Source organism: Ceratotherium simum, chromosome 2 (assembly GCF_057802395.1).
Source record: "Ceratotherium simum simum isolate JZ-2026a chromosome 2, ASM5780239v1, whole genome shotgun sequence".
NCBI classification, from domain to species: domain Eukaryota; kingdom Metazoa; phylum Chordata; class Mammalia; order Perissodactyla; family Rhinocerotidae; genus Ceratotherium; species Ceratotherium simum.
The window spans coordinates 32,542,420-32,659,759 of record NC_141901.1 but is presented as its reverse complement, the minus strand read 5'-3'; the positions used below and the strand labels follow the sequence as shown (position 1 = coordinate 32,659,759).

Below are 117,340 nucleotides of genomic sequence, written 5' to 3'. Positions count from 1 at the left end.
GTGCTTTGAACAGTGCCATGGCAGACACTCAGTACATATTAAATATTAGTATTTAGAGTCATGGGTATTCCAGGTACTTTTCTCTTTGTCAGAGATAGTAAAATATTATTGTAGGTAAAGACCAGGCTTTCAGTGAGAGGAAAAGGCCTGGAATAGGAGAAGCGGAAAAATCGAGGTGTCCAGGGAGGGATAGTCAGGGTACAAAATGGAGCTATTGCCCTGTCCCTTCCTTGCTTCTTTTTAAATAGTCAGAATTTTAATCCATAACATACCTCTTGTTATGAGGCTAGGTAACAGGAGTAAACATGACCACGTCTCTCTCATATGTAAAAATTTATTCCCTCTGGACCTATCTCCACCTTTAGCTACTGCTCTTTTTACCACAACCAAATTTCTAGAAAACCTAATCTATACCTGTGAATCTATTTCATTCTCTGCCCATCGTGACATTATTTCCTCTATCCATTCTAATTCACTGAACTTTCTAAGATCACTAAGACATTACTAGCTACCAAAATTCCCTGGACACTTTTTATACTTTATCTTCCTTACATTCTACCCGTCCAATACTTTTTTCCCTTTGTCTTAGGAACAGCACTCTCTTGGTTCTCTTAATTCCCTGTCTGTTCCTTTTAAATGTTTTCCTACAAGGGCCTCATTCTCGGTTCACCTCTGAAGTGTTTGTGTTCTCTAGGCTTCTGCCCTTGACCTTCCTTCTCTTCTCAACCTCTGTACTCCTCCTTGAAAACTTTTATCCACACCCATGGCTTCAATCACAAATTAAACATCCATGCAACTTTTACTACATTATGTATATTTCATTACATTTGTCATATTTCTCCTGAATATCAGACTTGCAAATCCAATAGCCAGTAGATGTTTTTAACCTTTTGACATTCTGGTGAAGCCTAATGGACCCTTTCAGAATAATGTTTTTCATGCATGAAATAAAATACAGGATTGCAAGGGAAACCAATTAGGTTCAAATATGATTATCAAAATGCTTAAAAATATATTATGCTAAATATATAGTATCACTACCTATGTTGTGATAAACAAACTATGTTTGCCCATGTTGGCAAAGGAACTCATCCACTTTCCCTTCTTCTGCCACTGCACCTCACCTCTTTATATCCATTTAGTTAGCAGGAACTATGGATTGATGTACCCAAATCTCCCTCCTCTCACATCTTTGCCCATGTTGCAATTTGCATCGTCATCATTTCTCACCTGGTATGCTTGCAATAGTCTTTTTCCTAGCTCCCAGTCTCTAACCCACCTCTACAAAGGCGTTAGAGTATTCTAAACACGAAAAGTAGATATGTCAGTGATTTGAACAAAGTGTTTTGAATTTTCAAACTCTGCTGCCAGGGTGCCATAGTGAACTCACAGGAGAGCTACGGACTATTTTAAATTTGCAAAGGAAGCATGGTGACAGTAGACACCATTGCAAACCACTAGCTTGAGGTAGTTCACAGTTACAGTGTTAGATCACACTACATTCCTTTCAGTGGTATCTCTATGAAGCTAGGTTTTTGGTGTTTGCTGTGATAATAAGCATGTATTGTGTGAAAATCATTATGGAATAAAAAATAAGAGTGGCAATGTTCAATCTGATTCCAAGGTGTGAGAATTTGTATGGTGCCCAGTAGCCACACATATCCAATTAATAATTTTTTATTTAAAAGTAGAATAAAAATTTCAGTGTATGTATTATTTTTCTTAAATACACAGAATATAAATGCCTATTAAGTCATTTGAACCTAACTGCTTAATAATGAAACTGTTAAGTATTTATTTTTTTTGGCCAAGTGGCACAGCTTTCACTGTAAATTTCTGATACCCCAAGGGCTTCGTGAACTGAGAGTCTTGGGACTTAGAGGAAAAAGTAAATTTGCATGCGTTTCAAGACCCTTCATAATCTAGACTCTCTTTTGCCTTTTCTCTTGACGCTTCTCATTCAAACTTGATCCCCAAGCAGTACTGAACTATTTCAGTTCCCTGAGTGCCTCACACTTCCATGTGTTTGCACATGTTTCTTCTGTGCTTTTCATTTGTGTGTTCAACTGGGAAATAGTCATTTTTCAAGTCTCAATCCAAACTACAGCAGTAATACCTTTTAAAACTTTGTTAGGTATTGTTTTTTGTGTGTTATTATTTTCACTGTAATTTGTATCATTAGATTGTAATTTTGTACATGTCTTCCACTCTGCTAGACTTTGTTTCTTGAGACCAGTGACTGTGTCTCCTTTTTTTCAGTACTTCCAGTCTAGCACAGTACCAGGTGCCTAGTAGTCACTTGTTATGTTTACATAGGGAATAGCTGTTTCTCTCTCCTGTGACCAAATAATATAGCCATTGAGGCCAGGTTTATCTTAATCCTGGGAGCTGGGAGCTACTGGGAGCTGACAGTACTTATCTTTCACGTATTTTTTCACACCAAACATCAACATATGTTCTAGTAGTTTGATATCTTCACTGTCATCTTTTTTTTCCCCTGAACAGATTAAAAAGCCTTATTCAAGAAGCCCACAATATAATCCACATTAAAACCTATATTTGGCTGTTTTGATTGAAGAATAAATTACAAAATTTAGAATTTTTTCCCCAAGCCTTCTTGAAAATGACTATTTGGGCTATGTAACCTTTTAAAGTTTATTAACATAGGGAAATTAATGCTCTGAAAGAAGGAAATGGCCTCATGTATATGTGACATATGCTGAGGCCTGATCTTGAAGCAAATTCTGTGCATATATAGACTTTAGTTATTTTTTATGAGTCCAGCTACTTAGCCACATGTAGAGCAAATATTTAATTTCAAGTTCAACTGACATATTTCAAGAAGCTAATCCATTTTATGACAAAGCAAGGGAAATTGAAATATGCACCTTGCAGGCTGAAGTTAATACATCTGATTTTAGTTTAACGGGATGTTTCCTATTTTTAGTAAGACCAGAAAAGTTTTATATGAAATTCCATTTCAAATTCAGGGCCTGCCGCCTATTTCAATTAAGTTGGCTCTCTCCCTTTGATTGAAATATGCTTCTCCTCTTCCTATCCATATTGCCACCAGGGGGCATAACACAACTTGCATAACCAATGCTAAAAGAACTGGATTTTCAGATTTGAAATATCAAAGCTGAAAATTTTAAAGTGATAGTAACAACTCAAAAAAAGTGTCAGAAATAACTTAGAGACAATCTATTTAGAGTTGAAATAAGTTTTAAAATAGTATCTTAAAATTATTTTAAAATTTTGCTAAAAGGATGACTCATGCCAAAGCTCCAATGCTGATCCCATTTTATTATCTTTTTTGGATTATTTTATCTAAGTTATTTTCCTAGTACTTGGTTCAGGATTTCTAGCTCAGATTCTATATAGCTCTTAAAATTGAATTTTCCTGAGACCAGAATTTGAGATACCTATACAACAAGGAATGAGTCACTTAGAAAATGAACCTAGAACACTGCCTGGCATTGATATCTCAGTGTGACATTCTTTTCTTCTGATAAAATGATAAAGTTAGCCTCTGCCACCACCATCTTCCTCTAATCCTTTCATACTGCCGCCACATAGATCTCCCTGATACAAACTTGATCATCTCTTTCCCACTGCTTTACAGATCTTTGATGCTAACTCATTTCAGAGTAAGCTCCATAATATATTGATGGACAGTGTTTTGATGGAGCCAGCATAGTGTACTACAGTAGTACTTAAACTGTAGTGTGTGCAAAATTTGCCTGGGGTACTTGTTAAACATGCCTTGACTTGGTGGGTCTCTGGGAAGCTACACTTGAAACAAGCACAGTAAGTGACTCTACTAGCAATGATCCTTGGGGATCACTTCAAGGAGCACTGCTGTGTGATTAAGAGCCTTAACTTTAGAATCAGTACTTACATTACTTCTCTTCTTATAAAATTGTAATAGTAAATACATCTTTAGCTCATAAGGATTGAGTTTTGGAAAACAATTAGAACAGTACTCGCCACAGAGCAAATACTCAAATGGTAGCTGGTGCTGTTATAAATAACTGTGAGTAGATTGCTCCGGGGACCAATCTGATATGCTTTGTATCTTCTGCACTGCCTCTACCGCATCCCCTGCACCTACTTGGTGATGAGTGAATAAATGTTTGCTAAATTAAAGAATCTGGCCGGCTTGACCAAAACGGGCACAGGACTCTAAAGCAAATAGTTTATAGAGAAAGAAATCAACTTGGTGCTTGTAGTGCAAAAAACAAAGACCATGACGGTTTTATTTTACCAGGGAAAAAAAGCAGGTACACTTGTAGAAAAGGTGCAAACTTCCCTTGGCTCCACAGGGTGTCACTGCTGACTCCTTTCCAGGTTGAGCATAGGTGTAGGGATTGCATGGCATTGGAAGGAGGGTTCTCAAACCTCAGGGTTCTTCAGGATCACCTGGAGGGCTAAAACAGATTACTGCCCCCGAGTTTCTGATTGAAGAGGTCAGAGGCGGGGCTCTAGAACGTGCATTTCAGTCAAGTTCCCAGGTGAAGCTGATGCCACTGGTTTGGGGATCCCACTTAGTGAACCACTGCGTTAGAGAAATCCACCCAGAGCTGGGGTTAGGTTTTTCACAGGTCTTTTAGAGCAGTGCTTCTCAAACACTGATGTACTTAGAAGTCACCAAGAGATCTTAAAATAAAGATTCGCATTCAGTTGGTCTGGGTGGGACCTGAGATCCTGCATTTCTAAAAAGCTCCTAGGTTACACTGATGCTGCTGGACCCCAGACTGCACTTTGAATACCAAAGATGATAGCCCTCCCTGCCTCTCGTCCTTGATTCTACCTTCATATCACCAAATTCTTTGCCCTTCAAGGCTGAGATGATACACGTAAAATGCTTGGCACAGCACCCAGCACATAGTCAAGAACTTTATATGTGTTGGCAATTATGATGATGAAGTATTTAGTGCAGTGATTAAGAATGTGGGTTTTGGAGAGAGCTTCGAATTCCATGTTTGCAATTTACCAGCTGTGTGAACTGGGGCACGTTACCAAATGGTGTTGAAACTTAGGTCCCTCATTTGTAAGTTAGGGATTATAGTGGTCTTTACTTCACACAGTTGTTGTAAGGATTAAATCAGATAATAAATGTGAACTACTTAGCACTCTTTGTAAATGGCTATTATTACTAGTAAGACCCAAGAAATAGAGGTGACTTGCTGTAGCAGGTGCTTGGTGAGCTTTCACAATTTGAAAGAAATAGAATCAAACCAGAAGAAAAAAATCATACTGTACTCATGATTATGACCTACCCACTACTAATGTTCATTTCTTGCTGTTAAGTGTATCACCAGCCAAAAGAGAAAGGATTCAGAAAATACTGAGATGCTTGAAGCCATCTTTTAGCCTGGATTTGAAGAAAAAAATGTTATAGAAATATTAACATCTTTTAAAAAGTGCTCAGAAATCAATTACATTTTATCTGGGGGGGCAAATTTGTCCTTATGTAATCAGGGCAACTTTATATCAGTGCTCTTTCAAGCCAGAGATTGATTGATTTTTTTCTGTAGAACTTAGCACATAATAGAAGCGAAATAATATTTGGCAAAAGAATGAAGAAACCCTACTGTATTCAAAGGTGTAATAGAATAGGCTGCCCCTCGTTAGATTCTCCTATTAATTTTCTGTTTTTCTTAGATGCATTCCTTTAGTTCTCTCACTGTCCCAGTTTTAGGACTGCATGCCTCACCTCCAGAAAACCCTTCGGTTCCGGGCAAACCAGGATGGTTGGTTTCCCTCCACATACATTATACACGAAGCCCTGTTTGCCCCCATCCTCTTACACCTAGGACTGGGCTTCCTTTACTTTCACAGAATTTAGGTCCCCTCTTCTTCACGCAATGACTCATCAGACATTTACTCACTGTATACCAGATCCAATCTGAGTACATAGGAAGAAGTCAAAGTGAAAAAGATAATTCCTGCTCTGAAGAGGTATCAGTGGATATTGTCAATTCGTAAAGACTTTCTCTCCATCCGAATATTCTTAGTTTTCCTTTTTGCCCAAAACCTTGTATTAGTTGTCCATTGCTGTGTAACAAATTAGGTCACCAGGCCCCAAACTCTGCTGGAGAGAGCCTTCACCCTCCTCTGCCAACACAGAGAAGCCTGACTTTCTTATTTTTTCCTTTGCTTAACTTTTATGTTCAGGGTGAAGGAAACTGCCTGACTTCTCATAAGTGAAGACTATTTTCCAACTGCCCAGAAAGGCGGGTGGGGAACAAGGCTCAGAACTCCACATGCCCGCCCGCCCCTGAACATCTACCCAGAGGCATGCCTTTCTCCCTCACACCCCGTCCATCTGCAGAAGCCAGACATTCCAGGGAAAAAGCCCCTCTCTACACACTCAGCCAAAGTCACCCCCAACCCCGCAACACATCCTAGCTCCCCTTTCTGTAAGTACAGTCGTCCCTCAGTATCCGCGGGGGATTGGTTCCAGGACTCTCCGCGGATACCAAAATCTGCGGACGCTCAAGTCCCTTAGCCAGCCCTCTGTTTTCGCGGGTTCCGCATCAACAGATTCAATCAAGATCCGCATCCGCGGATGCAGAACCCGCAGATGCGGAGGGCCGACGATATGTAAAAAGGAAAAAAATGAGAACCTTGGAGTTTTGGCTGGAGCTCCTGCCTTCAGCTGTGAATTTCAACTATGTACTAATGTACCAAGCAAGTTGGTGTTCTAAGACTCTGTTTGACTGTAATATCTCTATATTTCCAATTAGAAATATTAAAGATTTATTTAGGTGTTTAAAAAATATTTTGCTTCCAAATAGGATCTGATCTTCTTTTAACTTTTAATAAAAGCAATCAGATATTTATTAGCCATATTTCCAGAATTTAGGAACCCATAGCCTGAACTCTACAAGCCAGGTGCAATTCCAGATTTAGATTTGAAAACTTCCAGAAGCCCAGTTTGGCTCCTTAGCTGGGGCTCTTATATAAGTAATACAAGTATGACTCTTCTCTTGTTTCTATTGCGGTAGTTTGGGATTACCACTGACTCCTTGCCCCATATATATCTTGGTTCACTCCAATTCTTCTTTGAGGACTCAAGACCAGCCTATCCCATGCTAGTCCCAGTGATTTGACAGTTACATGGCATGCCCAAAATAGTTGACTTTCCTCCCAAAGGTGGGTGCGGAGTAAAGTAGGCCCTCCAAGGTAGTCCTGCTTCCATCAACCCCAGGAGATACATCCCCTGAAAGTCTCTTAAATAGATCATCTGTTAGGCAGCACTGCTGTAGTGGAAGAGGGCTAGGAATCAGACTCAGACTTCTAAGCATCCAGGAAGAAGTTCTCCCTAACTCTCCAAGATAAAATGATTCCTCATTTTCTATTTTCCCTAGGGCCACCAATTTTTTCCTTTTTTTTTTTCCTAGTTAAAGTAAATTTCTGCTAAGGAATTATAAATATCTGACATGGGGTACTAGACCAGAAACCTTGAAACAACAGGCTGTGTTTTGATACTCTACCAAATCACAGTAATCAGCACTATCTTCAATGTAGTGAAAACTCTATGATGGGCTTAATTTGTTATGAGCTAGTCGGATCTATTCTGTATGTTCAGAATGTCAAGCAGACTCTTTAATTTGTTTTTTAAAAATCTGGTTGTAACATTTAATAATAAAAATTTTTATGTAACGATTGAACATGAAGCTATTTCTGTTTTCCTTTAAGAAAAATATTATATTTCAGAAGTGTACAAGGCTATTACGTTGTGAATGATAATGAGCATCCACATACCATCATCTAATTTAAAAAGGAAAATGTTAGCAATAAAATCAAACCTCTTTCTGTAGCCCTCCATGATGACAAGCCCCTTCAGTGCTCTCAGGTAACCATTATCCTGAAATTGAAGTTTATTATTTCCATGAATTTCTTTATACCTTTACTGCCTATGTGAAGCGTCCCTAACAATATGTGGGAATAACGCTGAATGGCATACCTTATATATTCGTCTGCCACCTGCTTTTTTCACTTAATGGAAACAACTTACGAGTGATGACTGTTTTGTTCACTGCTATCTATGTCAATTGCATCTAGAACAGTGCCTGATACATAGGAGGCACTCAAATGTTTCTTGAATGAATAAGTGTCATATTTCTGAATGATTTCCATATTTATATGTGTAGCTCTTTTTCTTTGATTTTCACTTCTGTGTAGTATTTCATTGCATGGCTATATCACATACTTCTGTTGAAGGACGTTTAGATAGCTTTCTATTTTTTTTGCTACTGTTAATTTGCTATGCACTCTGAAAATTTGTTTACATATTTCCATATGCACACATGGAGAAATATTTTTGGGATATATACTGAAGAGTAGAATTATGGGATCTCCAAAGTGGCTCGCCTAAAATTTTACATCAGTACCAATGGCATTTGTGTGTTCTAGAGATTTCAAATCTTCATCTCACTGGGTAAAGTCAGACTTCTTCATGTTTGCCAATGTGATGAGTGTGAAATGACATTTCATTGTGGTTTTCATTTTTTATTTTCCTGTTTTCAAGTGAGGATAAACATCTTTTCATATGTTTATTGACCATTCATATTTCCTCTTTGGAGGAATATATTTCCTCTTTCATATATTTTGGTCATTTTTCTATTTGGTTACGTATTTTTTCTCTTATTGCCTTCAAGGATATATTTTTTAAAATTCTGGATACTGTCCTTTGTCAGTTGTATGCTTTGCAAATGTCTTCTTCCATTTGTGGTTTGTCTTTTCACTTTCTTCTCCCCACAGCAATTTTTAAAAACTTTCCTTGTAGTATTTGTTCCACTGAATTGTAATTTTTAAATCTACTGCATCCATTAAATCTATTAAAAAGTTTAATCCACTAATTGTGAGGTCGTTGAAGGCAAACTATTTATCATTTATCATTGAGGGCCTTGCACCATGCCTTGTACTTATTGGGGCTCAATAAATGGTTTTTGATTTTTGAAATGGGTGTGGCTCTTTTTCCTCAGACAAGGTGAAAAGCAGCTAGTTGGGGGTAGTGCAGGGATTGGTCAACCATAGCTCCCCGGCCAAACTAGCCCTGTTCCCTGCTTTTATAAATAAAGTTTTATTTGAATACAGCCACGCTCATTTGCTTACATATGTCTATGTATTATGCTACAATAGCAGAGTTCAGTAGTTGCGACAAAGACCTTATGACCCACAGGTCCAAGAATATTTGCTATCTGACCCTTTACAGAGGAAAGTTGAGACCGCTGGTCTAGTAGATAAAGGAATGCACTGGGAAGCACACTGCTATCACATATTTATGGCTTTAAAAGAAAAAGTACACCTAATCTCTTTTCTCTCCTTTTCTTAACATTGCCACCCTATGTATTTTGCAACTCCTCACCTCATCTTATCTTAAAAGGATGAATAACAAAATATATAGACTATTTTAAAATAATTTGAATTAATGCAAGCCCCAAATAATGCCATCAGCCCCCAAATAATGTCATCATGCTATCTTTAATCCACCAATACAGAAATGGATCTTATTTCATAGGAGTTTCTACCAAAAATTGCCTCCAGGATCATCAACTACATAAGGACAGAGGGAATGTCTTTGAATTCCTTTGTAATCCACCCTCCCCTGCCCACCCTCCCCCAGCACCTCATTCAGTGTTCTGCTCACTGAGGTCACTCCATAAATATTGACTTCTGGCTGGTGATATTTTAGTGCATTATTTACCTGGTTGCACTTTGTAGGAAACACTTGGGGCCTGAGATAGGTGGGGGGAAAGGCAAAGGGACAGAGCGAAACAATGGAGAAAGATGATCCTAAAAGCATTTGTTAATTTACAACTTCTGGGGCTGTTGAAACTGCTTTTAATTTTGCAGTCTTTGGCATTTTTGCAATTTTTCCATGTCTTTGCTACTGTTCCAGTACCATAGATAAGAAACCCTCGGACCTTGCTCTGTTCTGGAATAATGAGATTGGGAAGAAAAGATCTTTTTCATCTTTTTAACACTAAAAAAAAAACAAACTAGTCAAAGCCCAGCAGTTCAACAAATATTACTCATGTCATTGGCAAGAAGAAAAGGGGACTTTTGAATTAAAAAAAAAAATGGAAAAGACGAACACAAGAGGCATTGTTTGCATATCAGAAAAATTAATCTACATAGGAAAGTGTAAGAGCCTGCAATTCAGAAAGCAAAGAATTAGGACAGCCCAGCTGAGAATAATTTTCTAGCCAGTTAATTTAATTGCATAAATCATTCCTTTGTTAGCAATAAAGAGATATAATTAAAATGAGATTGCCTCTAGTTTCTATTCTCTAGAAACTAAAGGAATTGATTTTGGGCAAAGCATTCTTCCAAATACCAGATTGGCAAATTACATTTACCTTTTTAGAAAAGCTAAATTATTTTGCTGTAATATCATGGTGGGTTTAATTAATTATAGATCTGCCGTATGATCTTAAAGAAATAATTTATTTAATGTCCTTAGAACAGAAGTTTGCAATCATATGCGTATCCCTTTGGTAGATGGTGTGCAGATTTTTACAAACAGGTCAGAAGTTTAACAGGCAGCTGTCAGGAGGAATTTGAGGCGATATAACGATTGTTTGGGGTTTTGGTTTGCAGTCCTTGTTCAAAATAAAAAACGCCACCACTCAGTATTGCATAATTTAACTGAACTCATTTAGATTGACTTTATTCTAAAATTGCTACTGGTAATTATTTGCTGTCTCTGAACCTTTGGGATTTAAAGAGCTTATAATTGTCTATTAAATAGGGGGAAAATCAGATCAAAGAGGAATGCAAGAAGTCTCCTACTATAAAGCTCAGGTCTGCTGATCAGTCAATTGAATGTCAGAGAGAATTGCAAGCTGTGACAGAGAAGAGGCTCGTTTTTATGGTAATGAATTTGAATTTTTTAAAATGTACTAAACTACACTTGCTTGCTCCAGATTTTTGAAGTTCATTGGCATTACTTGGCAACAGAGATTTGCTCAGTGGTGGGAGGGAATGCCACCAGCCTTCAGAGGGCCTCGGGCTCAGGGAAAACCGTGCCCCTGCACCATGGCTGCCGTTGATGCTCTCATACCACATCCAAGCCTCACAGGGGCTGGTGACCCTCTTCTGGTTTTAAACTTCCGTTTCGGAATAGTGGTTACCTGAGAGCAGTGAGGGGGCTTGTCATCATGGAGGGCTATAGAAAGGGGTTTGATTGTATTGCTAAGGTTTTCTTTTTTAAGTTAGGCGATGGAACAAGGATGTTCATTATTATTCACAAAGTACTAGCCTTGTATCTTTCTGAAATATAATACCTTTCTTAAAGGAAAACAGAAATGTTGTTTTCCTTTTGTAGGGGAATAGAATTGGCCACCCCAAATGTGTCTCTTTGGCTTGAGTATTTTTAGGAACAAAAGACTCTGAAAGAAACTTTGACCTTCCCCCTAACTCCCTAAAAGAATTTAAGATAGAAGGCCTGTCCCCAGGACAGGACATCACCACAGATAACTCTGGTTATCGGTAGACTGTGAGGGTCCTTGCTAAGCCCATTCTTATCAAACATTTGTTTTTCTGTTTCCATGTGAATTGTCTTCCTCCCCTTTGAAATCCCAAACCACTACCTCCAACATCCTCCTACGTCTTTAGCTGAAGATGGTATTTAAGGTGACAACCTCGGCCATTCTGGTGCGTTACTCAGCTTTCCTGGGTTTCTCCCATGTGTACATGTTATAAAGCTTTGCTTGATTTTCTCCTGTCATTCTCTCTCATGTTAATTTAATTCTTAGGCCAGCCAGAAGGGCCTAGTGGGTAGAGGAATTGTCTTCCTCCCCTACACTTTCTTAAAGAAAAACAGATTCACTTTTGTACTAGATAAAATGTTTGGTTTTGCTGTTGAAGGTTTACATTATTGACTTAGAACAAGAAGTACATGCCACCATTTATCCAAATTCTTATGGCTCATGAGATGGCAGCCAGAGGAGAAAATTAGCCCAGGTCTTAGGAGAAATGAGATCTTCCTGCATGATTTCTGCTGCTCAGTGAAGATCTCCTACCAAAGCAGCTGGACAGGGAGGAAGGCTATTCAGATGCATGTAACCTCCACATTCACTCCACAGGACAGAACAGATGGACCTCAGCTCCCTCTGCTTAAAAAGTTGCGGAAGATTCCTGTCTCTGCTGTGGCAATTGCCGCTATGGGCATCCTCTAGGTAGGTACTGCTAGGTCAGGGTCCAGCCCTCAGACCCCAAATGCTTTGTAGACTTTTCACCTAATGCCACAACTTTCAGTCTCACATTCCTTCTCTTGGCTCACTGCCTGACACCATGACGTCATGACTGGCTGGTCTCTCGTCAAAGCTGCATTCAAAACTGCATTATCTTCTTCCCTGTGCCTAATCCTTTGTGACTAAGACCATTGACTTGAGCAGGCTATTAATGCAACAAAAATAGCTAAAAATTAATGTTGAGGTTAATTAACAAATGTCCTGATTTATTTGGGAAATCTGGACTGGAAAATTAATATGGAGGGCATCTTGAGCATTAAAATGATGGCTTCTGCCAGAATCATTATGGACTCTAAATAATACTACATTGTTAGGATTAGAAACAGCTCTTTACCTTTGAGTAGTTTCAACGTTATCACCTGATTCTGGATAATCTCTGCTAATTAATCCCAACTTTAGGCTAAATCCTGCTTTTATATATTGTTTTTCTTAATCCACATCAATCAGATGGGGAGTCTAACTTGCTCCACCAATAATGTGGCTTTGGTCATACTTCCTATTCAGTAAGTTTATTCATGGGTGGTACAGATAATGTTGCTAGTTAATTGGGTATATCAAGTCACATCCCAAAATGCAAAGGCCGGTCCCATGTACTTCAAATGTAATGGCTATCTTGAAGATACATCTAAAACTACATATTAGTGTCACTGGGGGTAAAGAAATGCTTAGGATATCCTGGGCCATCTCCTGAATGCTTGGTCTGCTTCTGGGACATCGTGACACTCATCCTCCTAACATGGAGAGGGTCATATGCCATTAATCTAGATTATAGACGAGGGAACTTAGCATCAGAGAACTTTAATGTCACATGTTTAGCCCAGACACAAGGAGCAAATTATCAGCAGTTCCTGATAGCAGTATTTGGCTTTCCTCCCTTAAAGCTTAGACTCCATTCAGTTACCTGATCAGGACCAGATAACAGTGAGCTGATATTTAATCAAATTATTTTGCATCAGTAGCATATAAGGCTTTCTTTATTATGGTGTTTGAAAATACATTCAAAATACCCACCAGCCTACAAGTATTTTGTGAACCCTAAAGAGTTTTAAGGGCTTTCTCTTTGTGAATACCGATAAGCGTTAGTACAATTACTTGATCCGACCTGTCTCTGTCCTAGGGTTAGGCATTTGGCCTGCAACCTTGGATCAAGCTTGTCATCTCCTCTCCATAGTGTTCCAGACCATCTCTACCACCTCTTTCTTCTATGTCCCAACAATATCTTTTACCTATCTCTTCATGTGGTTTATTATTATTTCTCTAAGTGAATAATGCCACCGCCATCTGTGAGCTTTTTGGGCTTATTCACTATTTGATCTTCAACATCCAGCACAGTGCATGACATAGAGACACTCAGTTATGGTTTATTGTTGTTATTGACTAATATGGAGGAAAGGGAGGAAACCCACATTCTTGGCCTTCATGGCATCCTATTCACGTCCTTAGCCTCCTATACACAATTCTTATCAAGAGGTATGTTTAATGTGTTATTCCACGCCTAACACCAGACTTTTCTCATTCTAGGAATTTAATACATTTTGTAGAATGAAAGTCATCCTGCACTGTGACAGGCCTTTTAACAACTGCCAGAAGATGTATTTAGAGGATGTCTAGCGTGCATGATACTGGACATGGAAAACCATCAAGTTCCTGAGCAGCCGCAACCTGGCACTCCTCAGGGCTGAGTCTGAGGCCCTCTTTTCATGCCCCACACTTTCTCTAGGCTTTATCTGCTCTTCTGATAACTCCCAATTCCACATGTCCAACCCAAACTTTCTTCTGAGCCTAGACCCATGTATGCAACTTCCTTCTGGACACCCCCGCTTGGATGTACCATAGGGATCTCAATTCAACACATCCAAAACATAACTCATCATTTTCATCTTCCCTTCTGAGCAAATGGTACCACCAGCCACCCAGTTGGATAAGACAAAAAAGAAAAAAGCTTTCCCTCATTCCTCTCTCTCCCTCATCCCCCACAACAACCTAATCAACAAGCTAGCAAACTCTATTTTCTAAACGTCTCTGGACCCAATCATTTTTTCCCATTGCTTGGACCCACCTGCTACATTCTGCCTTGCTCCTCTTCAATCTGAACTCTACTGTAACGCCAAAATATTATTTTTTAAAAATATTACTCATCTGCTTAAAAAGCTCAACTGTTTTCCCACTGCCCTTGGGATAAAGCTTAAACTCCTAAACATGCCTTTCAGAGCCCTTGATGATCTTCTTTGTCCCATGACATTCTTGCCTCCCCAAACCTTAACGTGACTGCTTCCCCTCAACCTGAGGACCTCAACATAAATGTCACCTCCTCAAAGATGTGCTCTCTGACCACGTGGGCTAAAGCATTCCTACTCCTAACCCACTCAAACTCCATCTCATTGCTGTATTTTTTTTCGTTCAATGAACTTATCAATGCATGAGGTTTTTTAAATTAATGTTTCCCTATTTGTTGTCTGTCTTCCTTTTCTGGGATTTAAGCTCTTTGTCAATGTCTGTCATGCTCAAAGCTGTACCTCCAGATTCTAGAACAGTGCCTGGCACATAGTAGACACTCTATAAATATCTGTGTATCTACTATAGCTGCTTTTATATTTTGGTTATTTCTACACTACATCATACTCTGTCTCTATCCTTAGGGGGGCCTTCACATGCTCTACACACACTTTTTACGTTTGCTAACTACTACTTAGCTTAAACATCATTTCCTCAAGGAAGCCTCTCCTAAGCTAGGTTAAGCCCCCACTGTGGCATCCTCCCATGATATACTTTTCCTATCAAAGACATTCAACACTCTTGAAATTATTCAATAAGGAGCTGCCGTCCACACTAGACCATAGGGGGCATATTTCTTTTGTTCACAGTTATATTCCCAGGTCCTAGAATAGCGCCTGGCACATAATTGGTGCTCAGTAATAATTTGTGGAAGAACATATGAGTGAAATCAATGTTTCTGCTCTGTGGGGAGTTTGTTTTCAGATCAGACCCCAAACAGAAAACAGTACTTCCTTCCAAGAGGGTGGATAAGCATCCTCCTGTCACCCAGCGTGTAGACAATCCAGTAGGGCAGAATGCTGATTGCACAGGCACCTCAGATTATAAAGCTGAGCTGCAGCACCAAGCAGACAGAGAGCTATTCCTAGGGTGGTAAGTAATTAGCACACATTTGGCAGAGTGTATTGGAAGGAGCAAACAACCTTAGCAGTACTGTTGGAAAATGCTCAGGACTTATAGCTGAGAATAAGCAATGATCAATTGCAGACAGATCCTAAGAAAGATTTTCACATGGTAACAGGGGCCTCGCTACTTGGAAGCATCATCCTAGAGGCCAGTTTGGGACAAGAACAGAGTGTAATATATGGTGGAATCTCAAAAATAAGGAGTAGATAGAAGAAAAGGAATCTGGCTGTCTAGAACAGAGATTCTTTTCTTTGGGCCACACCAAGCTAAGGAATTTTTTTTCTAATTTCATAATGAGGATGGGTTTGAAGAGGAGAGTCCAAATCCAATTTTATGGTTGCTCTAGTTGGTGTACAGGGTGTTCTTCCTAAATTAGTCATATTCCTTAAGGTGAATATTTTCATTTGCAGTTCATACTTTTGTGTTTCCATAAAGTCTTAGTATTTTTTTAAACTCCAATATCATTCTACATTTGGACTGGTGCTACTGTGACTCTCACAGTCAAAATGTTGGCTCTCAGATTAGCAAATTAGGTAATTTGTAGTTTTGCTTAAATGAGCTTATTTCTCTCTGGGTAAGCTACCTAAAATTCAGTGGAATCATTTGGAAGATAAAGAAATCCATCAAATGACTTGCACAACCAAAGTGTGTTAGGCTGTTCTGATGAAAGAGAATCTAGCTGGGGCTCAGCAGAACAGGAGTTCTGCTTAACTTTGCATGATTCAAACACATTACCTCACCTCTGTGTTCTCCCAGGCCCATTAATAGTCCTGTAGTTTCTCTAAAGAAGGGCCTTCGCCATCCTAGCAAAGCCTTAAAATTAGGGTTGGCATGTAAAATACAGGATGCCTAGTTAAATTTGAGTTTCAGATAAACAATGAGTAATTTTTTAGCATCAGTATGTCCCATATTTATATTTGTTGTTTACCTGAAATTCAAATTTAACTGGGCATCCTGTATTTTTTATTTTCTAAATCTAGCAATCCTAATTAAAATTCATTCATCATTAAAAGAAAAATACCGTTTCTCTCAATTCTCTCTATCCATCATCACATAAAGCAATGGAAAGTTAGAGAAGGAAGTAAATGAATGTTCTTTGAGTTCTTGCTCAAGTGACAGTTACTTTCACATGCAACATAAATGTTCCATTACTTGGACTTCTTAAGAAGGGAAAGGAGTCAAGAATCTACTGAGGGAGGTAGCACTTGTGAAGCTGGTGACTGGATTTCCACATTTGATCTTGTGTTGTTCATATCTTGGTTAGCATAGCAATTTGCTGCATTTATCTCCTTTGATACAAGTCAGGTACTGATGAGGCTGTGAACTCAATTTTCAGGAGTATTGGTTAACTCTCAGTTTAGGGACCACAGTCGACATTACACTAGGAACAAGAGGGGCTCTTTGATAAGTCATAAACAACCAGCTGATTGATTAGTTCCAGAAATTTAAATATCTAGGCATTCATTTTAATTAAGCACTTCATTGGAAAACACATAACATAGACTACTGTCACCAGAACTGTGACAGCTATATTGCAATTTTATAGTCCCAAATTTAATCAGCAGGTGCTGATTAATCCTGCTCTAAAAATCTTCCATAGCAGTTGCCCAGATTCTCTGTGCTTCAGAGGGGAAGGGGGGAGTGGCTGGCGCTGCTGAGAAAACAGATTGTCAACCTTTTATTTTTGCTCCCTAGTTTTGATCTCAGCTGAGAGCAAACATATCTCATCTCATTCTATTTTTTGCTTTTTATATGTGAACTTGGATTGATGTTCTTTTTTTATCAGCTCTTTGTATTTATTCTTTTATGAGTGGTCTCTTCATGCACATTGTTCAGTTTTCTTTTTTTTTTACAAGTTGTACATTGATTTGTATGTTTCATATATTAATAGCATATATTGCTAATGGCTACCATTAATTTAATGACCACTAAGAAGCTAGCACCTCACATAAAGTATCTGGTCTAAATCCTCACAAAAATCTTTTCAAGGTAAATCGTAGTATTCTCCCTTTACAGATGGGGAAACTGAGACCTGGAGAAATTCAGTATCTTGCCCAAAGTTATGCATGGAAGCCCCAGGTTCTGGGGTCTCGTTTTAACCCTTAGATATCGCTACTTCACATTGCTCATCATAATTTTGTAAGGATTTTTTTTTGTCCTAACTTGTAGTTGACTACGTTACGAAGAGGTTATCTCTCTACAAGTTCATCTGTCTTTCCCACTGGACTGTGAACTTCTTACGGTTAGAATAATATCCTTATGTCTCCTGCACCTAACATGGTCCCTGGACATAATATACATTTTGTAAATATGCGTTAAACTGAATTCTTTACTCTCACATTGGCACTGCTATCTTGATGGCCAAAGTCTTTGTCTGATGGACCGTTACACATATTATGAGTCCCCCTTCCCCAACCAGATATTATAAAATAAGCGGGCTAAGTACATTAGATCATTTTATTTTGTCAATTTATTTTTCTCAGAATGCCAGATCCATGGTCCATAATCATGATTGAAAACAAACATCATTGGGTTCCACCATCCTCCAAAAAGTTATGATCCTGGATCACCTGAGGTAGAAAATCATTCACAATACTATTCAATCCTTTTCCATAGGACTAGAATTTGGCTAAAAGTACATTGGTGGGCCCTTCCTCCCAAACCTCAAAAATCGTTAGTGGTCAATCCAACCATTTCTTGAAGAACAGTTCTGGAAAAAACTAAATTTAGTTACTGAAGACAAGACCTGTGTACAACTTTTATAGTCTTTCTTATATACTGGTCACTTTGAATATAAGATCCAAAACTATGTTTCAGAGATAATAACATAATGATACATTGAACTGGTGATTCATTTTACAGTACCAACTTAAAAACTGTGCATGATTTCCCTGCTTTTAGATTCACCCTAGGTTGGTCCAATTTTGAACTTTGTAACTTCTAAATGCTAGATCATACCTGTTATATCTATGTAAAGTTTTCAAAATCCTTGGTCAAAATAGAAAAAGTTCTGATCAGATTCATAAAAGGGAGACTTTCCATTCTTCATGTATCTTGTCTGTGGGTATGGTTAAATCTCCTTGGAAACAGGAAGGATGATGCCCATATGTACTTACACAATAAAATAGTTACTAGGTTAACAAATGAGTTCTCATAGGTGCTTACTTAAATTTGTGTGTATATGCTTTCTAAAGCAAATCAAAATTAAATAAGCAAGACTCTTTTCTTTCCTGGCGGGACCCGAAGCTACCTGGGGGACAGACTGACAGAACTGCTAGCTTCAGCTTAGGAAAGAGTTGGAATAGCCTGGAAATGCTGAGCAGTGCCTTTGTAGAAATGTGCAGCACCTGGCACTAGTATTTTAAAACTCCCTGGAGAGAGTCACCAGTTTTTCAAAAGCTGAGCAACAACTTGCGGGGCTCCAAATTAGGTCAGTGAACATAGAAGGTGGGAACTTTCTGTTAAGATCAACTTCTCATTATACTGTTTAATAACAGTTTCAAAAACAAGGTGGCGGAAGCATGCTGATAGTGAAGGAATCCACCTTCTTAGATGCATGCATGTAGGATTTCTCAAATGGAAAAGACCACCCGGCTCCAAAATTCTAAAGTCTGTTTAATGATAGTCCAATAATTTTTCTTTTATGTTTTACAGTAGGGGTTATCAACCAGTAGATTGGAATCCTCTAGCAATTTTTTTTCTCTTAAAAATGAGTGTAATATCAGGTCAGAAATATGCAAATAGATCAGCTCAGCGGCATAGCATAAATAGCCTAGAAAAAATATTCAACTATATATGAGTTTATTAGATGGTCAATGTGATGTTTCAGATTATGGGCAATGTATGGTGTAAATACCAGAGGCTACTTACCTATTTTGAGGAGACAAAGGCTAAATTCCTGTCTTGTACCTTGCATAAAAGTAAATGTCAAAGGAACTAAGCATAAATGTCAAATTTACAAAAATATTACAAGAGCTTGTGTTCTGTTTTGCATTAATCCTACATATTGCCTTACATATTTATTTCTGGATACTTTATACTTTTTATGCTAATGTGTATGAATGGGACACCCTTTTCAATTATAGTTTCCATCTGCTTTGTTAGTATCAGAGAAAGCTGTTTGATATGAATCTTTTATCCAGCCACTTCTTAAATTCTCTTAGTAGTTCTAATAGTTGTTTTTACTTGGTTGAATCTCTTGGAATATATATATATATGTCTTTTTGTTTGTTTTATTTCATTAGCTATTAATTCCAGAATACTGTTTAGTTAAATGAGAGATGAGAGCAGGCATTTCTCTCATTTTCCAGTTTAAGGAAATACATCCACTGTTTCACAGTGTAATTTTACACTTGTTATTGATTTCTAGTTCATGCTCTTTGTTGTTTTTACTAATTTTCATTCTATTCCTATTTTACTTAGCACTTTTATTATGAATTGCTGTTTACTTTTTTTTTGTGAGGAAGATTTGCCTCTGAGCTAAAATCTGTTGCCAATCTTCCTCTTTTCTTTGCTTGAGGAAGATTAGCTCTGAGCTAACATCTGTGCCAATCTTCCTCCATTTTGTATGTGGGCCGCCTCCTCAGCATGGCTGACAAGTGTTGTAGGTCCACACCTGGGATCCAAACCTGCGAACGTGGGCTGTGGAAGCGGAGTGTGCCGATCTTAACCACTATGCCCTGGGGCTGTCCCCAGTTTACTTTTATTGAATAACTTTTTTTTTTTTACAATCGTTGTTGAATGGTTTTTCTCTTTTAGATAATGTAAACATATTAAAGGTGAAAAACCACTGAACAGTAAGTTTTTTTAAGACATTTAATAAAAACAACACAAGTAATATCATTTATTGCTACTTTTGCTCCAACTTAACCTTCTTGGAATAAATTCAACTTGATCATGAATAATTTTTTAATGCATTGTATGACTCATCATTAATGTTTTATTTGGAATTTTTTGTATCTAAATCCATAAATGATATTGGTCTGTCATTTCTATTTTGTGCTTGCTTGTACCTTTTCTAATCTTTGACAACATCTACAATATCCTCTCTTATTACTGGCCTATTCAAATTTCCTATCTCATCTGGAATAAGTTTTGGGTAATTTAGGTTTTCTTAGAAGTATGTCTATTCCATCTAGATTTTTCAAACTAATTGTTACGCTATATATTTTAAATTTTTAAAAAACTCTTTTAGTTTTAACTGTATTTGTAATTATAACACCTCTCACTTCTGAATTTGTATATTGTTGTTTCCTTCTTTTTTTTGTCTTTTATTTCCTCTTTGAAATAAGTGTTTACATTTTTTTTTCAAGTTGTTACAGCTTTGTTGTTGTCTTTTTGTTATTTTCTAGTTTTATTGCATTGCTTTTAGGAGTTTTGGATTCTACTTTCTCTGTGGTCAACTGAACAAATATATATTCTCCCTAAGTTACATACAAATTTCTATATATCCATTAAAATAAATGCATTATTTGTGTTAATCAAATTATTTCCTTTTTTATTGAGTATCTACCATGTGCCCAGCACTGTATGAAGTGCCAGGTTCACAGTGGCAACCAAAACAAGCATTCTTCCTGTTTTAGATTTATCTTTTTTTCCTTCAATTTTTTAATAATTTTAATGACGTAAATTTTACATAAAATAACTGTTCCCACTTAAAGCACACAAATAGATGAGTTTTGACAGATGTGTACACTAATGAAACCACAACCACAGTCATGATAAGGGACATTTTCATCTTCCCTAAAGTTTCCCTGTGCCTCTTGCAGTCCATATCTTCCTCTGCTCTGGTCCCAGGCAACCACTGGTCTCTGTTCTGTCGCTATAGACTATTTTGCACTTTCTAAAATTTTCTATAAATGGAATCATACATTATACACTGTTTTGTGTTTGCCTTCTTTCATTCAGTGTAATGATTTTTGAGATTCAGCCAAGTTCCTACATGTGTCAGTAGTTCATTCCTAATTTATTTTTATGCAATAATCTATGGTACAGATATACCACAGTTTGTTTATTGATGCACCCCTTTTCTTTTTTTCTTTTTATTTATTTTTTTTATTATTTTATTTTATTTTTTTTGGTGAGGAAAATTGGCCCTGAGCTAACATCCATTGCCAAGCTTCCTCTTTTTGCTGAGGAAGATTAGCCCTGAGCCAACATCTGTGCCCATCCTCCTCCATTTTGTACATGGGATGCCGCCACAGCATGGCTTGAGGAGCTGTGCCTATGTCTGCGCCTGGGATCCAAACCCACGAACCCCGGGCTGCCAAAGTGGAGCACGCAAACTTAACCACTATGCCACCCAGCCGGCCCCTACTGATTCACCTCTTAATGGACATTTGGATTATTTCTAGTTTGTGCTATTACAAATAAAGTTGCCATGATCTTTTGTGTACAAATATTTGTGTGGACATATGTTTTCATCCCTCTTGGGTAAATAATTAGAAGTGGAAAGGCTGAGTCCTATGGTAGCTAGATTAGATTAATCTTTACAAACAGCACAAAGTTGGATTTTGGCTTCAGAAACAATGTGAGTACTCCCCTATAACGATAAAATTTAGTCCATATATATTTATGGGCCCCACTGATATAAAAAGTCTCATTTATGTTATTCTTTATGTCTCATTTATTTATTTTTTTATTTTCAGTTTTTTACTTAATGTATTATGTTTTCCTTGATAATTTTTTTTTCCTGTCTGGTGTAGCGTTTCCCAAAATGTATTCTATAGAATAACAGTCCCATTGAGAGGCTCTACAAAAGTAGTTTTCATAATAAAATAAATTGAGGAAATACTTTTTCTTAGAGATTTACAATTCATATTAGTATTTTAAGGGCTCTGAGAAATCTTGCTTAAAAGTCCTCATTTAGACCATTTCCCATTGCATTTAGACCAAATCCCAAATCTTTAACACAGCCTATGAACTCCTGCCGTCGGGTCACTAGCAATCTCGTGACACTCTGACTTGATTTGTTCCACAAAATGTGCCAAGTTCCTTCCTGGAACAGGAGTTCAGACAGCCTGTTTCTGTTGCCCAGACTTCTTTTCCCTACTTCTGAACCTGAATAACTCATTCTTCTGGATCACAAGTTAAATATCATTTCATCAAACCCTCTAGACTACAGATCAGGTCCACATTATACATTCTCAAAACATCGTGTGCTTTTCCTCTGTAGCACTGGTTATAATAACAAACAATTATTTGTATAATTTCATTAATGGCTGTTTTCCTGGCTGGACTGTAAACTCCATAAAAGCAGGAACTTGTCTAACTGTTCATTAATAGAGCCTCAGCATCTGCCTATTCTATATGAATAGTAGGCACTCCATAAATACATATTGAATGAATCAAGAATCCAAGTAACTTCATTTAATCCTGTATTTCCTAAGCTTATTTGACATATCTCTTGCTAATATCCTGTGGAATTAGTATTCAGTCAATAATGCTCTTAGGAATGCAGCTCTGTGGGGGGTGTGTGTGTGTGTATATGTGTATGTTGCTAGTAATTACCTTATTCACTTACCCAATAAATATTTATTGGGTGCTGCTTCGTGCTGGGCACCTCAGTACTTAGACGCACTGAGGATTTAGCAAAGTTTCTGTGCCCATGTAGTTTACCTTTTAATGAGGACAGTCAGCCAATAAATGGCTAAAAGTAAATATGCCAGATGATAATGTGTGTTTTGAAGAAAAAGAATAGAGCAGGATAAAAGGATGGGAAATGGGGATTGTGCGTTAATTTATAAAGGTGATCAGAGAAGACGTCTTCCTTAAGGTGACATTTGAATGATGACCCAAAAGTGAGTAAGCCGTGCTGCTATTTGGGGAAGAGCATTCCTGATAGAGCAAACTGCATTGGCTAAGTATCTGAGGTGGGAACTTGTTTGGCAAAGAGTTGAGTACAGCTCCAGCAAAAGGACTGATGGGGAGAACGGTAGGAGATGAGGTCAGAGAAGGTGGAAGGAGGGACATGAGGTGTGTAGGACCTTTAAGGCTCTGCTGAGAGCTTTGGATTTAATGCTGAGGGAGATGTGAAGGCATTGAGCAGAGCAGGGGTATGATGTGACATATTTTAGAAAGGTCACTGGCTCTTTCTAAAGTGGAGAATTTCTGAAGGAGGAAGGAAACTTGTTAGGAGTCTCTTGCAAAAATATATATGAAAGACATGGGCTAGGTGGTAATGGCACAGATAGTGAGAAATGGTTGGATTCTACGTATATTCAATGTAGAGACACCATGATTTGCTGATAGATTAGGTGTGGGGTATCAGAGAAAGACAGGAGTCAACCATCATTTGAGGGTTTTTTGGCTTGAGCAACAGTACCAATGGTGGTGTCGCTTATTGAGATGGAGGAAGACAGAACGTAGATTTATGATGAGGAAACCTGAGTTTGGTTTGATCTTGCTAAGTCTAAATGCCTATTAGAGATCTAAGTGGAGATGTAGATTAGGAAATGGGAGATATGAAGCTACAGTCAGGGGGGATATCAGGGCTAGAGATATGCATTTGGAAGTCAACAGTGTGTTGATATTATTTAAAACTACTGGACTGGATGAGATCATCAAAGAAGTGAGTATAGATCAAAAAGAAAAAGTCTAAAGACTTTTGGTACTTTACTGTACCTTTGGTACTTTAGTGTTATATCACCCATAGTAGTTAAAATTTACAACCTCGCTATGGAAGAAAATGAAATTGACACAAAAACCTTTTCTATCTCCTAGATATTTTTGGATGGAAAAATTTTCTCTTCTCATTCCTTTTCTAAAACGTATTTTCAATATTCATTTAGATCAGTAATGCTCACAGCTTTTTTCATCTTTATAATTTTATGGTGATTCATTCCTCAATCAATGGCACATGAATTAAAGTAAACATTTTCAGGGTTGGTACATAAATGATATCTTTTCTTAGTCCTTATGTATTTGAGATGATCTTTTTCTTAACACATGAATTACAACTTCACTGAATATGGAATCCTTGAGTCAGAGCTATTTCCTTTGTACTCAACAGTTATTGATCTATTGTCTTATGGTCTTCTGGCACGTAATGTTAAAAGGAGAAATCTGAGTCCATACTTTTTTTTACCATCTGTAGTCAGCAATTTGTGTTTATTGGCTTTTATTTAATTTTTTGGTGGTTGTTATAGTTGTTTGCCTTTTTTTTTCTCCTACTGGATGCTCCTGGGGGTATTTCTTCATAAAATTCAAAAAGTTACTGCAATATATTCAGGTCTCAGTTTTTGTAATGTTTTTTCAAATTTTAGTATTAAAGTTATACTGTTTCTGTAAGATAAATTATAGAACTTCCCATATATTTTTTATTGTTTAAAATAGTTTAAACAATACTGAATATAAATGATAGAACTTTAATTATTTTCCAAACCCTTTTATGGTATCTGGGCCTATTCAAATTTTCTGTTTCTTCACAAGTTATTTTTACTCATTTATATTTTATTAGTAAATTATCTATTTTCTCCAGGTTTTCAAATATGGCTCCACAGATTCGCATGTTGTATTCCTTTCTAATTTTCAAAATCCCTTCCTTATTTCCATTTCCTTTTTTATATTTTTACTGTCTCTTTTTTTTCCTCTTAAACAGTATTGTGTGGAGATTTCTTTTAAAATAGTTCTTTCAAATAGTTTTTGGAGTTATTAATGTTCTCTAACATTTTTGGTTTTAATTGTGGCATTTATCTTCATTATTCTCTCTATTTTCTTTTGAATCCTTTTTAAAGCTCTTAAATTGAATACTAAGCTCTTTTGTTACCATTATTTATTATTTGAAAATAAACATTTTTGTTTTTAGTAAACTTTAAATAAATATTTAAATAACAGTTACAAAAATTTTCTTTTAAGTAGAAATTTAGCTATTTCCTATATGTTATAATATGAAGCACACTCAATTTCTTTCTAGAGACTGTAATTTCAATTTTGACTTCGTTTTGGATCAATGGATTTGTGGGACTACTTTTCTTAATTTCTAAGGAATTAAATTTTTTTCTTTGCTGAAGAAGATTCACCTTGAGCTAACATCTGTTGCCAGTCTTCCTCTTTTTGCTTGAGGAAGATTTGTCCTGAGCTACCGTCTGTGCCAATCTTCCTCTATTTTGTATATGGGTCACCGCCACAGCATGGCCACTGACAAGAGATGTAGGTCCGCGCCTGGGAACTGAACCCCGGATGCTGAAGCAGAGCGTGCCAAACTTAACCACTAGGCCACGGGGCCAACCCCCAAATGAATTAAAATTTTTGTGCCATCTTTATTGTATTCTAATTGTATTTAAATAAATTATAAAGTCTCTCCTCTGAGAATTGTTAAAATTTGATTTATGTTAGTTATTTGGTAAATTTTTGGAAATATTCTATGGACATATGATATAAATTTACATTCTCTTTTTTAAAGGTGTAGATTTCTCTATCTCTTTCTGTCTCTCTCTACACACGTACACACACACACATGCACATGTTGTGTGTGGGTGAAACTTAATTTGTTGATTGTATCATGCTGTTCCCATGCCCTTATATACTTTTATCCACCAGATCTGTTTGATTATGTGCTTTTTGTGCAAACAACAATTGAAAAATAGGTAAAAGTTATAAACAGGCATTTCACAGAAAAGGGACTCATAGAGCCAATACAAATATGGAGAAATGTTTGCCATCATTAGGATTGGGTAAATGCAAATCAAAATCACAATGACTTACAATTTTGTACCCATTTGATAGGCAAAAATTTTTTAAAAGGCTACCATATCAAGTGTCAGAGAGGACATGGACAGGAAGGATCTCTCATACTGTGCTCTATACTTTGAAAAACAGCTTGACATCATCTTCCAAACAGTTGCATACCCTATGTGCCTCTATCTACATACCCAAGAGAGACTTTTGCCATGTCTACAGCAAGAGACATGTACAAGACTGTTCATAGCAGTACTGGTTAACAAAATCAAAACCTATAAAAACCCAAAAGTCATCAATGGGAGAATGGTTTAGTGGAATATTCTACGACAATCAAAACTACAAGTACACACAACAAAATGGATGAATCTTAGCAACAAGATACCAGTGAAAAAGTAAATCCCCAAAGATTCCATTCACAGAATTCCTTTGTATAAAATGAAGAATGAGTGTGTGTGTGTGTGTGTGTGTGTGTGTGATTTAAGAACATACAGATGGAAGGAAATTACATAAAAAGGAAAGCAAGTGCATGATAAGTTCAGGACTCAGGGTGACATTTCTATCAAGTGGGGGAAGACAGGAGGGTGGGATAGGGGAGGGATGATAGGGTTAGATGTGGGAGGGATCATATGGTTAGATGTAGGTTCCTGTTGCTTTCTAACCAGTTATTTTGGGTACGGTTTCTTGGTGTTTGTAACATAATGAAAAATAATGAATGAAATACACGAGTAACTAAACAAAAGTAGGCTGTAAATGGACCAACGCCAACAATATATCATGAACCAGGAATTTTGAATAATCCACTTTTGTGAGCCCAAGGCCAAATAAAAATAATAAATTGGGCTTTTAAAAAGTCAACATACAATTTCTCTCTTTGATCTATTTATTGACTAACTTGAAACGCCACCTCATCTGATGCTAATATTGACACTAACATTTTTTGTTTGTTTGCATTTGTCTCATACCTCTTTGCCTCCCTCTCTATTTTCAATCTTCTGTAATAAATTTGTTTTAAATGTGTGTCTTGTAAAATGATGCTTCTCATGCTTTAATGTGCATATGAATCACCTGGGGATCTTGTTAAACTAAAGTTGTTGTTCAGTGGGTCTGGGGCGGGACCTGGGATTTTGCATTTCTAACAAGTGCCAGGTGATGCTGATCTTGCTGGTTCCACACACTTTGAGTAACAAGGTCATAAACAATATATAGCTGAGCTTTGTTTGTTTAACCTAGAAAGTCTCAGTCTCTGTATTTTAATGAGAATTCAGCGTATTCACTTTTAATGAAAACAACGCATATACTTGATTACAATCTTTCCATTCTACTGTATGTTTAATTTAGCATTTCATTTTTTTATGCTAGTTGATCAAGTTACTATTCAGTTTTTCTCTTGTTTGGGGGTTCTAAAATCATTTTCTATTCAACTCATGGTGTTTTCTCTTTCTCAACACCTGCAAGGTATTACTTCAACAAATATTCGATAAGTGCCTAGAATTATTTGTTGAGTGTATTTCTTTATTATTCTTTGAAAACAAAATGCAAACTGTTTCCTCTTTCCAAGACATTCTATTCATCTGCTGATTCCCCCACCCCCCAAAAATGAGATCTTTGGACTATTTTTTTGTTTCCTCTCTTTCCCAACAAGATAATACCTTTATAATTAATTCACTCATCCCCTAGATCTACAAACCCTAGGTTATGCTGAGGTAATTTTATACCTTTAATTTAAAACTATATTTAGGTTTTCCCTTGAAGCATGTGCCTTCTATTCTAAGAATTCTAGCTTCACAGTGATGCTGCTCATTATCCATCACTCTGTCATTATTCTTCTAGATTCAGTTATACATATTGCCAGGTTCTTCCCTCACTTCTTTTTCCTCTCTTTTTTATCTTCCCCTAACTTAAGTTCTTCTATGGGATTCATTTGTTGTTTAAAGTCCTTTTTATTAATATTTTTCTCAGGTAGGGTACATCAGTGGCATATTCTCTAAATTCTTGCATATCTTTCTCTTATCCTGATAGATAGGTGATTGCTGCCTTGGCTGGATATAGAATTCTTGGGTTGCATTTACTGAATTTCAAAATTCAAAACTTACATTTCAAGTTCTAGGAAGTGTCTGTGCTTTAGTTTACTTTCCTTAAGTGCTCATTTTATTATTATCATCATTGTTTTCAAATTATGATCAAATTGCAATCTCTCTTCTCCAAGAGTTCCTCTTCACTGGGAAGGAGTTTGTGCTGGGTACTTGGCTTGTTATTCCTCTCTTTGGATATTTGTTTTATTCTTTTTCCTTTTATGTCATTGTTCCACTAGCTTTTGGGGCTCAGGTTCAGCTGCTGTGTGCTCTCCATGGGGTCAGTGTTGGCGATGAAACTGAAACAGTAATGTCTATCCCTATGGGCCAGTGGTCCATTTCTCAGCTCCAAAGGCTAGTGCTCTTTAAACTTAGATGCCAGATACTTCTGCAGCTTCTCAGAAGTTGGGGAGATCAGACGGTCCTCCCAACACCACTTGCTCATGTTTGCTCTGCTCTTTCTCTTGTGGGTTCACTCTACAGGAAGACTAAGTTCTGTCTAGGAGGGTTCTCAGGGTGGAGGTGTTATGGAACCAAGTGGGCTCGCCTCCTGGTGAGTTAAATAAGACTTTACACCAGTGGAAGTTGTCTCACAAAGTAAAGTGTATTTGCAGCAAATAGGAGGCCATGAGGAGTCATTTCCGAAGTCATGGCGTCCCCTGAACAAAGAGAAGCAGGAACTTTTATTTGGTTGGGGAATGAATATTCAAAAGGGAGAGGTGGGTATTTGCTTGCGCAGGCTCAGTTGGAGAACATGCTTCCACATATTGAGGCCTCAGCTTCTCCTGGAGAGATCTTTGCATTAAAAATAAGGCAAAGGTCATGGGCATGGCTCTTGCGGTGAGGCGTGGTCAGTTTCAGGATGGCTGGTGGTTACCTCTCCTTAACATACAAAAGGAAAGGAAACAACTTTGAAAAACAGTTAATTGCTTCCATACCCACGTTTGAGTTTCTCTAGGCACCTAGTGGGAGACAGAGCCACTGTGAACTTGGGATGCAGAGCGCACTATAGTGCATAACAGGTCAGTAACTTACCAGATGTCTCACTTCTACTGGGAAAGTCCAGACTCTTCAGCCTGGCATTAGAGGGCTTTCTCTTCTTTCCTTTCTAATCTTAGCTCCTCTACTCGCTTTCCTCTCAGGTATCTAGAAAATTTACTTTTCTTTGTCCGTGCCATAAAGAAGGTTTTGCATTTCTCCCTGGATTATACTTTCTGAATCGTTCTACTTATTAAAACTGAACACATACTTTAAAACCCAACTTCAATGCCATTTTTCCCACAAAATTTTTCCTATATCTTCATATAACCTCTCATTTAAGTCACATATGCTTATCACTTCCTAATAATACCTAATTCATGACACTTATCTATCACCTTTACTGAATTTTAAAATTCATCTACTGAATTTTAATGTGTTAGGCACTATTCAAATCCTCTACATGTGTTAATTCACTTATTTCCTGCCTAATCTGCTTTATTCCTTCTGGGAAACCATAAGGTTCTTGAGTATAATTCATGTTTTAATCCATCTTCGTGTCTCGTAGATTGCCTAGCATAGAGCCTTGCCCATGATTAACAAACTAAATATATTTTTGAAAGAATGAACAACAATAGCAAATTGAATTTATAGTAATATATCATTGGTTGAGAATTTTAAGGTCCTATTGCATATCCCACCAGACAGTAGCCAGCAAATTTTGCTTCAGTAAAGAGAGAGTAATATGGCAGTTATACTCCTAACTATGATCATTCACCTCTACATTATCACCAACGCCAGGATCCCCACTACAATGATTTCCAGCTCAGAGGTTGCCTCCAAGATCCAGGCATCATGGATAATGGTCTAATCTGATTAGGCAAAATCATCTGATTACATTAAATTATGTCCTACATCCAGGTGTAGGGTTCTAATATGATATCAGTGTAGAATAGAGTTTTCCTAAGATATGTTTCCGGAGGAGTGCTTCTGTCAGTATCTTAGAAATTAAAACCAAGAAGGCTTTGCTGATATTGGACTACCATGTCAGACTGTAAAGAAAGCAGAACTATAACATTTGGCCAAACGAATCAACTGTTCCCCTTCTTTTCTGTTTCTAAAGCAGTAGCTAGTGGCCTATAAATATTTCTCTTTCTGTTTTCAGTAGAAAGATCTGTGTTGACCACCTTGATAGGAAATTGTGGTTTAAATCATTTTGGAATGGAAAACAATCCTAATTGTCTGGGAAAATTCATTGATTGGTTGATTAATTTATTCTGCTATTAATTGCACCAACAGCCATTGAGTACCTGCTTTGGGTCGGCTGCAGAGGTAGTAGCTTGGATTTTACATTTATGTCCCGCCTCTGGATCCAGTTCCTTAATTTGAATAGTTAGGGATGTTGGTATAATTTTGGCTTTTATCACTCAGACTTCATAATTCTTTCTGTTTTGTCACTCTTCATATTTATATGACATCTCGTGAGTGATTGATCTTCTCTAGGACCCTCTGGTCACTCACGTTTGCTTATCACCAGCACATGGGGGGCAATCCATAGATTTATGGCTGCCAATAAAAGTTGTTACCAAAAGTACAGTTTCCTTTTTTTCTGTGTGCTAATTTCTAATAACTCTTGTGCATGAGAGCAATTACTGACAAAAGTCAGCCTCTGTTAATAGAGTTTATCACACTTCATCATATATCCTTTGTCGTTGGAAGCATTTTGACAAGCCCAGGGTTAATTAAAACCAAGAAGACAATAAAATACACCTAATCAAACATTACAGGTACAGAAATCAATTAGCAGATTTATAGCACTTTGGAGGTTTCCATAATGTATAAAATTCAAAGAAACTGTCGTTTCCATTTCCTCAAGACAGTGTAATTAAATTTCTAATTGAAACTATTTTTCAGTAGGTAATGTACAATCCACCCAAGTTTGATTTGCATTAAAGTGGGTTCTACAGAGGTTGAAAGAGCCTAAGAAATTAAAAAGATCATTGAGTCATTTCCATCATTGTTTTTTTGTCTGCCTTAAAGTTGGGAAAAGTTATACTGTATAAAAAAAGGGAGGAGGGAAAAGTAGAGCTTTGCATGATAAAGAGAATAAATAAAGTCATCTTATATATCAAGGATCTCTGTCTTTACATGGTGCAAAAAATCACCAAGGGAGAGTGAATATCTCAGATAATTCACAGATTTGTCAGCATCGTTAAGTAATAAATCTGACTTATTTGTTTTCTCTAACATGACTGATTCTTTTGACTAGGTTGATTGCAATGATCCATTGCTTTGGTATCACGCAGATGTGGCCTTAAATAAGTCACATCTTTTTGTAGTTCTATTCCCCACCCAGCTAAGTTACATGTGGTGCTGATCACCATGCCTGGAACACATTGTCCCAGTGGGGAATGAGCAGGAAGATCAGGCAGGCGATGTGTATTTGTTGAGTGTCTCCAAGGCTCTGTTCAAACTTCTTGTGGGCTGGCTGAGTGACGGGCATATTTTCCCCCTTTGCCTGAGGGTTTCTCCTTTAGCCACTTGTGAGAATTACTAACAAAATATCTTACTGCTAGTTAAACAGGAAAATGATCGTATTCTTTACCCTCTACCCAAAATTATCCCTGTTTTGAAATTTCTGTGCAATTGACATTTAATTTAAAGGTAGTTTTGTTGCTTTGAACTTCTTTTGCGTTTAAATAAGAACTATCCACAAATGTAATTATTATTATTAACAACAACAAAATAACTTGTATTTATTCCCTGAACTCAGGACAAAACACAAAACCACACCTATTTTTAGGGCTTTACTTTTAAACTGTGAACAAATCAAAACGTACTACTTCTTTCATAGAATAATTGCTATAGAACAAACCTCGAGATCAAAATTAGACTTTAGATATTTCTTTTGGTTTGTGGGGCTGCCTCTGAGGTTGTGCCCACATAACGCCAATAAAAGACAGATCATTTGAACATATTTCACGGAAAAAAATCAGCTGAAACATTGAGTTCACGTAGACAACAACTAGTTAATTATATTTTGCTGTTAAAAGTTAAGATGTGCTGATTATAAAGTAAAACAAATGAAAGATCCAAATGGGCATAACCAATTTTTAGTCAACAAAGGCAGATTTAATAATGTTTTCATAAACCAGACCTTGTACTTTTTCTTCTTCCCTAATGCTACCTGTTTTCTGGCAGCTTCATTGTTTTCAACACTTCATTTGAGTGTTAACAGGCACTCGGTGGCTAGGAAGGAGTTAGACAATTAACCAGTGGTGGCTGATTTACACTCAACACATCCCTAGGTTTAGGGGGTGCTGTTATCTGGGCTTGCTCTGCTGTTGGTCAGTGGAAGATGCATTGGGAACCAACTTAAACTTGAGCTGCCTTCATTACTTTCCTATATCTCTAAACCTCCTCTCTCAGTTCTTCACTGGCTCTTCTTCCTTCTTCCACTCCTTAACTATGAACATATATTTAAGACTCAGTCCTCAACTCTTACTCTTATTTTCTTGCTCTCTTCATCTGAGAATTCTTCTGTTCTGTGGTGTCAACAGACTTCCCTTTGCAAATAACAAATCTCTATTTCCTATTGATTCCTTTCTCTTAAGCATTGGTCTTGCTGTACCACTAGATGTCTAATAGACTTGCCACTCTGTTTGGTATTTTCTAAAACCCCCAAATGAACATCCCCTTCCTAAAGCACTACTTCTGTTAGTGGTGCCATCATTTCCTAAGACAATGGTTAGGTAGCCTGATTTCTGAAATAAATGGATGAAAATGTATAATGGTTCAAGCTCAATTGAATTTAGTTTTCTCTTCACATAACATCACAGGGTAGGGGAACAAGTCCATAGGGTGGCCCTTCTCTATACTGTTATTTTGGGGCCTTGAGGGTCGTCTGCAATCCAGTCAGACAAAAAGGGAGAGAAAGAATGGAAGATTGCATACAGGGGAATTTACAGGCCAAACCTTAAAGAACTGCATAATCTCTGCCCTCTCCAACTGGCTAGAGCTCAGTGTCATGGCCTCACTAATCTGCCAGGAAAGCTGGAAAATGTAGTCTAGCTATTTGCCCAGGAAGAAAAAAGGAAATGTATTTTGATGTGCAGCTATCAGTCTCTGCTATGGCCACCTAAATTTAAAACTATAGATTTCAACTCTATTGTATCCCCACATCAGATCAAAGACAAAATTCTTGTATATTCTCATTTAAAGTCTCTTATTGTATCATCCGTCTCCTCCTAATACTGATCCAGGCTCTCACCACCTCACATCTGGCTTACTACATTAGCTCTCCAGGTGATCTCCACAACTGTAGCCTCTTCTCCTTCAATCCATCCTACAAAACCCATTTCACACTAATTTTCTTTATATACGGCTTTCATTGCTTTATGTCATAGTTCAAAACTTTCAACAGCTCTATTGTCTATCAGATCAAGTCTAAGCTCTCCTGCTTAGCTTTTAAGAACTTCTCTTCCTACACCGTCCAGTCTTGGTCACCTACTTCTGTAAGTTTTTGCAGTGTGTTTCTCTGCCGCTCAATTTAGGTGTAATATAAAGTGTTCTGTCTTGTGTTGTTTAATATTATTTCATGCGTTTTAAAGCTGTCTTTCTTACTATGCTGTGAACTCCTTGAGAAAAAGGATGGTGTCTGGTATTCTTTTGTTTTTTTTTGTCCCCTGTGTAGTCTAACATGTTGCTCAGTACAGTCATGCATTGCTTAACGACGGGGATACGTTCTGAGAAATGCATCGTCAGGCGATTTCATCCTTGCGCGAACATCATAGAGTGTACTTCCACAAACCTACATGGTATAGCCTACTACACACCTAGGCTGTATGGTACTAATCTTATGGGATTATGAGGTTCATTGTTGACAGAAATGTTGTTATGCGGCACATGACTATACTTACAAAGTTGGTTTCCAATAAATACTTGTTGGTGAATAGACTGGCTCGGAGAAGGAATTTTTTATGATTTTATGAAATTGTACTCCCTAAGTATTTGTAGTCCTAAGTGCCAGTTGTATCGGCAAATCTTTGTTACAATCTGCCATTTATTTATGGAAATTTATGCTTAATTATAATTGGTGCTAAAATCTCTCAACATAACCAGATATAAACTAAAGACATTTAAAATCTTGGGGAAACTAATTCCAATTAGTTCTTTCTTTCATTAACTCAACCAACAGTTTAAATTCTGATCCCTGTCCTGAAGAGGCTCATAGACTGGAAGAGAAGCAAGGATGTATGCACATTGTGGTAGGCAGAATTCTAAGATGACCCCAAGATTCCTGTCCCCTGGTGTACATGCTCTGTATAATCCCTTCCCTGGAGTGTGAGTGGGATCTGTAAATATGATTGGCTATCATTCCCATAATTATGTTGCATTACACAGCAAAAGGAATTATGTGGCTATAATTAAAAGTCCCTAATCAGTTGACTTTGAGTTAATCAAAGAGAAGATGATCTTTGGTGGATCTGACCTAGTCAGGTGAGCCCTTAAAAGGGAAGCAGCTTTCCCTGTGGGCCTGGAAAAAAAAAGTCATGTTGTAAACTGACTGTGAAGGGGGGCCACATGGCTTGAACCTGAGGGCAACCTCTAAGAGCTGAGAGAGGTCCCCAGCTGAGAGTCAATAAGAAAGTGAACACCTCAGTCCTACAACTGTAACTGAATTCTGCTAACAACCTGAATGACCTTGGAATAGGATCTTGAGCTCCAGATGAGAATGGAGCCCCGCGGACAATGTGATTTTGGCCTTGTGAAACACTGAGCAGGGAACCCAATTATGCCAGGCCCAGGTCTTACCCATGGAAACTGTAAGATAATAAATGTGTGTTGTTTTAAGTCACCAAGTTTGTAGTAATTTGTTACACAGCAATTGAAAATTAATACACACGTTTCTTACAATATGCTATTTAATTACTATGAAAATTAGTTTTACTTATAAGTTTAATTATTTAGAATTCTATAAATTTTAATTTTAAGATTTGAATTAATTACAATACAAAATCTCATATCAAAGAAAAATATTTTTGGACTTGAAAATACCAATGCCATTTACTTCCATTTTCCTGAGCTTGAGTCAGTTGACATTTAACCTACCTCAAGGAAGTGTATGTTGACGTCGCCTAGCCTGTTTTCAAAGACTTCAACAGAAGACGGTTCCACCCAATTATCAGTGTTTTATTAGGAAGTCACTCCTTCTTCACTGTTCCCTACTCTAGCATGCATATTGTGCTGACTTAACATTATCTTCTGGGTAGCCCACTGGGTTAAATATTCTAAGAATCTCTGGAGGAGAGCCAAGTAGTCTTTTGCTCTTTAAGAGGAAAGTGGTTTAACGGAAGCTGCTGCTTAGCAAAGCCATTACTCTATTGCAAAACAGGCATGTTTCCAAAGTACATTAACAATGCTTATGAGAAAACTAGCCCTGCAGTGAAAAAAGAGAAAATGAAGAAGTCATTTCATCATAGGAAGCAGCCTTGAGAGGTGGAAAAAACCCTGGAGTGTGCATTGGGATACGTGACCTCCACTGGGTGGTTGGCCTTGTAGAGCTCTCTAAGTTTTCTTATCAATAAAATGGGACCATAAACTAGATAATCTGTGAGTTCCCTTCCAATTTTGATATCAATGATTCACCTATCCAATGATAAAATGGAGGAAAGAAATGAGAGATCTTAGTGGAAAAGGTAGAATGCTCTACGTCTGTATAAGGATAGTAGTGAATGAGTATATATTCTGAAGACCAGTTCCCATGTGAAGGCAGACATTAGCTTGTCTTCAACACATTGGCAGCTCTCTGGCTTCCCACTGTTGAAATTCCTTAATCTGAAATGCAACATCCCTGCATCCCTGCCCCCTTCCCCTGGCCGTTTCCATTTTCACATCCATTATTTCCTTAAATATTCTCTATGCTCCCTTGGTCCAAGATGAACTGTTCACTTTTTAAAAAACTTATCCTACACTTTCCCAACTGTGCTTGGCTTTTGTGGTACTTATAACTGGATTGCTTTACTTTCCACTTTCATCTGACAAGTCCTGGTCATCCCTTAGAGTCTAACTCAAAAACTACCTTCTGCATAAAGCTTTCCCTGCTCGTTCTTCTCTCCACTCAGATGTGACTGAGCTTTTCCTTTTTGGAAACTCCCTTATGATCTACCCTTCTTTGAGCACAAATCTTCTTCTACCTTATATGTTATGTATGCGTTTCTCATTCCTCATACTGAGAACATCCCTCACAGGGATGTTGTAGGAAATTAAATTGAGTGGTTCCTGAATTTAGGCCATAACCTGAAGGATAACTCATATTAGCTTGTTTGTGAAGGGGAGGAAGACTATCCTCTACCCACTCTGGGTCCTTTCTGGCTGGGCTATGAATTAAATTGACATGAGACTGAATAGCAGGAGAAAATCAAACAAAGCTTTATAACATGTATACATGAGAGAAACCAGGGAAACTGAGTTTCTTGACAAATGGTGGAGGTTTTCACCTTGAATAGTGTATTCAGGTAGACAAAAGGAGGATGTTGGGGGTGGGGGAGTCAGCTATGGGAGATTACCAGAAACAAGAGTATGCAGATTTAAGTCCTTGCCTTCCGCCCTGATAAGAGTGTCTAGAGACAAGGTCATCCCCCCTTCTTCCTGGTGCAGAGAGCAAGGCACCTTTACAAACGGAGATTTCCCTTATAAATGTAAATGTTTAGTCTTAGGAGATTTCCCTTATAAATGTAAATGTTTAGTCTTAGCAAGCACTCTCCCAGTCTATCGACAAAAGAACCAAGGTAAAAAGACATATTTTGAGGTGGCCAGTTCTGATCTCCCACATTTGCCTAATACCATCTTGTCTTTTTGTAATTGTTCTTCCTATTACTAGTGTCAGAGAGGAAGAAATTTCTCCTCTACCCTTTTCTAAGTTCTTCTGGCTGGTCTAAGAATTAAATTGACATGAGACAGATTAACAGGAGAAAATCAGATTTAATATGTGCACACGAGGAATTCACATAAGCATGAAAAATTCCAAAGACAGTCAAGCAAAACGAGGTATATATGTCATTCTGAACTAAGGAGAAGGGGGTAGGGGTCTGGGACTTCAAAGGAAAAGGAGGCACTTTACAGGAAGATGAAAAGAGTTAATGTTTTGTAAACAAATGTGTGTTGGGCCATGTAGAGACCATGGGACACAGAGAGGACTTGGATCAAATCGGCCTTGCTAGGTTCCTTCTTGTCAACCACACCTAGTTCATATTATTCTATAATTATCTATGGTGATAGCTCCTTCCTGGAATAGGTCCTCTATCTAAATTCTTTTTAGGCAGTAAGTGGAGGAGGTCAAAGTTTCTTCATGAGTTTTTTGCTTCTTAAAAATAATCAGTCTAAAATAATCCTCAAGCTAAAGAGATCTATTTTGGTGTGGCAAATCTTGTTCCCCTACACTAGAATGTGGCAAAAGTAAAACTGTAGTTTCCTGATAGCATAAATAAGTTCTCAGGAGGCCTTCCTGAAGAATATTTATGGTTATAAGATTCTGGAGAGCATATGCTATGAAATTAGCCATGCACCTTTACAGTGGTCTTACATGAGCCTGAATGTTGGCCAAAGTAACAAAGGCTGAGAGAGACGAAGTGATTCAGTGAGAGTCACACATCCAGTTAGAGACTCGAACTCCTCTCTCCTGACCTTATAAATGTATAAGGTCATAGGTCAGTAGATTTTTTTCCCCTCCTCTCCAATACACGACACTGCTTCAGGGTCCATGCCTGAAAATTGCTTAGGGCTGCTATGATCCCTGAGGCAAAAGTATCTCTGAATGAAGGAAACGCTGATTTGTTTCTTCACAAGTTTTACTCCCAGATGGTGCCTCCAGACTTACAGAATCTCAATAACATTTTATTCCCTCTCAGACCATGGCTGATTTGCAGTGCTTCTCCACTTAAAATTTCCAAGTTGAATACAGTTATAGCTTTTCTGTTTTTTTCCTTCTTCAACTTGGAACTGGAATTTAGAAAAAATAGTTGTAAAACATTTGTTGTAAGTAGTTAAGGAGAAATTGCAAAGACTTAAAAACATAAGGTCTGAGGAAAGAAGAAAACAGGAGGAGTTAGAAGAAAGGTGGAAAACATGGTCAATACCACTCAAAATTACATAAGCCAGAAGCTGTGCTAAGTACTTATCCATGATGCCTCATTTCATCGTCATGACAACTCAGGAAAATTAAATAATATGCCCAAGATCCCGTAGTTAATAAATTATAGAAACGGGCTTTGGATCAAAGACTGTTTGACTTCAGAACCCGTGTTCTTTGTACCATATCTTGCTGGGGAACGCTGGCTAGCACAAAGAATGAATATGAATCAAGTAAGGGGCTGGTTGGAAGATAGAGGGAGAGTGATAGGTATATCTTCCTATTCTTGAAGTTAAAACAAAATACTTGAGCTGTAAGGCACACTGAGGCATCCTCTAATTTTCAAATACTGAGCTGGAAACCTAGAGAAAGACAGCTAGTGGGGCTTTAAGGAACTTAATTAATTTAAGATTATATGCTTCTCTGTTTCCATTTTCTTTGATTTTCATGAGTATCTAAGTAGGTATATTGATCCAGTAGCATTGTTTCAAATGCTCTCCTCTCCCCCCTCCCTTCTCTCCCCACCAAATGTGATATTTTCACTTCTGAAAGCCTAGAGTGGCACACCCGCCCTAAGTGGGCCCTTGAGGTCAGTGTTCCCAGACTAAGAGGTAATGGGGAGATGTCTCAGCAGAAAATAAGGAGTGGAGTCAACCCTAGGTGCTGATTGCGTGGGTGATAACCATGGGTTTCTGATGTTTTCATGATGCATGTGGCATAACCCATCCCAGCATTTCTTGGCCACCTAAAGTTTAACCCATGTGCTTTGACTTGCCGATGTCAGGAGAATAGAGGAAAGGAAAGAAAAAAGTCATCTTGTTTGTTCATTCATTTATTCACTCAACAGCTCTGCTGTGCTATGGGGGAAATGTAGGTGAAGTCTATGCATGGTTTCTGCTTTCGAGTTCATTGGAGACACTGATCTAAAATTAGAGAAAAATAACATAGATTTAAGGCAGTGAAATGAATATGACCAAGTGTCTAAATACAGAGCAGAAAATAGGTACTAAGGATTATCAGGAAGGGAAGAGGATGGAGTGGACTGAGTGAGAGGCAAAATGGGGTAGTTGAAAGAGCACAGAGAGGAGTCTGAAGGTTAATCTGCCCTCTCAGAGCACAGGAACTTGGACACCAGACCAGGCCTGTTGGGTGGGGTGTCCCTGGAGCCTTAGCGAAATCTGCCTGAGCGCTGACTTCAAAGCATGAAACAGAAGTGAGTGATTTAGAGGTGGTGTCCAGAGACAAAACCAAAGCCAGAAGAAGGCAGGCAGCCTACTCATTTGTCAGAGAGGGCTGCTCGGGAGGGAGTCACCATGGTGATGGGCCAATGATGAAGTTCTTTCTTAGAGGCCCCATAGTGCCGTGTTGAAGGCTGACTCTGGAGCCAGACTGACTGGCTTCATGGTTTGTTCTCTGAGTGACCTTGCAACGGTTACTTGACCTTTCCGTTTTACAATTTCCTCATCTTTAAAATGTCAATGATTATTATAGTACCTACCTGAGGAGTCCAATTGTAAGATTAATTGAGTTAACATAGGTAAAGTGCTACGAGTGGTTCCTGGCACATGGTAAGTGACCAAAAACGTTAGTTATTATTAGTTAAGGCCACATCCTTAAATATAGTTTGGGCTACCAGTTAATTTTGAGAATGCTTTTCAAGTCTGATCCTTATCAACCCTTTTGTCAGTAGGCACGGCCATGCCGTAGCTCATTCTAGCCAGACAGTTGAAGAGCAGAAAAGAGAGGAAATCAAGCAAAAAACAAAACACAAAAAACCCCAAAAAGGGACTAAAACATGGTCTGATAGTCCTTCTCTGAGAATTTCTTTGGAGGTCTAACTTTAAAGAAGAGTACCTGAAGATCGTTTGAAGAAAGAACATGCATATTGACCATGTTGTATGAAATTTGTCGGCTCTGTAAACACACTTGTGTTTTGGTGCCACCCTCCAGTTTTCCCTGGTTTTCCTCAAGAATAAGAATTCTGTTCTGTCCTCTCCATCCCAGGCTTCAAATGCTCTTTTTTTTTTTCTTTTTTTTTTTTTTCCCCATGAAAGCAAAACTCCTAGGCTACATCCCGTGTAACTCCAGCAATGCGAACAAGCTTTTGTTCCCAGTATTGGCAGCATGTCTCCTTCGTTTGTCTCCCTGCCTGTCTGCAGGTCTTGGAGCTGCTCTGCTGTGGGAGATTGCACAGAGCTGTAGATTCAAGCCATGGGGCTTCTTTTACGAGCCAAGTGCAGAGAAAGGAGCCTTTCATCGCTCCAGCCTCGCAGTCAGGTACTCCCTGGTGGGCTCGTCACAAGGCACAGGCCCTGGAGCTCTTCCCCTGGAGTTTGCATTTGTTTCCTTATAGGGCATGATCCTGGCGATGGGAGAAGGAAAGAGCAACCCAAGTTAGCAGCTCCCTCTGCAACCACTGCAGGTTGATTTCATGCTCAGCCCATGGAAGTCACTGGTTTGACCCAGTCCTCCCCAAAGCCAGCCTGAGTTCTTTATTAGTGAGCAGGAAAAATGCTTCAATCATAGCACCAGATGGTACCCAAACCAATTTGGATTGTCAGCTGAGGCCTGCTCATTTCCAAGGACTTTGTCTAACATCAGGGTTATTTCCCCTAGTCTCCATCTAGCCTTAAGAGATGATCTTGCACAGATGATTTTGATGAGAAATAATAATTTTCTCTACACAGGACCATAATCATTACTTGTTTTCATCTTTATTAATTCATTCAACAAGCTTTTATTGAGTGCCTGCTGTGTGCACTAGATATTTTAGGGTGTACCAAAGAGAAATCCATTCCTGTTCAACAAATATTTGTTGAATACGTATCATGTACATACCAAGCACTATACAGGTAATGGGCGTATGTAACCACTAAGGTAAGGTATTTGCCTTTAAAGAACTCGTAGTCGGAGACAGATGAACAGTCTAATTGCACAGTAAGTGTCAGCATGAGGCAGGTGGCCCAACGCCCTGACTCACCCTCTTTCATTCTTGCTGTGTGAACCATGCTACACGAATCATTTGGTACTCTATCCTCTCAATCTTCCTACAAGAGAGGTTGGCAATGGCATTAATACACCACCTATGTGGGCGGCTATCACCGAAGTAGATCTTTAGGCAAGGATGTAGGGAACAGTCAATGATTTGGTTCTCTACTACCTTGCTACCCAAAGAGTGAGCCATGAACCGGCAGTGATGGCATCACCTGGGAGCCTGTTAGAACTACAGGGCTCACCCTAGACCTGATGGATTAGAATCTGCAGGTTTAATAAGATCCACAGGTGATTTGTATGCCCATAAGAGTTTGAGAAGCACTGCTCTGCTAGTTGTTTGTTCCCCAGGTATTTCGGCAATGATGGTGGGCTCAACGAAAGATCACCACATTTGTATTTTCCATAAATGTTTATTAAGTACCAACAACTCAGTACCTGCTAGTTACATAATCACTTAATAAAAAGAGAGGTGTAGGCAGTTCCTTAAACATGGCACACTGAGTTTGGGGCTATGTCACCCTGTCATGAGGGCCACAACTGATTGGACAGAAATCTGGGTCTAAGCCAAAAACAGTGGTCGATGGGCCAGTGACCTTTGCCGTATTCTGACAAGAAAACTCTGCAACAAGGTTGCTTTATATTGCATAACTAACCCTATCAGACGCATTTCCTTTGGGAATTAAAAAACTAGATAACACTGATATTCACCATGGGTAGAACTAGAGAGACACATGAAAAGAAGCAAGAAGAAACCATTAAGAGTAGATAGAGAATAGGAGGCAAAACCACAGGGCAATGCCACCATTTTTAAGGGTTCACTTAGAAACGTGCTGGGAACTTCACGTAATAACCTTTAATCCTCACTGCAGCACTGAAAGGCAAATGTTATTACTGTATTTTTTAAATGAGCGATCCAGGGCTCAGTAAAAGGAGATAATTTATCTATGATCACTCAACTCTAGGAAGAGTGAATTCAGAATTTGAACCCTGTTCTAATAGGCTTCAAGCCCAGATGTGCCAATCTTTTCATATTATCTTTCTTCAACTTCTTGCCTATATTTTTGTCCCAGTTTTTCCTGGGCTATTCTGGGGCCACCTAGGTTCAAGGGCAAAGCTATGGGCACAGCTCACCCTGCAGAGCCACACAAAGGATTAGTATCACTGTCCTCGGGTAGACTCAGGAGAGCTTCTTCCTCACACACATTCACATGAAGACACTGTGGGAACTAGGAGAGAAATCCTGGCTTGCTCCCTTTCTTCAAGGAGCTTATAATCTTTTTGAGGAAGAGAAGCCTGAAATTTAAAAAAAGATTGATTATATAAGTTAGTGTGTCTGAGATTCAGAAACTTTATGCAGGTGGTAGGATTTTAGCAGGGCCATGGAAGGAAGGTTTTAGCTAGGTGAAGAGGAGGAGGTGTCATTTTAGGCTGGGGTTACAGTATAAGCCCAGGCAGAGATGAGCCTGTTGAGAGGAAGGAGGGAAAAAATGAATTATCTGCTCTCAATTCTCAAAAGAGCCTCTAATTCAGCCTCAGTGAATGCATGCTGTATTCAAACATCTGAGGAATCAGCAGGTCCAGTAGGTGACTGGAGAGAGATTGCAAAGGGTCAGAGTGAGACTCAGGGAAAATCTAAACAATAAGAAGAAAACAATGAATCAATGGGTCAATGGGTGTGGCCTGCCAAAGGTATATGTTAATCAGGGGCAGAGCCCAGTAATTGTGTCTACACTTGGGAGAGTGAGTGGACTGGGATGTAGGTTAAGTCACCTTCCCCTCCCACCACTGCTAGGATGGTAAGAGTTCTAGAAGCCGATTATTTCATAGGTTTATTCTTGGATAAGGTAGGGGGTTCTATCACTAGAGATGTCTCAGAATCTGTAATTATATGTGTCAGAGACTGTTAGTGCTCAACAAATATCCATGTGCTCTCCAATAATTCCTAGCTTCTCTAGAAGCTACAAGGTGGCCAGTGATTGGGTTTTGTTCAATGAGATGCAGGCAGAAGTGATGTAAGGTGCTTCTGGGCCTGGCCCTTAAAGGCATCTCATGTATCCCTCAAATCTCTTTTGCTCTTCTTCAATGATTTGGGGAGGTCATACGTTCCAGATAGTGTAGCTACAAGATGGAGGAGAGCTGCCTAACGGGCACTGGACTTGAAATATTCATGTTGAGCTGCTGAAAGTTTGATGTTTGTTGGTTATCACAGCCAAGTCCAAGTCCAGCCTACCCTAATACATTCTAGATTTATTTTCGTATTTATTCAATATCATTTGTTTCCTCCACTTAGCAGTAAATGCCACTGGGTTTGTTCAACAGTATATTCCCAAAGATTGCCTGACACATAGTCAAAATGTTCACTGAATGAATAAATAAATCATTACATCAGTCACTGAAAACAAATTGGTATGATTTTTTCATCTTAATTTTCCGCTCTCCAAGAGCATAGCCTTTTTTGTTTTCTTTTCCCTTCAATGTTATCTTGATGTCATCTTTTCTTGGAGTTACCTGAAGGTTGGGGCATTCAGACAAGGTTGGGAAGAGTGTGGAAGGTGTTAGAGTGATTTTTTCCCCTGCCCTCATCCTGCTGGTGATTGTCCTGGGGTCCATCCTCTCCTGGGACATCCCTGCTAAAGGAACCCAGCAGGTCAACCAGAAAGTCACAACAGAGGCCTGCCTCTTGCCTATTTAAAGACTGCAAGATCAGGAGGTTTTTCAGAAGAAAATCACAGATCTCTGTAGCCCACCCAACATTTTTTTTTGCCTAATGTACCCACCCAATCATGTCAAAATCTCTGACTTTGAAAGAGATCAGTTCTGTGTCGTACTAAACACTCCTGCTATGTCTTGATGTCTATGAGGCTTTGATTGGTACTAGAAATGGTGTAAAATCATGAACTATGATCTAGATTCAGGGCAGAGGAAAGGACTACTGCTGGGTGGCCCCCTTTTCTGTTTCCTTACACGTAAATTTTACCCACTTAGCCCCTCAGTTGGAACAAGATGAGGATTTGCTTTGCAACTAATGACTGACTGAAACCTTCTAGAACTGTAGGCTTTGGGGACCCATGTTTCCCACCAGGCCTCTGCCCCCTCCATCCTTTCTGCTAAATACTGGTAACCCGCATACTTGCTAAGAGATCAGACCCCCATAAGGTCTATTTAGAATCAGTGGCCTAATTTTTTTGAACTTCAAAATGATAATAATAGCAACATGGACTTTTGTTTATAAAAAAGTGCTTGGGGATCCTGGGAGCATATCCGTGACAAAACTGCATCATTCGCTAATCAATACATGTCCCAATTTGAGCCCCAGCAGAGAATTTGTATATTTAGTCCAGAGAGAACTCATTTAACAAAAATTTGATAATTTATTCCAGAATCCAGTCAGAGTGACCCCATAGTATTAGAGGTGTATAAAGCTGTTTAACACTCTTGGACTTTTAAGATGTTTTCTTTCTGAAATACAAAGTGGATGCCTCATTATTGGGGGAAAAATGAAAACAACCAAGTTTACAAAAGAAGCACCAAATGACATCATCCATGGCAGGATGGTATCGTGGAAAGTGCCAGGCGTCAGAATACCCAGACTGTAGCAGTCGTTGTACCGCTGACTAGTTGTATGACCTGGGGTAAGTCCCACAATAGTTTTGATTGCCTTTGCTTTGTAATAACTATTAGTTCCACTAAGTGATCTTTGAGGTCTTTTCTAGTTCTAAAAATCTAAAGTTTTCTGGAAAGATTAAAACAAAATAAAGCAATAATATATTCGTGCGGTAGAGTGGAAGGGGGCCTGATCTGCTGGGTCAGCTACCGGGTCCCTGATTAGCCCATATTTGTGAAGTCATTGTGTATTAAAGATTCCTTTTACTTCTTTGTCTCTCTTGTTCTCTCTCTTATTATCCCATTTTCACACAGAGTAGGTCCGCTCTATGGCCCTCTTGCTCGTTCCATTCTTCTTTCCGGGGGTCTGGAGGGTGGAGAAATCAGACACCAAGACTTGGGAATTAGAAGAAGTGAAATAAACACTAGATCTCATAGCTGGTTTCTGTTCACGGTAGTTGGAATCAGGAAGAAGTGCTGATCGACACCCAGTGTTCACAGCATTGATTTTGGGAGCCAAACTTACTAGTTCCCTGTGCACTTTCCCTCAGGACCTCGGGATATGGGTGCCTCTGGTTTTGGAGAGCAATGAGACATTCCTGAATTCCCTGGCCCGGAATCACTTTAATTCTACTCAGTCTCACCCTGACTTTTAAGAGTGAATAATAGATATGTATAAGCATCCAGAATGACTTAATCTCTACCAAACTTGGGTTCAATTTCTAGTGTTCTCAAGATGCCTTTAAAAACTACGCAAGGAAGAAAACATAATCAACCTTCCCCACCCGCCCCGGACAGTTGAAAGCCCTCACCCATAAGCATGTCATCCATATATAAACATGGGCCCCAAGGAAGGAGGAAGAGGGATACATAGACCTGGTTGGCTCAGAATTAAGCTGTTGGAAGCATGGGCATTTGGAAGAGCGGGTGGCCTCTGCGTTGGGCAGGTGTAGTTCTCCAACCACATCAGCATGGCAGCTTCTGTTTTTCATTTAAATCCACCTTACGTGGAGGAGTTCCACCCTTCCAGCCTCCTCACCCCACCTGCTCTCTGCCCAGATTATGAAACGGCGCTTCTGTTTCCCTTCCGTCCATGGAGAAGAGTTCCCGTAGAAATCATCTGAGCGGTTGGGAAACTCAGCCAAGTGGCACCACGTGTGGCAGAATCTGTCCCTGTTTTTCTGCATGGTGGGGGTTGAAACTTTTTGGGGGGCTCATGCCTGTAGCTCGGCTCCCGCCCTCACAGAATAGTATTTGGCAGAGAGAAGCAAGCAAACTCTTACACGGTCAACCAAATTTCAGTCTGTATTGATTATATCATTCAGAGGTCTTTTTTTCTGGCTTAAATGTAGCATCACGAATACACAGCTGCAGAGACTATGCCAAACAGCTCAGCTGGCGGTACACGCTGCCATCAACAGAAAACCGTTTTTCTTTTCTCTTGCTTGAGATGTTATCACCAGGAGCCATGTGGATCTCCCCGGCCAACCAGCCATCTCTCCAGCACATCCACAACAGCAGCGCCGTAGGCGCTGGGCTCCACCTGTGGAACGTCTCCCAGGGGGAAGCTGGGTGAGGAGGCTGAGATGGGGGTAGAAGAGAGGAAGGGAGGATGTAGTGAAATCTATTCTGTTGACCATTCAGACAGTAATTCTGAGAAATGAGATGCTATATTCCTGAACCAGGGCTACGACTAGAGCACTGGACCTGAGATAGACACTGTTTCCACTTTCTATTAAGAATTATGGATAATGTGTTTAAGTCAATGTCACCACTCTGTCTGGCAACAAGTTCCCAGCTGCCTCTGGAGAATCTTGAGCTCCATAAGGGAGTAGGGGACCAAGATACATGCAATAGACACAGAGAAATTATAGGCACAATGAAATAAAGAACAATACCAGGAAGTATATGATCGTACTATGCCCGTATTTAAAACCGTCTGTGGTTCCCTGTTGTATAAAGAATGAATTTCCAATCTCATCACACAAAGATCTTCACAGTAAGACTCCAGGCCCTCTTTGTAGTCACATCTTCTGCCTCCATACTGTGTATGGTATTTTCTGTCCACACAAAGTTACTTGCACTCCCCAAACAAGGCAAGCACTGGAATGCTTCTTTGCTTTTGTACGTGCATCTCCCTCCACTAAGAATGCCTGAATCTTTCTTCTCCACTTGGTAGACACCCACTTATCCTGCCCATCGTGGCTCCAGTGTGATCTCCTCTTGCTCAGCCCCCCTGATTCCCCCTCTCAGCCAGCATTCCGCTCCTCTCAGTCCTCCTGGACTTTGCATCTCTCTATTTCGCAGCACTTAGCACGTCCCCACCTCAGTGTTCCACTGGCTTCTCTTCCAGTAGACTGTGAACTCGGCAGGAAGCAAGGACCACCTCTGAGAATAACCAGCACCCAGATCAGTGCTCGGCACACAGTGGGTGCTCCATGAATGTTTGCTGAGTTATTTGAAAATGTTTTTTTAAATGAAAACATGTATACACGCTCAGTGAAAATATTCAAACACAAAATGTACAGAATAAAAAAGTAAAAACTTCCCTGCCATCCCCATGCATTCATCTATATACATGTGTATATGTGTGCACATATACGCATGTACATCCTTATTTTTTGTTGTTGTTAACAGAAGTGGATCAGAAAATGCACACTGTTTTTATCCTTTAAGGCACCAGTATTTCGGAGATGTCTTTCCACATCAATACTTGAAGATGTGCATCATTCTTGTCAGGTTCATAGTATTTATTTGAATATTAGTAAGGCCAAAAGTATATATACAACATGCTATGGAAGCTCAAAGGGTCCAGAGGTCACCATGGATTAGGAATAGCCAGAGAAGGCTCCACAGAAGAGGTGGACTTGAGTTTGGCCCAGAAGGATGGGCAGGATTTGGACAGTGGAGACGAGTGGGGTGGTGTGGGTACAGGGGGCTTTCCTGATGGGGGCACCATGGGAAAGGCAGGATGGGTGCATTGAGGGGGGTGTGTAGACAGGCAGTCTGTGATAGACAGCTGGCCTGGAGCAGCAGTGAGACCTCAGGAGTGGAGGTGAAGCAAGCATTGAGAGCCCCAGGAGGATGGATTGATCCTGCAGATGACAATAGTGCCACAAGGTGATGGCCAGATGACGCTGTGGTTCAGGAACTGTCTGGTAGTGTTTGGTGTGCGGTGTGGCCTGGAGAGGGAGAGACTAGAGATAGGGCTCTGCAGGTTCTCAGCGGTGACAGGGAAGGGAAGGGAGAGGTAACTGATTTTTGTTGAGCACCAGCTCTGTCCCCTGCGCTGTGCTAGACACCTTACCCTCATTATGTCACTTACTCCTCCCTCCCACACAGTGAGATGGCTGTTCTCAGACACTTCTTAAGATGAGGACACAGACAAGGCCCAGATCACTATGTATAGGGCCCAAAGTCAATAATTTTGAATTTTGAATCCACCTCTGTTTAGCTTGGAACCAAATGGCCTCTTCACTATGCTCTGCTGCTCCTTGGGCTGGTGAGGGGATCCGTGGAGAGAGGTGGGCGAGAAGAACGGAGAGATGAGAGAGATGCTGGGAAGGAAGTATCTAGGGAAATGAGGACTGTGAACAGGTCTCGTGAAGGGAGGATTTAGCGTGGCTCTTGGGTTCATGACGGGACCCATGGGTGGTGACTTTTGGATGGAACTTTATGGAGAGAGGAAAGATCTCATTCCCTAAGATATAGGCTCCAAAATATATGTTTTATGCCCGCCTGCTCCCTCCCACCCATCCACAATTGTACTGAATTTTCCTCTTCATGACGTTCTCTCTGAAAAATCCCCATGTCTGCTGCCACAGACAGACACCGACGACTTGCTCTAGCAACCTGACATTTGTAATTGTGTTGGTCAAAACGTCTCCCTGCAGTGACTGGAGTTATCTCAGTCTTCTGAGCGAAGTATGAGAATGACAGGATGACGGACACTCATCCTGAAGTGGGAAATGGGTGGGACGCCCCCCACCACCCCTTAATCCAGAGCCGAACCTCCAAGAACACCCAAAGCGAAAGAGTCATCTCCAGCACTTCATTTCACTGAACTTCTTTTGTTCAACTTCGCCTGCATCTAGCACTCTAGCCTCTAGAGGGCACTGTTTGCCTGGAAATGAAGTTCTGTAAGTTGCGCTCACCTTTCCCTCTGGGGTCTATTGCTTTTGCTATAGAGTACTTCGTTTTCTTCAAGAAGGGTGTTCCTTTCTTTTGTGCCTGCGTATTTGTGTGAGCGCGTGTTTCTCCTTTGAAAGTGGATTTAGCACGTATGGACACGGCAGATAATTACTCTGACCAAAGCCTGTCAGTGTCTAGGCAGGTCTTTTGAAAGCTTTCTCCCCCCATACGTTCTTCCAGTGCCCCTCAGTCTGACCCACAGCGCACCTCCCCCAACCCCAATTATTTCAGTGTAGGGGTCACCGTCACAGCTCTGCCAATGCATCTCAATCCTGCCTCACAGCTGCCGGGGCCGGTTCAGCCGGGCTCCCCACTCAGGGCAACTGAGCCTTGATTTATTACATCCCTTTCCAGTGGTCCTGGTCTCTCTTCGGGCGAGACTGCTGATCATGCCACATTTTCAAATTGGTTCTGCGCTGCAAACCAATGTCTGGGAGGGACGATAATTTGGGCCTTGAATCCATTTCAACGGTGACCTCCTGCACTCAGGGGTTGACCTCTGCTCTGTGGACATGAAGGGCACCTGGGTGCCCCCTCTGTGTTGAGAAGGTGAGTGGATAAATATTGCTTTGCAGCGCCTCTGCCTGCAATGTAGACACGCGCACAGCCCCCCACACACTCCCTCAGCAGTTATGTTTGTGTGATGCACAAACACTTCAGGAGCTCTGAGCAGGGCTGAGTGCCAGGGCCTGAGCATCCGTATTCTTTCTCCATTCCATCCCAGGGGCGGTGCAGTTTTTGCTTTTCATGCTGCATACACAAGGGGTAAAACATGTGTCTCAGGAGTGGAAATTAATGTCAGTGAACCTTGGGAAGGGAGGGACCCAGGAACTAGAGAGCTGGGTGGAAGGATTGAGCAGAGGGCATCTGTGGAATGGCTTTAGGAGGGGATGGGGGATAATGTTTCCCGGTGGTCACACATGGAGTGGGCATCTTCTGGAGAACAGCTTTGTGGAAGTGGCAGAATTTGTCTCTGTGGCTCTCCTGTTGTTCTCCTTCCCTCTGTCATGTCTCCTCTCCTCTGGCTACTCTGGCCCATTCTGCCAAGAGGAAATCCTGTAATCATTAGATGCCAAGGATAGAAATGCCCAAGAGATCACTTTGTTTATCACCATTTTATGGATGAAGAACAGGAGCTCCTCCCCACAGAGGATGTATGATAATAATTATGGTTATCATTTATCCATGCTTTTTTATGCACTGGGCACAACTTCAAATGTATTAATGCATTTAATCCTTAGGATAATCCTGATAATACTATGATACCAGTTTACAAATATGAAACTAAGGTATACAGAGCAGATTCCTTTTCTAAGGTGATGCAGTGAGAGATTGGCAGAGCAGAGTCCAATCTAAGCTGTCAGGCTCTGGATATCATACTTGACTTTATATGTTCAAAAATTGTATTGTTTATCGATTGTGTACTATGAGTCAGTCACTTTGCATATATTATCTAAAATCTTCACAATAAAAGTTGTGCTCTCATCGCCACAGCCCGGGTTGGTTTCCCAGGCAGGGAACCACGCCACCCTTCTATGGATTGTCATACTGTGGTGGCTGTGTGTTGCTGTGATGCTGAAAGCTATGCCACCAGTATTTCAAATACCAGCAGGGTCGTCTGTGGTGGACAGGTTTCAGCGGAGCTTCTAGACTAAGACAGACTAGGAAGAAGGACCTGGCCAGCCACTTCCAAAAAATTGGCCGTGAAAACCCTGTGAATAGCATCAGAGCACTGTCTGATATAGCACCTGAAGGTGAGAGGATGGCGCAAAAAGACCGGGCTGGGTTCTGCCCTGCTGTATGCAATGTCCCTAGGAGTCAGAATCGCCTCAACGGCACTCACATACATATATAATACTCCTATTATATAGATAAGGAATTTAATTCCCAGGAATATAAAATGCCTTGCTACAGGCCACAGAGCCCATATATGGCCACGCTGGGATTTGAACTGGGTGTGTCAGGCTCCAAAGCCTGGGTTGGTTCCATGTGTTACATGATTCCCTCAAGTGACTTAAAGCAACCCTATCCCAGGGGAATTTGCATTTTAAAAGCAAGCCAGGAGGAAAAGACTACACTTAACCAGGAGCATTAGTCTGGGTTGGTATTGCAGAGAAAGCAAGGGAGGATTGAGAGAACATTAAAACTTTGTAAAACATACAAACTTATCCTCAGACAAGTGTCTCTCAGCTCTGCTTTGTAGAGGAACACAGAATATCCGAGAGCACTCTAGACATAGAAGCAGAAAAGCCGAGTTCAAGACAGTGCTCTGTCACTTACTGGCTCTGGGTGATTGTGTTATGAGTCACTCAACCACTGCGGGCCTCAACTTCCTCAACTGTACAATGGAAATGATAGTGCCAGCTCTACCCATCTCACATCGTGTTGTAAATTATAAACCTAATATACATTATTCATTATTATTTCTTGTGATTTAGGGGTTGAGACCTATATCCCATAAGACGGCAGCACTCTCTCTACCCAATGAGGTGAGTGGGGTTGAGGGTGAAAGGAATGAGCAGAACCCTTTTTAGACCTGATGGGGAGTCCATGGGCTCAGTCTTTATAAGTGTGTTAGCTAGTATAAACACCTCTTGCTGTCATCAAATTACTCCCTTTCTAGCTTCAGGACAGAACAGGACAAGAATCATTGCTTTGACCGCCATTTTGACTCTGGACAAGGAGAAATGAGGAGAAAATGGCCCATTGGAGTGATGATGGAAGACTATGGTTGGCATGCCCTCTGCTTTCTCAGAAACAGAGCATATATCTCAGAGACAAGATATAACAAGGTACTCTATATATTGTAACACAATAATAACAATATTTATTCTGCAAAAGTTCCAAAAGTACAATTTTTCAATCAAGATCAAAAGTAAAACCAACCAACCAAGATCTATTCATCACAATTCAGCTGATGAAGACACATTCATTGGGTCACTGCTGCACAGATGATTATTTGTAAATGAACAGCCCATATGGAAATTTTAATCTGAAAGTTTTGGTAAAGCTTCTTGCTTGTTTGTGGAGGGTTCTCGCACTAATATATCCCTGGAGTATGTATCCCCCCGACCAGAGCTTGGTAATGATGCACCTGTGTGGAGTGGGGCAGGTAATGAGGCTGGAGCTAGACTGAATGCATGGGGGGGCAGATGAAGTAATACATGTAGACATGCTTTGAAAATTATAAATCCCTGATACTTCTATAAAATCCTAGAAACTGTTTTATCTGGGGTAGAGGTGGTAGACACACACACTTGCCCAACTCAGTCTGCTCCATTAGTATGATTTGTGGAGTATGCCAGAGGGATCAAGGATTGTTAGTGCCCTGTGACCCCATCCATGGCCACTACTTGTCTAGAGCCCAGCGTGGTGCCCATCACATAGCAGTCTGTCAAAATTTGCTGGATGCATGTGTTCTCAGAAAGTTTCTTCTCACCTTTCTTTCTTAGATACAACGCAGAAAAAGGAGCCTCTTTTTCCCTCTACTCTTCATTAGGACATCAGGAAATAATAACTAAGAAAAGTCGTTTCACGCAGCCATTACACATTGTGTGTGTGTGTGCGTGCGTGTGTGTGTGTAGATAAGGCAGAAATATTCCTTGGCCCTAAGCCAGCCTCTATCTTGGATTTGTGTTGTGTCTTTGGCAACACTTAAATGTGTTTCCATCTTTAGAAAGAACAGAGATCGCATCTCTTGAAATTTTTTTTTTATTAACTAGATTTGAATTTGAAGAGTGACATTGACTAACGAGTACCTCATATCACAAATGGTTAGATTTAGTTTCAGATCTTTCCCTAGCAAATCTGTCTCTCTTGATCCTTATAACAACAACAAAAAAAACCAAGCAAAAAATGATGTGGTGATGGAGGATGATATAGATTCCTCAATCCAATAATATTCCCTAAGTTTTCCCATTTAAATGCTTTTGCTCATGTATGGCATCTGCCTGGGACACCATTCCTTACTATGTGTTCGGTGAAATCCTCTTCATACATCACATTTTTCAAGAAACCAGACTTGATTCCACATCTTTTCTTCTCCATAAACTCTTGTTGCATTTGGCTGTGCCTCTTTTATGAAGTTTATCATGTGCTGTCTAGGTTTACAGTGTTATGGGCACATACCCTAGGTCTACTGGTAGATTGTAATTTTCTTTGGGGTGATAGACATATTTCCCCAAATAGAAAATACTTTGTTCGTTATTCTATCCTCATTTTTGTATTTCACACACTGGAACTGCTCAATTAAACCCTATTGAATAAATAAATTAATGAAAGGGTAGAGATACAAGATCAGGCTGTGTATGAACAGGAATAGTCGTCTTTCTGAGCTGATCAGTAAAGTTAAGACAGAAAGCTGGGCACCGGGCAGAATGGAACCTGAGTATTATCTTCAGCTACTCAGTATAAGAAAGAAACTTTCCATGCTCCTTTCTAAAGCCAAACTCTCCACTTGTGAACTGTATTTCCGACCTGTCTTGTTACTTAAGGAAATCTCTCCAGCAATTCTTCCTTTTCTCTCCTGCATCATCAAAATTCTCCCTCTTTATCAGATGATTCTCACTTACATAAGAACCTGCTGTAATTTTCCCATGTTAAAAAGAAAGCAAAAACACAAGTCCTCTTGAGCCCACGTCCTTCTCCGGTTACTATCTCATATCTCTGTTGTCCGTTACAATAAAACGTCTTGGAATTCTTGTCCCTACTCCCCACCACCAATATCTTGCATTCCTTTTGCACCTACTCCAGTCAGGGTTCTCCCTCTGCTTCTTTACCAAAGTGCTTTTACTAAGTCATCCATGACCCCCCTGTTGTGAAGTCCAGTGGTCTATTCTGAGGCCTCATCCATCTTTCCTATCAGCAGCTTTTGACATCGATGATCACTCTCCTGGCTTACTTCCTAAGTCATTGGCAATTCCTTCTCCTGTCCCTTTGCTGATTCTTCCTCAGGGGTCTTTAAACTCTAGAGTAACCCATGGCATAATACTCAGACTTCTCTTTTTTTTATCTCTATTCACTTCCTACATGAAGCCACCTGGCCTCATGAGTTTAAATATACTCTGTATACCATGGATTACCAAACGTGTTACTCTAATCCTGACCTCTCCCCGGAGTCCAGCTGCCTATTCAGCATTTAATCTTGGATGTCTACGGGGCATGCCAATCATAACATGGCTCAAACCTGACTCCTGATCATCCCCTCGCACTCATTCCCACTCCCCCATTCTCCTCATCTTAGTAAATGGAATTTTCATTCTTATATTTTCTCAGAATAAAAACCTTAGTGTCATCTTTAAATTCTTTTTTTTTTTTTAATATTCCATGACCAATTCATCATCCAATTCTACCAGCTGTACCTTCAAAGAATACCCAGATTCCAATCATTGCTCACACCTTTACCTTTATCCTTCTGGTTTTAGGTGGCCATCCAGCTACGGCCTCTTTGCTTTCAGCCTTATCACTCTATACTCTATTCTCAAGCTAGCCACCAGAAAAATCCCTTTGAAAGCATAAATCAGACCCTGTAACTCCTCTGTCTATGGCTTTCCATCTCAGAAAAAATGTCAAAGTTCTTCTAATAGTCTACCAAATGGCCAGCCACACTAACCTCCTTACAGTTTCTCCAAAAGGCCAACATAGTCCCACCTCAGGGCCTTTGTACTTGCTATTCCTTCTGCCTGGAATACCTTTTCTTTGGGTTTCCACATGGCTCAATCTCTCACTTCTGTCAGGTCTCTTTTCAAATGGCATCTTATCAAGGACACCATTCCTAACCACCCTTTTTAAAAACACTTCCTATTCGTCTTCCCTGCTTTTATTTTCTCCACCATCGTATGTCACCACCTGACATACTATACATTTTATATATTCAATGTTTATTGTCTTTCTGCCCATTATTAGAAACTAAATCTCATGCAGTGAAATTGTCTGCTTTTTTTCACTGTTGAATCCTTAGTGTCTAGATTCAGTGTCTGTCACAAAGACGGCATTCAATAAATATTTGTTGTTGTTCAATAGATAAAGCAACAAGATTAACCAATGCCTGTAACCTTTAAGACTCACATGGTTTTTTTGGGGGGATGTGGGTAGCAGTGCTAATGAAGGGACAGTGATCTTAAAAAGTTGACAATGGGTTGGGAAAGAGAGGAATTAAGTAAAATTACAAAAAAAGAATCAACAGGCACGGTTCTAAAGTAATATAAAGAATTCTTTTTTCAAGACTTGGTGTCTCACTTCTCATGGGTTTGCTCTTCTCTCGATATTGTACCCCAAAACTGGGGACCCATCTTCAATCTCAAAATGATAGAGTTCAGCCAGTGTATGGGATTCGGGAACTAGTGGGAAGCAATTTGTTTTCTTAAGAGAAGACGATTAATACATTTAGATATTAGAGCAAACATTACCCATTTGTACTTTATATCAAGTCTCGAGTGCTTATGGGGTATCCTGCTTGGCGCTCTCTCTGGTTAATGGTGTGATGGGCAGAGAAAATACAGACCCTGCTCTGTTTCTCCCTCAATGCGGGCTAATCCCTGTGAAGAAACAGGGAAAGGAGGTAGGCCCAAGGTATGTGGGCGTTTGTGGGGAACCAGACAAGAAAATGAGAGTGGGCGTGAAGAACAATGCTTAGAAGAGAGAAGCAGTATCTTGAAATCTCTTATCGTCCAAGGCCTTGGGGTTTTTGCCAAAATGTGGGTTTTATAGAGAGGTAGGCAGCTTCAAACCTAGAAAGACATGTGGTTGAAATTAGAGAAAAAAGACAAAATTGTGAGGAAAGCTACTGGATGGAAGGCTGGAATGATTTTTGTGGGGAGTGGTGAGCCTGTGTGTGCCCACATCCGTGCTGGTTCTCATCTATCAGAGTAAGTACTCACAGGGCCACATGGTTAGTGTGTTCTAACAAACTGTGCCAGATGTTACCAATAAAAGAGAGCCCCAATACATCCCAGTATTGGCATAATATTTTCTACGTTTCCAGCTCTTGTGGAGGTGTTGTTGACAGTTTGATGGACTAAGGACTCACTGTGGGTTTGATTGTGTTTCAATCATGAAAACCCAAAACTAAAAGGTACACAGAGCGTTAATAAGAGTTAACTATCTGTCTTGACTGAAAAATATAATATCGGAACCTCAGGTAGGACATCCCAAGAAAAATGATTTCACATAAGAAAGGTCCCAGAGGCAGCTGTGTAAAGCCCTGTTGGTCAGCCTCCTGTCTTGCTCCAGGTTCAGAATATATGAGATGTAGATCATACATTCCCTGTGGCAGATTAACTAAGAGGGAGGGAAGACAAGGAGGATGGAGGGGGAAAGACAATGACAGCTACCAACGTGGCAATATGGACTAGACCATCTCCAAGAACACTCATCCCTTGTAAATATTAACTGTCACTGTAATAATAATGATAAAATAATAACCACTTATTTACTTTTTTTTCACTTACTACTTTTTGTTAGGCACTTCATATATATATACATATACATATATAAAATATATCATATACCCATAAATATTGATAAATTTTTCAAGAGCCTGTGAGACGGGTATCAGTAACCCCTCCACTTTGCCTTACAGCATTCATGGCCCTTTCTCTCAGTTCTCCTTCCCTCTTTTTCCCTACCCAAAGTCCTCTTCAGATATCTTGAACACCCAGCTTTCCCCACCCTCGCAAGGTCCTGGCGTCATCCTGGCTGAGAGCTGTGAGGTCAGAGCCATGGAGCCATCATTTCTCACATCATCCAGAAGGGTGGCATTAGGGACTTTAAACCTTTAGATTCTTCTGTCCACTGTAGGACTGAGCTTGGGACTTTCAAGTCCTCAGAATGGATCAGCTGCAAAACCAAAACCGAAAGCCAAAAACAGATGCAAGAACAAAAACCTTCTTTTGCTAATATTACTGTCTCTGATGGCATAACTTGCTACCAGAGGTGAGAGGAGAAAAGGAGTGAGGGGGGTAATAAGTCTTGCTTCGAGCACATTGTCTTCTCTTTTTTTGTAAATGAGAAATGAAGTCTCAGAATAGTTAAACCGGTGGCCAAAACTGGTAAGTGGGGGAAACGTGTTTTGATTTGGGATCTATTGGACTTAAAAGGTCAGAGATCATATGCCGTGTACCTTCTCTTGGCTTCTATTTCCATTTGTCAACTCACAGGTCTTTGAAAATCCTGTATCAATGAACCAGTTGTGACCCTTTTACTGCCAGTGTCTCTGCATGCCCCAGATGCTTAAGTTGTTGCTGCATGAATGTTAGCAGTGGGGAGAGGTGGCTCTGTATATGGTGGGAGAACCATATAGCGCAGGGAACCACAAGTCTGTCTCTAACACGGGAGAAAGAGAAACAAGCCCTATCAACTGAGAATGTGATTGACTCAACTCTTTCTGGCTAGAGCTGAGTTAGGTTTTCCAAGCAGAGGCCTTACATTCCGTTTCCTGATACCCAGCACCATCCCAGGGAAACACATGGTTATACTATGACCTGTAGAAGACAAAGACCAGCTGACTGTGTCTCAGGGAAGGGGCCTTCGTATGGGGCCTGGGCTGTGTCCTCCCCTTCTTTGCTCTTGGGATGTCTGAGTGGCTTTCACTACAGTAATATTTTCACATCCACATCCTCTCCCTTCTATCTCTTCCTTCCCTTCACCTGCATCTAAATCCCTCTGCCTTGGAGTGGGAATTAATGAACGACTCCAAACATCTGGCCAAAGCTATCTCATTCCACTCTTCTTTGACTCCGCTACTAACATTCAGTATGTCTGGAGCAGAAGGCAACCTGTCTGTGCCTTACCACTATGGAAAAGGAGGAGAATTAAAGGGGAATTTTGAGAGGATGCTGGAACCCGCGGATAAAATATCCTTAAGCCTAAGGGTGATTGTGCATCTCCTGTTTTCTTTTCATTGGGAACAGATCTTGTTTTTTATCCTGGCTTGTGTTCCCCTTTTTCCTCCTAAATTGTCTTTAATAAATGAAATTGCTGGGCCGGCCTGGTGGTATTATGGTTAAGTTTGCGTGCTCCACTTCAGTGGCCCAGGGTTCGCAGGTTCGGATCCCCGGTGCAGACCTACACGCTGCATATCAAGCCATGCTGTGGTGGCGTCCCGTATAAAGTAGAGGAAGATGGGCACAGATGTTAGCCCAGGGCCAATCTTCCTCAGCAAAAAAGAGGAGGATTGGCAATGGATATTAGCTGAGGGCTAATCCTCCTCACCCAAATGAATGAATGAATGAATGAATGAATGAATGAAATTGCCATGACAAAGACATAGGACAGATTTGGTACTTCCCAGTCAGCTGTTTGGATAGTTGACTGCTGATGCAAAGGCACAATTTATCAGTTACTAGGTTTGTCTCAAGTTTGGAAAGAAAGGATGCAAAGCAAAGGTACAAAACAAACCAAGAGGCTTGAGAATTGTCAGGAGACAGAAGGAGAGGAGGAACCTGAATTTCAGTGAAAAACAAAACACAAAAAAACCCACTGAAGAACTCAAATTAAAAATCTACATCCAGTTGGTGGTGTGGATAACATGTGGGCTGCTTTTGTATTCCCCGTCTTGTATAACAAACTCCATATTAACTTATGTTTACAGTCTAGGATCTATTGTGCTGATCTGGAGAGTGAGTCGAAGGAAGAGCTTTTAAAAGCCTGCAGGTTAAATTTCTTTACCTCATAAAATCCTAAATCAGAATAAAAAAGGAGAGAGGAAAATAGAATTAGTAAGCGAGGGCTGAAATTTGGGGGAAAAGTTGACAGAAAATTAGGAGGTAACAATAGCAGAATAGGTTGCCCTAGATAGCAGCGTTCCTAGACGCAGAGGAGAAAGATGGGTGAAGAGAATCTTTAGGCTGCTGATTGAGATGAGTACAGTGTAATTGTCCCTTTGGGACTTCTTTAAGAGCCTTAGGACCATCACTTTTCAAGGTCCTTTTAATATTATTATTATTATTATTATTATTATTGTGTGTGAAGATTGGCACAAGGTAGCCAAATTTATTTGGCTATCTACACTTACACAAATCATTTCACATGTGGTAGATGGCTCAAGTCATATTCAAAACCACAAGTCTCTTTGGTTTCATTACCATGTATCTAGTTTTTTTAGAAAAAAATCAAATATATATTTTAACCTCCCTGTTTCAAAGTGTTCTAAGTCCTCACAAAAGTGATTTTATTAAATTAAGTGCTTTATAAAACACTGCAGATGTCATAATTGTTAACATACAATTCACCAAACTGTACTGAACTGGTACAGTTTGCTGAGCATGTTTCACGGGGGAAAGGAAACGCCAAAATCTGGGTAAAGTCATCCCATCACAGCCTGGGAGAATAAAGGAGATTTTGTTTTCCAGACACTTCAATCAGGCAAATAAAAAGATACAGAGTTTCTCTCCTCCATCTGAAGTGCTCCATCATTAGAAATATTCTGATAAATAAAAACTAGACGGTCAAGACACTCAGGAGATTCCATAACTTGTGATGCGATCATGGTTTACTTTCAGCTTCGAAGATGGAGGATTTTGGTTATGTAATTTTTAAGTATCAAACTCATGGCTTTTCAGTAGTAGTGTCTTCACTCTGCAATAAGCATTCTTCTTCACAACGTGTTTTTTAAATCCTCAAGCTCAATTTTGATACTAGGTGCACACCACATGTCCTTTGTGAGAACTGCTTTTCTTGATAAGTTATGAAGTAGTTCAAGGAGGCATGGTTAAGGCTGAATGGTGATAGTAAATACTACACAATTTTTGGTCCTATTGCAACCTTTGTTTCCAATGTAGTGACACTGCTGCTGTGGAATCAGATAGCGACAGGATTTTTTTTTTAAACAATGATTTAGTAGCAACTGAGCTTCCAGATTTTAACTCCTTGGCAGCAAGATCCTACACTCTCATTCTCACGTTGGCACCTAATTGTCCAGGTGTTAAGTAGCCAGCACAAAGGTATTGCACTTCGGATTGTAGCATTTGGCAGAACTAAAAGGAAAGGAATTGTGCTATATGTTGAAGGGATTGTGCACAACAAAAAGAAGACACCAGGAGAAGATTAAAACGTCACATGAGGTCTTCAAAACCTTGTACGTCTCCTCCACCACGACCATCACCATAGTATGCCAGACTTTCTTTCTTGGTGGCTCCAGGAGCCACATCTTCTTTTTGCTTCTCTTGCTACTTTTTTTGTCGCTGTAAAGCCCAGTCAATGAATTGGTAATCTTTTTTAAGTCATCAATTTCCAAAGAAAAGCATGTATCTCCATCTAAGGACTCCAAACCTTTGCATAATATAGTGCCTTTTCATATTGTGTAATTTTATTTCTTAGTAACTTTGCACAATCCGTGAGGTCATCTCTTGAAAACGGATGCAGAGCATTGACTCCATAAGCTCTGTTATTAAGACCAAACGTTTCTTTGGCTAATTTGAGGTCTGACTCTTCCTGTAATTTCTTTAGTCAAGCCTCGGTTTATCTGCTAATTGTTCTCTGATGTTAGCACATTAGGTTCTTCCAAACTCTTTTTATTTTTTCCTGTTGCTGCTGTTTCTCTTTGATTTTCTCTCTTTTTTCTTTTCTGAAAACTTTACTTCTGGTCATACTTCGCTTTCTTTCCTTTCGCATCATCATTGTCATCCCATTTATTCTGACAACTGTACCCCTGCCTTCCCAGCTGTCCCCACCAGTGTACTGCAGGCCCCCATCGTCTGCACAGGGCTCCACACATAGCACGTCTGCATCCAACCTGGAGGCCCCAATGACCCCTCCCACTCAGGATGACAGTCGCAAGTCTAGGTTGTTACCTGTACTTCTGACAGAGTGGCTATAAATCAGAGCCCTGGCTTCTCGGGTTTGATTAATTTGCTAGAGCAGCTCACAGAATTCAGGAAACATTTACTCACTAGATAACTGGTTTATTACAAAGGATATTAAAGGATATGAGTCAATAGCCAAATGAAGAGATACATAAGGTGAGGTCCAGAACAAAGGAGTTTCTGTCTCCGTGGAGTTTGGGGCTCAGCATGGTGGCACGTGGAAGTGTTCTGGTTTCTCAAACTAGAAGCTCTCCAAATCTGGTCCTTTTGGGTTTTTATGGCAGTTTCATTAGATAGGTATGATTGATTAAATCTTTGGCCAGTGGCGATTGAGCTCAATCTTCACCGCCCCCAGAGGTTAGGGGGTGATGGGTGGGGGGGATGGGTCTGAAAGTTTCAACCCTTTAAGCACATGGTTGACTCCACTGACAACAAGCTCCCATCCTTAGGTGCTTTCCAAAAGTAACCTCATTGACATAACAAAAGACACATTGATCCCTCTCATCACTTAAGAAATTCCAAGAGTTTTAGGAGCCCTGTGCCAGAAATGCAATGAAGACCAAATATATATTTCTTATTATAAATCACAATATTGCATGCTGAGGCTGAAGAAGGTCTTGGCCAGCCAGGCCTATCAGCATCCATACCATTGGGCAGGTGATGCTCAGGAGCATTCACACAGCAAAGTAGCTGGTTGAAAAGATAGCAGAAAAGATGAGGCTGGACTCTGCAATATATCTAATGTCACGATGGGGCATAAATTTGGCAGAGTTCTATGGGACATAAATCCCAAGGGTGAAGGAAGGAGGGTAGTTATCAGGGTAGTCAGGAACAGAAGGGAGGAGACTTGGGTGATAGAACATTCTGACTGCCAGTATAGAAAGGCGTCTTGTTGAAGCAGGAAGTCATCCCAGAGCCTGAAGATTCCTGGGCCCCTGGGCAAGAACAGAATTTTGGTAAAGGATACCTGGTGAGAAGGTGAATGAGGGGGAGATTCAGTCAAACTCAAATCAGCAGGCATTTATGGGGTTCGTCCCTGATTTAAGGCTGCATTTAGGAGTTTTGTACAACAAAATGACTCCTATATGATTCACATTCTTAAAGAGATTATAATCCATAAGGAGAACCAGAGACCCTACAAGCGTTAAGTCAGATTTCAAGTGTTGAAACGAAAGCGACGTACATTACTGAGTACTATGTGATGACAAAGAAATGTGCTATTCCTTGGGAAAGCAGACTCTTGGTTGACAGGTAAGATCCAATGACTGTTCTTTCACAACCATCGCTCTGGCAAAACCCACTTAAAAAGAAAGGCCAACACTTAAGAAAACACAGTATTCATGAATGTGAACACACACACGGAGGTCCTCTTAATGTATTGTATGGGTTTACAAAATCTGTCAGTCAACTTTCTGAGTGCCCAGTAGGTACTATGCACATGATGGGGAGGAAGAGCATGGAGGGAGGGCAAAGACTAAATCTCTTGAGTCTGACCACGATCCAGAAGAGGCAGACACCTCCGAGAGTGACGCAGGTCCAGGAGTCCACTAAGCCACTAAGGCACCATTTGCACTGCTGCTGAAAATTCACGCTTGTAAAATGTGCCATTACCACCCTTAGGGGATTAGCGCTGAGTGTCGTGTTTGAAAATGGGAAGAAGGGTGAGGAGAGGACTGATAATAGTCTGCTCTTCTACTTGTAAGATCTGTGGGTTCCTGAGGCTAAGAGGGAATTAAAAATGTAAATTAGACTATAGATCCATTCACTCCAAGCTGTGAGGAGTGCAACTCTGGGCAGATTGTTGAGAAAGTATCCTCCACTGAAAAGGAAGGCCCCAGCCAATGCATCTCCAGTGCTAGCCTGGAAGAAGGAGCAAACCAGATGGTCTTGTGTTTAAAGCCCTTACAAGGAGATCTAGGTTACCAGACAGCTGATAGGAGAGAGGGGTGGGAGGTGGGGCAGGCACAAAATGACTATAATCTGGACCCCCATTTAGAGGTATTCAGACCAGTGATTGAGGGCTGTGACCAGAACTTTCCTGATAAGCAAGAGGGGTATCTGTGGGACTTGGGGCTCTGAATATGTATGGTCCAAATTTCTTTGTGTGGCTGATATCTGACTGATATTTATTCTTCTAGATTACACATTCTGACTCTGAGGAACAAAGGGCTGGCGAGAGCTGCTCTCTGGTGCTTAATAATTTGAAGGAATTTACATTTCAATGCAGCCTTGTGCTACATTTCTCATACAACCTCTCCCTCTACTCCCTACTTGCCTTTCCCTCCCCCTAATTTCTCTTGATGGAAAGAACAGACCACTCTCTCAATCTGGGGAAGGAGGTGGGGAGAAGGGAAGAAGGAGAAAATCATAGAGACATCATGGGAGGGAGGAGATTTATTGATATTCCACTTAGAATTTATTCCTTCAGAATCCGATTTATTTTATGTTTATAAATCATACATTACCAAGTACAATGAAATCTCCCCAAAACCCAGAGGGTTACATGGTGTTCTCTGTGATTTGACAGAAGAAACAGAGGGAGAAAATGAGTAAGAAGTGAAGGGATGGGAGGGGTTGGGGATGGAAATGGGTAGCCCTGGATAAAACTCTTCCCAAGGAATAGCCCATGTCTGTGTGGCTTGCTTTATGAGGGAGTGTGATCCAAATAATTTCCTGTGTCTTCCCACCACTGTCTCTCCCTCTCCTCTCAGGGGAAAGGATACATTGTCAGGTAATTAACCATCACCATTACAGAAAGTACTTCACCAGGCAGAAGTGTGAAAACACATTTACACCTCATGTAAATGGGATAGGAGATTTTACTGTTTGAGTGACACTGGAGGAGCCATAAAGTGACAAAGATAAAGTCATCCATGGTTAGGATTCCAAGATCTTAACAGCTTACATTCTGCTTCTAAAATGAGCTACCCTCTCTCCCTTCACAGAGCTGCCACAAAGTGTGTGGTGACCGGTAGACTATAGGGATCTTGGGGTATAGCCCAGTGGACATGGTAGTCCACCTGGGCTTGGCAGCCAAGCTAAGACCCTACACTATAAATTTAGGGTTTTATTCTGCTATTGTTAGTGCAGTTATTCAATAAACTTGAAGATGTTTAATCTGCACCATAAGGCACTGTTTGTGCCCTCAGCATACTGAGATACAAGTACACAGCCATAATACAGGGAGATGTGACAAGGAGGTCATGAAAGCATGGGAGAGGCAGTCCCAGAATGCTTCATGGAGGAGGTAACATGTGACAAGCTCTGGAGAATGAGGAAAGGCTTGTTAGGTGAATGGAACAGGAAAATGCAAACGCACAGAAGGCTGAAGGTAGTTTGGGTTTGTGTGGTGCATGGTTTGGTAGGTAGAAGAGGGTTGGTACCTGAGGTTATTTTAGTCAGTAGGACAGGTTTCTGGATATACCACAAAAATAACTTGGATTTTATTCAGTATATAAGAAATTTTTATAGGAACAAAGAAAGCACCAATCTGTGGATGGGGTGGGTAGGAAAGAATGGAGAAAAGGAAAAATAATTCCTATATTCACCAGGATAAAAGTATGGAAACCTTGACACAACCCTCTTTAACCTCAGGACATGTAGATCTCGGTTTCCTCTCAGCTGAAGGAAGAGGGAAATCAGTGGCTATAATTTTCATACCCATGAAGATATTCTGGTTAATTATTGTTATCTCTGACCAGAACCTTCTCAATAAAGGAGAAAGGGCATCTGTGGGACTGGAGGCAGAGCCTTGAGCACCTCCTTCTGTGGTGTTTAAATCAGTTGCTATGAGAAAAAGCAAACCTATAAATTTATCTGCCTCTCCTCAGATTCTAGATTAAACCCATCTAAATCCTCACTGTAGAAGAAGATGTGATTCACACTCTATGCAAGTCTGAGGGGCATTATTAGGTCTGTTGCATCCTAGAAGTTATAGCTATGATTCCAACAAGCTGGGGGGCGGCCCATGAAAAGAGGAGATTCCCAGGGTGTATGGGGGGCATGTCTGGGGCCAATGGACAATGATGTGGGCCCTTAACTAAATGTTATTTGACGTCACAGAATTTAGACATACACAATTACATTTTTGGTCCACATTTTTTATCAACTATTGAGAGAGGAGTGTTAAAAAGCTCTATTATAATTATAGATTTGGCTTCCTCTCCTTTAATTCAGTTAGTTTTTGCTCAGGAGATGCAGAACAGGCTTCTTCTGACCTGTTCATAGGAAAGGTTTAGGTGGCAAGGTTGAAAAATGTGAGCCCACTAATGTTTTGCTTCTAGTTTTCTTTCCTTATTTTAGATTCAGGAAAGTCCGCAGGAAGTTTTTTATTTCAGATGATGCTCTATCTCAAATTTTAATTTACTTAATTATAGATCTCCTTAGTCAAGAAAAAGGCTGTGCTTGATTAATGAGTTCCTCACCGGCTTAACAACATTAACCTACAGTTAGAAGTAAAATCAATTCATTTATTTAGCAATTTAAGAATAGATGAAGTTGGCCCCTGTGATTGCCAAACAATTGTAACAAACCAAAGATGAAAGTGAAGATTCCTGTTTTCCTGTTACACATGAGTGTTTTTACTCTTTAAGGGCAGTTTTTTTCTTTCCAGAGGAAAAAAATATATATATACAGATTCCTTAAAGAAATATATTAATCATATGTGTTTAGCTTTCTTTACTTAATTTTCTCTCTTCCTGATGTTACAGTACCCTTACTACTAAGGAAACGATTATTTCATTTCAAACACTGTTAGGGTTATCCTCCCATGCAAACTTTTGGGTTGTCTTCTCAGCTTCTAAAGTTTCATAAACTGGAGAGTCTTCTAGCCTGAAGGAGGACTAGTTTCCTGTTTGTATATTGATGGGCCGGGTTGAGTCCTACATATAGTCGCCAACCAATAAAACTCAAAGAAGGAGGTGGTCATATTGTTTGCACTTCTTAGATTCATATCAAAAATTACCTGCTTCTCAAGTCATTTTGCAGATTCACTTATGCATTCATTCATGTAAACAAACATTTCCTGAATTGTTGCTATGTGTGTGGCATATGGTAGCCCGAGGTTCTCCGAGCATGGTTCCTGGACCTGCCTCATCAGCATCACTTGGGAACTTGTTAGAATGAAAATCCTTGGTTCTGACACCAGACCTACTGAATCAGAAACTCGAGGGGGTGGAGCCAGCAATCTGTGTTTTAACAAGCCCTCCAAGTGACTCTGATGCAGCTCAAGTTTGAGAACCACTGTGCTAGACAATGGAGTCAAGACAATGATGAATAAGATACAATCTATGGTTCTTGTGTCCAAAGAGCTCAGAATTTATGATGTGAAATGAGAAATCTCAGGGTCCTGAAGATGAAATATTTTACCTATCCATGGTCTCACTACCAGTTAGTAGTAAAGACTGTCTTCTGAAGGCCAATCCAGGGGTCTTTATATAACATCATGTTGATTAGCCATCTCTTGCCCTTCCTTCTACCCCCAGTTCCTAACTTAAAAATCATGTATACTTGGGTTGATGTAGAACTGACTTCAAAGAAGTGACTCTGGGCAACTGATGGATAGGTGCATTGTGGTTACCAGAGCTTATGAGGAATTCTTTCCTCTCTTCCAGTCAGGTGCTTGGACTGGTAGTAAGCCAGTTAGTTGGTCAGTAGGTGTTTGTCATCACTGTGTACAGGGAACAAAAAGTATATCATCCTTTGTGTGGCCTAGGACTGGGTGCATAGAGGAGGAAACAGTTCCTGCCCTTGAAAAATTCACACACACCCATTTTGAATTTATAGAGGAACAAGCGTGACCCTTGACAATAGCAAGGGCAAGATAATATGTACAGATAAATTCAGTATTGTTGAGGGATTTCAAATTCTAGCGCCAGAGCTGGGAGGGCGGGGGTTCATCACCCCCACTAACTCACTGGGCAATTTCTGCCTCATTTCGTTAGACAGAGGAGATTGTTACCAGAAAGCCAGAAAGGAAGGCGCCATCTGGGACTGTACGCACTTCCAGACAGATGGCTGACTCTTCCAGTCCTGTTTTATTTCTGGCTGCGGATCACACACCCCACAGCTCTACTGTAAAAATGAGATGTGACGGGGCACGGGATGTTGTCAGGGTGTGTTTTTCTTTGTCTCCTTTTCTTTTTTTCTGGAAACTTGTGGTAAAAATAAGACTTGACGATCTTCCTGTTTTTATTGTTGTTTTGGAGTTAAGCCGTTGGTTGGCAAAGTAAGGGACTGATGGACCCCCAGAATTGGAGATGATGTGCAGGGATGTGGCAGAAAGCCAAGCTAACCTTGAGGCTGCTGCTCCATGGAAACTCTTTGTCAGAGTATGTGTGAGTGTTGTCAACCTCGGGATGGTTGAGAATTGTGACACACTTTAAAAGTCCAAGGTAGTCCAGCCAGACTGGAATGCTTCACTCTGATCCATTCTTTTCCTACCTGCTTCCCACACCAGACTGCCCCTGCCCTACCACTAACTCCCTTCATGCTAGACAGGGGATAGATGCCACCACGAACAGAGCAGTCATAGTCTGTCTGCTTTCGGCCTTCTCAAAGCCCTGGGTTTTAAAGTCTGGGATTTGAGGGTTTGGCTGAGAGGTTCGTATAAATTAGGAGACCCCACTGCCAAGAGTTGAGACAGTTAGAGCTATTACTCAATCTAGTTCCATAGTATAAGGCATCAGCTTATTCAATAAATACTTTTGAGTGACTATTGATAAAGTACTACATTGTAAAAATATAAAGAAGTAAAAGCCAATAGTTCCCTAAAGCCAATAAAATGTACCAGGAAGAACCTTGACACCAAATTCTGACTAATTGGTTTTGTGATTTGGGACAAGCGACTAAACTTGTCTGGTCCTCGATTCTTCACCTATAAAAGCATTCAATATTACTACTGCCCCTCCTCCACCCTTCCCCCAGGACTTAGCTCCCATCTGTAACCCTTCAGTAATTCTCAGTCTTTGGGGGTTCATATGAGCCATCTGGGAAGTGTGTTAAAATGCACATTCCTAGGTTCAGAGAATGTAATGCAGTACATCTAGGGTAGGATTCAGGAACCTGCATTTTTAGCATGACCTGATATAATTCTAAAATAGGTCACCAGTAGGCCATATTTTGATAAACTCTGCTTTCACATTTTCCAGATTTATGCACCCAAGTTTTGTCAATGTTTTTAAGTCTTTCTCTGAGCTTCCACAGCATTTTATTTAAACTTCTAACTAGTACTTATTACGGACTTATTGGCATTATGATAGGGATCAGAAAAAGAGTTAAGCCTTCAGAACCATTTATTAACTTGTTTATTTAACAATTATTTATTAAACACTTACTATGTGCAATGAACAAAACAGAATCATTATGGCATTTACAATCCAATGGATTGAGACAGAAAATAAACTCCACTAAAATAATAAGTAAACAATATATGTTAGAAAGTGATAAGAGGCATGGAAAAAACAAACAAGCATAAACAGAAAGCAGAGCAGTGTAAGAGGATTGGGAATGCTGAGGTGAGGGGCCAGTTGTAGTATTAAATAAGGTTTAAATGTTAATTGTATCTCTTAAAGGTTTTATTTGTCCTTGAGCAAGTCTTTAACCACTTAAAAATATCAGTTCTCCACCTGCAAACTGGGAATAAGCAATCCCAACCTGCAGAATTGTGAGGTTTAGAAAGAATGTAATACCTGACTTTATTCAATTAAGAAACACATCTTTCTTATCTATCCTCTCTCAGCCTATAAGTTACTTGAGGGCATATTCACCTTTGTATCCCAAGCTCTTACCAGTACCCGGCATGTGGTGGGGACTCAGTAAATGTCAATGGTTGAGGTAACCAACTATTAAATACCGAAGGAGGAATACATATGAAGTGTACTTACTCATCAGGGCTCTGAGACTCACAGCATGGGTCTTTCCAAATGGGATTCACTCTCTGAAAGAAGTTAGGTATTGGTATGGTCATCATCACGTTGTGATTGTGAGTTATGGTCCGAGTCAGATCTAAATGAGAAATTCTCGTGATGTTGTCAGGTTACTAGGAAGGTTTCCAGGAATTCCAACAGGCTCTAGTCTTTTCCTCCATTTCCTAACAGAATGATACTGAAATACTAGACGACAAATGGCCGTCTTGGCTATTCTAAGCCAGAACGGTACTTGGGACACAGAGTAAGGCTGAAAAGCCATACTCTCTTCTGAAATACTTTATCTTCTGGATCCTAAAGATGTCATCAATTCTAGGATGTGCCATGGATAGAGTATTTCCTTTTTGAGAAAAAAGTGCTCCTGTATTAAACATACACGTTAACTGAAAATATATCTTGATTGTGGAAACATTAGAATGTAGAAAAATGTACAGCTTAGAATGGAGAGACTTGAGTAATAGGAGCCATATATCCCTAGTGCTTGGGTCCCTGTCACGCTGGAAGCAGAGGCAGTGGTGCTCAGCCTCTCCTGTTCTGCCCAGCCCTTTACCTCCTCTTCCTCCTTTTCCTCCTCCACTGGGCTGTCACTGTGTCAGCCCTTCCCTTGCTGAAGTAGGACCTGGAATTGCTTCTCAACGAAAAGGAGATGAGGGATGCACGAGAGGCTGGCAAGTGCTTTGATACCTTCCAAATGTCTAAGAAATCTTCATAATGATCATAGTGAACAATTATTGAGCTCTTATGAGCCAGGCTCTGCTCCAGGACCTCTAGGTGCGTGACACTACAGTCCCGTGAGGTGGGCACAGTCATTCTACCTACTTTACTGATGGGGAAATTGAGGCATGGAAAGGTTAAATAATTTATATAAATACAACTAAGGAGTGAAGCCGGGAATACCCATATCTATCTGATAGTCCACAGCTTATCCACTAAACCATACTGCTACTCGATAAAATCTCGTCTTTATTTAAAGAGTAGTTCCAGTAAAATTAGGGGGATGATATGGAATAGGATTAGCAGGGGGCTAGTAGAGCACCCTCTACAGTAAATGACCCCAACGACATTGCAGAAAGGTAGAAGCAACAGGCAAGCCTCTCGGGGCTCTTCAAGTTTGTGCAACTTGGGAGCGGATGGCATCTTGGGATTTCTTCATTCAAGGCCACTGAGCTGGCATCTGCTCCCCAGATGTTGCCCTGGGGATGTGGTCAGTGGCCTTGACGGGCTAAGCCAGGCCTGGCATCAAGGACCATATGATTTCTGTGTCCTTTGATGAGGGTTCACCTACTGATAAGGCAAGCTGGAGAGAATCAAAAAACTCAGTCGGGAAAAGATCAAGGCCTGCGTTAAGGAGGGAAGAAATGTCAGTCACTCTGATAGGGAAATAGATTTTTGTGTTTCATTGCACAAGCACGCACATATGCGCTCAAAGCCTGCCACGTTTCAAAGCAGCCTTCAATGCCCTGGTGTTCACTTGGTGGGAGAGAGATCTGAAGCCTCTCAAAGGCTGCAGGTACAGAGCAATTCACCCAGGACACAGCCAACAGCCCTCTCCCACCTCCTTTTTCCATCCCCCTTCCTCCCCCCCACCCGCCTGTGTTTCGTGGTGGTGCTGAGGAGGTATGTGTGAGTGTGCATGTGTGCACATTTAAATCCAAACTTAAAAGGAAGGGAAAAAAGAAAAAAAAAGTGACAGCTTTGGAACAAAGCAGCAACTATTCATAATGAATGGAGGAATCATCATGAAAGAGCTGGGGCACTTTAAGAAAAACAAACCTCCCTGAGGAAGACAGCTCTGTGGATGCTGCTGAGAATGGCAGCTGAAAAGGCCCTTCATTTCAGAGCCAGCAAGAGGCGAAGCAAGGATTTGATATACAGCAGAAGCGTTTTTCTCTTTTTTTCCCCTTTTCCCTTCTTCTTCTTTCTCTGAATCCCATCTTGGCTGAGCCATGGCAAAACTAAATTAGAAAAACCTGCAGAGCACTGCGAGTCCAAATGAAGCACATAGCCAATTTATCACAACAGAGCCCAGTTATCTAATAAGGCCCGTATGTAATAAATGTGCTAAGTGCCCACCTTTAACTTCGGCACACACAGCAGCGGCCAGTGGTGGGAGATGGCGGAGTCCCTGACAAGGGGATGAGGTCAGACTCAGCCTGAAGCTCTCAGCATCTGGCTTACATCACTGGCTCTTAAGGGTCCTGAGCCAAGATGGATAATGTTGAGGTCTCCGAAGGCAAGGCAAATCATTGCTGAACATTTAGAATTGGAGCAGATGCCTGTTTACAGATAGTTTTGTAGGCCAAGCAATCATCAGGAAAGCAGAGTTGGGGAGACTGGGATGCGAACGGGTTTCTTTCTAGCCTTTCTGTTTTGGAAAACAGGTGTTTTCTGGAAGAAGAGGCTTCCTCACATAAGAACAGAAGTTCTTAGAGATTGTGTGCCTAGTATTGGACTATTTTTGTGCCTGGCCAAGTAGTAAAGTGAAGAGGTTTCACTTGATAATGCCAAAGAGGTGGAAAGGCAGGACATGGTATTCTCAGTTTACCCCTAGGCAACCGTGGGACAGCAGGATTACAGACTGGAAATGACAAAGTCTTGGGAGTCCAAACAAGAGAATCAGGTTGTAGGTCAATCTCTTGGTCTATAAGGGCAGCTGGGTCCTTAAAGGTGTCTCTAGGGTCCTCTTGATAATTGGATGATCTTCGGGGAGCTCAGCAGGGTCTATTCTCAGATCTCTAGGTGGAAGTGTATTTGAAACATAGACAGTAGTTCCCATAGAACAGTGGTTCTCAACTACCTCTGTATAGTAGTATCATCTAGAAAGCTGTAAAAAATATTGATACCTGTGTCCAATTCTAAGATATATATATATTTTTAAAGATATTGGTTTAATTTTGGGGGGGTATGGCCCAGGGTCAGGATATTTAAAAGCACCAGAGATGATTCCAATACTCAGCTGAGCTTGAAAACCACTGTGATGGGGTAAAAATTAGGTCAGAGTCCACAGAACCAGGAAGTACTGGAAAACCCAAAGGTTTTGAAATTAACGCTTGGGAAGCAGGAATTGGGCTAAAAAACATTGCCATTTTGTAGTTCAAAAGTTAAAGAATACTGGCAATTTCATATGGTTCAAGCCAATAGATTAAGGTCGTGGGGAGCCCTTAGTCTAACAAGGTTCCCGAGAGCCAGCACTTGGTTCCCGGTCCTGCCTGATTGCTTTTCCATATTTCCTTTTATCTAATGTATGATTTATAGTCTGCCTCTATCCTGAATGGATTTTAGATAGCTTACAATAAAACATGCACACTCACGTACACATGTGTATAAAGGGTAGCTAAAGTAAATATTAAGAAATGGTCAGAAAACATGTGGAAAAAGGAAATTATAATTAAAATTAGTAATTATGGGTAAGATATTAAGATTACTGAACACTTAGTATAATTTTGAGGTTCTGGAAATCCAAAGCAAAAGTGGAATTTATTCTTACTGTCTTTAAAGACAATGAATATTCATTTTTAGAGACAGTACCAAATTCTGGATAGAATCTATTGTGTGGGTTCTAATAACAAGAGCCTTGAGTGCAAAGTAGATAAATGTTGTTTTTGTTGAAGATGCAGTGATGATTTCAAGGCTATTAGATGGAGTCATGGTTCAGTGAGAGAGTTTTTATGCCAAATAGCCTCCCAGAATTCGGGAGTGGCCTGCACGCCAGCGAAAACAGTAGAAGGTATCAAGCCCCCGGGAAATGGGTGCCCCTTAAACTACTAAACCTCAAATCAGCATGCTCCCCTTCCTGCCTATGTGAAATTGAATTGCTGCTAATATTTTATCATTAGTATTTCTTGTGTCTCCAATTTTTTTTTTGCGGGGTGAGGATGGGTTTGTGATAGTTTTTTCCTTTACCTTCCTTGTTATCAACTGTGTATATTTGTGAAACTAATTGGTGGAGTATGGGCATACTTTGGGACATAGAAAGCCTTTTTTCCCCCGAATTTGATTTGCATCAATTGAAGATCATTTATTCATTCATCAAACTTCTTCAAGAACAGATTATGTGCCCATCACTGTGCTAATCACCGAAATCTCAATCCTTGCCAGCGTGGAACTCAGAGTGGTTAGTAGAGACAACCGAAATGTCAGCAGATACATGGCAATACCCTGTGATAAGTATAACGGAAGCGTGGAGAAGACAGAGACCAGGCAGAAAGAGGAGAAGTAAATCAGCCTTTCTGGACTCAATGGTACCAGGGCAAGGTTTGCGAAGATGAGTCAAGTTTTTCAGATAGACACTGGGGAAAGGCCCTGTGAAGGGAGGCACTGAATGAGCAGACGCATGGTGGCTTTGGGGAGTAATAGGCAGCTTACTGACACTGGAGCTTAAAGTGTCAGAGGTAGGTGGAAAAGAGAAGAGGACAGAGATTGCCAACGGATAGGAAAATACAGAAAGCACTGTGTTATAGTACAATTTTGCATATAATCTTTATTCATTCCACAAATATTTGAGTGCCAAGTATGTGCCAAGCCTGAGGAGAGAGAACAGCTATAGCCCGGAGTCTATTTTTATAAACTTTAAACATTTGCAATGCTGTTGTCATTTCTTTCCACTCTGTGCTAAGTTTAACCCAGTTCCATTCTTCTGGGTGTTTCAAGCAGAGCCAAAATGGACGGAGGCATCTCTCTGCCGGCAGAAACCTTCCCCACTCCCATCCCCAGTTCCCATGAACCATCAGAGAGATAAAGAAAGGAGAGGCAGCGTTGATGATGTTTTATTTAAGTCCTCCGTCTGATTTTTTTTATTTTTTTGAGGCCCCCAGAGCCTGTGCTAATTTGTGTGTTGCGTTTGGGTCAGTTAAATCCTTACAAATCTGTTTATTGTTGAAAGTGGTGAAGACTATTGTTTGTCATTTAGATTCAGGCAGAGTGATAAGAAAAAGCAAAGAGGGAAGGAGATGGATGGGCCTGATGTTGCTTTCACACTGGAAGAACTGAAAATAGACCTGAACCAAGCCTCAGAGCTGCGACCAACTGGTAACTGGTCCTACCCCAGCTGGCTGTCTCAATCCTCCCAAAGTGGCTGAGCTCCAGTGTCACGTTTCTGGGGCTCTGCCTGAGATCTGGCGTGAGGCTGGGATAGTGCGAACACTCCCTGCATCCCGCAGGATCTGGTTCCTATTGTCTGTTGCCTACGCTTCTCTCTTCACAGCACACTGAGTCGATGGCATTGTAATCATGATCATAAGTATAATTAATCGTAGCAGCTATGACAATGAGCTGCAGCCAGGTCTCTGGCTTTGATGTCAACAAGAGAAAAGGGAGGTTTTCATTTGTTTCAAATGGAAACAGATGCATATGGGCAGAGCTAGCAATAAGCAGAACAGCAGGGATGGTGGTTTTAGATTTTGGGGTTCCCTCACCCCCCACAAGTTTCTCTGTTTGGCAAACCTTCCCCCGGTTATTCCCCATGTGATGAGCAGGGAGCCTGCTCTCCTGCAGCATCTGCTCCTCTCTCCTCATCATCCAGGCTCTTCCTGCTTTTACTTGAGAATGGTTTTGTTAACGAGAACGCTACTTCGCGTGGGGAAGGAGTCACATCAGTTTTAAAACTTACCCTCTTAGATAGTGTCACTGTCTTTGTCCAAGCCAGGGGTGATTTTAGAAGTGGAGAAGAATCTGCTTACTCACCAGTATCTCTACCTGATGCCTGAAACTTCCAGCAAGGGAGTTGCCAATCAATGCAGCTCAATCCAATTCAATTCATAATTACTGAGTGTCTGTTGCTACTGTGTGCAAAACACTCTTAGAGGGACAACTTTATGTCCAGCCAGGATGGCACTAATTTTAAATACTCTTGTGGTTTACTTTTCGCCCTGTTTGGATCTTGAAAAATGTGGTAAATATGAAGGATTCAAGATGAACTAGACATAGTTGTTGCTTTTAAGGAGTCTGTCAAGGTGGAGGAGTAGAGAATGAGGTGGTAGGTGCTCTCTGGGGGACAGGCGTGTGAACAAAGGTGCCACCCACCCCAGGCTCATTTGGCTCCTCTTCCTCGTGTCTCGTGTTCTGCTTCTCCTCTGGCCTACTGGGGCTTATTCTTGGCCAGCTCCACCGTCCATCTCCACTGGCCTCTCGGAGCTTCCCCACAGCTGCTTCTTTCAATTCTTTGGTGCCTGGGTCTTTCCTCCTTCCCGAGCTTCTCCTGAGTCCAGCTCTACCTGCAGGGGGGCTAAATTGTTCCTTCCTTCCTACTCTTGTACTCCCTTGGCTTCTTATGTTCCAGAATCAGTTCTTAGATTGGAATATGGATCAACAGATTGGAACGTCTTAACGTATGTCACCCCTCTCCCCCCAACCTCTTATGCCCTCATCTCTCCTTCCTGATTCCTTTTGGGACGGTCAAAACTTCCCAAAAGTAGAGGCCCATGTTCTTCCATTTTTGTGCTATCTCTAACGCCCTCCTTATTACACTGGCTATCTTTGTTTTCTTAGGTCTGGTTTCTGAGTCACTCAACTAAACTACGCCTGTATTGCCTCTCTAGGGGGCCCGCTTCCTGGGCTCTGGAGTCGGGCCACCTGGGTTGAATCCTGTGTGACTTTGGGCAAAGTGCTTTATCTTTGTGCCTTCGTTTCTTCTTCTTTAAAACAGAATAATACTTAGTACCCACTAATAGTGTCCTTGTGAGGCTGTAATGAGATAATACATGTAAAGCACGTTAACAATGCTGGACATTAAAACACACATATGCTTATTATTATTATTTATGTGTACAGGGAGATATTGGTAACCCAGGAGGGAAACTAGGACCCTGTGTGTCTCATAGCCCCAGATCCTCATCCTTTGTGTCTGTGATTAAAGCATAAAGCCTGAGGTGGTAAATGCAATGTTGGGTTTCCTGTGGTTTCAGACTTTTCTTTGGGCGGTTTATGGCAGTGCCAGAGTTGGTGGGGAAGGAATTAGAACTCTATTGTCACTTACCGTTTATCGCTTCTACGTAAATTCTTGCAGGATAAAAAATACTTGGTAATTACACTTGGTTGGTTTTAGAGAACAATTTTCCTCATAAAAAAATAATACCCTGACCTTGAAGAAAGAAGTTATTAGGCATTTACCCTCAGAAATGGCATATAGTTTTATCTGCAGAGGCAGTAATAGATTAAAATATTAAAGTCCAGGCAGACAGTGAGATAGAAGGTCCAAAGACTGTTTAAAATATTATTTAAACTTAATGTTGTATTTATACATTTAATTCATTTTCATTAGCTACCAAGATATTTAACATAAAATAATTAGAATCTCAAGATGGAAACCAAAATAGCCACAGTTTTAATTAAACCATCTCATGGGGAATTAGGCTGCATAATGAGAGGCAGCCTGGTGTAGTGGTGACAGTCAGGGGACTGGAGGTACTGCCACCAACTTATGGATCCTTGGGCAAGTCACCCTATCTTGAGCCCAACACCATGGACTTCACTGGGAGAAAGAGGCGGTTCACGCCCCTTCTTTTTTTTTTAACTAATAGAGTTCATTTGTTTTTTTCTCTAAAGGAAATCTTATATAGAATTCTAATATGGAAAAGAGAGTAAAATTAGCCCATCTCCTATACCAGCCAACCCCCTTGCTGCGTGCCTCCCAACTCCTAGAAAGCCTTGAGGTACCACAGAACACAGAACTCCACAGAACATGCTGTGAAAACTTGCCTAGGGGATCTCGATGTTTCCTTCCAGCTATAAAGTTCTATGATTCTGATTCTAATATGTCCCTATCCTACATTTCAAGATCTAGCGCCCCTTTTGTATTTTATTCAAGGATATATTTTTTTAAAAGCATCCACAAAGATGCATTTAGTAAAAAGGAAAGAAGAGATTAAGAAGGAATCTTTTGCCACCTGAACTGAGAGCCTCACGCATCCCCATTCCTCCTCTCTCATCTCATTTCTACTGTTGGTGACCAAAGCTCTAGTTGGGATCTGTGACCCCAGACTTCCCTGGGGCCACTATTCATTGTGACAAGTTTGACTTAGAAAACTGACAAAATTCTTCTTCCTTCACTGTCCTATTCAGCCTCTGCTTCCCAACTCCAGATTTCTCATCCTTGGTGAACAGCCTGGCAGTTCTTGGGCAACTCATAGCCTGGTTCTTATGGGCAATTGGCTACAGGACCAGGGTAATGTGATAATGTCTTTCCTATCTCCTTGAATGCTGGGCCTGCCCAAGATCTAATGTTGACTCTACATGCTGAATAATCAATAATCAATATAATCAATTATCAATTAATGAGATTGTGAATAAATGAAATACTATATAAAGAGGATTTGGCATACTACTTCGCCTATCATAGACAATTAGTAATGCTCTCTTTCCCTCCTTTTCCACATTCTCTTCCCTTTGGGCCTATCCAAGGTGGCTATAACCATAGATAAGGCCTACAGGATGTCAGTCAATGAGGTGGGTAATGTAGTCCCTTTTTAGTCTATGTTTAGTCACTGGCTAAACTCATGATAACCTCTGTAAATCCTTTTTAAAAGCAAGGCGAGGTATCTTGTCACAGGCATTCATGCAAAGAATATTTGCCCAATGGTTATACTTCACCAGTTTTCTTTCTTAATTGTCATTCTCCACATTTAGTGTCAAATCTGCCCTTTCTTTCAAACCATCTTTTAAGGTGATAATTCTTTCTTTAGTTCATATAAAAGAAGAAACGTTCTTAGTGTCAAATAAGAGAATTGTTGTTTCAAAATTGTATCCCATTATAAACTCTTATTTCAATTGCCTTTTACAATCTGCAAATTTGCCCCTTGAGACTGCTTAACTACTGTGTGCAATTGCTCAAGTGTGGATTTGGCAGAGGAAGAGATGGGGCATTGGGATACATACATGAAAATATTCTCATGACTATGTTCAGCTGCAGTTGAATACTAAGAATATTGATAGAAAACCATGGCTAGGTTTTAAAATACCTAATCTTGTAATGGAGCTAGTTCCCTAGTTCACATAGTACTGGCCCGTACAATGCTTTTCAGTGATTGGAAAAAGGTGCCTCTTCCTCTGGGAGGTTCTATCCCATGCCAAGGAAGTACACATGGCAAGTGGAGATTGGACTGGATTTCAGCTCCCACACACTCAATTGCAGGGACTCTTGTGCAGGGTACAATCTGTACATCCAACCTTATATGCTGGTTTGTGGGCGGGACTGGTCTGATCAATAATCTGGAACAGTTCCAAAGGAAGGGATAAGGTGACAACAGACTGAAGCCTTAATGGCTTAATGGTTTCATCTTTCCTGCTATGTCCAAGGCTGCAGCTCTCCCCCATCCTTTCCGTGACCAGGACATTTCAGCTATTCAAGTCTGGTCAGACAATTCTCCAGTGGTTGTCTCTTGACCACGACTTTCACACTTTTTGTTGGGTTCTACTGGGTTCTATCCTTTGGATCATTTCAGGTCCCTCCTCTTGGTGCATCTCACTGGTATTAAAAACATCTCTGTATGGTTGTGTATTTGTTTTCATTTTTATTTTACAAGTAATATGTAGTAATTACAGAAAAATCAGAAAATACATATCATAAACATGAAGCACATAAAAATCACCTATAATCTAATTAATAGGAGATAACCTATCACTGTGGATATTTTGGAATAAACACTTCTCGACCTTCTTATATTTATATCTGTGTATAGGAATCATCTTGTTAATATATTTTCCAACAGAAATGTCTTCTTTTTTAATTCAGCTTCACCTCAGAAGGCTTTCTTTCAGATAAAAAGGGAACCCAGGTTAGTTTTCAATATGGAACATTATAAAAGAACAAATTGTCTATTCTTCATAAATAGTTTCAGCAAATTTTACTGTATTTTCAAACCTGTAATTTATATCCACCATACTGAATCCAAAGTATGGTCCATGCTTTAATAAATGGCACAGTAATCTCTCTAACTTCATGGAGCAAGATCTGTTCTCTACAGGCTGGATGAGATCCCTGGGGCTAGGGGTGCAAATAGGAAGCATAACCCACGCATATAAATAAAAATAGGACCCTTGTTATTTTTCCTCCAGGTGTATTTTGACTACAGGTGCACTCATAGACTTTTATTTCACATCAGCTGGATCAATACCCAGCTTTTGCCTGCATCATATTAATTGAGTCTTATGATTAGAATCCTACAATATTGATTTCAGCAGCTGCTTCAGTGAAAATTTGGGAAGCATTTATTTGAAGTCTGAAAAATAAGAAAGTAGGACATTGCATTATTGAAGTGACTTCACTTCCAGCGGTTTATGTTTTAATAATGGTATAATCAGTCCAGTCTGCTCTCCCTACTTGTGGCTCTTAAAAAAAAATAGTACCAGGAATGTGTATCTGTTGGATGACTGTAGTGCCTTTGGATAGCAACCTCAGAATGCTTTGTATTAGGGATTTTATCTTAACAACTGCAATGTAGTTTTCTTGTTTAAATGTTAAACTAAATAAATAAGTTGCAAGAAAAACAAAAAAACGCAAATGCCAATTGCTTCAGAGAACGTGAATTTTTCATTGTGCTTCCATAATTCTTGTTAAAACCTGCTGCTAGATTTTAAAAAGTAAGTATTCGTGTATACACACACACATACACACGCACGTTTACAATATGGTTTCCTAAAGAATTAAAGACAGAAAGAGAGAGAAAGACAGAGAAGAAAGGAGATATAGGGGAAAATGTGCTAAGGTGATAATTTAAGGTACAATGATTTTTTTTTTTGGTAAATCAATTCCGTAGGACACATAATTACATTAGACAAATATATTTTGTCAACTGTCTTTACAGTTCCCAGAGAAGACAGAGTATGTGTGTGTGTGTGTGTGCGCGCGCACGCGTGTGCATATGTGATGAAGAAATGGGAGAATGTTGGTCTTCTCAACCCAATTAAAATTTAACACTTGTCTCTTTTGAGCTGACATCCTCATTTTAGGGGAAAGAGTGAGGAAATACAATACATAAGTGCTCTTTAGAAAATAAAGATATTTCCTTCCTTCACTGACCTGAGTTTGGCGCAGTTGCTAACAGCTCGCACAAAGGCACTGGGGATGCACTGCTAGGCTGTAGTGTTTCGAAATCACATGAAAACCTCCTTACCAGTTTATTTATATTTATTTTTTTCTAAGGATATGTACTCAATGCTGGCAAATTGGTCTGCTTCTTAAGATTCATGTTGGTGTTTCTCTAATGGCCTCTATTACCCAATTTAAATACACAATAGTAGGAAGGTTTGAACACACCATGGTAATCCAGCATCAGAGACCTCTGCTTGGCTGTTTGTTAAAAGAAAATTGTACCTGTTATGAACTGGAAAGGGGCACTCAGTTGCTGTTAACTGCTTTACCAAATTGATTCTGACTCACTCATTTCAAAATGAAAATTGAAATGCTTTTGCCTTTTTTTGGTGGGAATTTGCTTTACTTAGCAATAAGTGGGTATCATTTCTTGTGATTACAGAAAAATGCATCATAACTTTTGATTACGCTGCTATTAAGGATGCACGGTAGCAATTGCTAGCACTCGTAAAGTACTGCTGGTGGGTTCTGTGTAACTCATTTTTATTTGGAACTGAGTGGGGAAGGGGAGTATGGATGAAGTCACTCAAAGCTTGACTGGCATAATGAGCTCACTCAGGAACAGTGGGAATGGAAGGAACTAAAAGGGAAGAGGTTTTGTTAATGGATACTCTCTCCCCTTCAACTCCAGCCCCAGCTACCATCCAATTACACAAAACAACAAGTCAACCCATCAGCCATTCCTACACTTATTCATTTCTTTAATCAATATGTACAGAAGCCTGCTATGTACAAAATACTGGCTAGATATGGTGGGGTCAAAATGTGGCAATATCACTTGAGGGAATAGCAATTCTGAGGGAGTTTATAATGCAGGATAAAAGACATCTACATAATAGCTTATACACATAAATTATAAAAATAATAATTTATACAGCATAAATTAAAAGCAAATTGGATTAAAGGTGGAAAAGATGACCGAAGCCTGGATTCCTGGAGAATTAGCTTCTGTCCTCCCATTAGGTTGTAAACATCTTGAGAACAGGGATCATGTCTATCTTGTTTCCTGCAGTATCTAGATCACATGACCTAGGATATAGTAAACACTTAATAAACAGCCGTTCACACAGCAGTGTGCTGGCACCAGCATACAAGGGCTTGCAAGAGCCAATTGTACGCATCTCTTCTCAGCTCTGGTAGCTTGAAATGGGTCATGGTGGGAGTATTGACACTACAGAAATTGGCAAACATGGCAAATAAAGGCTTTTTACCCTAGTAGCTGGTTGTTAAACATTTACCAGGACACCACAGCCAGGGAGGCTCTCTTTTCTTCATGCACATCTTGAGAGAGAGAGATTGAGAGAGGGAAAGAGAGGGATAGAGAATGAGAGAATGAGAGAGAGTTAAATGCATATTTGTTCTTACAAATGAGACTTTTGTCCCAATCCCAGTGTAACCAAATTGTAAACTGGGCTAGCCTCCAGAAAGCCTCCTTTACAACTTGGCTAGAGGCAAGCTGAAACAATGTTTCTTTTGCCCTAGACCTACAATGCTTACCTCTTCAATGGGAGAAAGCAAGGCGGTAAAATTGTTCTCTGAGGAAGTTAAGTCCAACAGTATTTCTCTGTCTTGCGCTTGCCTCTCCTCTGTGGCTCATGTCTTTCCAGGCAAGAGCCTCAGGCTGCTTCCAGTCAGAACAATGTGAGAGAATAAAACTAAAAGAATGCAGCCCTCTGTGGGCTGAGTGTTGAAAAAAGTTAACAATGAGTTCTTTGACTTAAGTATTGTGGCTTAAGAAAAAGTCCTTGCTCTCGATCCTGATATAACCATCATATGGGGAGAAGTTGAAAAAGGTGGAGAAAGAAAAGAGAAGGCAGGCATTCTGGACAGGGAGTAGGGCTTGAGCAGCACAGAAGTGGAAAGGTCTAGAATATATACAGTGAGCAGCCCAATCTTCTGGAATGGACAGTGAAGGGCCTTGAAGGCAAAGCCTAGGAGTCTGGCCTTTGGTTGGCAACAGGGAGACCGTGAAAGGCTTTTGGTAAGATAGCTGTCAATGTGCAAGATGGTTTGGCAGAGTACAGAGAAACTAGAGGCAAGGTGGTAAGCGTCCTGCCCAGGCCAAAGATACCGAGTCTGAATTAGGATGATGGCAATGGAGTTGGAAAGGAATAAATGTATTTTAGGGTTAAAAGCTCACTTGGAAATGTATTGAATCAGGGAAGTGAGGGAGAGCTGAGGGTGACATCAGGTTTTAAAACTGGTTGACTAGGGAAACAACCATTCAGTTAAACACAATGCAAAAGGAAACTTCTGAGACAAACCTCATGGCAGGTACCATACTCAGCATCTATTTCAATATCTTTTCCTCTTTCCTTTATTATCTTAGATAGAAAGCTAGAACCTGACCTCCTCAGATTCCTGTGTCATGTGATAGAATCATCACATGATGGGGTGATCAAGTGACAGGGCAGTGGCCAGTGAAACACAAATAGGAGTCTGTTGTGATTTCTGGGTAAAGGTTTTGTTTTCCTGACAGAGGTGCCACCATTTCCAGCTTCTGTCCTTCCTTCTTCTCCTACCTGGAAAGCAGATATGATAGAACTGTAGTTAGCATCCTGGGATCATGAAGGAAGGTCCAAGAGTATTTCAGAGACCTGAGCCCTGGCATCCTTGACACACTAAACTAAAGCCAGCACTGCCTAACTCTGGATTTCCTGTTGTAGAAAAAGAAAAACAAAACAAAACAAAACAAACCCATAACACTTTGTATGTTAAGTTTAGTTTCTCATTACTCATAACTGAACTCAATATTGTCTAATTAATACAATTGGTTGCAATGGTGAATTTGGATTTAGACATGTTGAATTTGAGAGTAATCACAATTCAGGTAGAAAATTTTAGCAGAGGTTTGCAAATTATAAGATAGCTTCATATTAAAATTACCTGGAGAGTTAAAAAAAAAAAATACCTGGGTTCATCCCAGGCTAATTGAGTCAGAACGTCTGAGAGGTGAGGCTCAAGTGACTCTGATGGTTAGCCAGGCTTGACAATCACTGGTCTTGGATGGGCAGCTGCTAGAGATGTGGATAAAGTCATAGCTCTGATAGTTGGAGCTGGGGAATGAGTGACATCTCTGATGGAGAGGGTAGAGAAAAGGAGAATCTTGAATTAAACATTGGGAATAAAGGTTCAGGGGAAAGAGGAGCAGTGCAGGACAAAGAAGGTGTAGTTGAGGAGGAAGCAATAATAATAGTAAAATTGGGCTACATGCCGAGCACTAAGCATGTAAGTTACTTACCTTTCCCAGGATTCTGCAAAAAACAGGACTTTGATCCAGGTTTGTCTGACTATGAAGCTTTCTCCCTTCATGATTGACCTCCTATTCAACAAATACAATATTATTTTTTAAATTCCTCATCCTTTTCAACTTCTGTGCAATATGTAATACTCGACCATTTCTCATCTGCATTTCTTAAAATTCTCCTTTGACTTCTATTATCCAGTAAAATACTAGATTAGTTTTCCTTTAATAATAGCTAAGATTTAGCAAGTATAACCATGTGCCAGGCACAGTTCTAAGCAATTTGTAAATATTAACTCATGTAATGCTAACAACATCTGTATGAGGTAGGTACTATAACCACTTTACTACAGGAAGACTGAGACACAGCCTAAGGTCATAGAACTGGTAAGTGGCTGCCCTAGGATTTAAACAGACCATATTGCTCAAGAGTCCATGTTCTTAATCACTTCTCTATGTAGCATAATGCTTAAAAGTATAGGCTTTGGAGTCAGATGGACCTGGATTACAAGCCTCATTATCATTTATCAGCTGTGTGACTTAAGATGAGTCACTTAACCTCTCCAAGGTGGGGATGAATGACAGTAGAGCAAGAAGTCAAGAGTCTGCCTGGATACCTCTATTTCCACAGAGAATTAGGAGGTAAAATCGTCAGAGAAAAAGTATGAGATGGGAAGCTTGAGAACTCTTTGAAATAGTTCTTGAAGGGAATGGAAGAAATTGCTATCCAGAGATATACAGAAAGTTTTCTAGGAACCATGCAGGTAGGAAGCTGAAGGTGGAAACAAAGAATCTGTGGAATTGATATGAATGACTGTGGCGTTTTCTCCAGCAAAGCTTGAAGGTCTAGGTTTAGGATCAGAAATGGCAAATCGTTGATTTAGCATTGGCTGATTGAGTATAGAGAAAAGACAAAATTGAGCTGGCTGAGGGTGTTAACAAGAGAGAGTTTGATGATATAAGTCATGTTTTATGAGCCAGATAAGGAAATAAAATCAAGAGGAGGCAAATAAGTTTGGGAGAAAATTGGGATCAAGAAAATGGTTCTCTGGATGAAATTTGAACAACAGATATTATCCATGTTGGGGAGTGGGAGAGCTAGAAGATTAAGAGGCTGTGATTGATGCAAGTGTGGTGTGCTGGAGTTCTTTAAGAGTTACAAAGTAGAGTATTTCCCTGTGATATCAAGGCCCAGGTGTGGCCATTTGTATGAATGATTCCAAGGAATTAAAAATGACGGGAATTGAAGAGGGAAGGAGCTGAGACAAAATTAATGGATCGTTTTCTTTGCAGGAAAACTGAAGCCACCCAGGGTGATTGTGAAATCGGGCTTAGAGCAGTCACTAGGAGAGGCTGACTAGGAAATGGGCAGGTGATAACGAGATGAAGAGCAGAGGAACTAGCCAGATGTCTTAAGCTCTACAGAGAAAATAATTACACAAGAGGAGGGAAAAAATGTTTGGAAAAGAAAGACACCCTGAAACTCTGAAATAGAGGGGAAGGAGAGCATGAGAAAGAGAAAATACAGAGGAATTTGAAATGAGAAGGTGCTAAGTTAGACTTATTGTCAAAGGGGTTTTAGAGACGGAAGGACACTAGGGATCACCTAATCCAACTTGCCTGTTTCAAATGGTGAAACAGAGACTCAGAGGGGGCCAGCAGTTCTCATAGTCACACCACTAGTTAACAGAATCTAGGTTTATTAATCCACTGGTTATTAGTTATTAATTCATCAAATATTTATTTAGCAACTAGTTTTAAGATCTAAGGATACCAAAATGAACAAACCTCAGAATGTGTCCTCAAGGAACACAGCATTGTGGGAGAAGTGGACAAAGTCCAAGAATAATTACAATATAGAGTTATAAAGGGTAGGACAGGGCCTTCAAAGGATGATGTGGAAGTACAGGAATGAGCCTCCTGCCTGGGGGAGGGCGGAGAGTTGGGTGATAGTGGTATGGGTCTTGGTGGAGTTGGAGCAATGTAGTTAGCACATCCTACGCAACTGAGGAGATTACACAAAGGTGCTTCTTTCAGGCCAGTGCAACACCCAGCCAGGGCACAGAGCTTGACAAATTGACTCTAACCTAGATTGCCTCAGCTTTCACTCTTCTCCTCTCAACCTTCATGATTATGAGTGGCAGTCCTGGGTCAGGGGTAGGGAGAATCCCAGTATCAGGGAAGACTTCCCAGAGGAGGTGGGTAACATTTGAACCAATCTCTGCCTCCAAGTCCGAAGCTCCATCTGACTTCTGATAGTTTCAGGAGGCAAACACCCTCTTCTCTACAAAAAAGGAGGCTGAGCCATCTAGTTAAAGTAAAGACATTAGGTAGTGTAGGAGAATTGGAAATTAACGATTGTGGAAAACACTAGAAACAGCTCCCTCAGAGTTTAAAAATGAGAGAACCAAGGATAGAATGTACTGTTATTAAATTTACATCAGAAGCAAGTTTTAGTCTTTCAATCAACACCCTAGAGGAAGAAGGATAGGGTGATGATTTGGAGACCCTAGTATTTGTAAATGATAATGTGGTTTAGACCCAAAAACGACATACTTCTCCTGGCTGTCCAGGCATGGCCACAGAGTAGTTTTTCTTAAAGAAAAAAGTGTTAACTGGCCAAAGCAAGATCATATTAGAAGCAAGTTATCAGTGAGAATAGGAAGGTATCAACCTTGAAATCTCAGTGGCTTAGAATACCAAAGATTTATTTCTTTTGTTGCTACGTGTCCATTGCACATCGGTACAGGGGGCTTCTGTTCCACATCATATCCAGTTGGAAATGTAGACTGAAGAAGCTCCTGTCATCTGGAATTACTAAGTTAATGAGAGAAAGGGAGAGAGAGAAAGTGCAGTGTTTTGTACTGGGAATAAAATACTTCTGTCCTGAAGCAATACATGTCACTTCTGTTCAGTTTTATTGGTCAAAGCAAATCATGTGGCCACGTTCAAGTTCATGGGAGTAGGGAAGTACAATCCTACCAAGTGCTGGGAAGTAGCACAATTGGAACATTTAGTGAATAAAATTAAGGCTGCCGAACAGACTTCTTACAGCATCTCTAATAGCTTACTGATTTCATGTTTCTCCCTTCATTACCTAGTCTATGCACTTCTACCATAGTAATCTTCCTAACACTTAGAATTCTTCTACCTAAGAACCTCCACAGCTCCTCTTTTCCTTCTGAATCAGGTCCAAACTCTTTAGCCCTATGGTACAGGGCCATTACCGTCCATTCTCAATAGATTTTTCCAGAGTAATCTGGGATTTCTTCCTCCACTCTCCACACACTACTCACCTACCCTTAGCCCCAACTTTGACCTGTAAGTTTTCAATCGTTTTTCAAATGTTAGCTTAAGCTCCACCATCCCCACAAAACAAAGTGTTTTTCTTTTCTTTTCTTTTTTTTTTTGTGAGGAAGATCAGCCCTGAGCTAACATCCATGCTAATCCTCCTCTTTTTGCTGAGGAAGACCGGCTCTGAGCTAACATCTATTGCCAATCCTCCTCCTTTTTTTTTTCCCCCCAAAGCCCCAGTAGATAGCTGTATGTCACAGCTGCACCTCCTTCTACTTGCTGTATGTGGGACGCGGCCTCAGCATGGCCGGAGAAGCGGTGCGTCAGTGCGTGCCCGGGATCCGAACCGGGGCTGCCAGAAGTGGAGTGCGCGCACTTAACTGCTAAGCCATGGGGCCGTCCCCCAAAGTGTTTTTCAATTCTTCTGGTTGGCGTCAGAGTCATCTCAGTGTTTCCCAATGAGCATCGCTTATTTCTCTGCTTTGCATAAGACCCATGCCTCTTCCCCATTAGAAAATAAGTTCTTTGAGGACAGAAACAATATCTTGTTCCTCATTATGTGGTTTCCTTCCCGCCTTTGTCAAAGTGTCAAGCACAGAGCTTGAGGCATGGCAGGTATTCAGTTCACTGAAGGATTTTATGTTGCCCTCCTTGATTTGATCTGGTTGAGCCTTAATCTACCCTCTCTCTCGATCCTTTGCTTGTAGCCCCCAAGGACTTTCATGGTTAAAGTTGAGGTTACCTGTTTGTGCTCACTATTAACATCCTGGGTCAGATGTTTTATATTCAGAGCTGAATTGTTTTTAACTGTTGTGAAAAAAAATGGTGCTCTAAAAATGGATAGGGACAGTAATTGGTTGGGAAGTCTTTTAGGAAAGGGAGAGAAAGAGAAAGAGAGAAAAATATCTACTTTTTTAAAAAGAAAATCAGAATGATAACTACCATCAGACTACTTTTTATAGATAATTGTAGTGTAAATTTTGTTTTTCTTGCTAGACCGTGGATATTTGGAGAAGATGGAGCACATTTAGCTGTCTTTATATCCAAAATACATATGCTGTAGTGCTCAATGTAACCGAGTCTTGTGAATTCTCTGTTAAATCTTGGGTCCTCCTCAGTTATGTACATAGGTTGTGTTCATACGGGGCTAAATCAGGATTATCTTTTTATGATATTGGAGGTGTCAGAGACATAAGAGATGATCTGTTTGACTCTTTTTATTTTATAGATGAAGAATCTGAGATACAGAGAGAAGAAGCAACATTTTTTCTTCCAAGGATGCTACGTGGACATCCACAGATTGCATCAATTCCTTTCCTCCTGGAACTACTAAAATGCAAAATGATAATGCTGACTAGTGATTGGACTCATTAATGAGAACAGATTAATTAATTTCATGAATTTATTGGGTAGATATTAAGTGTCAGCTGCCTTGCTAACTGCTAGAAATTCGAAGAGAAAGGACACAATTTCCTCTACATAATGGTTCTGAGTCTAGTCTGCAATGTGTAAGGTCCCTTACTGGGTGCTCAGTGGGAGGCTGTTTACCACCTAGTGTTTCATAGAGATGTTTTAAATGCAGTTATGCACTCATGTTGCTGAAGTATTTTTCGGTTAAGTGTTTTTAAGATTGTTCATTGAATTTCCTAGTTACTTGTTTAAAAGTTTTAAGATAAATTAATTTTTCAAAATTAATGAGTGGGCATAATGATGACAAAATTTATAACTGAACTAGACATTCACTTTAACCATAATTTCAAAACAAAATGAACTTACCATGCAGAAACACGGAAACCAGATGCTTTTGAGCAACAATCTCTGCTTTCCTGGACTGAACGCATAGTTTTAGGAACACAAAACTCTATTGGTGAGTTGCAGGACAGAAGCAGCAGTAGCAGAAATAACAACAATAACATCAACAAGATCTCAGAAAATTAAAAACAAAATTCTTAAAAGAGTCCTATATTAATCTATGTGTTTTATATTGGATGTGAAAAGAGGAAGAGCTATATGATGATCAGTATATTCATTTAGAATCAGGGAAGGGCAGAGGACTAAAAAAATATTCAAAGAAATCTGATCTTGGCATTGATCTCAATCGTAGAGAAAATGCAAATGTGATTCTTAGGGTTCTGTTTCACAGAGAGCCAAGGGGAGCTACCACAAAGAGAGAGAGATGTTGAAGGTGAAAATGAGATGGTGGAATTACTCGGGAAATTAAAACAGTAATGAGGCACCAGTGGGTTGTGTTTCTGTCCCTTTGCAATAACAGAATGTGAACAAAAGGGTCAGAGGGCAAAGGTTGAAGTTCAGCTTAGAAAATGAGGGCTGTCACCGGGTTTCAGGCTGTACATATGGCAGGTGGAACCAGGCTGACAAATTAGACAGCTCTGGACAACCTTCACGGTTGAAAATCGGGGCTCCAGTTTGCTACAAAAGACTGAGTCTAGCTCATGGAGGGCAGAGGAATAGTACTATTTCACAAAGGTTTTAAAATGGGCAATATGCTGACTCAGCTTGGAGGAGGGCAGCAAAGGAGAATGAGCTAGGCAAGTGGGTGTTTGGTGTGAGACTGAAAGTGTGAAAGGCGAAAAAGAAAGCTCAATTAAAAAAGGGATGAGAGAGAGAAAAAGAAAGTGCGAGAAAGTAGAAATAAAAATGATGTGAATGAGAGTCAATGTGAGCAAGATAGACTGTGAGAGGAGAAATAAAATGAAAGAACAAGAAAAAATGTGTCAGGAGGAAAGCAATAGACAAAGATGAGTGATAAGGAGAGAGGGTCAGAGGAAAGAAGACAGGAGAGAGCCAAAAAAGAAAGAAAGCAGACACCCCAATGTAAATTCAGGTCTGTTGCAGGGTGTGATTTCAAGGTGGCTGCTCAGAGCTCTCTCCTGTCAGCCAGGGCTAGGACATGTTGGGAGTAATGGAGGGAGAGTCAGAAGGCAGAGGTGAGCATGGGGTCCAGGCACACAGGTAGTTCTGGTTGATTGGGCTGAGCCCTTCTAATGACAGAGGTGGAACTGTCTCCTTTCCTTATCTACTGCATGCTAAAACTGGAAGATTGCTCTTTATTTTTCACTTACAAGCTATCTTTGTTTCACATGCACTCAAAAGCCATTAAAATGCTTGTAGCAAAGCTTTGCAGTTGCTCTGTGTACAGGTCATAATATTCAGGCCAAGGGGTTATTATAAGAAAAGGAGATAACAGGTTTTCCCAAGTGGAGATTTAAGTAATACCTAACAGTGTGGGCCATCTGGTGAATTCCATGGAAAACAAATTGCCTTTCATAAGCATTTTTACTATCTCTACACCATGCTAATTTCAGTGGACAAACAATTCCATAAGAGGTTTTGTAAAGACAAAGAACAGAGGGCAGCTTCTCTGTCCTTTCTCTGGCTTCTCAAGGCTCGAAAATGTCCTTGTTTCTCAGCCTATCAGAGCCACCATGATCGGGATCATTTATTTGCTCTTTCAAGGGTCCAGGTGATATCCACTAATAGATTTAAAGATATTGGTTGAGCACATACTATGTGATCAGATCAAATGTTAGACATTTGAAAAATGCACAGAATTATAAGAAATTGTCTTATGGACTGGCAGTGAGTTTAAATTTACACCCACTAATGTTCTTATCTTCACAAGGGCTTGGCATACACACAGGTCTATGCATTTGTCAAAATCAGCAAATGTACACTTAAGATTGTGCATTTCATTGTATTTAAGTTTTACTTCATAAGAAAAATAACTGTAAATAAATATTGAAACCTATTTACTACTATGCCCACTTGTATACTGAAATATTTAGGGTAAAGTGTACTGATGTCTGAAATTTACTTAGAAATACACCAAAAATAAGATAGATTGATGGATGAAGAGGGATGGGTAGATGGATAGATATATGAAAAAGTAAGACTAGTGAAATATTAAAATCTAGGTGGCAGTATATAGGTATTCACTGTAAAATTCAATTGGCTGTGTTGGAAATATTTGTATTTATGAAATGAAATAATCAGTAAACAAAAGCTATTGAAATAGCACTAATTCTAGGAGGTAAGAGAGTGAGATTGGGATAAAGAAGGGGAAAAAGGATGTGGACAGAAGGAAGATAAATAAGGTATAGTTGTATATAGTTATTTATTGCTATGTAACAAATTACTTTAGAACTTATTGGTTTAAAACACCATGCATCTACCGTCTCATCATTTCTGTGTCAGGAATCCAGGAATGGCTTAGCTGGGTGGTTCTGGCCCAGGTCTTTCAAGAGGTTGCAGTCCAGATGTGGTCAGGGGTGCACTCATCTGAAGCCTTTCGTGGGCCTAGAGAATCTGCTTGCAAAATGGGCCACTTACATGGCTATTGGCTGGAGGCCTCAGCTCCTCACCAAGTGGGCCTCTCCATCTGCTGCTTGAGTGCCCTCACCGCACGGCAACTGGCTTCCTCCAGAGTGAGTGATCTTAGACCGAGAACAGGAAGGGTATGCCATGCCTTTTATAATCTAGTCACACACCATCACTTCTGCCATGTTCTATTCATTACAAGCAAGTCACTAAGTCCAGGCCACACTTAAGAGGAAGGGAGTTAGTTTCCATCTCTTATGTGGAGGAATGTCGAAAAATTTGTGGACATGTTTTAAAACCACCATAAAAGCTTAGGTGTGATTTTAGTAGAATTGATTGCTTTCCTAAGCAGGTGTTAAGGAGTCCTCAGTGTCAAGGATGCTGAGAGACCCGTGTCTGAGGAATGAGGCAATACAGAATAAGGCAAAACAGCAGCAAAGGCACAGACTTGACTTCTGTGAAGCCGGTTAGGAAGGCAAGGCTGAAAAATCCTTACTCCAGCAAAACCTCCTCATCTAGATGACTATAGAATTCCCACTGGGGCCTATTGAGTCACGGCTGGGTGAGGCTATGAACAAGGCTAATCTTGATGTTTTGTTTTTTTTTAATTGAGATAAAATTCACACAACATGAAAGTCACCATTTTAACCATTTAAAGTGTATAGTTTAGTGGTTTTTAGTATATTCACAATGTCGTGCAGCCATCACCACTATCTAATTCCAGATAGTCATCTCAAAAGAAACCACGTACCTACTAAGCGGTCACTCCCAGTTTCCTCCTTCCCACTGGCAACCACCAATCTGTTTTCTATCAGTATGGATTTGTCATGACTCTATGGTTTTGAGTCAAGAATTAAAGGGGAATCATGGTCAGACTACCTGTGAAGGACAGTCTGACATGTGTGGGAAGGTGGGAATTGACAAGGCCAAGAGAGCTAGTGGAAAGAAATGATAGAATCCAAAGTAACAGAAAAGAGAGAATAAGGTGAGTAAATTATCATAAGTAGTTTGGGGCCATCTTATGAATTTGGACACAGAGAAGCTGAGTGGTCATTTGCATGGGTATTACCTGAAAATTAAGGGTGCTTCTAGAGCTTCATTGGATTCTTCATTAAAATTTCTATAAAAGAACATCCACACATTATCCTTGTCACATGATGATAGATGCATGCAACCCAAAATTGGCTGTGTTCCAATGAGAGATATCATCCAGTTATTTTAGAAGCAAAGATAAGAGTCTAGTAGAGAACAACTGACTAGTGAATAAAAATCTAGATGTAATTTTAAGGGACAGTTTGGGGGATCAGTATTGATCCAGTCTTTAGACCTGGATGCCCTAGCTCTTGAATTTCAGCTCTGTGACCTTGGGCAAGTGACTTAACCTCTCTGCCTTAGTTTCCTCTTTTGTAACGTAGGAAACTGAGTAAAAGTAAAGTAAAATAATGCCCATTAGTTTTTAGGAACGTTAAGTGGACTAGATGAGTCAACACATTAAAGGCTTGCAAACCAAGCCCAGCACCCAGTAAACACCCGTAGATGTTTCCACTGATAACCTCACCATTAAAAAAAAAGCATATTCTTTAGGGGAAACTAAAGAGATGCAATGTGTCTTTCATCCGATTATTTTAACATATAAAATCCTACATATTTTATACTAGGTCCTTGGGCAGATGGAGTTTTAACTGTTCATAGTGTAAGACAGTGTGAATGACGCTACTGCAAATTCAGTCACAGCGTCAATCTGCTGACAGTAACTGTTTCCCTTTGACACTTCTCAAAACCAGGACACCATCTTGAATGCTCCAAGTGTGAGAAAGAGCTCCTCAAAGAGACTCTCGGCTGCAAAAATATTAATCTGCCTCTGGAATCAGTGCTGTGAACATCACATCTTATAATACAAACATCTCCTGGGATCTCTGCACCACCGACTCTTTAAAATAATGAAACTGTATAATGGAGAAAACATTGCTCTATAAAACATAAGTTTGCTGTCAAGAAAAGGGAGGAGAAAGAGAAATTGGTGAAAGATTTAATAACTGTGGATTCTATGGCTAGAAACAAATATTCAGCCTTTGAGGGATATTTGTGCTCGATTTAAGCGGGTTAGCAAGAGTCCTGCCAACAGGTCATGTGACGACCAGAGTACCACAGGTAGGCTGTGCTACTGAACCAGATAGAACAGAAGGGACAACAAGCTCCTTTATGCCTAGCTCTTAGAGTACTGTGGTGTTCAGCCAAAACCTGCCAACATCCACCGTATGTGCTAAAGATCAAAGTCATTAAAATAATAAAAAAAAAGATCAAAATCATTTTTTAAAAAGTACCGTGAGAACTGAAGATACTCATTTGGTAGGACCACTTGCCAAACCATATGTGCATAAAATTGGCCTATTTATCAACTGACTGGATATGTAAGTTTCAACCCAGCCCACTATTCTGGTCCTTTTGCCCTAGAGATGACTGCTAATTTACTAACCGAATTTATGAAGGATTGTTGAATGAAATAAGGAGAAAGAGAGAAAGAGGGCGGGGATTGGGGGAAATAAGGAGAACGACAGGAAAGAGAGAGAAAAGGAATGTATTTATAAAAACTAAAATCTTCCTTTATGACTTGTTCCTAGAATCAGGTCAGGGGGTATAGGTGACGCTTGATGACCTTGCAGACGAGTCTCTTGTGTATATGTTGTAATGCCTTTGTAGATGGGTGCCAAAATCTCAACACTGCTGTCCAAAATTTCTTGCTGCTACGCAATGGCCATCCTGCTTCCGGTCTTTAAACAAGCCTGCTCCATTCACAAACGTATTGATCGGTAATGGTAAGCTGCATTTGCCAGCCAGGGACCTCGATTTTACTCAGGCCACCTGACCACTGTCCTACACACTGCTTGTTTTTGACCTGCATATACTCTGAAGTCATCTCCGAAAGACTCTGACCTTCTGACCTTCTGATGTAGGCCCATTCCATAATGCCCCTCCTTTACCCATAACATATCCTCTATTTCCACTTCTGCCTCTCTGGGTTTAGGGTTCGTATGCAATTTTCCTGACATTTGGACTTTAGTTTTTTCCTTTAGTTTTCAGGTGAGTTCAACCCTTTGACTTTCACTTTTCCCTGTAATTTAATATGGTAATCCCTGCCCTGCCCCAGCCCACTAAAATCTAATGTCCAATGGGTGGCTAGGCCAGTCTTGACCTCTAAGGGATAAATTTAAAAATGGGCCACCATTCAGACAGACATCTAGAAAATCTGCTCTATCTTATACAATTATAAGCAATACTAAATTGGACCTTGGAAGAATTTTAGAGACAAGGGAAAGAATATAAATAGTCTTTTTAGTGGCCCCCTTTCTGAGACAGACGAGGATTTGGGTACCCATTTATTTGATTGTCTAGTTTACTGGCTGAACTGAAGTAACTGAAGTCAGAAATAACAAGACCTTTATCACAGCACAATGTTGTAGGAATTGAGAGATTTATTCTGATCAGAGTTAACATTTAGAGAGCAGAGTTGTGAGATATCTACCTTGGTTACTAAGAATTAACCATAGATTAAATATACTCCACTTGAGTCTGGGTGAATAAACAAACTGATACCTGAAAACGATATTTAGATACTATGTTGAAAAGGCTGGGATTCAAACTCCATTTGATGCTGATGCTAAAAGAGGCCTTAGATGAGGGCCATGGAAAGGTACCTATGTGAGGGGGTGTCTAGAGAAGCCATACTGCTTTTTGGAGCCCTTATTGAGTACATTAAAAATGAGTTTTACTAATGAGAAGTGGCTTTGCTCTGTGGTTAATCATGTTAAAGAAATGTTCCACATAATCACTGTGAAATTGAATGTTGGTAAATAAACTGCTTAATATCTATTTAAATAATTTTGTAAATGAAGAGGAGTGAGAAATAAGACTTTGGGTCATGATAAAAAGATTTGCCCTGTGAAGCTACTCACTTCAGAGAGCCAAGATCTAATTGCAGATATTCCAAGAGCTGTTCTAAATTCAAGGTATGATTTCAGTTATCCACATCTTATTATGAATTTGATGTGGATAAATCAGGGCATGCCATTCATCTATATATGCTATTAATTTTGCTGGAGCAATTTAAAGGGAAGATCAGAGTTCAGACATATGCATCCTCTTTGATGCATATGTTTCTAAAGATCCGGTGGCCATGTGTAGCACAGCATTCTTGAGAGTGGGGGACTGCCTGTCCTCTTTTCTTTAAAGTGATCCCCTTGACTTTTGGAGAGGAATCAGAAACATTACACAACTTTCTCTATCTAGAAATCAAAGACCTGGATGATGACTTTGAAGACGCTAGCTAAGGGAAATTTTGTTAATCACCCTGATCATGAGCTAAGAATTGTGCCACCCAGTACCAACTGGGAAAAGTCTCCTGGCAAGGTATCTGTATAATCAACTAAAACTTTCGGGATATCATATCCCACTGTCACTTCCTTACCAGTTGGAATGAATAGATGATAAGTATAAATAACACATATTAGTATTTCTTGAATATACATGCTTTGTAGAGATCTATAATGGAAAATGTGTTATATATATTCCATAATGGAAAATTATTATATATAAGAAAGCTTAATGTAAATAAGCACGGCATTGCCAAGAGAGATTTGACTTTTGTCATAAAAAATGCAGTATTTAAAGAGTTGCCATGGATAGAAGGCCTATAGATTTATAAAACAGTCTTTGAAAACCACAGAGACCAGAAGAGCTTCTCTTCTGGGCAAAAAGACATTAAGAAGAGGTGAAGATGAGGTCATCATATTTATAGTTGATTGGGAGACTAGTATGTGCCTGTAGCTTTTCTTATATTATCTCAATCCTTCAAATTACCCTGCAAAGAAGATCTTATTTCATTTTATACATGAGGAAACTAAGAATCAGGAAGGTTAGGTAATTTTTCTAAGTTTACAAAGCCAATAAATGACAGAGCTGGGGTTTAAATCCAGTTCTATCTGACTCACAGCCCATAATCTTTCCAGTAGGCAAAACAAAATGATGTTGATTAGATAAATGAATAGTGCTATTCTTGTTTTCTTCTGCTAACATGTGTGAATGGTAGGCTCCTAAGGGTATGTCAGAGATGGCTGAGTTGCCAATGGGCCGCTTCATGAAGAAGGTATGCTGAACCTGAGTGTTATTAGAAATGTATTCATTCATCACATACATTTTGAGGCCCTTTCATGTTCATGACATTCTGTGAAATTTTGATAGGTGATGCAAAGGCGGCTTATATGCAACTCAAATAGCGCATGCAGGATTGATCATTAAAATGTAAAAAAGACCTAACAGCAAAGATGCAGGAAAGACCAGTATAAGCAAGAGCATCTAGGGTGGCCTGTGTGTTGCATGCACATCAGAGTGAAGATCATGACCTTTTAATCTGAAAATGCAAAGGCTGGGAGAGGCATGAAGGCACCATATTAGGAGTAGTGGACCCTTTAGTTTTATAACCATGAGTAAATAATTTAATACTTTTGGGGTTTCAACTTCCTCTTTTGTGGGGATCCTGGGAAAGATTTATTGGTGTCTTGGTTTCCTTATTTGTACTGTAGGATTAATAATTACTTTGTCTATCTCACATCATTGTTTTAAGGATCAATTTGAGGAACTCAAAAAATTTTAAGTTCTAAACAAATGAGAGGAATCATCAACTTTATGAAATTAGAATTAATCCTTAGGGACCTTCAAATCTGGTTGAGATGATATGAGCATATGATCCAACAGCTCCCAATCATAGGGATACAAATGAAGGGCAATAGTAGTTCAGGTGGGAACTCATACCCAGCTGGAAACTGAGGGTGGTCATTTGCTTAGAATTAGATATAACTATACTCTCTAAACTCCAAAAAGTTTGATAGCATGTCATGGGTAAGTGTTCATTAAGTCTAAAATCTCTATAAAGTCGTAATAACATTGTAGGTTACTGACTGACGCTGAGTCATTTAATCTGGATGTAAAGTGGCAAATATATTACATGGTTTCTGAAAAGAAAAACCAGGGTTTAAATGATTACCTGATTTTGAGGTTTTTTTTCTCTTTTTTTCTTTTACAGGCAAGGAAAAAGGTATGAGAAGCGCTGAGCTGTTTTAGGAAGGGGGTCGCATATGTAAAGGGGCATCAGTATTGCATTTTGACATTTAAACCCTGAGGAGACCTATGAAAACTAGATGGATGTAGCACTCTGATTATTTTCTGGTCTCTGCTTTCTGGAGGATACTCATCCTGCAGTGCCTACCATAAGGTACCCTCTATTATCCAGCACCCCATTGACTGCACATTCCCTATTGACAAACACTCCCCACTCACTGAAATAACTCCATGTTAACTGATGCTCATAAAGATGATGCACAGGCCTCATAATATGATTCTAAAGCCCCTTCCGAATCATCGAAGTATGATGAATTACGTTCAGAATAAATTTCATGCCAAAAATATTTTGTTATATTCTACATATATCATGACAGGTAGTTCAGATTATTTCAGTTGTGAGATTCTAATTATCAGAGCCTCTGATTAATGAGAACACCTTCTTTACCTATGCTGAATAAAGTTACTATATTACTAACCTAGTGACGTCATAGATTGGTGGAAATTCGAAATGGATCACATTAATGAGGTTAAAAATTTTCAGAGTTAAATGCCTTCCACAAAGCAAGACTCAGGATATGAAGGAAGAAGAGATGTGATGCAAGCAGTTGGAATAGATAATGGACAGTTCATATTTACCTATCTATCATTTCCCATGCAACCTCATTGTTAAGCATCTTGAAAACTCAGTGACACACTGGAGGGAGAAGAATCTAAGCTAGGAACCTACAGGGCCAGGACCAGGGGAACAAATTTGGCTGGGGAGCTTGCCTCTTGAGGTGGTCATTAGTCTGAATTTCAATATTCAAATGGCCATGACACTATTCCATAGGGAGGTCCAATTCCTGCTGCAATGGCAGCAGATATCTCACCTAATAGACTGTTCCTGGTAGGTAGTCACATTGAGATCATATGGAGAAGAATGTCAGTCAGAATTTGTGGTGTAGAGAGCTGGAACTTAGAGTCAAGCAGGGGTTCAGAGCCCCCAGGAGGATGCACAGGCGTTCAGGGCCAGGTGTCTGTCTCAAAGGGGAACTGTGGTGCAATCAGCACATCAAAGCAGAGCTTGACCCCAAAATGGGGTCAAGATGGAAGAAGTTAGAGGGAAAGCCCTAAGCTTAGAGGACATGAGGGTCTCCAGGCCATCTTTGGCACACCAGATACCAATCTTTAGGCAGCAATGCCGATTCCACTTACGGTGAAGTATCAGATTTAGTCCTACATTTGGGGGATGAGTCTGCAGACTGAAGATCTTGATACCTACAGGCAAGTGGAGCTTTGGTTGGAAGGATGACACTGACATGTCTCCTTAGTTATTCTGCTACCTACCAACATTCTGTTCTAATAAACTTTCCTCAAAAAGAAAGACTGTGAGGTGGGCAGGCAGCCAGGTCACTATAGTCACATTTTGGGGTTCTTCAGAAGAACTCTACCTAATTATAAGTTTTCGCTGAACGAATCCATTCTGAAACTTTATAGGTGTTACAGAGGGGATGGACGGGTATAAGATAAAGGTGCAGTTAGAGCAGTTGGAGAAAGATTTTTTTGTTGCTGTTGCAAGTGTAAAAATGGTATAAATGTGGTCAAATGAGGTAAGATAAAAAAAAGTCAGTGCCTCATATTTACACATATTTTTGTTTCTATCTTCCTAACGTTTTAGGCCTATTCCCGTGATAGGCTGACGTTTAAATTTTTCATCTAGGAATTCTCAAGGACATAGATTTAATCTGAACATTGGTCTTCCTCAAGATGAGTAGTTTAAAAACTTTTTAAGTTTGTCATGGCTTTAAAATCATAAGTGATGTCTTTATCTCCTCCCTTGAACTTGAGGGAGGGGAGGAATGTGTGACTGCCTTGATGAACAGAATTTGGCAGAAGTAATGCCACCTGACTTCTGAGGCTTGGTTAGAAAAAGTCTTGCAACTCCTGCTGTTTCTTTTGGGAAATTCTCCCTAAAAGCCTTTGGCTGCCAAGTCAGAAGCCCAGCCACCGCAAGACCAGCATGTAGAGGGAGCACATGGAATGACCACACATAGAGAGAGATACCCAAGGAGTCCCAGCCGTTCGAGTCACAACCGTTTTGAGTCTTTGCAGTCCAAGCACCAGACATGTGAGTAAAGAAACTTTTGAGTCAACCCAAGCTACCGTTCCACTGCCACCTCTTTAGAGACCTTGAGACAGAACTGCCTCACTCTCTTAGTCCATTTGGACTGCTCTAACAAAAATATCATAAACTAGGTCACCCATAAACAACGAAAAATTATTTATCACAGTTCTGGAGGCTGGGAAGTCCAAGATTATGGTGCCAGCAGATTCAGTGTCTGGTGAGAACCTCACTTCTTCACAGACAGCCATCTTCTGACTGTAGCCTTACATGGTGGAAGGGGCAAGGGAGCTTTCTCAGGCCTCTTTTATAAGGGCACTAATTCCATTTACGAGGACTCATAACCTAATCATCTCCCAAAGGCCCCACTTCCTAATATCATCATACTGGGCATTAAGTTTTCAACATATGAATGGGGGGGGGCACAAAAATTTATTGTACAACACTTACTAAGCCCAATCAACCCCCAGATCCATGAACAAAATTAATGGTTGTACTGTTTTAAGTCACTCTTTTGGGGAAGTCATAACCAGAACACAGTTGGAGGAACATTTCTACAGACTCTCTGCATCCTGTTGGAGGGCAGGGGGTACTGGTGGTGATGGTGCTGAAAGATACAGTAACTGAGTTTGATGGAATGACTAAACGGGATAAGGTGGAAATTGATCCTTACTGCAGCAACAGTTCCTCTCTTCCTGCTCACTAATTTCACTGTCCCTTCTACCTTACCCTTCCCTCTCCTGTCGTGCTTCTGTGACAAAAAAGTTCCTTGTGTTCACTGAACCTCTTTTCAGAGCATGTAGGAAGACTCCTAGCCTCTGTTGAAGTTAGGTTGAGGCCAGTGACTGAGCTCTGGCCAATGGAATGCCGGCAGAAGTGATGTAAGCCTCTCCCACACCTGGCCCTAAAAACTTCCTGGGTAATACTCAGATGCTCTCTCTTTCCTTTCAGTAGTGATCTCGGGAGCCATATGTTTCAGAAGATGTAGGAGAGCAATCTAACCCACATTGGCTGTGACATGAGTGAGAAAGAAACTACTCTGTTAAGCCACCAGGATATCGAGTATTGAGACTATTTGCACAGCAGCCATGAGCATTCCCTAACTTAGATAGAATCCTTTGACCTGACTCACTTGTTGCTGGCACGGCAGGCACACAGGAAGAACACTCCCTTCTGCTGAATTTCTCACAAAGCCTCAGCCTGTCCTCTCATTCATTTCCAGCCCGCTGTGGGGTATGTGGAAGATGCTCCAAGAGGCAGAACCCCCCTTGGGACTTTGAGCTCTACTCTCTTTGTTATGCCCCTGTCAATCTTATAAAATCACATATTTCTAATCTTTGCTAAAGGAACTTAAAGGTCACATTTCGCCTGCCATTGTAGCCAATGACTTACACAGTAGAGATCAAAATCCAGGGCAATATTTCACAACTGAATCTTCTCTCCTAAAGAAATCGCACTAATAAACTTCCAAAGCAGAGGAGGTAAGAGTGGGGGGAAGAAGTATAGAGAAAACTATCAGCACCCCCAAGGAAGATTGATCTTTCTCAAAGATACTGTATTCTGTGAGTCAAATTAAAATGTATTTTCCATGGATAAGTCAACTTCTGGATTGAAAGCCAATTCAAGGAAGAGTAAGCCAGTCCAGAAAATAAAACAGTGGTGTATAAAAGTTAAGCTATAATCCGGCTTCTCAGCTGGAGTGTTCTCAAGAGACTTGTGTATTTTCTAACTAGACTCCTTCTTTCCAGTGAAAAAGGAAAGAAATAAAACAATGCCCTCAAATGCTCTTCTAATTCCTGCAGTCATTATCTCTCTCCCTCTCGCTCTTTATTTCTCTCTGGCACATACAACACATGCACATTACAGTTTCTAATCATCCACCAGCACACAGAAGAATGGCCACCTTAGACACTGGAAGAAGCTAAAAGGTGATGGGGGCGGGGAAGAGGGACGAACTACCTTTTGCCCCACGAGGGAGCTCTTCCGGCCAGAAGGTAATGGAGCAACACTGCCCCACAGGTCATTCGACCCCACTGTTAAGAAAAAATGCTGGCACCGGAGATAAAAGGGATATAATGAAAATGTAAACGAAAAACTTTATACCAGGCATGGCTTGACAGAGGGAAGATTGATATCCCATGATGCTTTGTCTTGATGAGACAATGAAAAATCACCACCACAGCAGCTGTGTCAATATCAGACTTGGTAATGCACCACTGGCTGTGGGTTTTTATTTAATCCGCTTTGCTTTAAGATGATAACGGTTGTTACTTTTCAGTGCCTGTCTGTCAGCGCCCAGCATTGCAATATTCCTCCGCAGCTCTGCGAGCGGGTTTCATTTATTTTAAAATACCATTTCACACACTGCTGACTTTTAACAGTGTTCTGTGTGAGTTTGTGAGATTGAATAGTGACAGAAACAACACTTTTTATGAGAATACAGAATATTAAAAACGGGGCACAATATACAGATGGCAGTTTTCACTACAGCTTGTTTTTTTCCCCCTTGCTTCTGCTACTGAGCATTCCCACTGAATGCATTTGTAGTAACACCATAAATGTCACTTTCACTGACTGCCTTTTGGCATTTTATTTAAATGGAATTCAACTCTGGCTTGCTGCTGCCGCTGTCGCTGCTGCCGTTACCAACTTGTTTTAGGGCGGCTCCGTTTTACAGATTCATCCCATTGGCTTTATTCCTCGCGGCCCCAGATCGGGAAATATGTAAATAACTGCTCAAACCCTAATGGCAAAGAGCCAAGGTCCAAGGTCTCTAAGAGAAAGACTTTACCAGGGGAGATTACTATAGCTCCGTGTGTTTGACCTTTGCAGCCACGACTTAGTGGAAAACACTTCTGAACTCCGGGAACACTTCTGAGTGGTTACTTCATCGTAGTGGAGAAAAACCAACACCTACACACTGTCTTCAGTGGAATGCGCAGGAGAACACTCTGAGAGACAGGGCTCTGAGTGACTTATCTAGGCCTTGGGTCTATTATTACCGACTAGAAATACTTTGGTTGGAACTTTTACCTGGGCCCTGGCTTCACTCGGTCCATTCTTATCTTGGCAGATGCATGCTTATGCTGCTGGGCCTCCGGACACCAACGAGGGGTGGCATTTTGCTGCCAACATGATGTTGACATGTGCAAATTCCCCTTTCTCTCCTTTTGCTCCTGAGGGAAACATCCACTGCTCCATCAATTCCAGAGACAAAGTGGAATAGACAGGGGTGGTGAAGCCTTTTCCTGGGAGTACCTGCAATTTGGGGAAAGCTCGCTTCTTGTCGAGGGCAAATGAGGCTAGAAATGATCTGCTTAATCCAGCCATATAAATGTGTCCACCTCTCACAGGCTCAGGCCTGAATCAGAGAGCCTAAGAGATTTCCAGCTGAGAGCTTGAATTTTTAGAAAATTGGAAATCTTTATAGAAAAAAATTAAACGGAAAATGTAATTTAAAGCCTCAGTCCTGGCCTCTAGACTGTGGCATTCGTGGCCGTCTTGTACAACACCCCTTAGAAACAAGGAAAGATGAGAATATTGGGTAGGTCCAAAAGCATTTTTTACAGACCTGACTAGTTTCTGAAGACATTTGAAAGTCTTTATATCTCTTTATATCATTTTCACTAGAAAGTTGGAAGAGGTAAGGGATGCGAGACTAGAAAGATACCCACAAAATAAACTTTAGAATCTCTTTGTTTTGACTATTTATACTTTTTCAAATTAACTTCCATAAACCCTTCAAAAGTACTCAAGTAAAGGTAACGTGACAACAAATTAGGCCACGAAAATATGTAAATAAATCTGTGAAATGAATCTATTCAAGACCCCTAAAATAAAGGAGGCAAGAAAGAGAAAAGAGAAGTGGAACCCAGGCAGGCACAGTATCTTATACTGTTTATGTATTTCAAATAATACCTAGCACAGAAGTCTGTCTCTTCATATGCATTCCCCAGCTCAGTGAATGGAAAAACCATCTAAGCTGTTCCTTAGACAAAAATCTTGAGTGTCATTCTTAACTCTTCCTTGTTTGGCAACCCTTTCCTCCAATCAATCACTAAATTCTGACAAGAGATCTACTTAATATGATTTAAATGCATCTATTTCTCTCCATCTCCGCTCCCACCATGTTAACTTGTATCACTGTTGATGAAGCAGCAGTCTCCTTGTCCTCTTTTCTCCTCAAATCCATCCTTAGTAATGTTGCCAGAATAATATTCTAAAACAAACTCTGGTCATGACATTTCACCCTTCAAAATCTATGCACTGTTCCTTGCTGATCTGGCCTCATAAAAGAAGTTTACTCTGAGACCGTGAGCCCACAGCCGTCTCTATTCTCCTTTACTTACTAAGTATTTCTCATTTTCTGTGGTCTGTTTGTTATTCATTTTCAGTCTTCTTATCTACATATGTCTTTTCTCTTCTCTTAAAATGTAAGGGATTACATTTATGTTTTTTGGTAGCCCCAACAATACCTAGTTGGCTATTGGGCCCAGTGCCATACTCCCTAATAAATGATCAGTAAATATTCATACGGTTTGCTGAATATTTGTATGTCTAGTGTGTAGCACAGCGCCTGACACAGTTAGCGATGATAGACCATTTTGAAACTTAAGGCAGCAATAGTGACACAGAAGAAAAGCAGCTCTCCACTGTGTGATGGTCACCAGAATGGTCTTCAACAAAGCTTATAAGCCGGGGAAAACCCCCTGTATGAAGACAGAAATCTCAGAGTTTGCCTACAAACTCTTGGGATAGAGATGATATTTCTGTCCCCAATCCTTCTGCTTGACTACACTGATTTTGGGGGTGACCTCAGTAACTCTTCTCTGGGCTGTTGAGAAGAGCTAGACACATCTCTCCCACCATCTTAATTGGTGAGGCAGCACAACGGGTGATGGGGGCTTCCTTTTAAAGGTTTGTGAACAACTGTCTCTCTCTGGAAGGGAAAATTAGCACTGGGAAGCCAGACAAATCTCATCTCTAAATTTTATCTCCTTCCACTGGTTCTTTATATTTTAGGATTTGTCATTGAATGTTTATAATTAATTTGGACTGACATTAATTTTTTGACAGAAATATCTCTCTCAGCCTTTTGTTTTTTCTCTGTATTTTCTAGCCTCTACTCTCCTCAGGAATATATGTCTATTTTTTTTTTTTTTTTTTGGTGAGGGCGGTTAGCCCTGACCTAACGTCTGTTGCCAATCCTCCTCTTTTTGCTGAGGAAGATTGGCCCTGAGCTAACATCTGTGCTGCTGTTCCTCTATTTTATATGTGAGATGCCTACCACAGCATGGCTTAATAAGCGGTGCATAGGTCCACACCTGGGATCCAAACCTGCGAACCCTGAGCCGCCAAAGCAGAGCACGCAAACTTAACCACTATGCCACCGGGCAGGCCCCTATATGTCCATTTTTTTGATTTCACGGTAATAGTCTTTGAAGGTACTATCTCTTTCTATGACTTCCACCTATGATCAGAAGGGAAAAATCCTGGAAAATCAGCTAAAAGAAATTAAACAAAGATGCAGCCCAAATCCCTTTTCCTTTAGCCTCTAAAAGAAATTTAAAAGTAAGAGCTGAAAAAGGTCACAGAAACAAAGTGTCTTCTAGAACAAATCAATGGGCCTCTCAGGAGGATACTAATTGCATTCTTCTCCAGGCAACTGTGACCTTTGTGACCAGCAGCAAGCTCAAACCTTCTGTGACCCAAGAAGCATTGCTAAGGTAAAGTTGTCCCAAGAGGAGCTGTGAGTCAGCTGTCTCTCCAGAGGCTTCCTACCAAGAAGTATTTCATCTTCAAGAGAAGAGACAAAGTAGCCTCCCTCCCTTTACCCTCTCCCTCCATGAGTAAAACAGATTCTAAAATTCCAGGGCTTAAAATCAGAGCTAATTTGAAAAAGTGTTTAGGGGCCTTCTAGTTCCTAAGTACGCAGGTATAAACTTGTTTTTCCAGAGTTTGCTCTCCATCAATTCAAGGCAACAAGAACTCGCATAAACCCTGATGCCCACCCCCTCTCCCTTCCCACTCCAGACTCCAAAGCAAAGTTGTGGACCTCTAGTCACATGCGATTTCCTAAAAATTGTAATTCTCTTAAACTAACATTCCCTGCTTTTGCTCAAGATATCATGGGTGACTATAGACTTCTTGTCATTTTGTCGTCTTCAAAGTCTAGAGATCTAGAGAAAAGTCTTGACATCTAGAGAAAGTCTTCCTGGTCACCCCAAAACCACCTAAAATACTAGGGACATTCAGTGCCTTTGCTGACATCACATCCAATGCCCCCAAACTATAGTTCCTTGACATTCTTCATTCTAATCATTCTTACATTGTCTCCTCTCCAGCACCTCTCTGGTCTTCTATTTTCTGATCTAACCTTTATCTTTTCATGCGTTTTGCTCTGCTACTTACACCACATGTCTATGCTCTGCTCTGATTGGGATGTCCGATTCCCTGACTCCTTTTGTTCTCCAAGTCTCTCAGGACTCCCACCCCTGCCTGGCTTCTCTTCATTCACAATCCAGAATAGTCACGGTAATAGTACATCATAGGATCTTTTGGTTGGGACACTGAACACCCTCACTCCCTTGTTCTCCTGCCTCTTTCTCTTAGTGCTGCTCAGGAACCACATCACACATTCCTTGTCCACTTCCTGTTCCATTCTCCAAAGCAGTTCTTTCAAGTCTTCACTTCTTGCAAGTTCCCTGCCTCTGCAGCCAACCTTTTGTCCCAGAAGGAAATAGAGGCAATTAGGCTTCTAACTTTGGCCCGCTGCTGGGTAGCCATACTCTCGTGAATTTAACTACCACTTATGTTCTAAGGCTTCAAAATCTATGCTTTCATCTCTAGCTTGATCCCCTCACTGATATTTGAGCTCATGCATCCAACTCCACGAGGAACATTTTCTGTTGATTGTTGCTCATTTGCTTTGAAAAATCAACATGCCCCAAGCTGAACCTATTATATTTCTCCTTCCTAAATCTGGGATGGAATATAAGCTTCATCTTGTATTCATATTATTTTGAATAAGTCAGAGAAGAGAACAACTAACTGATTTAAAAGCTACTGAGGGGTAGAGTCAATAGGACTTAATGACCAACTAGGTATTCAGGGAGAGTCAGGAGTCTAGACTAATCTCTGGATTCAGTTTGAGTGACTTGGTTTATGTGGTTTCCTAATAGGAGAGGGAATACAAGAGGAAGAATACATTTGAGAGCTAAAAAAAATGAAGGTAATTTTGGACAAGTACAATTCGAATGTCTTTGATATCCAGAAGGTAGGTAGGTAATTAAATTTTGAGTTCAGGTGAAAGGAACTGAAAGTAAAAGACATTATTTTGAAGATATCAGCATAGAGGTGGTAGAAGTTGTTGGACTGGAAAATCTTGCCCAGGAAGTTTGTTCAGTAAGAAAAGATCAAGAGTAAAAGCCTAGGGAACTTACCATTGTTTAAAGGTAAGGTGGAAAAGGAACCCGAATATAAAACTAAGGACTATGTGATAACACAGACGTAAATTGGGTAAGAAGTTTGAGGAAAAAGAAGTGCTCAAAGCATCAGATGCCAAAAAGAAACCAACTACGATAAGAACTATTCAGTGGCCATTGGACTTAGCAATTAGTGGGTTATTACTGACTTAAGAAGAATCATTTCAGTGATGAGGTTCAGGTGGAAGACAGATTTCAGTGGGATAAGGAGGGAATGTAAATTCAAATAAAAGAGAGACATACACAGCATCATCTATGGCATAAAGCAGACTTGTAGGGAGCTAAAGTACAGGTACTGTTGATGGCCTGTGGGAGAAGCAGAGAGGAAGCATTTCCTAATGAGCTGGGAGACTGGGGAAAGTTTCATTAAAAAGGTAATATTTGAACTGGGTTTTAAAGGATAAGAAGGATCTTTAATCAACACTATTGAGGTATAATTTACATTTAATAAAATGTACCCATTTTAAGTGTGGATTTCAAAGAGTTTGAAATATGTATTTCCATGTAACCACCACGTCAGTCAATATATAGAACGTTTCCATCATCCCAAAATAGTCCGTCGTGCCCCTATGCAGTTGACACTCCACTCCTTGCCCCAGGCAACCCTGCGTTACTTTCAGTCACTATAGAGTAGTTTCGCCTGGTCTATAATTCCATATGAGTGAGATCACAGATATATATTCCTATGCTTAGCATAATTTTTTTTTTGTCATTCACCCATGTGGTTGCACATATAGTCAATTCTTTTATTGCTGAGTAGTATTCCATTGTACACCACAATACGTTTATCCATTCACCTCTTGATGGGCATTCAGCTTGTTTCCAGTTTGTAGCTACTGTGAATAAAGTTGCTATAATTGTTCACACACAAGTCTTTGTGTGGACACATATTTTTACTTTTTTTGGCTACATACATAACAGGGGAATTGCTGTGGCATATGGTAAATGTATGTGTAACTTCTTAAGAAACTGACAAAATGTTTTCCAAAGTGGTTGTTAATTTTTGCATTCCAATCAGCAATATATGAGACTTCCAGTTGCTCTACAGCCTCATCGACACTTGATATTGTCAGGTTTTTAATTTTAGCCATTGTAGAAGGCGTGTAGTGGCATCTCATTATGGTGGTCAAATGCTTTTTCTGCATATTGAGATGATCCTGTGGTTTTTCTGTAATTCCTTTTCTTGTAATGGACTTTTTGGAATCAGTATAATGTTGGCCTCATACAATGGATTGGGAAGTATATCTCCTCTATTTTCTGAAAATGTTTGTGTAGGTTTGGTAATATTTCTTTCTTAATTGGTAGAACTCTAAGTGAAATCATCTAGACCTGAAGTTTCCTTGGTGGAAATGTTTTAATACAGATTCAATTTTTTAAATGGATATAAGACAACTCAGGTTTTATATTCAAGTAAATTTTGGTAATGTTTTTCAAGAAATTTGTACATTTTATATAAATCATCAAGTTTATAGACATGAAGTTTTTTTTAATATTTCTCTATGAAGATATTTGGTAAATTTTTTATTTGGAAATATTTTCAAATTTACAAAAATATTTCAAAAGTAAAAATAATTCGAAAAAACTCATATATCCTTTACTCAGATTTACCTATTGTTAGCCTTGCACCTCATTAACATAATCTTTTGTTCTATCATCTTTCTGTGTCTCTAACGGTTTTCCTTAATCTTTTCAGGGTAAGTTACATACATTATGACTGTTTACCGCTAAATACTTCAGTGCTTGTTTCCTAAAAATAGAGATCTTCTTTCACATAACCACAGTACAGTTATCAACTTCATATATTTACATTAATTCCGTGTTTTATCTGATCTGCCATCCATATTCCAATTTTGTTGGTTGGTCTAATATTGTACTTTACAGCAATTTTTTCTCTTTCCACTGGAGGATTCTGTCTAGTATCAGGCATTGTATTTAGTTGTCATGTCTCTTTAGCTGCCATTAATCTGGAACATTTCTATACCCATTCTTTTATTTATTTTTTTGTGAGGAAGATTGGCCCTGGGCTAACATCTGTGCCCATCTTCCTCTACTCTATATGTGGGACGCCTGCCATGGCATGGCTTGATAAGTGGTGCATAGGTCCATGCCTAGGATCTGAACCTGCGAACGTAGGACGCTGAAGCAGAGCGTGAGAACCTAACCACTACGCCACTGGGTCGGCCCCACCATTCTTTGACTTTAAGAAATTTTTAAAGAATAACAGAATAGAATAAAACATTCTATTTAAATAGAATATTCCCCCCTTTTAAATAGAATATTCCTAATTTTATGTTTATCTTATGTTTCCTTGTGAATAGACTCAAGTTATGTACATACATACATACTCATACACGTATAACTATAGTTTGGTGTGTATATATATATATTTATTTATGTTAGATTTTAGATATCATGAGTTCACACTAATATCTACAATTCCTTCATTATCTTACTTAAGGCTTTGGCTTGAAATCTACTTTGGTATTAGGATTGTAAACTTTTACTCTCTTATTGTTTACATTTCTTTGCTAAATCTTTGTTTATACCTTTATTTTTAGCCTCTGAATTATTGTGTTATAACTATATGTTTTTATATAGAATAGAATAGAGTTGGAGTTTATATTATAAGCCAATCTAAAAATCTTTTTTCATTAATAGGCCAATTAAACTCATTTATTGAAATGACTGTTGTGTTTGTCTCATTTCTGTCATAGTATCTTTTTTTTTTGGTGAGGAAGATTGACCCTGAACTAACATCTGTGCCAATCTCCCTCTATTTTTGTATACGGGAGGCCACTACAGCTTGGATTGATGAGTGGTGTGTAGGTCCACGCCTGGGATCCAAGCCTGCAAACCCCAGGGCACCGAAGTGGAGCACATGAACCCAACCACTACACCACTGGGCGGGCCCCTCTGTCATATTATCTTAAGTCACAATTACTGTGTGTATTATGTTATGTTTACTGTTTTTCTCTATTTATTGTGTTATTTATTATTTATTTTTTAAAATAATTTCTTTTGGTATATAGGAAGGTTTGTATTTTTATGCTAGTAGTGTGTTAGTTTTCTGTTGCTGCTGTAACCAATTACCACAAACTTAATGGCTTAAAACAACACAAATTTATTATCTTGCAGATCTATAGGCCAAATGTCTTAAATATGTCTTATGTTCTTTCTGGAGGATCTAGAGGAGAATATATTACTTGGCTTCTGCAGAGTCTGCCTGCTTTTCTTGTCTCATGGTGCCCTTCCTCCATCTTCAAAGCTGGCAACCTTGGTCTGAGTCTTTCTCATGCTGCCGTGTCTCTGGTTCCTTCTTCTGATTTCCTCTTCCATTTTTAAGATCCCTTGTGATTACATTGGGCCCACCCAAATAATCCAGGATAATCTCTCTGTTTTTAGGCTAACAGATTAGCAAACTTAATTCCATCTGTGACTTTAATTCTTGTTTGCCACTTAACCTAATATTCAAACGATTGGGGGATTAGGGCAGAGACATTTTGGGGGAGCCATTATTCTGCCTACCACGAGTTGTTATCTTTGTATTAATGCTTTTTATAATGCCCTTAATTCCCTTTATTTTTACCAAACCTTTTACCAACTATCAGATTTAAATGGTATCCTGTGACTCTTGAGTTCAATGATCTTATTCTACCTTTCCCTTTTCTCTCCCTTCGCTTAATTTTTAGTTTGAATGAACATGTAATGTTTCCATATTCTTTTTCAACTTATTATCCAATCATCGTTTTAGTCTTAGCTCTACAATTGACTATATGAAATGCTCACTGTTAGTTTGTTTGGAATATTTCTTCAGTGGTCATTTCATTGGATAAAGCTCATCTTGTAGTAGATTCTTCAGGAAGGACACAGGCATTCAGGATTCCCTGAGTTCAGGGACATGAAAAACTGTTTTTCTGTAACATTAAAACCTGAATGACAGATTTGCTGGATATAATGTACTTGGTTCACATTTTTTTTCCTTATGTTTCTTGCAAATGCTGCTCCAGCATTATCCTGCTTTTTATGTCGCTCTTGAGAAATCTGATCATCTAATTCTCTTGCCTCTGTAGTGTATTTCATTTTTTTTTTTCCTAGAGCCCCTGAATATTTTTACTTGATGTCTCAGAGTTCATCATTCTAGGTCAATTTTCTCTGGTACCTGCTGAGCCCTCTCGATGTATGGATTCTTATTTGATTTCTGGACAGTCTGAATGTCTTTTTTGTTTGTTTGTGTTATAGTTTAAACTTTAATTCTCTTGCATGGTTTTGACATTTCTCTTCAGGGACACCAGTCCTATGAATATTTTCTTTTTTTCCTTTCTTTCATTTTAATCATTTTACCACTTTTCATTTCTTCCTTTATCTCATTTTTATTGTCTTGTTGCTTTACTGATTTTCTTCAATGCTCTTTATTAAGTTTGCGTTTGAATCTGTTCTCACTTGGGCACCCAGTAATTTAGTCTTTCTTTTTAATATGTTTATCTTTTTCTTATGTTTCTTTCATCAGGAAAATTAACTCTAATTTTATTTCTACTCTTTTTTATCTTCTGTTTTTAGCTTTTGTATTTCTGATTCAGAGTGTTGATGAATATCCTCATGTGCTTGCTTAAAGTGCTATGTTACTGTTTTCTTCATCTTTGTGTTTTACTTACTTTTACAGAGATTTATCAGTAGAAAATCTTCTGTTCACAAATTCTGACATTTTTCAGTAGTTTTGCATGGATGTGGTCTGTTTTTTCCTACTCTGGTTCATTTTGTAGATAGGGTTCCAAGTTTGATAATGCCTTGTACTGGAATTTTTGTCCTATTCTGCTCAGAAGCTATTTTTCTTTATTATTGATAGAAAGTTATTTATGATGTTCCTAGTGTGATTTTCTATATGTTTATTCATCTTGGGGTTTGTTGAGATTCATGGATCATTGAGTTGGTGACCGTTATCAAATTATAAAAATTTTGACCATTATTTTTCAAATATTTTTTCTATTCTTCTCCTTTTTTGGGGAATTAAAATTTATACTCAATTTCCCACAAGCCACTGAGTCATTGTTTCATTTTGTTTTTCAATCTTTTTTTCTCTCTTGTTTGTATATTTTTTATTACTATGTCTTCAAGTTCAATGATCTTTTCTTCTTCGGTATCTAATTATTTTAAATCCCATCCATGTAATTTTTAGTTTAGATACTTTTTTTTTTGGTGAAGAAGATCCGCCCTGAGCTAAGATCTGTTGCCAATCCTCCTCTTTGCTGAGGAAGATCGGCCCTGTGCTAACATCTGTGCCCATCTTCCTGTACTTTATATGTGAGATGCCACCACAGCATGGCTTGACAAGTGGTGCATAGTTCTGTGCCCGGTATATGAACCCATGAACCTTGGGCAGCTGAAGCCGTGTGTATGAACTTAACAACTACGCCACCAGGCCGGCCCTTCAGATACATTTTTATCTCTAGATATTCTGTTTTGCTTTTTCAAATACCTTCTATTTCTTTCCACATTAGATTTATGTTTTTATTTTAATCCTTGAGCATATTTATAATATCTAAAATAGCTTTTTAAAGTCTTGCTAATTTAATTTTTTCTTTCCTTTCTCAGTATGTTTCTATTGACTGATTTTTTCTACTGATTATAAGACATATTTTCTTGCTTTTTCACATCAATAATTTTTTATTTAATGCTGGATGTTTTGAATATTACATAATTCTTTGCTGAATTCTGTTGCATTCTTTTAAACAGCAATCTTGGGATTTATTCTATCAGACTGTGTCATTTCTTGTGGATCAAGTGATTCTTTTGAGGCTTGTTTTAAAACTTTTGTTAGAGCAGGAGTAGAATACCTTTACTGTTTGCACTAGCCAGGTGTGACCCTCCTAGTGTTGTAGTGAATGTCCTGTGTATTTGATATAGTCTCTCCTTTCTGGCTGGTAGGAACTTAAAGGATTTCCAACCCTGTGTGAAGCTCTGGGAATTGTTTGGCTTACAATTCCATTCATTGCTCTTTCCCTAGCATGATCTGTGGAGTTTCCTTATATGTGCACGGTTTGGTAGTCAGCCAAAGACCTTAGGGACCCATGCATATTTCTGGAACACTTTCTCTACCCTTCTTCTCTGGTACCCTGCCCTACAAAGTCTAGCCATATTGGTATCTCTGAACTCCACTCTCTATCTCCTCAAGTCTATGAGACTGTCAGGTTCTGTTTAGATTTTTCCTTCCTGCATTAGACAGTCCATAAATTTCTTCCCAGTAGAAATCCAGGATAATCATAGGCTTCATCTCATTTGTTTCCCTTCTCTTGAAAAGTGTTGTTTCCTATATATTGTCCAGTTTTCTATTTGTTTATGGTGGGAGGTAATGTCTCACAGAAATTGCTCCTTTATTAGTAGAAGTAGAAGTTAAGTAAAATTTTTCATAGTGGAAATAGAGTGAATAAGCAACCCAGGAAAAGAGAAAATAATAAGCAAAGACAGCAAGGTGAAAAATTCTGTGTTCAAAAAAATAATGAGCAGTTTGGGTCACTGTAGAGAACTATTTGAAGAGGAGGAAAGAATTGGAGACATGACTTAAAAACACTGATTCATTGTCGCCTTCAAATATTTCTCTAGGTACTGTTATGAAAAGATTTTTCAGATGTAATTCCAGTCTCAAATTAGTTGACCATAAAATATAGAGGTTATCCAGGTGACCTAATCACATGAGCCCTTTAAAGGCGAAGAGTTTTCTTTCAGTGGTTGTGGAAGAAGAAGAAATCAGAAAGATGAAAAATCTGAGAGTAATTTTCCATGAGGGAGGTTCTCTGTTGCTGGTTTTATAATGGAGGTGGACATGGGCAAGGACATGAGCAAGGAGCAGCTCTTGGAGACAAGACCTGTCCCTGGCTGACACCAGTAAGTTCATGGGGACTTCAGTCCTATAACCACAAGGAACTTATTTCTTCCAGTAATGAGAAGAATGGGGTTGGAAGAGGACCCCAAGTTCCAGATGAGAACACAACCTGCCAACATCTTGATTTCAGCCTTAGCAAAGAACCCAGCCACGCTCTGCCAAACTTCTGACCTATAGAATTGTGAGCTAATAAATGAATGGTCTTTTAAGCTGTTAAATTTGTAGTATAGAAAATGAATACAAAGGCTAGTAAGATGTTTTATAATATAGTTTATAGAGGTTAATTATAAAAACACAGATTTTAAAATTAAGAGCCTTTTAGGGATTTAATTGTATTACTTTAAGGCTACCTGCTAGAGAATTTTTATGTTGAAAATTTGCACACAAGGAGCTTTTCGGTTGAAAGATAGGATAATCTTCATGCTATCCATTGGAATCTTAGAAAGGCATATCAATATACATAGGATAAGAGGAGTAATTTTCTAGGATTGGACCAGGAGCTAGATGTGTATCTACCTCTTGTCCTTTGAATCAGCATACTCCACTTCTGCAACATACGCTTCATGTGCCCTAAAGGTTTACCACAGCTGCTGTTCAAGATATTCATTTGGTACCAACCTCACTCCGCTCCATACCTTGATGATGCTTATTCAGTTTGTAGTCTGGGTGCACATCACTTATTGATTCTTTCACCCAACTTGAATCCTTATCCTCTAACTCCTAAGACTTGGCATCTGAATGTGTTCTCCCTTGTACATATACGTTGGTTTTCTTTTATAGACCTGGACTTGGTCACTCATCTGTTTCCCTAATTTCATCATTACCAATAATTTGACACCTTAACTACAGTCCCATTCTCACAACGTACATGGGTAGTACACATTCAGGCCAGCCAGATCTCTCTGGTAATGGTGAGAATCATACATTCTATATAAAATCCTGAGTCCTAGGCATCTTTCTTTTCTCCCCAGGAAATAACAATGAAATTACCAGTAGGCATTTAGGGAAGAGATCACAGACCTTTATGTACAGGTAATCATGCTGGAGATCCAATGAAAACACAAGAAGGAAAGAAATAAAAATATGGACACTAAATATGCCAATAGCTTTTGTTTACACTTTTACATCTATTGCTTTTGTTGTATGTGAAAACTGTACTGTAACCCATCCTGAAAACTGGATACTCATTGCTGAATATGCCCACATGCTGATATTCGTGCTGCTGCTGCAATGTCCTCTCCTCTCTACTGTAGCTGTAGAACTCCTACTGATCCTTCAGTCTTTCTCTACCAGGCTGTAGGCCCATTGGAGTCGGTTGTGATTGTGTCTTGGTCGTATATGAGTCCTTGACCAGGAGCTCTCTTCCTCTAGCTTTGGGAAAGGCTAACATGGGAAATTTAGTAAGGGAAGAGACACTTTTCCAACAGCTTAGAGATTAGAGTCAAATCTGCTAATCACTATTATGACAGATGTCTGCCAGATCCCCTCATAGTGCCTTGAATTTTAGTAGTGCAGAGGAAGATCAAGAATTTCCATATAGGGGAGATAATTGAGACAAAGTAAGATGGGACGGGAAAGTGCCAAGGAGATTTGGCTTGGAGCTGGATTTGCATAGACAGCACACTTCTTAACATGTGGATTAAGTAATTTTTAGAATAGTTTTGGTAGTCACTGATGGACACAATAAGATAGTAGATAATAACAACAATAAACAAACACATAGAGACAGAGATTGGATTGGTGGTTACCAGAGGGGAAGGGGGGAGGGAGGAGGGTGAAAGGGATAATTCGGTACATGTGTGTGGTGATGGGATGTAATTAGTATTTGGGTGGTGAACATGATGTAATTTATGCAGAAATAGAAGTATAATGATGTACACCTGAAATTTATACAATGTTATAAACCAATGTTACTGCTATAAGCAAACAAAAAATAAATAAATGTTCAGGCAGTGAAAAAAAAAATTAAGATAGAGGAGATAGAAAGCTTCACACCAGTCCTGAAATACTCTTTGTGGCTGCTACTGAAGTGATTTTAACAGAGTTGAAAAGAGAGAGTTTGATTAATCTCATCCCATGCAGCTGAATGGGCTTGCCTAGGCACTTCCCATAAGTTACTGGGATCAATAATCAATCTCTCTTGTGCAAAATTAGACTTGAAGTCTTAAGTGATCTTATGTGATTCAAAACAGAGAGAGGGCAGAAATGCAGAAATATTCATACCTCATATAATTTCCCATAGCTTGTATCCCAGATTATAACGGTGAGATATGTGAAAATCTTTTTCTTATTTGAAATCAAGGCAAGTCTCAGAGTCAAGGAAGACCAGATGCATCAATTTTTTTTCTTTTTATGAACTTAACTAAACATTAACGCAAGGAAGATTGTGCACATGAAGGTGAAGGCAGAGTTTGACTCTGAAGGCAGACTTTTCTATCTGTTATTCCTGGGCAAAATCTCTCTGGAGACAGGCACTATTCATTGTACAGTATATTTTGCCTAATCTTATAAGTAAAAAGTCACTGAGCACATATAGTTAAAACCTCTCTCTCTTAAAACATAGCCCAAAACTGTGCAATAACAGCACATAAGGGGGAATTCCAATCTAAAAAGAAGTTTATGTTATTTTCTTTTATTTAAAAGTTCTTAAGAAAATGAGGACAAGATGTTATATTAAGTATTTGGGGATCTTGAACCACATTCGTGCAATAAATATCAGAACTACAGAAATATCATTCACAAAATTTATATTCATAGACAGGTGATGGATGAATGGATAAAGATTTGATATATATAAATACACACATACACGATGGAATATTATTTAGCCATGAGAAAGTAGGAAATTCTGCCATTTGTGACATATGGATGGACCTTGAGGGCATTATGCTAAGTGAAATAAATCAGACAGAGAAAGACAGATACAGTATGATATCACTTATTTATGGAATCTAAAAAAGCTGAACTTAAAGAAACAGAAAATGATGGTACCAGGGACTGAGGAGGGGGAAACGGAGAGATCTTGGTCAAAGAACACAAACTTCTAGTTATAAGAGGAATAAATTCTGGGGATCTAATGTACAGCATGATGATTATAGTTAATAATACTGTATTTTATACTTGACATTTGTTGAGAGAGTAGATCTTAAATATTCTTACCACAGAAGTAATTGTAATTATGTGACATGATGGAGGTGTTAGCTAATGGTATGGTGGTAATAATTTTGCAACATAATTGCATCAAATCAACAAGTTGTACATCTTAAAACTTGCACAATGTTATATGTCAAGTATATCTCAATAAGGCTGGAAAAAAAACCAAGGTTGCTTGGAAATATGAATGCTAAGACTTGAACTATCAATGCATGCGTGCTCTAGGCATTTCTAGAAGAGATTAATTTATTAATAAATTACATTTTTTCATTTTAGCACTGATTTAGGTAATATGCTCTTTGTTATATAGCAGGATGGGGATGGAGTATAAATCTGATATCATATTTAACTTTTCACATGCATCTCCATATATTGTAATATGTGAATAACTGATGTAGAGAATTTCACACTATGTGTGTGGATAAGTATTTTCCTAGTCATTTGCTTTGTTTTTGGTTGTCTTATTCAATTTTGTCCTTTAGAAAGAAGTGAAGTTATTTTCTTCAACCCTTGGGCCCTGGAAATAGGACACATTTTTTCAAGTATCTGGCTTTTTTAAAACTCCAGAGGAGGATAAAGAAGTCTGTGTTACTAAGGGTCTGTTTGTAAATTGTTTTCACTGTTCCAACTAATACTATTCTAGGTTTATAAAAGCCAAAGGTTTAAGTTATTCCTAGATACTTTATTCTTTTTGTTGAGATTGTAAATGGGATTGTACTTTTGATTTCTCTTTCTTCTAGTTCAGTGTTAGTGTATAGAGATGCGACTGATTTTTGTGAGTTAATTTTGTACCCTGCAACTTTGCTGTAGTTGTTAATTATTTCTA

General features: G+C 39.7%; 1 long non-coding RNA gene across 1 annotated transcript; it reads left to right on the top strand.

The window, feature by feature from the left end:
* The first annotated feature begins 29,175 nt into the window (after positions 1-29,175).
* On the top strand, positions 29,176-90,206 carry LOC147917805 (uncharacterized). The gene is made up of 4 exons (XR_015548868.1): positions 29,176-29,220; positions 51,533-51,583; positions 51,718-51,886; positions 87,673-90,206. It is a non-coding gene; the product is annotated as an uncharacterized LOC147917805 (long non-coding RNA).
* Positions 90,207-117,340: the final 27,134 nt, after the last annotated feature.